This window comes from Anguilla rostrata, chromosome 1, assembly GCF_018555375.3.
Source record: "Anguilla rostrata isolate EN2019 chromosome 1, ASM1855537v3, whole genome shotgun sequence".
Lineage (NCBI taxonomy): Eukaryota > Metazoa > Chordata > Actinopteri > Anguilliformes > Anguillidae > Anguilla > Anguilla rostrata.
Window position 1 is genome coordinate 66,910,598 of NC_057933.1, and position 117,500 is coordinate 67,028,097.

Consider the following 117,500-nt stretch of genomic DNA (forward strand, 5'->3'; position numbering starts at 1 on the left):
TGATGCTGAAAACCTCTATTTTTAAGATGAAACCTCTCAGCATTACAGACTTGTTCTCTTTTGCAGCAAAGTGCTTATTGGCCACTTACTGGCAGTGGGTTGATTATACAGTGTGACAGACATCACTGTGGGCTTTGGTCTAGTCAAATTTAATAAAGCCACTTACTGTAAGTGATTAGCAGTGCGTCAGCCAGTGACAGTGAGATGAAAGGATTGACTGTGGTTCTCCTGAACAGTCATGCAGGGCTTCAGCATGCCAAACCCAGTATGCCAATGGCCCCATTCCTCTGGTCACAGCTGTTAAAATGCCCTCAATAGGGAAACAATGCAGCTGCTGAGAGGCTTGTATGAATCAGTCTTGGATTTAAATTCTTTTCTTCATTTACAATCAGCTAACAACCAAGGGGGCAAAAGCCAAAATCTAGACGTCTAGAGGGGCGCAAATCTATGTTCAGAGACGTTTGAACATGAACAGACTAGGTTAACCCCAATATAGCTCATGTTTTGTCTGAATATAGCCTGGCTACGTCCTAATCGGCTATAAAACTTCCACTTTTTAATCAAATGTAGCCGGGTTTTCACGGCTTCAAATTATTACCACAAAAATGTTCATCAGGAAATATTTACTCAAATATTTCTTAGTTAAAAATAAGCAACAAAACATGATCAGCTATGATTACAACATGATTACTAATGGATTAGATTAGACTTTATTTTAGAATGAAAAATATTCAAATTGCATCAAATATAACTTCTATCTGAGCCCAGAAGATGGAATATTTAAAAAATTGTGCAAATTTTCAAAAACTTTGGCAATATTTTGACAATGAAAAGTAAAACATTAGAGAACTCCTCCATCAATTTGTGGATCTTGAAGCTTGGTACTAATTTTTTAAAATACATCCATCAATTGAGGAGATAATTAATGCTTAAAATGTAGGGTCATGGGCAATTAAAAACAAAGCTGGCAATCACAATTTACTAAATATGGATAATCTGAAATGAAAACCTTGTTCTGTGTACCCAGATATAAAACGGTAAATTACTTTACGTGACAGCAAGGACAATAGAGCTGGATTTAGCCCTGTCCACAGTGCGATGGCATGGGGGATGCAGAGGGCAGGGGCGGAGTCTCCGGCCAGAAGTCTCCCGCCCTGTCGGAGACATGAGCTGAGCGGCTGTCCAGGACAAAGGCAGCTGACCAGTGCAGCTGACGCTGTGGTCAAAAGCCCGTTAGAGCGCAGCATTTGTCTAATCAGACTGCCAGGGTATTCGAGGGAAAGTCAGTTGACATCACAGGAAAGACCTTGGTTTTTTTTTTGTTTTTTTTTGATGTAGTTCAAATGCTGGGAATGGTTATAAATGTCATCACTGTAAGCCTCTCTGAAGACACATTTCCTCTGAAGAGCAGTACCTCAGATGAACCCTCTCACCTGCTGCCCTCCACAGCAGTGCTTCCTCCTCCGTGTCCATCGGTTCCTCCTCTCTGATGCCCTCCAATAAAGGACTCACCTGCCCACTGTGCCTGCAGCATGTCCCCCTGCCTCCCATATGAGATTACTCCTCACTCTGAGATTATAGCCTCCTCCATCAGGATGCTACACTAGTCAATCAGGTTCCAGATTAATTACATCCTATTAATCCCATTACCCCTCACAATTTACCTTACATATTTTTAAATTATTATCTTTCTTCTTGTTTTACACACTTTTATTTGCATTTAGCTTTTAGCATTTTACAAATTGCATATTATAATTAGTTTGTGATACATTTGGCTCCAGCATGGAATATCCACACATGTATCGAAAAAGAGAAATGCATTGAACAGAAAGCAGGGAAAATGTGCAAAAGATATGTGAAAGAATAACAGTAAAGTGTAATTCCTCAGGTCCAGCCAACATGCTGTCCAAGAGTTCCAATTGATGGGATTCACCACTATATCAGCTTTAAGACCTATGTGATGCTGTACTATGAAATCTGTCAATACATTATAAATTGAGAAGCTCTATAGCACCACCATGTGCTTCGACTTTGCCAATACTTTGATATATGTTTGAATATATCTACCAAATGTCATCAATTTTGGTTAAGCCATTAGCGATTTCTAAGACTTTTTGCTAAAAATATAGTGGAGAACAGTTAGTGGAATGCAATCTAGGCATTCATTTGAAATCCTGGCTACATTTGGTTGAAAAGTAAAAGTTCTTTAGCCAACTAGGACATATTTTATCCAGGTAAAATCTGTATAGTTATATTGGGGTTAGTCTATGTCAAATTGTCTCTCACCCTAGATTTCCACCACTCTAGACAGCTAATTTATAGCTTTTGCTCACTGTGAAAATATATTGACCTGAAATTTATTCCATTAGTAGTCATGTTGTATTCATAGCTGTTGATGTCATTATATTTTATTTATATAGACTATCTATCTATTTGAACCAGTCGTTGGCACACTGAAAACCTTTTGCAAACAGACTTTTACCAATACAGCACATAAAACTGGAGAAAAACCAGGCAATACTATCAAGAGCCAAGCACGGATGAAAAAATGAAAAAGAACTATCACATGGGCTTTAAAGCCAAAGCAAATCTCAAATTTAACATATTAAGTACTATTCATTAATTTACATAATCCAAAATGTAAATGCATATCAATGCACATATTTGTAGTTGATTAGTGGACAGGCTTTCAAAAGAAACCAAAACCAACAGTTGTGAAGGGGACATGACAATACTGACGCTACGTTTGAATGTGGCAGGCGCAGGTCTACACATGGGCTGCCATCTGGTGGACACGGTTGGCAGTCTGCGTCTGCACTGACAAAGCAGACTCCGTATGGACTGCTGACGTTACTGAATGCAAGCCTTCTGAATCCAGGGAAACCGTCCAGCATAAACCATGACACAGAGTGCAGAATTTTACCAACTGCCTCCCTGTAAGACATAACAGACGTACTGGTCTCCTTTCAGCCACATGCATAGGCTGTGCACTGTAACTGAACACAGACAAACCAGGAAGAATAAAGACAAATGATCCATACCTCTTTTTAGGTCAACTTGTCTATTTAATATATAAAATACGGTAAAACATACGCAAAAAGGGGTAGGTATCAAGGGACAAATGGATACTTTGGTACAATAACAAACACTTTTTTGTAAAAGCAGTATAGAATTTTTAATAACATATCAGTGCATACTTTGTTTATGAAAATATACACAAATTGTATATCATTCTCCAAAAACAACAGAAAAAACATCTTTTTACAACAAAACTCAAAGCAGACTAGCCGAACACAATATATTAGCTATAATTTCTTTTAAACTTTTCCTCAGGTACTTTTTTGTGGTTTATATTCTTGTTGATAATACATTTCATTAAAAAAAAAAATTATATAACATGATTAATTCTTTGCTTGTTTTAATCCCATGCATTTCCACTGAAATTGTCTGTGCCTGGAAATAAATTAAATCTGCTTTTCCCCATCTAATTATGTCAGATTTTTGACATTTGACTAAAAATTGCAGCATTGTACTGGTAATTTCATTCAGTTTGTGTTATTCACTTTTCTCCTCCATTACTTTATATATACTAATATTACTACAATATTTTTAATAAACCTTGCAATATTAACAGCACCCCTTTTGAAGAAAGAAAAATAAAATGAAAACAAAAAATATATATTTATATAGTATTTATATAGAATAAAATAAAACCAAATAAAGATGGCTATACTACACAACGGCAGAAAATTAAAATGGCTTTTCTTTATTTTTATTATTATTATCATTCATAGTAATAACAAAAATAATAGCAATAATAACATTAATTAAAAAAGACAATTGTCACCAGCACAAATTAACACCAGAAAAAAGTGATATTTTTAAAAACTTCATTGGAAATAAGGGGTGTAGGTTTATTCTTTTTCTTAGAAGATTGTCATTTTGATTACACTGACAGACAGGGTCCTGGCTGAGATCCGTGACAGCGTTTGTACGACTGGCCAATGGCAGCGCGCGAAGCCGGGCACACGGGCAGCAGACGGGGCGGCTTCATGCAGCGCTGCCCACCCAGCGTCCAAATCCAACCGCGTTCAGAAAACAGCGTACGGACGCACGCGCTCGCGTGACCAGCTCATGTGACCAGCTCATGACCGTTCTGCCCGTCCCACACGCGGTACGTGATGATGAAACTGAGCCTCCGCACCTCACGCTTTTCCCCGCTATCGATCTCATCGCTCTATTGTCCCCAGAAATGGCAACAGACCTCATCACCACTGGTCATGCCAAAGCGGTAGCTTTGTACCTTGTATGCAAGTGATTCATGTGATCTCACCTCACCCAATGGATTAAATGCTACACAAAAGCCTTGTCGCCGAGACAACTTTCAAAATCATCATCTCTTTCAGCAGCCTAGAGCTTTCACTTAAACTCCCGCACAACATCCAGCACTGAGGCAGTCACAGAGAGGGATGGACTAAGCAACCCTGACCACAGAACTCAGGACCAAAGTGAAACATTGCATCTACAGCAACAGACCATGGGGTTCTCTCCTCTGAGTGACAGACCAGAATGAAACTCTCAAGGGCAGAACATCGAAACGGGGACACGGGGCCTTATGAGATTCTTGAGGGGGGAAAAAATTTTCCGGGTAGTTAAAGTTTCTAAGACAACCAGGCAAATTGTAATTTCAATGTACATGCAAAAACAAATTTAGCTTTTGGTAAAATTGCATTCAGGCAAATTCACTCTGAAGAGAGGAACCTGAACTCCACTAGAGAGCGAATCTTCATCCAATGGCATTCATTTTGGTAGGAGGAGTGGTTTGAAATTTGGCCCTGTCAAATAACAATGGGTCATTGGTTGTTGGGCTGTGGATATAATAAATATATCAAGCTCATCTCAAAGCTCTCGTTTGTGACAATCATCTACAGCACTACTGGTACCACCAGCTTCCGATTGCATCAGCCTGTATTCTCTGCAATTCTGCAAATGCAATTCAGCAATAATATTTTGGACACGGGACAGCTGCCACACCCCTTAAATTAATTGCAACCCAAATGAGGATCCTGTTTAACAATTAACAGGGAAAATAATAGGCCCAAAACCTAGCCTGCCAAACTTAAAAAAATATTTAATCTTTTATCACTCAGATACAATAAATCCACTATAAAACATTCAATATACGTGGCAAATTGGACATCATTTTACAATACTGCAAAACTGCAGCATGTGTCAGAAAATGTACAAGTAAATTCACTTGAAAGAAGTTGCCCAACGCGTTACATATCCTCTGCTACCTAGTGTCAGAAGTGCAAATGTTCACGAGACAGCAATTCCTCTTAGAACTGTACACTAGCGTTTGAAGGGTCGTCGAAGGAGCCTGCTTTTGGTATTACTGAGAGTTTTATCCGAGCAGAGGAACGTAGCTAAGCATTAGCACAGGCGTGAATGACTGATGTCATAGTCCTTGGCCTACAGCCGGCTTCCTGACCACCGGATCTGAGGACACCTCCACTGAGGAGCGTGCCACTGCACAAGGAATATAGTCTGAGAGGAGAGCTGGACAGGAAATGGATATCACATGAAATGCATCAGAGAAATTTATATGTATAAGAAACAAGGTGAGGCAGGGTGCAGAACCACCTCACATGAAGCATGAAGTAATAGGAAGTGATGCAAAGTGTGCGCAGATGTGTGTATATATATATATATATATATATATATATATATATATATATATATATATATATATATATAAAGAAGCATAAATATAAACATGTATTTAGTGAAGCGCCATGCTGACATCGCTGAGGGCTAGGGTCTGGAATATAAAGTGCATTCCATTAAATTAATTGTCACAGATCACTCAAAAAGTCAACTTCCCTGCTGCCTCCCTGACTGCCCCCTCCAGCATTCTTAGCTTACAACATATTACATTTACATATACATAAATATATAGACAGATCCACTGAGAATCTACACATTTGTTTTAGGGATATCCTGCAAAATATATGTGAATATATATTTATATACACAATCCCTATTGTCTATCATTTCATCCACGTTATATGCAAGTTTCCTTTTAAAATGCATGTCGTTTCACTGCCGTCTAAAGTCGTTTAAATACATATGCCACCATTTGCCTTCAAACAACGTCCTTTGCTATTCGAGAACCAAAGTTGGCTGTAAAGGAACATCAAAAAACATCTGTGTATATATACATGGTTCTTCATTTTTTTTTTCTTTTACAAACCCTTAGTCTGAACCCTCTGAAATTCAAGCCTTTTGTCATTTCATTTTTTTGTTTTTTTTTAATGGCAAGAGTACTTTGACTGAACCAAGCGGTATCCCCTGAAATAAGCAGGCAGAAGCCAGAGACCAGTAAAGAAATGCACTGTGATCAGACCTGGCAGAAATATTGCGCCTGAAGCTCATGTAAACGGATGATTATGAAAAAAGACCCGGCCACTTTCTGATCTTGCGTTTGTTGCGGAGAATGAAAACCTCTTGCCCATGACCATGTGTGTGAGCTTCGATTCGTACAGCATACAATTATTTTTAAATGAAAGAAAATAAAAGAGGTCTGTTGATAACCTCGTCATTTGACACACTGTGGAAAATCCCAACTACCCAGATATGGACAATGCGCATTAGAATGACGGGCGTGGCGAGGGTTGGGATGGGAGGAAAGCGTTCGGAAAAACGGAGATCTCAAAGCGCTGACTCGGCGTCCCTTTCGCCCAGCCGAGGGCCCTGGCCTTCGGTGACGCAGTCTTCCAGAAGGTTCTGGGCGGCTCTGGGGCGCTTTCCGCTGAAGCCGGGCTGTGTAGTGCACGTCCTTTAGATGCGACTCGTACGCAGTGTTTTTACGACCGAGCTGCTGCAGCCCCCGCTCTGTTTTCAAATTTGAGTCACTCTGTAAGTCTGAAGAAACAGGGAAAAAACAAACCCAGAAGAGCCCGTGCCGCCGAACTGCCGCTTTCCGAAAAGGAGACTGGCTTCAGCTTCTCCAGAGTTTAGGGAGGGGACGATGGGGAATGGTCAGCAGTACAACAGAGTGTATAACTGCCCAGGAAAGGGACTATATGGAGCAGTTACCTGCCTAACACTCAGGCATGACAATCAGAGCCTGCGTTAGGCCGCTACAATGAATGGACAGTTTGCTTGTCAGTCCGTAAATACAGAACAGTGCGGCTGAACGATGCCCCGAGAAAAGATTGAGTGAAGTCCAGAAGATCTTTAGTCACGGATATACAGATCTGACTGAAAACCAAACCGCTTACAGCACACTGTTCTCACGCTGCGACATCCACAGCATTGCTTTCTCTTTCATCTTAACACCACCCACAGCCCCCCTCCCCCCCTGCACATGAGAATGAACACAGATGTAAAAAAAACAAACTTAAACTCCCCACCCTCCCACCCTCCCCCCCAACCCCCAACCCCTAACCCCTAATTCCACCCCACTCACTGAATTAACAGCTAATCCCTGGTTTGGTGACTCGGCCCATGAAAGCAGTGTGTTTGCGCGAGCGTGTGTGTGTTTGCGTGTGTTTGTACGTGCGTGTGTGTGTGTGCCTCTGTGTATGTTTGTCCACATGTGCGTGGGGTTGTAGGGTTGTGTGTGTGTGTGTGTGTGTATGTGTGAGGTGTTATGTGTGTGTGTGTGTGCGTGTATGTTTGTTCATGCGTGTATGTGAGTGAGTATGGGGTTGTGTGTGTGTGTGGTTGTCATGTGTGTGTGGGGGTGGTGCGTGTGTGTGCGTGTATGTTTGTTCATGCGTGTGTGTGAGTGAGTATGGGGTTGTGTGTGTGTGTGTATGTTGGGTGTGGTTGTGTGTGTGGTAGTGAATGAAAGGTGGAGGTGAGGGCTTAGGGAACCGCTGCTAGGCGTTCCTACGTGGCTCAGGTGTCCAATCTCATGCGTTTGACGTTGGCGCCCTCCTGCTCGGCCTCGGCCGAGGGCCTGAGGAGCCCCACGTGGAAGGCGTAGTCGGGCGGGCGGGACTGGGCGCCGTCGTCGCGGTCGCTGCCCTCGTAGGAGCTGCCGTTGCTGCTCAGGCTGTCCACGGGGGAGCGGCCGGTGAGCTCCAGACGCAGCGCCCCGGGGTACTGCTGCGCCACCGTCAGCACCGCCCCCGCCGACGAGCACGCCGTGCTCCGCTCCCGCCCGGGCGACACCGGCTCCGACTTGATGTTCACGTTGGGGGCGGTGTTCACCGTCAGCATGGCGCCCTGAGGTATATGACCCACGGGCCTGAGGGGGACAGAGGGGACAAGGAGACGGGGTGAGTCACCACTTCCCTACTTCCCGTTTGCTCCTGAAGCACTGTAAGGTAAGCCTGGCTTATGCAGGAAGGCAAAAGCACAGAAACGCCCCAATTAAAGCAAGACACCGTGGGAAGCAAATGGTACACGGATGTCTATTTGCTACACCAGGTTAGAAAGCCTCTAAGGTCTTTACTGCATGAATACATCTCAACAATGACTGGCTAGGTACACTTATGCTACAGTAACAAGGACCCCTGGGATTTGGAGTCCTGCCATGGAAGGAAGTCTTGCTACCAGTTTAACAGCCAGGCCTCAATCAGACACCCAACACTGACAAGGTTCTCTCAGTAATGTCTGTTTCAAACTGCACAAACCATTTTTCCCGTTCATTAAATTTACAAATGCCCATTGAATGGTCAGTCACCATCTTTCAAATGAAGGAACTCGACACAAATATAAACAGGTATACATAATTAATATTGAGCACACTACATCCTATGTCCAAAAAATATCTATCCCAGTGAGATGAAATTAAATATACAGAAGATAAAGTGAACAAAGTGGTAGATAAAGTACACAAAATGCTAGTTTTGGGGTTACCTGACCTCTGAGAATGAGAGAAAGCTTAACATCTATGCCAGTGAGTATAAAGAAATGAGAAAGGCCTCTCTTTGAGGATGGTGTGCTCTTATAAGTACGTTGGGAAAGTAGTGTACAGATGAGAAGGTAAGGCTCCACCAAAGTCCAGTTACGTGACTGTCCAGCGTAAGACATATGCATACAAGCAATTCACACATCAAAAAGGAAATAGTACTGAAGCAAATAAAAATGGTTGTGGGTCCATACCTCTGAATCAGCACACAAATACATGTGCAACTGAAGAGGCATATGCAACAAAAACCAGCAGAACAGTGTGGGGACCACTGTGTCAGGATGTTTCATTTCAACCAGCCCACAGGAATGTGCATTATTCTTCCTATGGAAACTCCACTTAAACCAGCCCACAGAATGAATCCAAGTGCACAGTTCCAGAGCCTATGAGCCCATGTAAAGCCCAGAGTGACTGTATACACAACGCCAGGCAACATCTGCGTAACACACATGAATCTTAAAATGTGTTATGAAAACACAATCATGTCAGTTTGATCTTCTATTTACCCTTTAATAATCTACAAATATATTTCTATTAAATGTCTGGCAGACATACTATATCAAACTGTGTCGTATTATTCCAAATTTTCCAGTGTTTAAAGTCTACACATTGCCATCTACTGACCAGTCAGGCAAATTTTGGAGGAGGCAAACAACTCCAATACTCTTGCTTGTAAAATGACGGGACAACAATTCTTTGTGTGATCTCTCATTTACTTAACCAAAAAACTAATCTGTGCACATCCAATGAAACAGATATTTAGTGAGGCAAATGAATGTCCATGGACACATATGCCATTTTCAATAATCACATTCCCATAAGTAGTAGCAAATCAATGGATGATTTAAAAAATCAAAAACAAAGGACTATGGAGAGAAAGAGAGGAAAATGAGGGATATGGAGAGAGAAAGGTAAAGAGAACAGTGATATCGCAGTATAAACCATACGGGACTCCTTTACTGTTCTATACAGTTAAAAACAAAATAAATGAGTAAAATCGCCAGCACTAAGACATCAAAGTAACTAAAAACCAGTTCAGCTGACAAAATAACAATCCGGCCTGTACATAATCTGTCTTGACAACCATCCAGGCCTGAGGAATCCCAAATTCCAGCCCCAGCTAATTTGTGCCTGATGTTTTAGGTGCTTCTGACACCTGAGTCCAGTGGGAAGCCTGCTTCACTGTCGAAGTCATCAGGGGGGCTGGAGCCTGAGACGTGTCCTGATTAAATAAGAGTGATCCTTCAGAAGCAGAACTAAAATAAAGCTGACATATGGCAGTTGAAAAAAAAAAAGGTATTTCATTTACATTTATATTGGCAGGTGGTCAACAGGCGAGAGAGCCTATTCCAACAGCCCTCTCTGGGAAAACAGACTATTCATTCCCGCTGCTCTCTTACAATGTGTCCCTTTAATGCTGACCGTGAATGTGACACGAAGCAGCTTCCTCATGTTCCCAATGCTGGGCGCCATTCTATGGAAATGACATGGTGATACAGTATGAAAACAATATATGTTCTGGAGCGCATGGGAAATAAGGGTGGAATAACTGCCCCTTTGTTCAGCACCATACCGCAGACGTCTTGCTTGACTTGTATACAGTACAGCACAGAAAACAGAGTTATTAAAATGCAAATCAAGCGCTGTGGCACCTGTTTGCTGATGGACATTAAACACTCTGCATGCTCCGACAACAATGGATGGCTGCCCGGCGACAGGGTGATTTGAATGACAGATGCTCATTTAAGCCATGTATTAATTAGAATGACTTTTTACATTTACATTTATTTGTTTTTCTAAAAATCAACACCGTAATATCTCCCTAGCGTCAGACATTTTGAGAAGGAAATTCAATTTGGTCCTTCTTCAGAAGGTCAGTCTGTGCAGAGGAGAGAGAGGGGGGGAGGGTGAGGTGTTTAGGCGGCTGGCCATCGGAAGCAGGTACGGGATCACCGGAGCGCTCGGGTGGGTGAAATGGAAACCTGGGACCCGCGGGCCGGGGGGTTTTGCCGTTTAAAAACGGCAGCCCCGCCCCCGCGGGCCACGCGGACTCAAACTGAGTGACAGACAGGGGCACAATCACCTCAGGTTCGCGGCGAAACTGGAGGCGCAGTTAGACGCGTCGCCGCCGTGCTTGTCCGCGCCCCACATACTGCGGACAGAAGAGGACACACGCCGTTACACACCGCCTCCCCCACCCAATCCCCCCCCTCCCCCCGCCCCCGCAGTCACGTGACCTGTGTTTACCGTAAACACGCAGCTCCGCTTCGGACGGCTCTGCAACATGGTGGTTATTACTGGAGCATGCCTTCAACATCTATGACTCACCCAGGATCAGCAGCTTGCTCCCCCCCCACACACACTGGAAATGCTAAACGGGACCGTGGCAGTTATTCAGGTCAAGCAGCGCGCTGAGTGCAGTTCCGGCATGTTCCGCTGATTCCTGCAGCTACGGTGTCGTGTGAGACGCTGGTTGCGTTCTCACATCTTAAGACCTTAAGCCTCGCTGCTTCACGCTGCGTCACGGATGTGTCCTTCGCTGTTTTGCGCAGCGTTTCTATGCTCTTGTTCTATGCAAGCTTTTACACTTGCCCTACACACTGAAAAAACGTTTCAAGTTACTTTTTACTTGACAAGCGAAATTGTTTTACCCCGCTGGCAAATCTTGAAACGAGTAAAACTGTCTCACCTAATTGGCAATCTTTTTGTCTTATTTAGCAAGGAGTAATAGAAATAAGAGTTTATTATAAAACTCTAAATATAAGACCAAAATAATTTTTTTTTTTTTTTTTTGCTTTTGCTACAGTGGCCTTTGATCTGGATCATCTGCCAAATGAATGAATAAAGAAACCTTCATCTAACGCTCAGATCAGAATCAGTTTATATGAAGATAAGTCTTTCTACTTCCCATTATATTTCAGTTCTTCCCTCTTCGAGATTCAAAGCAGTTTCAGTGGAAACAAAATTTACGTTGTCAAATTGTGCCAATTAAATTGTGACGTAGTGCAGAAAACGATAAAAACTTCAGGTTGCTGAGTGTGTAGGCCTAGAGGTAACCTAACAAAACAAGCAGTCAGTTCTTTTAGTCTTTTCAAAATGTTACCACAACCTGCCACTCCAGACCACTGATCCTACAGTGCCATGAGAAAAAGGAAAATGGTGAAAGAAAGGAGGCGTGTCTCACTCATATTTCATTGGATGAGATGTTAAGGGGGTGGGGTGACCGGACGTGCAATTCTGCAAGAGTGCTGAAAGGGGGTCCCGTGACACGGCAACGAGAAGGCTACTCACACTAAGTTACCGAGCGATGCCAAGCTCAGCTGCTGCTGCTGCTGTTGCTGGGATACAGTAGTCTGCTGCTGCTGCTGCTGCTGCTGTTGCTGCTGCTGCTGCTGCTGATGCTGCTGTTGCTGCTGATGCTGCTGTTGCCAAGTGGACATGTTTCCTAGCGACAGGCCACCCGGCGACGCGAAAGCCTGGAGCGCTGTCAGATCTGCACTTGTCAGCTGATAGTCTGAGACAAAGAGAGGGAGAGGGATGCATTCCACACATGCGTATTCTGTGCATAAATATTTAACCCAGAAAATTCATAATTAATGCAGATTGAGTGTTTTTCTGGTTTATTTACCCACTAAAGAAAGCGATGACTGTATGCTCGCTCCTGTAATATAAATGGGCTGAATGTCACGGCATGAGACTCCTTTCTTTCTGAGAAGGATGTGGCCATAAAAAAGTGAAACGCAGTAGCGGGGGGTAGTGAAATAAGAGGAAAGAGAAGTGGCTCACTGGTGATGTAACGCAGTGCGCATCCAGTACTGGTTAAAGTACTGGTAAATCATCTCCAAAAAAAAAAAAAGGTCAACAGCGAATCTACCGTTTGAGTTTGCGGTCACAGTGAACTCCTTAGCCGTTGTGACGCTGTTAAAGATGGGACCCCACAGAGTGGCCCACGCGGCACAGACTCTCGCCCTCCATTACATTACATTACAGGCATTTAGCAGACTCATCCAGAGCGACTCACACAACTTTTACATAGCACTTTTACATTGTATCCATTTATATAGCTGGATATATACTGAAGCAATGCAGGTTAAGTACCTTGCTCAAGGGTACAACGGCAGTGTCCTTACCCGGGAATCGAACCTGCGACCTTTCGGTTACAAGCCCAGTTCCTTACCCACTGTGCTACACACCGTCCTCCGCCCTCCGGGTCTCACCTGTGTTGTAGGCCGTTGGCATGGCGGAGAAGGGCAACCCCTGCGTCAGGAGGCTGGGCGTCGCCACGGAGACCACCGGCGTGGTGAGCGGCTGTGTCACCTGAGAGGCGCCTAACCGCTGAGCATTCTGGGAAGGGAGGGCAAAAACAAGAGTTGGAGGAGGAGCACAACCCTTGTTCTTGTCATGTTCGAGACGCACACAAATCAAACCACACCCAACAGTTCTCTTAATCTCTCTTAACCCTGTTTGGATGGAAAAATGTTTACTTCTGCACATAACTTCTTCAAGATTACACAAAGTATAGGGAGAAGGCTGGGTGTTACAATATAACAGAATTTACTGTGTGGTATGCATTATATGGATACTGTATGCCGATAATATACCCCATTAGAATAAAACCACAATTTATAAGCTTATTCGGCATTCTAATGTAGTTTAATACTACATAATCCCTAGACATTGTTGAAAACCATTACCCTTTTTTTAGAATACAATTTTACTATACTCATTACTTCTATGGTCAAGCACGAAATACAGTATGCTCTAAAGACATACATGGTGCACTTTTGATACTTAATGGCTGTTTTACATTGATTCTCCGGTGAGTCAATTTCTGGCTTTGGGCTGATTTCTAGGCAGAGCGAATAATGATTTTCAAGTTAGCCTTCATTTAAACAGAGCACACAGCTGACAGAGAAGACCGCCATTGATGAAGAGGGTGTGCTTGATGAACAGATAACCAGAGCGCGCATTCTGTATTCATTCGCATGTCGGAGAAAGGCTTCAAGCAAGGGCGGGGGAACAAAAGAGGGAATGTGGGCGGAGTCAGGCAGAATCCATCAATGACAAATCCCACCACAGACTCAACGCCGTGCCCTCCGCTCAAGGCCTCGCCACTGTTCCTATGGGAGACAGATGGCAGGAGATGCCCTTTCCTGCACTGATGTTGAGATGGGAGGGAGGTCACTTGCCACAGCTTGAGAGCAAGATGCTCACATTATTATTGCATAACTACTGCATTAAATCTGCCTGTGTGTCTCCTTGTACAGAGAAACCTAGAAGACGCTCGCGTATGGAAAGCTCTTATGTAGGCCAAGCTGACCCCACTCATGATCCTTCCCATCGTTAATGTTCTTAAACTTAGGGGTCGTGTGCAGAACAAGTCCTTTGCACACCAGTAATTACTATTGGAAAAGAGTATTTGTGGATTTAAGAAATCATGGAAATCTCTAGAATGCATACCATACAAACGGTGAGGGATTAAGAGTGCCCTAATACTGATAAATAGGTGTACTTCTACTAATTAAAACATGGTTACTCTACCTTCATTTAGTCCACACGTTGAAGAAACCCAGTTAGAGAAAAGGGGTTATTCACCATATTGCTCTATTACTTGAGCTTATGACTTAATCTGATATCCCATTCAGGCACTTTATCACACACATTGCATTGTACCACACACGTTGCACATTTCTTAGCTAGGCTAAGAAACCACAATAAACAAACACCTCCCTCTGAACTGGACAGAGAATAAGCTGTTGTGTACGTGGATGTGAACATTTCAAATACACCACTGCACTGCTCAATGAAATGTTGGCAAGGCAACCGTATCTCAGAAACGCGTCCGTGTTTAATTAGCGGTGTAGAGGTTCCATTCCGAAATCAGGCAGGACAATCAAGCACCAAAAGCATGCAGTGAAAACCAACTCAGGCCACGGATGTGAAATCAAACACACGTGACACAAACAAACAGAGGGTTTCTGTGTATCTGAACCAGTGGCTCTGATAATGAATACACTGTAAAAAATAAATAAAAACACTAAAAAATAAGTCAATCTTAACAAGGATTTTAGTCTTACATTAAGATTTTTTCTATTACTTTTTAAAAATTATTACTTCTGATTAAGAGGAAAAGATGAGGTGTGACAGTTTTTATTCATTTCAAAATTTGCCAATGGGGCAAGGCAATTTCACTTGTTAAGCAAGAAGTAACTTAAAACGAGATAATATTGTCAAGTTGAGAGAGAGAAAAAAATATGACATCAAGCCTCATTATAAGACCGAAACACTTGTTAAGACAGATGTTTTTTGCATTGTGCATATGTTCAGTTGCGCCCACTACCTCTAATGAGGATAAGTGCTGGATTGACTTAAGATATTCTTTAACAGTGGGACCATCCAGACTCCCATGTTTACTACCTCGCAGTGTAGAATACCAGAGCAAACAAGTAAAAAAATGTAATGCTAATCGTCTTAGATTTGACTAAACTACTTCAAAGAGCACAGCATATGGGACCAGATACACAAGAGAGCTGAGTGTGGGCCGTTTTGCTGCTAACATCTACATTTACATACGCTCGGCATATGTCCGCTTTCTTACTCACACCTACTTAACATGCACGATTTTCAACCAGTTAGATTTTAACATCCATTGTGATCTAATTACTATGGCGACTATGTGAAATCCCTCCGTGTTAAAGATGTGCTGGCCGGATGTGCATATGCAGTGGAACATGCATCTTTTCCAGTGTTACAGGTAGAAGCACCCGTGAGGCACATAGCTCTGCAGTCCGCACCGACTCCTTCAGCACGCAGCCTCATGCGTTAGCACTGGCCCAGCTCCAGCCCTCTGTGAGCCCTAGCCCTGGGATGAGTACTGTAAGCACTAAGCATGACTGAGTCCTGGACCCACTCCCGTCAGAAAGCGCAGCTCGAGGACTCCGCGGTCAGCTGACCGGAAGAACGGCGGCGCGTACGCCTTACCACTCCTGCTCTTCCTCAGGGAGCTCCCGGTGAAGACACGAGGCTCGGTCTTACGTCTACACTCAGATCTTCAACCGTTTGTGCAAGTGACTTCATCCCAGCGCTAGGCTTACCACAGTAAGCGAGAGCGTGTGTGTGCGCGCGTGAGAGAGCATGCCTATTAGTCAATAAACACGGTTTGAACAACACATGAGTCACGAGGGTAATTCACCTCACTCACCAACTCCAGTTCCTCATCCGTCTGCATGGGGGGGGGAACAAAGGGGCGGGGTTAACCCTCCGTTCTAACCTATCAGTGCACAGTTCTCATCCGTAACCCGCAGCTCCACATTGTGCCGTCGATGCTGCAGTTTGCTTATTTCTAACAAACCGTCAACATCAGCATCGCTCAACACGGTAGCACAACGGCTGTGTGTGGGGACTACTTCAGCATTAAAAGCCAGCAGACCAGGCACAATATCATTTGAGCTGGCACAACCCAGGAAACGTCTGTGGAAGGTCCTTCCCAACACGTTAAAGGGAAAACCGTCTGAGAGCTGCAGTCATGAACCCCTGCGCTCGCGTGCGTCATGCTAACAGAACCAGTGCTCTGTATTACGCTCTTTTAAGGCTCAAATGAGAATCAGTCAGGACGGCCTGCTCTAAGCGGTCTGGCTGCACTCACCAGCTGCATCAGGCTTTTGCCACTCTGTGAAGTGATGACCCGGAGGTCCGGCTTGCGGCTGTTCACCATCTGAGGGCTGGGCGGAGGTGGAGATTTGGCCGGGACTACTTTCGCCAAGCTGTTGCCATTAGAGACAGAGAGCAGGCCTGGGGAGGCCCTGGCGCTGATGTACCCATTTGCTGAAACAGTGAAACAGTGACGGGTTAATGCTTTAACAGGAACGCAAATACAACAGCTCTACACCTAATGAATCCTTTAGAACATTAGAATGCTTGTTTTAGTCGACAAAGTCCAAAAAAGCCACTAAGCAGTGACAAAGGAAAACAATGTCATGATTACCATTCACGACAAAGCTAAATTCTCATACAAAATCCCCCTATTTATCAAACAATGTACACACGCACACACACACATGCACACACCTATGTATATATATATATATATATATATAAAAAAAACACGTTGGTAATAATACACCAGTAACACAGACAGAACATGATAAATGAAGTGAAGTGGAGCTGTGGTCCTGGCTCTATTCACTGGGACCTTCCCAGAACTATCCCCTTCCCAGTGAATGTGTTCCACAGGGTGACCTTTTCACCACACTGCTCTCAAACGATACTGTCCCTCAGCACTGGCAAAGAGAGAATGGACTGAGAATGCAGATAATGGCTGAGAGTGAGACAAAACCTACAGGAACGTTACCAGGTGGAGCTGACCTATCGCAGTAAGCGGTCGATTTGATTGACAGGAACACCTGATTGTCTCAACCCCCACTGACAGACAGACACACAGAAAGACAGACTTGCCCAACTGGTGAGACCTGACAGTAGAACCTGCCAGCACATTCTAGCAAGCCCAGAAAACAAAAAGGTTTACGACAATATACTTCAAAGAGAGGAAGTGGCCATTTTCCAGCCACGAAAACTGCACACTCAGTGTGACCCGACAATATTACGCAGGGTTTCTTTCTCATATTCATGTTTGTTTGGCTCATTGAAAATGCTGGTCACCCACTGTGGGCAGCGAGCACATGTTGAGATCACAACAGCACATCTGAGGGTAGGGGAGCTGTGACAGAGAAGGACACTCCTTAAATCTTCTCTCAGAGACCGAGTGCAAGCGGGAGGAAGAAGGGAGATGTTGAGGGGGGAGACGTGTGTGGGTGTGTGGGAGAGCGAGAGAGAGAGAGAGAGAGAGAGAGAGTGTGTGTGTGTGGCTTGCCCTGTTGATGCGTTGTCGTTAAGTGTGTTCGACAGTGTTGTGTACCTTGGGAAAGTTGTTGCCTAAAATTGTGAGTGTGGGGGAGAGTGTGTGAGTGTGTGTACCATGTGTCTTGTGTAGGATGAGAGGGGAGAGAGCGTGTTTGGGTGTGAGAGTGTGTGTTTGGTGTGTGTGTGTGTGTGTGTGTGTGTGTGTGTGTGTGTGTGTGAGTGTATATGCATGTGTATACATATGTGCTATAGGCAACAGGCTCTAGGATGACTGTCCCCTCCCTCTGGGCCTGTGTCTGAGCCTCCTGTTCTCTCCCATGCAGCCCACAGCTCCTATTACCCTGGGCCAGGCGTGGGAATGCAAGGAATGCTGGGTGACGTCAATAGTGACATTCCCAGAGCCTGGGCCTTCGTGCAACAGCTGAGAACCCAGGGAGGGGGAGGGAGGGGGAGGGAGAGGGAGAAGGTGGAGGGAGAGGGGTCGGGTGGGAGGAGGCAATCTTTTTGGAATACATCTCTCACTGCCTCTTGTTTAGATTAAGAAGAGTTCAGCTCAAAACGGGGATATCAACATTACTGCAGTGTTCTCTGGGGCTCGCCGTAGGGCTTGTTAAATTTCCAAGAATGCATTTGTGATTGTATTGTCCCTAAAGCTGGCCGTTTTGGGCGTGACCGGGGAAAGTGGGCAGGGCAGTGACGCTGAGAAGCCCAGTGATTGCACTGTGGCCACACACGAGGGAGAATGGCGGCCCTATCAATCACACAATGACTGCCTCAGTTTGACTTGAAAAAGTCCATATATGGAGCTCTGGCAGCTGTCAAAGGCACCTTTAAGGAGAGCGGCCGGCCAGGCCGGGCGACAGTCAGAGGCCAGGGCTTTCTGGGTGGAACAGGCAGTCAGCGGCGGAGATATGGGGCAACAGCTGCGAGGGTAGATGAGATGGGTGAAGGGCGGAGGTGATGGAGGTGTTAGCCTGGGCCATTCATGCGCACGTCCCGCCCCACCCCCCCCCCCTTCTCATCTCCACCGGGCTGTTTACACCACACTGGGTCTGTCCTGTGACCCTCAGCTGTCCCCAACAAACAGGTGGTGTGACAGTGTGCAGTGTGGGGGGGGAAGGGGGGGGGGGTTAGTGTAACTCGCCATTGACAAGCAACAGTGACTTCTCCTGTCACAAAGGACAGTCATGTTCAGAAGCTGACTCCTCAGAGGTAAAATGTCCATGTCCTTTGATGGTACTCATTTAAAAATTGTTTTTTTGGTACTTCTGTCATATCGCGGGTCTAAATGATCGCAACATGAGTTAATCCACAGTCACAAGGCAAAACAAAGCTATGCTACAACTACATCATCTGCAGCACAGGAAAATGAGAATGCTAACTGCGCACTGCAAAAAGAAAAAATGCCTCCTGACCTGTAAAAGCCCTGATTCATTACAGCTGCCAACTGCCCACAAAAAATGTGGACAAAAGAACAAAAAAGTGCTAAAGTGCAAAAATGAAAAGGAAAAAAAAAATGGAGAAAAAGGAATAAACGTTTCAGCCGCAGACCTTCATCAGTGCTGAAAAGCTCAGCAGTCACCAGCATTTAAACAAAGGATTAAATTTTGGCGTCGTCTCAAACTAGAAGACAATCATTTTCTAAGCAGACATTAAACAATTTAAGATTCAATATAACTGGCAACTGCTAATAGGCGACAAGGCAATTAGAGATAATCACGCCATCATGAATGGCCAATTGTCAAATTCTAAATAGGTTAATTGCCAGTTGCATCAAATTGCTTAGAATGCACCATAGGACATATAGATAAAATTACTGACAAATGTATCCATACGCAGTTGCATAAGACACAGCCAGGACAGAGCAGAACAGAAAAGAAAGATACAGATAAAAGCATAACAAAATTATAAACTAAAATAAACAAGATATAAAATATTCTAACAAATAATACAAAATGGTGTGACTGATATGTTCTCCAGTAAAGACTGATTACCCAAAGACTAAGCTAAATAGATGTATAGGAAACACAACAAATTACGATCCACATTCATCCCCCAAGGAAAAAAACGAAAAATGCAGAAAGTTTCCCGTTGGAACAACCGGTCATCAGGGGCAGAACTGTCTGAATGGCACATACAAATCTGCAACACTCTGATTTGCCTGTCTGAAGTGACTACATGCAGGAGACTTTTTGTCTTGTTGAGTTACGGCACTGCGATGCTCAATAATTCTCTTCTGTGAAGGGCGGGATGTTTGATCAAGGCCAGCCAATGACATGAGTTACACGGGGAGATCTACATGCTATCGACAGCTGAATCTCATATTTCTTTAATTTACTGTATGGGATGAGTAAAACGTCTGTATGGTCCGCAGTAGGGACAAACAGAACATCTAAGACGTGAGAAGTTGCCAGTGGCATGACCAAGGCTGCCAGTACAGCATGTGCCTTCCCTAAAATGTGTCAGCATGAACCAATTTACCCCTGAGGGTCTGACCCCCGGAATAAACAAGAACGGGACGATCTCGAAGAACATCTGTAGGCTGACTATCACTCTTCAATACATGCCAGTGTTTTAACACAGTATCTCTATGGTGCCACTCTAAGGAGAAAATGTAGTCTTAAAAATTACTGAAAGAGGTTTCTTATCTCTATGGTCAGGTGTTTGCACAGTGGCATTATGGGCTCGTCGGACAGCAGGTTGAAGCCCCCTGTGTGGGCAACCAAGAGCCAGAAAATCTTTGAACTTGCATCTAGACTGAGCATGAAAATCATCAATGTCAGAAGAAATGCGTTGCAGGTGTAGGAATTGACCATAGAGAAGTACCCGTTTGAGGGGGATGGGATGAAACCTTGTGGCATGCAGGAAACTATGCCTGTCTGTCTCACTTTGGTGTGTAGAGATGTAGTTATTATCCCATCACGCACTGACACCACAGTGTCCAAAAAACTGCCCTGAGAGGAATCAACATGAAATGTGAAATCAATAGACTCTCTCCAACAGCGACATATGCCGCAAACAAGTCAAAATCTGCCCTGGAACCTTAAAAAAAGAACAAAACAATCACTGTATCTTCGACACAGAAGCAATTGATCTGAGAAAGGATTGTTATTGCAGATATGAGGGTGTTTAAGGTGCACTAGATCTAAATTGGCATAGTCAGGTGCCACTGTGGCTCCCATATCTGCAGTAGCACAGCAGATGCAGTTCTGATCCCGATGAAGACTCTCCTATAGGGGCTTGCTTCCTAAACAGCAGGTGGGAGATTTGGCTGGGTAACCCATATATTCTGACCATGGCCGCTAGCTGCTTTAATTACTAAGGAAATTAAAAGATACCATGTGCCCATGTGTATCGAAGCATTTCTATGAGTTATTACTGCTTTAGAAAAGGACCGGTTTTCCAGTTAGCAAGCAGGGTAGCTCCTAAAGTGATGAAAAACAAAAAACAACAAGACAGCATGACCATGTGGTGAATTCATTTAACCATCCAATTTCGACAAAAGCCGGATGTATCAAACACATTATAAATATACATGAAAATAAACAGGATTTAGGAGATGATCTTTCCCAGAGATCTTTACACTGATTAATTAATTAATTAATTTACAATTCATTAAATTAGACTATACACCGCTCAAGGTCACAACAGCAGCAACCCAGCCGGGAATCAAACCCACAGACTCATCAGAAGAGCGGATGACTAATCAGCTTCCTACATCGCTGCCAAATATCACTAATCACACTAATCGTTCGAATTGCCTTGAACCGCATTGGAGATAAATGGCTGTGTAGTTCTGCATGCAGCTTTTGCGTATTGTTAACCAGTAGTATTTTTATTATACTTTTTACAGCAAGATAGGTATTAAGAATATATAAGTAATGAGGTTTCTTTTAGCCCTACGGAAGTTTCACACAATAATCTCACTTTCAAAACAAACTGCCCGTGTTAAATTCATAAATATATAAAAGCCTGTTTATTTACTGAGCCGACTTTCCCAGGTCTGTAATAAGCAGGTGGAATCAATGTCTCTACTTGGAACTACAGTTAGAAACTGGCCTGGAGTAAGTTACCACGCCCTCCCCCACGCACAGCCTGTCTGGGAGGGGGGTTCTCCAAAGTCACTCTGAATGGGAATGCATCGTCTTATTAATCCGCACGACTCACACAAGCTAGCAATCTATCTGCTACACCGAAAATCTATCATGACCAAATTGCATGTTTTTCGTCGATGAATACATAATTTAATGTTTTCCGAAACATTTACATCTGCTGAATGAAATGTGCTCCCTGGGGCTGTTTTTGGCAAGTTCCTAAAATGAGAGCCGAAGTATGGAAAAATAAATCTGGGTATTTCACTTCAAATTGATATTACAGGCTTTCATCATCCCTCTCTGGAATGAGCATCAATCCACCAACAACTGAACATGTAGGCCGTGCTGGCCTTCTCTTTGTGGTACACCCGGGTAACGTGAGCACTCCCAAGTCAAATCAAATCTGACAGGGAGACTGCTATGTCATTCTGCACTGAGCTCCAACAACAACAGAACGCCAAACTTCTCTTCCTACAAAGCGCGTTAAAATCAGCCCGTCTTTCTTCAGCCAACCATCATACAAATCAGGGTCACTTAACTACTTGAAATGCAAGAAACAGCTTGAACCGTTTGCCATTTTAAGGTGGACAATGCTGGGGCTATCAGGCAAACTACTATAAAACACTAATAGTAATTAAGTCTTGCAGGACAAACAGACACAGGCCTTCAGAGAATACTATGAAGGGCACTACAGCTCGCTGCTTATTAAAGTCACTGCAAACAATGCTGTGTGTGTGTGGAAGAGCACCTCTGAGAAAGAGAGTGTCTGTGCCGAGACGGGGGCGCACTGGCTCCTTCCACTCACCGACTGGACTTGGACACGCTCCGTTCGAGTTGTTCAGGTCACCTCCTAAAAGTGCACCTGCGGGGGGCACACGAGCATATGGAGTCAGGGAGTCACAGAGTGAGTCAGAGAGTTACATAGTGAGGGGGGGAAGACGAGCATATGGAGTTAGAGAGCCACAGAGCGAGTCAGAGAGTCATAGAGTGAGGGGTGGGGGGGGGGGCGGCACATGAGCATATGGAGTCAGAGAGTCACAGAGTGAGTCAGAGAGTCACAGAGTGAGGGGGGGAGACGAGCATATGGAGTCAGAGAGCCACAGAGTGATTCAGAGAGTCACAGAGTGAGGGGGGGAAGACGAGCATATGGAGTCAGAGAGCCACAGAGTGATTCAGAGAGTCACAGAGGGGGGAGGCCGCACACAAGCACATGGAGTCAGAGAGTCACAGAGTGGGGGGGCACAAGCATATGGAGTCAGAGAGTCAGGCAGCACAGCCCCATCAGCTGGTGTTAAAGCAAATACTCGCCCGAGGACCCAAAAATGGCAACACTGCACAAATTAGACTCAGAGAACGCCTTCTCGTAGGTTCTGTTCCTTTTGCCCATTCAAATACACTTTTATAATATTTTTAATCACACCTGGCTCACTAACAGCTAAATATCCTAAAATAAATAAGCACACTGCTTAGGTGTGCCATGTAAAATTAAATTACACCACTCAACTACAAAGACAGTAATAATGCTCTAAATGGAATAGACTGAGGGAAATTAGTAATAGAGCCCCATTTAGGACACTGCGGTAGGAAAAAAACAATTATGAACATGCAGGGATGCAAATAGTTTTCAGTATAATTGCACCTATAAATAACTTGCACGACTGTGCTGACATTTCAGTCTGGCATATAAATACAATTTGGAACAAATGCATCCACTAGAAGGAATATGTCACATGGGAAATATATGGCATAATCTTTACAGAACAGAGCTTAATATCATGAAACGGGGTCTACTACAATTTGTAATTCAATATTAAGGCTATGATAGACATGATAGAAATCATTTTATATGACAGTAATCATTCATTTTTGAGAAGGAATATGACCAGCAAGCGTAGGGAAGAGCAAACAAGTCACAATGTCTCTCTGCAGCTAATTGAGGCTCTCCATCTTCACAGGGATGAATATCTTAGCAATCTTGCCACCTCACTCACCTGCACTGGCCGGTCTCTGCGGTAACCCTGGAGACACTGTGTTCCTCTGGAGGGCTGGTTGCTGTGGCGACAGGAGGCGGGGATCTGTGAGTGATGATGTCACAAAGGAAGTGGTAACCAGGGCACTGCCGGGGTTGCTGAACTGTAGTGCGTTCTGATTGGACACGGGGACTGTGACTGGCATGGAGAAAGTAGGGGGCGGGACAGCAGACTGAAGGAGAAAAGGAGAGAAGACTCTTACAGAGATGCACAGGCACATACACACAAGAGTGCATTTACTTACTGTTGACAGATCACATGCAATATTGATCTAATTATACCACACCGACAGAAGTTCATTGTTAGAGATCACAAACAAATCATTATTGTTACAAATTCAATTGTTACATTGTTATGTAACTCAATGGCCAAAATGTTATTTAACTGAAGCAACTTCCCAAGCTAAAAGCTATGTCATCAAGTTAATAATGTATAATAAGAACATTTACATTCATAAGCACATATGAATCACAAAGTTTACACATGAACAACAATAACCTTTGAAGAGTGTAGGGTGAAACAGTAAAAGTGAAGGAAAGAAAAGAGCACCATTTTGGATCAAAAAAGGACTTGGACACTATTAATCGGGTAGGTACCTGAGAGGCATATTTCCCAACATTATCACTCATTTTCCCGCCTCGGGTATAGTCCTGTCACTCACTCTAGTCTCATGTGCAACTCCAGACATAAATTGCACAACCATACATATGATATCACCTTGATTTTCTTCAACTTCTTTCCAAATTGTTTGGGTTTATTTGAGGTTTGTCCGATTTGGTGTCACAGTGTTCCATCTTCTGATTTCATAAAATTTTTTAAATAGTTTGGTGTTTAGGTAAAATTATTTTACAGGGAAATCGCTAAAGACTTTCCGCAAACGGGTATTAGGACACTAATTACTTCATTAAAAGATCCTCTGTCATTACCTGTTGCCAGTTTGTTTAGTACGGCTGGCTCAAAAAGCCACTGTGGTCAGAATGTAACATTGCCAACATTTTACTCTGGGACAAAGATGCTCATAGCTGTGAGGAATCAGCACATACTCTAGAATATGACCAACTCCAGTCCAAGTTTAGAATGCATTTTGGTGAGCTTCAGAAGGGATGTGAAGCTCTGACTGAAAGACTCATATGAACTGCGAACAGGAGCTAAATCAGTAAAGTGATTCTCTATGCTTCAAAAACCTTTTAAGAATTAAACCTGTCACAATTGGAAAATATACTGTTTTGAAAATGTGCGCAAAGAAAACATATAATGAATGCAAAACTCTTGTTCTTTGTGGTCTGACAGATGAAGTGAAGTCTTTGTTATGCATACTGCATGACTAAGATGATTTGACAATTACAATTTTTTTGTTTAGGCAACATAAAAACAAAAATGTAAACTACTGAAACAATAATTGAGGGCTCCTTTTATCATTTTCTAATTTTTACAAAGTGAAGTGTGAAGTTGGTGTCTTAAGGATGGGAGTCCGAATTAAATTAATGGCATAATAGCACACAACAGAATGCACATTAATTTGCAACTAAGTGCTATAAGAGGTTTACAAGAGGCCAATGCTTTAACATTATGAATATTCAACAGGTCTGAATCAGCACGGTTGTGTCTGACTCACAAAGCTTGGTTTTACATTAAGGGCCAATCCACCGGGGAACTTGGAATACAGCCTTCTTACAGCAACCCACTTTCCCCTGTTTGTCAGCAAAAACAGGGCCCCTATATTTAAAATGTGGGACAGACATGGCCCCATGTGTCCTGAATGGAACCCAGTTTAAATGAGTTGCAATGTTACCCTTTGTCTCTCCCAGAATTTCGTCTTCCCTATCTCTGAGCTGATTGGATTTTCTCTTTTTTTTTGTACAGTTAATAAATCAGACCAGAAGGGGCCGGGGCAAGATGGCAGTTCAACAATGAGCATGCAGGCCATTACACATAAGGACTATACACCCCTTTACAATGCCTTGAGAACATTACAGATGGTATCAACAACCTATTAAAAGCCATAAGCCATCAAGTAATCTGAATTTGACACTGAAGATAAGCCCACTTAACTGTGTGTGGGAACACAACTACACTCGCTGTTCCTTAACTGTGGTACTGTTCATCACACTGGTTCTAGGGTAATCAAAGAAGACAAAAACTCAGCCTGGATGGAGACGTACAAAACTGGAGCTCACCCTCACAAAGGCAAAGGTCCAGGTTGAGAACCAGAATGGCTAAGGGTACTGAGGAGAAGTTTCCAAGGGAAAAAAACCCAGCATCTGGCTCCAACTTTAAATAACATACCAACAAATTGAGTGTTCATTACAGACATGGCTACTTCTCCCAGCATGAGCCCTAAATGAGTAATTAGACCCATTACCTGCAGTTCAGAAAGAGTGATAAAACTGTGATGTAAGTTTGTGGTTTACCCACACGAAAGCTCATCCATTGCAACTCAAGCGCAAGATGCTGTACTGTTTGTGGTTTGGTAGAAAGGACTCATTGTCATATGTTGGGTGTCATGTTTTAACTTGTATGGTGCGTGCTGTGTGGTAGTGCACAAGCCTACTCGATAAGGCCTGATGCTGCCACTTGTTCTGACTGAGCTCAAATTAGATGAGTTCAGCTGAGCTTCCTACTGAACAGTGAACTGGGAGTAAAGCCCCTTGTATGTACCGTCAGTCCTGCAGGAAATGAATGCATTGTCTGACTGCAGCGTTTGTGAAAGACAGTGCGCAACGGCTTTGGTGTCGTATGTTAGCATATCACTGACATTTTCTGGCAGTGAAGCCCTAATGGAGTCCCGCGGATGCGTGTGCGCGCACGGGTGACCCACACACAGGCATGCTGGCGGCCACAGCACTGTGTTACATCACCGCACACGGGCCGGGCAGGGTGGGTTAGTGTCAGTGAGGACCCAGCTGGAAAACTGTAGCATACAGCACGTCATAGTAAAATGGTGGAACTTGATCCTTGGAGCCTGCAGCTTTCCTACTACCAACAGCTGTATCTATGACCACGAGTCACGTGACATTCGGCGTTTACGTCCGAGTGCCAATCATAAACGCTGGTCACTGCTGCGCAAAATTAAACTGGTATTTCGGAGGGACTTGGGTTTCAGGTTTTGAAGACAGATACTTATTTAAATGAAAAAATGGGGCTTTCCATACAGTTTATACTGTATATATATAGTATCAAATTTGAAAGCTTTATGACATATTTGCCACCTTACACCACTCATCAACAGCATACAATTGTTGTGTAATGTGAAACTGAACATGTATTCAATTTCACTTGAATCTCAAGAGTACTTCCCTAAATCTTATAAAGCTTTTAAAATCAAATCAAGCATTTTGCATACAGATACAGAGTGATATTGCAGGGAGTGACATACCAATGAGTCTGAGGAGTCGGTTTTTCTCTGAATGCCAGTCATAAACACTGCCTTCAGAAATATCTCTACCAGACTTTTTTATTTCTATTTCAGAAATCATTTGCCACCTAGTTTGAGCTCTAAAGATGCCATCACAAGGGTCCCAAACTGCTCTCCAATAGAAATGGAAGGTGTACAAAAAAAAATAATGATTTCATTCACGGAGTACTTGATCTTTCAGTTCCAAAGGAAAATTTTAATTGGAATTTGACCGTAATAAAACTGCAATATGGTTAGTCTAACTGCAGATAAGTACTGACACACACAATCAATAATTACCTTCAGATAGCCTTTATTTATATACTGCAATAATGAACTTTTTAGTCTGTAAAATTATACACCGACATAAGCGTTGGGACCTTGGCAAGGCCATTTGGGGCTTATTAATGTGAATGCAGCTTCTAAACAAAAACAATGATTACCTTGTACAATGCTTTATTACCTTTCCATAAAAGCACTGCGTAGCACAATAAAACGGTAACTGTAATAAACGTATAAAAGCGAAGCGGCAAGAAAGCAGTAAGGTATACTGACCGTGCCTCAGAAGAATACTTTTCTACCAATTTATTTCCAGTTAAACGCATTAAATTCCTGTCATTCTCTGGGCTCAGAAGAGTGGGTGGCCGCAGTGAGTTAAACAGAGATTATAATGGATTCAATTACATGGTTAAGTGCTTAGGTGGAAGGACGGCCACGTGAAACAAGATCAGGGACACAGATTAAGTGGTTTGATGTTGTGACAGTGATCACACTGGAACGAAAACCAGGAAGTATGAGTTAATGCTCTACTGCCTCTCATTATATTCTCTATAATCATATTTTTATCTCTATTGAGCAAATTGCTAGCAGGCATCTGGTCTTCTGTATTCACCAGAATATGAACTAATGAAAACGTGATTACATGCAAGCCTGTTAACAGTGTGCTACAATACTCTTTTACATTTGTTCTACACGATACTTGTTATGATATTCGATAAACGGTGCCCAAACCATGACTTCAAAATCATTACATTCAACATGTCCTAAAATGAATGTCTTCCATGAATCAACATATAAATGGAACAGGACATATTTGAACAGAATTGCTGATTGCACGGACCCTGTTCATTCTTCCCGGGTCTACCCCTGTGTTTTTCTGATTCAGCCAATCCTGAATCACATCCAGCTGTCAGGAGTTAAACCCCGCCCCTCAGTAACCGGCCAGCGACGGCACTAACCCGTTTTCCCCCGCTGAACTCTCCTCTGGAGGTTTTCCTCAATGCCAGGGCATCAGCCCGCATTAAAGCCATGGCCTACTTTTGCTCCCTCCATCTGTCCCAGAGTCCCTGAAAGTTCCCCGCTAACTTCAGGAACGTTTCGTTCCGTTCGCTACTGGACCACGTCTAGTGCTGGCTCAGCAAGAAAAATAAAAAGGTCTTTGAAGGTCTTTCAAGGTCATTTAGAATGTTCATAGCAACAGAGCTGGCCTCAATACTACTGCACGACTACATGGGTACTGACGTATAAAGAGGATAGTTTCTTGAATTAATTTCTCTCATAATCGTGCAGACCATGTCTGCCAGATATTAATAATCTATTTAAAAAAAGTCAGCTAATGTCAGAACCACTCAACCAAGGACAAGGATAAATAAAGACTGACACAAACAAATATATCGGCAGCAAAGGGGATAGTTTGATGCATTTAAAAATTCACTGGTTTCACACTTTCTGTTTTCCAAACTCCCTTGCTGAGGAATCTGCCTGCCCAGCCAAACACACTTAAAGAGATTGGAGAACAAGCAGGATTAGTCTAGCATATCCCAGCCTGTGGGTGCCATGTTGGGATTATAATTCTGCCTGAAAGATTGGTGCTGTATGCTGTAGCTTTCTCTCGCCTGGGAGAGGTGTGCTGGGCAAGGTGGGGGAGGGGGCGTGTGAGAACCTCAGAGCTGCTCTCCAGTCCAGACTGTCCCCTGTTCCAAACACACTGATCCCCTATTCTAAAAACACTGATCTCCTATTCTAAAAACACTGACCCTCTGTTCAAAACACACTGATCCCCTATTATAAAAACACTGACCCTCTGTTCCAAACACATTGATACCCTATTCTAAAAACACTGACCCTCAGTTCTAAAAACACTGATCCCCTGTCCTAAACACACTTAACCCCTGTTCCAAACACACTGATCCCGTTTCAAACACACTGATCCCTCGTTTCAAACACACTGATCCCTGTGCCAAACATACTTATCCCCTGTCCTAAACACACTGATCCCCTGTTCTGAACACACTGACCCTCTGTTCCAAACACACTGATCCCCTGTTCTAAACAAACTTATCCCCTGTCCTAGCTGTTCAGTCTGATCTCAGCCAAAGAATGCCTTCTGCCTGACAGGAGGCAACCGCAGTGCGATTAATAGGAACTGAGTTACACGGGTGCAAATGGCGTTTCAAGTTTTATTTGTTACGGTTGTCATGGTAAAGTGTACTGTACACTGTCTGCAGCTTTCAACTGCTTGCGTGGGTGTGTAGGCGTAAAGCAATAACTGAAATTCATATTATAAGGAAATATCAAGCTGTTTTTAATGCTTGAGGTTGTTTACCTAAATAGATGTAAAAAAAAAATATTTGCTGATAATTTTTTCCCCTGTAAATACACAGGAGTCTCAATGTTTGGGTAGGAGCTGTGCTTAATGTAGCGGAAGACATATATTAGCCTAATTCCAAATTATTCCAGTGCTCTTACTGTCGACTACTTATGATGTTCATTAGCATTTGATCTATCCTATGTAAACCAGCGCAACTATGAAAACGTTTCACTAGTAAATTAAGCAAATGGGCGGAGCCTGGGTAACACCTTGCTAAAGCAGAAAGCCAATCACATGCGCTGTTCTGGGTGTTGTGACGCCACCGCTAACCCCAGGTCCCATCACATGCACAGCCCGGCATTTCTCTAGCACCGCCCCCCCCCCCCAACGCGAGGACCGTGTGCTAACACCGGGGAAGGACTGGCCGGCATGCCCACTGGGATGGCAACAGACTCCGAGTCCGACAGAGACTTTAAAGGCACAGGAGAGAGAGGGAGGAAAAGGAAAGGAATTTGACGAGGAAAGGGACACCAATTCGGACGCGGTGCGAAGGATCGCCCAGACCCGGCGGACGGAGACGAACAGCGCTTTCGCGCGGCTTTCCCTTCGCTGAGAGTCCCGTGCCTTTAAGAGCCTCCGTAACCCCACCCCCCTCGACCAAACGCACGCTCAGAGGGGACCCCGCGGAGGGAGACGTGGAGGATAGAGGGGGGTGGGGGGGGGGGGTGTGGTTTGTGGGGTCAGGGGGGAGGTAGTGCTCTGTGAGTTGCCGTCCGGGCCCTACGGAGGCCGTTCCTGTACTCACTGACAGCCTATAGCTCTGCATCATTTTATCAAACTCCTCGTCAATTTTTTTGTATTTCTCCTCGGTGCGGGGGGTGAGGGAGAAGGGCTCCTCAGGGTCAGGGCTCTCTGAGTCCCGGTGCTCTTTCTTGTTCAGAGCCTTCGAGTCAGGAAAACGAGAGACAGAGACAGAGAGAAAGAGAGAGAGAGAGAGAGACAGAGAGAGAGACAGAGACAAAGAGAAAGAGAGGGGAGGTTAGAGGAGGAGAGGAACAAGGCAGCAGGTACTCACTCCGTATCTTTTGAAGAGGATGTCCAGGTCATCGCTGGTCTTGCGGTACTTGTCCTCGCTCAGGGGACTTTGGTCGATAGAGTCCTCCCCGTCAGGCTCTGGACTGTTGCAGCCATTAAAGCCTTTCTTTCGCAACGTCTGAACAGTTTTTGAAGAGCAGGAGGAGGGAGGAAGAGGAGGAGGAAGGAGAGGGGTAGAACAGGTTTACAGAACAGCTGCTGGCTTTCTAGCAGATTTTCAGCACCTGTTCACCATCCCCAGCTACCCAGCCGAGAGTCCCTCAGATAACTCCAACTACAAAATTCATCGCTCTTCCTCAAACCAGCAAAGCACCATGGCCAAAGCCTTAAGAGTCTGTGGCAAAGTGTGGTGAAAATGCCGCCATTCGCTTAGCAGATACACAAGGCGATTACATTGCCCATTAAGCACAAGACCATGTTCTCCAAAAGAAAATCCGTATTTACAGCCCAGAAAAATGTGTTGGCAACGAAGAAGCATTGATAGCCTCCTCTTCCATCTATGCCAGGCCCAGAGCAGGAGACACACTGGGCTTAGGCACTGAAGAGTATGGGCTGGATTCCATCTCTCCAATGCTACAGCTCAGCTCCACTGGTACTGTGCAGCTCTACCCGGTCTATACAAACTCAATGCAGCCTACTGAAGCTGTTCATTCCCCCTCTCTCCTCTTTTCTGCAGCAACAACAACAAAAACAACCATTTCTGTGACACCCCTTGCCTCGTTCAAACACTTTCAATCAGGAGATGTGGTTACGTAGCTGCCCTCTTTCACACCAGCAGCCACACTATAAATAACAGCTACGAGCTGCAAATACCAAAAAGTAACATCTAAATCTACTTTCCCCGGCAGGTTTGGTACCAGCAACACTTCACCTGAAGAGGGGCCAAAGCTGTGAGCCACACAAAACGCACTCGCACATGTACAAGTACACGCATCGGGAAAGAGACGTGTGCAACACAGAGGACTCTCTCCTAAGGTGTTACGCAGCTTCTCAAAGCTGAGCTAAGGGATTTTTTGGAGGTTACATAGCGTTCCCGTCTCGTTTTCAGAGGAACTGGGGAGTCAGGTGTTACCAATAATTAGCTCTGCTGGTGGGAACCTAATCAAACAGTAAGCCAGACTCCATCCAGGAGAACGTGTCACTTCCTTTCACTATAAATAGATGAGCGCTCATCAGAAGGAATAGCACAGGAGGACCACCGAATCCATCTCATGCACTTCCTCTGAGGTCAAATGTTCCGGTTAAGGTTACAGACTTGAGTTGGTGGTAGAAAATGATACCAGCACACAGTGAAAACATCAGCGCTCGGCCCTGTGTCTCAAAGTCGTGAGTCCCCATGTCCCTAGCCCGCAGGCATCGGTCTAAAGGACAAAGGTGTTAACAGCATTACATTCTCTGCCATAAAGGGGATATGCACACATGTAAGAGCCTTTATTCTTCATAAGCCCTGCGCTGGTGAGATGTGTGATCCGGGGCGGCCATGTTGGCTCAATCGCAGGCAGCTGTCGGTCAGGCTGGCTTTCAGTGAGCCGCGTATGTGCAGCTGGCTCGGCGCACCTCTCTCCCGCGGGCCAGCCCTTGCAAGCGCAGGCTCTATTGTGTTGCCAGGGTAAGATTCCCCTGCAGAACAGCACAGATTGTGACTGGCTGGCTCTGTTCTCCATCCAGACCCACCCCTCCTCCCTCCCTCCCTCCCTCCCTCCCTCCCTCCCGCACACTCGCTTGCTCACTCGCTCTTCCCCTCCCACGCCCGCCGCATCTCCATCCCTCCCTCTCATGCCTCTCTCCCTCCTTCCTCTCTCTTTCTCAAACCTTCTTTTTTCATCTCTCTCTCCCTGCCCCACTTTCTCCCTCTGTCTGTAGCGCAGTAAGCGTTGAGTTGCGATGAGCCATGTGTGCAGGACCAGCGAAGCTCCACTGAACGCGGGAGCAGAATGTGGTGTCGCGTCCCACTTGCTGTGCGCGGTCGCCCCAGGGCATCCTGGGAGAACGGCGCCAGGGCCGCTGCTTACACACACCGCCGAGCGATGGAGCACCAGGGTGAGGACGGAGCACGCGATCGGCTGAACGCAGAGCAGCCAGGGCTCCTTCCCCACAAGCCCCTGAACAGCCCTTCACCGGCCCCACAGCAAGCCCTGCATGACTTACACACGCCTCTAATGGCCTTCCTCCATCCTCCAACAGCCCTTCACCGGCCCCACAGCAAAGCCCTGCATGACTTACACACGCCTTTACTGGCCTTCCTCCATCCTCCAACAGCCTGGAAGACAAGCCTCTCCAGCCTTGCCCAGCTCTCCACTAGCACCAAACATATGCGGAGCGCATGTAACGTCTCATAACCTTCAAAACTCATGTACGCGTGTGCATTGTGGGAGATCAAGGTCGCGCATCAAGCTGCATCCCATAGAATGGCCTTTCTCTGTTCTCTATCAATATCGTATTACCTAACAGGCGGGACGGCCAGGTCTGGTTCTGAAGCAGACGATCGGGCCGGTTTGCGAGGTCCCGCAGGAAGCGTGGGCGACCCGGGCTGTGCCCTGCGCGCAGAGGACCCCCTCCTGTCTCAGCCCGCCCGGTTCTCCGAAGGGGGCTCCTCTCCTCAGGAGACCTCGGTGTCCCGCGTGGAGCTGCATCCCCACGGGGCCCTCCGCTGCCAGGGCGCAACCGCTACTGAGGCCTGATTGGTCGGGACGCTGTAACGCACTCGGCCTGCCCCACTCAAGCGTGACACCCGAGCGCATCCGGGCTATGACAAAGCACTTAAGCCCCCCCCCCCCCCCAAGGCTGCTTAAGAAAAGGGCATCCCTTCTTCTTTCCCTCTCTTTCCCCATCCATCTCCTTTCCCTCTCCCTCTCTCTCTCTCGCTTGCTCTCACACTCCCCCTCCCTCCCTCCCTCCCTCTCATGATTGGGATCTGCAGTCGAGCGGATTAACACGTTCTGGCAGGAGAAGCAGGCTGCCTGCTCTCTCAGCACGTGCAGAAGTAACACAGGGAGAGAGCATGTGTGTGTGTGTGTGTGTGTGGAGGGGGGGTTGGGTGGTTCGGTGTGTGTGTGTGTGTGTGTGTGTATGTGGGGGGGGGGGGGAGGAGGAGGCACTTGCTTGGACAAACCCATCAGCTGGCAGCACAGCAAAGCCATGAATTTTGTGTGCATGCATGTGAACATCTTTTTCTGCTCCCTCCCTGTGAAACAGGCCGATTTCGCCAGTCGGCTTCTCAGAGAGGCTCTCTGGGGGAGCGCTGCCTCTGGAAGAGCGTGTCAGACCCCATCAGGCCCGGGCCGCGCCAGCCTCCCGCTCCTGGGTCCCATCTGAGGGGAAGTCCCTGCGCGGAGCGCGGCTGGGCCGGGCCCGGAGCCATCCGCGGCGTCCCTGAATACTGCATGAGCCCCGCGCTCGCGCTGCGACCCGCTCGGGCTTGCGCTGATGCGGCCCGGAGCGGCCCCACGCCCCTGCGCGCCGCCAGCCAGCGCGTCCGCTCAGGAGCCATCTGCAGCTCCGGCCTGCGCTCTCCCCGCCCGCTTCCGCGCGGGGAAAAAAAGAGCTGCTGGTCTCTCTCCACCGCGAGCTCTCTCATCCCCACACCAGAGCTGCGCTTCTGCGCCTGCCGGTCCGGTGCGTGCGTTACGTGCAATTTCAGACTCCTGCACACGATCTAAATCTTTAACCCTTTGAAGAGGAGGTCTTCTGGAATGTTTTTGCAAAATTCCTATTCAGTGAGTTCTAGAACTCCGTTGGTTTCATTTAGCAGTAGCGACTGTGACATCAGCATTAGAATGTTCAGTTTAAAAGATTCTAATCACATGTTTGTGATCTCACACATTTTAACCCTTTCATGGCTGTGATCACATCGGATGCGCTTCGTAGGCTTGAAAACACTAGGCGCACTACCAGTCTTGATTTTATGAAGCCTACCCAGTAAAAAGCAACGGACGAGTTTTTTCTGCTGTTGCTAGGCAATCGCACTCTGCTCCAATCACTTGGCTTACTTTGTTAGCATCGTTAACGCAATTAGCAAACTAATTTTACTGGAAAGTTTAATTTGTCATTTGTTTTTTTTAAACAATGGATAACCAGAGAGTACTTGCATTCACTCTTTTAGAGAGCGAGTTACAAAATTAGTTGAAAAATAACTTTTGTGAAATCGTATAACTGGGTGGGTCGAAACGGCAAGAACATATTCTCAATAAAATTACCAGGTTGCAAAAAATACTGGTTGAACATTACTGTGTAACAGAAGGTACCAGGAATGATTATCCCTTACTGTAGATGATACTGAAGAATAGCATTACTGTGTGGAAGAAACCAGTGAACAGTATTATTATGTTGCACACGGTACCAGCTGAAAGCATGGCTATGTTGCAGCAGGTGTCAGTGGAGAGCATTACTGTGCTGCAGCAGGTCTCAGTGGAGAGCATTACTATGCTGTAGAAAGTCTCAGTGGAGAGCATTACTGTGCTGCAGCAGGTCTCAGTGGAGAGCATTACTATGCTGTAGAAAGTCTCAGTGGAGAGCATTACTATGCTGTAGAAAGTCTCAGTGGAGGGTGTTACTGTGCTGTAGAAAGTCTCAGTGGAGGGTGTTACTGTGCTGTAGAAGGTCTCAGTGGAGGGTGTTACTATGCTGTAGCAGGTCTCAGTGGAGAGCATTACTATGCTGTAGAAAGTCTCAGTGGAGAGCATTACTATGCTGTAGAAAGTCTCAGTGGAGGGTGTTACTGTGCTGTAGAAAGTCTCAGTGGAGGATGTTACTGTGCTGTAGAAAGTCTCAGTGGAGAGCATTACTATGCTGTAGAAAGTCTCAGTGGAGGGTGTTACTGTGCTGTAGAAAGTCTCAGTGGAGGGTGTTACTGTGCTGTAGCAGGTCTCAGTGGAGGGTGTTACTATGCTGTAGAAGGTCTCAGTGGAGGGTGTTACTATGCTGTAGCAGGTCTCAGTGGAGGGCATTACTATGCTGTAGAAAGTCTCAGTGGAGAGCATTACTATGCTGTAGAAAGTATCAGTGGAGGGAGTTACTATGCTGTAGAAAGTCTCAGTGGAGAGCATTACTATGCTGTAGAAAGTCTCAGTGGAGAGCATTACTATGCTGTAGAAAGTCTCAGTGGAGAGCATTACTATGCTGTAGAAAGTCTCAGTGGAGAGCATTACTATGCTGTAGAAAGTCTCAGTGGAGGGTGTTACTGTTCTGTAGAAAGTCTCAGTGGAGAGCATTACTATGCTGTAGCAGGTCTCAGAGGAGAGCATTACTATGCTGTAGAAAGTCTCAGTGGAGAGCATTACTATGCTGTAGAAAGTCTCAGTGGAGAGCATTACTATGCTGTAGAAAGTCTCAGTGGAGGGTGTTACTGTGCTGTAGAAAGTCTCAGTGGAGAGCATTACTATGCTGTAGAAAGTCTCAGTGGAGAGCATTACTATGCTGTAGAAAGTCTCAGTGGAGAGCATTACTGTTCTGTAGAAAGTCTCAGTGGAGAGCATTACTCTGCTGTAGCAGGTATCAGTGGAGGGAGTTACTATGCTGTAGAAAGTCTCAGTGGAGGGTGTTACTGTGCTGTAGAAAGTATCAGTGGAGGGAGTTACTGTGCTGTAGCAGGTCTCAGTGGAGGGCTGGGCCAGCAATCTGGCAGCAGGTCCAGCTGTCCCTACTCTTTCCATCTCACTGTCCTACAGGCGCCCGTCCAATCGCAGGAGGGGACTGGAAAGTCTCTAATCTCCCCAAACCAGAAGGGAAATGCCTGTCCTGGCTTTGGGGGTGGGGGGGTGCTCGTATGTAGAATGATCACAGGCAGGGGCAGCTATTCCAGCCCCCGTGGGTCAGCAGCACCCATCTGGCCCCAGTAACAGGGCCACACTGCTCACACCCCCCACAGGAGCCCCAATGTGTCGAATCAGGGGCCAGAGCCGCGCTGAAGACGCCGCTCCAGATACACCGTTACAGCAGGATCCCATCACGGCCGCGCCGACGGAGGCAGGAAATCAGACGCTTCGCCCGTTTAATCACACGCTGCCTCCGAGACAGCGCGGCCCGTGGACGTATAACCCACCAGGGCTCCGTCAGCCCGCAGAGGCAAAACACCCCACGCAAAAACACACCACCGCAAAGCAGAACTCCTAAAACAGGCCGGCGCTCGTGTGTACACGGTAACCACAAAACCAGCAGCCGGTAACCCAAAACACCCCACGCAAAAACACACCACCGCAAAGCAGAACTCCTAAAGCAGGCCGGCGCCCGTGTGTACACGGTAACCACAAAACCAGCAGCCGGTAACCCAAAACACCCCCACGCAAAAACACACCACCGCAAAGCAGAACTCCTAAAACAGGCCGGCGCCCGTGTGTACACGGTAACCACAAAACCAGCAGCCGGGGAAGAGGGGCTCCCAAAACCGCCCTACGCCTCCCTCCCTCCCTCCCGCCACCGGCCTTTTAAGACGTACCTCGATGATGTCGGCGTTGGTCCGGCTCTCGTGCGGCTCGTTGTACTCGGTGTACTTGAGCAGCACCTTGTCCATGTCGGTGCTGGCGTACTGGAACAGCTTGTTGGAGTGGTTGAAGATGATGAGGGCGATCTCGCAGTCGCAGAGCACGCTCAGCTCGTACGCCTTTTTCATCAGGCCGAACTTGCGCTTGGTGAAGGTCACCTACAGAGGTGTGGGGGGGAGAGGCATATAATTCAGTGGAATGATTAAAATAGGGGGGGCGTGGAACCGAAAGGGTGAATGAAAGGATGAGGGTGAAAGAGAAGAGGTTGTGAGAGCGGTGAGAGAGAGAAGTGGGGAAGCGCACAAGAAAAACAGGGAATAAGATATGGGGGTTGAGCACAGGAGAATAACAGGAAGGGAAGGAGAGACGCAGGAAAGCGCAGGACAGAGAGGCGAGGGAGATGAAAGGGAGAAGGCGGAAGAACGAAAGATAAGGTCAAAGAACAGAAAGCTGGACAAACACCACACACGAGCCGGCACAATCAACTGTGGAAAAACAAGGAGAAAGTCACCTCACACAAGTCAATGACTGAGACGGCACTCGCACTAACACAGCGGGGGAAGTGCACTACGCTCACCTGAGCACAGAATCTCACACAGATCAAAGGGGGGCAAGGCAGATTTTCTGGAGGGGTTTTTTTTTGCTTTTGCCTTTTCGTGCACGGTGCGTTTCAGAGAGGAGGCGCGTGTAAAAGGGGGGCCTGACGCAGGGAGCCAGAGAGAAAGAGCGCGGGATGAGACGGAGAGAAAGAGCGCGGGATGAGACGGAGAGAAAGAGCGCGGGATGAGACGGAGAGAAAGAGCGCGGGATGAGACGGAGAGAAAGAGCGCGGGATGAGACGGAGAGAAAGAGCGCGGGATGAGACGGAGAGAAAGAGCGCAGGATTCTTCGGCTGTGTGACATGCGAGACCTCCGGTCTCCCCCTCCATCGCTCTGCTCTGGCACTAATTGCTTCAGCGCTCGTCGTGTCACACAGATGCAGCTCTCTGGAGCAGGAGACAGCTCGCTCGCTCGCTCGCCCGCCCTCCCTCCCTCCCTCCCTCCCTCCTCTCTCTCTGCTCTCTTCCTCTCCCTCTCTCGCTCCCCCTCTCTTCTCCTCCTCCATGTCTCTCTCACACTCTCCGCTCCCTGCCGCCACAAATCAAATTATTTCGGGGTCGTTTCCATGGGCAACCGCCTTCTAGACCACCCCCCCCTCCCACACACACACGCACACACACACACACAGGAAAGCAGGGCAAGTGTGCAGCAATCTCAGAGGAAATGAAAAATGATGGCAAACGACAAAATGAATGGAGTTGATAGAACGGATTTATACGTAACTGTCAGAAATATTACATTTTCGATTGCAGGGCTCTATGTATAAAATAAACACTTCCTCTGACAATGCTCCTGATGAATAATCCGGCCAATGACAGCAAATGTGACAGCGGGTAATAATAAACTGTGAAGTATCAACAGTTAGAGCGGCACTGTGGCTTCCCTACACATGGATGTCGGCGCTAAGAAGAGCTTTGATGCTAACATAAGGATTGTGAGACTCTGGTGCTTAAACACATCGACAAAGCCCAGCCTCCTCCTGAGGAGCACAGGGGCTTTCACCTCATGAGCCTAGGTAACCGTGGCGATGAGAGGAGAACCCATTGCTTAATGGCATTTACTGCTCAGCCTGGTCTCCCCCTGTTCTGGGATCAGTCCTCGTTAAGCCATCTCTAAGCAGGACTAAAGCCTTTGTGCCTGGCGTGCGTGTGGCACCGGGACAATGCATTACAAATGACCGGCAGAAACTCCAAAGGGAGGAATGGAGGTTCTGTGGAAAACTACAATATTAGTGACATTACTACTGCTCCTGCTACCTATAGCAATTAATAAGAACTACAATGACAACAATCCACATCATTTTGGCAATTGAGACACCACAGATGAGTCTAGTCAATCTGATCTTTACTGGGCTCCTCTGACTGGCGCTAGCACGGGATGCCCTCATGCCCTGGATGAGGAGAGGCAAGATTCGCAGCGGGATTGTGCTGCACAGCCGGGCAGGTCCTCCAAAGGGCAGACACTAGCGGGCCCCCGCTGCGCTGCGGGTCTGATGCTAAGCTAACTCCAGGCCTTAAGCTGACGCAGCCCTGAGTACGGGCAGAGCGGCGAATTAAAGTCCTGTCGGGTCACGTTTCAAAAGACGACCGTCTTCATATCGGCGCAGACGCCCCCGGAGACGCCTTTCGTTCCGCTCCCCACCTTCCGCCACCTGTCTCCCCGCAAATTCACTCATCTGATCAAACTTTTCTCACGGCTGTCAACGCCGCCCGCTGATGAAGTCATCCTTGATCGAGGTGGAAAATGTTCATTTCATACATTTCCGTGGGATTTTGTCATTCCGTTTGTTTTCAGGAGCAACTCCAGTGCAGCTCGTTGAACATGGGGGGACAGCAACAGGACGGGGCGCACAGGAGGAGTGCGTACTCTGCTACGAATTCAGGAGCCAGGGGAACAGGGAGAACATCCTCAGCTTCTCATCTTAAGAGGATTTGTGGTGCTGCTGCTTTTGTGTTTTTTTTTTTTAACAATCCTCTTCTTCATGGTTGTTCCTTGTTGCAGCAAGCAGCACCTACACCCCCTTACAAATGTCAGATGTAGTAACATGGCCCAGGAAGACTCATTGGAACAGTGGCAAGCCACTAACATTAATTCCGGCATTAGAAGTTAGCTCCGCTACCCAAAAAGCAGACCTATAACATAACTGGTGTCGGGGCCAATTCTCATGGAACTGCCATGCTTGGGGGACTTATCTCACTCTGTTCATCGGAACAACTGCTGTTTTAAAGCATGCCTTTTACAAGAACTCCACATCATTTGCTTCTTATTTTGGCTTATTCTGCTTCAGCTACCCACTGACAGAAAGGACAGAGCTCCTGTAGAAAAGCGCACAGGAGACTCACCTGTCTGTTCCTCTCATCTGTGATTCTCTGTATCTGGATCTTTTTTCTCCCCATGGTTCCGGTGTGGCGGTGGGAGAGACGGGGGAGTCAGCGGGCGGAAGGTGGGCGTGGCCGTCTGGAGGGGAGGGGCTGTGGCGTCGGTCACTGGGCGCTGGTCTGGAGACTGCGGCAGCCGGGCCTGGAGGGTAAAGAAATGCAGAAACGCAGGGCCTGGAGGAGGGGCCTTCAGTTCATCGTCCTGGAAACGGGGCCGGTCATCCAGGTGTCCCGCCTCGGGATCCTCTCCCCCAATCAACTGCAGGCGTTCGGTGCGTGTCACTCCTGGAAAGAAAAGGCAGGGAAATGTGTTTGTTTAATCAATGTCCATATGTGTAGCAATCTTTCATTGCTTTCACTTGTTATGAGGAAATGCGGATGTATTGGAAAGCAACTTTTCCATCCCTATGGAATTGTCCTGAACAAAGACACTGATCAAAACTGATGAGACATCGATCGGCAAAGGAACGTTAAATCAATGATATTTTATTTGAAACAACCCTAATGCACTTCGTAACAACCGAGCACAGGAAGTGCAGCGGTGACACACCGCGAGGGAACCCTTCTCCCAGGGTTTGTTTTCCCCAGGGGAGGGGTGAGGGTGCTGCGCGCTACAGAACCTTCAGGGCAGCCGGAGAGAGGCTGTGCTGTGTCAGCTTCACTGGAGACATCACCTCCACACCACTGATCTCCACAGGCCCCCGGCCAAAGCCTGCCTGCCTGCCTGCCTGCCTGCCTGCCCAATGTGACGCAGAGCATGTGAATGCACTAGCCACACACGTCCCTCTTATGAAGGAAAAATCCGGAATAGATCAAACCTGGAGGCAATTAACTGAAAAACAAAACCTACTTGAGTTTAGCACTAGGGTTGCAAAATTCCAGGAATATTTAGGGTTCCCTGGGAATTAACGGGAAAATACGGGAGTTAATGAGGATACATGGGAATTACCAGGAATAAAAGTAAAATTGTGGGGGCTATTTGCACAGGCTGCATTTACCATCGCCATATGCTTATGGAAACATAAACCTTTTACCTTATAAGAAGACATAATCGCAAAACCTACTAGTAGAAATAAACTATAAACTAAAAATAAACAATTTAGTTTTGGGTTGAACATTGATTAAATTAATTTTATTTTTACATGGGATTCTTTCACCGAACAATAACTTTCACTTTCACTCCCTCTGACGGAGGAAACCCCTGTGTATGCAGATGGTTGCATTTCCACTGAATTCCCATTAAAAGGAATGCTGACAATTATCTGTGCATGGAATGAAAGTGAAACCAAAACATGCCACAGTGTCTAGAACTCCCATTTTATGTTCATTTTCCACAAAGAAACAATTCACTAGTATGAGCTGACATTTCATATTCAAACTCAGCAAAAAAATTCTTAACTTCCCATGTAAAGTTTCCAGAAAGATTCCAGGAATTTACCAGACATTTTCTGAGCTTTAGCGACCCTATTTAGAACTGAGGCATTATTTAAGGGGATAATAAAAAAAAAAAAAAAACTTCACAAGGACTCGCTGCTGACGACTGTGAGGCGAAGTCAAATCCAGATCGGCCCTAAACGGCCCGCTCAGCGCCAGTTCGCACAGAGCTGGGCTGAGAGGCAGAGCGGCACGCACAGTGAGTCACTGGGCCAGGGCCTGGGGAGGCCACAGCTCAGAGCGCCGCTCGCCGCTCCACTTCCCCAGCTCGCCACGGAGACCCGGGGGCTGCGACATCACCCCCTTTACAGCATCCTTTCGACATCAACGTGCCTTATGGGTCTGAACAATGCCGGAAGAGTACCGCGCTCGAGTTTGCCCACTTTGGCCTCGTATTGGCCTAACGCACGAACACAGAGAAAATCTAAATGGAAATAAATGAATAAATCCATGAAATAATTATCTGAATCCCAGAATCATGAATTTATTCATGAAATCATTTGCTTTGCTCATTTTTATGCAGGCTATGTTTCCCTCCACACCGTTACATAACAGATCCATGTTGAAATGAACTAACCGATCAAACCTTAAGGTGAAAAAGAAGCGGTCTGCTTCCTGAACCACCTGTGTGTGTGTCTTTAAACAGCGCTCGGTTGCAGTACATACACTACAACTAGAACATATCTTATTTACATGTTATAAATACAAACATGGTAATGCGTCAGATCAATGGCACTGGAGTTGAATGCATCCCTAACACTGAAAGAAGAGAGAGGCTGAATGTTGGTCCACAACAATCTCGGCATGGTAATCTTTCTACAGTATTAGAATCCCAATTATAAATCAGAGCTATCAGCAATAAGCCAGTATCACATCCCATCTTAACAGAAAATTCTAAATAAGAATGAAGCCATGAGAAAACCGGGTTACAGGCCGCAGGGAAACCACCAATCAAAAGCCAGCGATCCACTTCATGCGATACTCAGCGGAGCAGCATGAGCGGTGCTGATTGGAGGATTCTCCCTGGGCTATCCGGAGCATAGCCTGCAGCTCAAGGGCAGGGGGGCCGCGTGCTGTGTTCTGGCTGCGAGGTCAGCTGACGTGAAAAGGCTTCTTTATCCGCCGGGTCGCTCGGAAATCAGCCGCCCGCCCTTCATGCTCTGAGAGGCCCAGTCCCAGGCCCAGCCCTGGATCACACCAGCACCCTCACTCTCACTCACACTGGGCCATATCGGCCTACAGGAGGCCTCCAGTGTTTCAGGCTCAGGTCCGACCTGAAGAAAACGCCACGAAGCCCTTCTCAATAACACCTTTACACAGACGTGCTCACGGCTAATCATCGTCATTATGGGAGGTGGCCTCAGAGTGAACCCAGAGGTATGACGATACAAAAAAACTTCCAGCTTAAAGCAGCATTACAAAGGCAAGGTATCTGGGGCTGGATGTGGGCCTTTCCTCCCTCAGTGAACATCTGACTTCACCTTAACTGATCCTCTTCTCGAGAGCCGCGATTTGACTGAGGCGTCCTATCGTGGAAAGGATCTGGAGCCACAGCTGACACATGTACAACAGGGAAGGCACACATGCAAACAAAAGAGCCACACACACAAACTCTCACACACAAACAAACAAGCATGGCAACAACAACAATTTAAGGGGGATTTCCAATGCCATCCTCAAAATCAGGTGTAGGCCGGTAAATCCAGCCCCCGAAGCAGGGTTCCTTACGTCCGAAGCCTGTCAGAGTAAACGTTTCCGCTCTTTATGTAGAACCCCACTGAAATGGAAAATGAGAATGGAGGTGTGAAAATTAGGGGCAAAATTGGATCCTTGTTCATCCAGCTGTGTGATTCTTATTTTACAGTGGAGAGACGGGTCTCCAGGGTGACCCAAATACACAATGCAAATGCACACAAACACGTGCACATCCACACATGCTGATACTCACACGCACGTACGCACAACCGCACACGCACGCACGCACGCACACACACATTTTTCAAGAGTCCTATCGTTGCTTATTCAGTAAAATGAGCCTTGTTGATTGACACTAATTGAGATAACTTTACCGAATGAAGAAAATTGTGACTTCAGTCTTAATGAAAAATTCAGTATATTTTGAGGCTCAAACAAGTCGAAGAGTCTCTCTGAATGAGTGTGGGGGGGGGGGGGGGGCTGCGGGGGACTAGCTGTGTTGTAAGTCATTGTGAGGCAGCCTGGGGCTCTGAGATTACAGCCTGTACCCTGGGGGGGGGGGGGCCTGGAGCTCGGCCAAAAGAGCGCAGAGAAATCCATCACCTTTCCCACTCCACACTGGCCCGTCACCGCCAGCCTGCTGCTTAATCAAAGCGTCTCCTGCAGGAGCCAATCACACAAAACAATCAAACGCAGCTCTCCTGGCGGCCAGGCTGCAGCTCCAAGCCCCTACCCCGCCTCTCGCCAAACCCGCTAACCGTTCCAGGCCTTAGAAGCCAAAGACCTCAGGCGACACTGTAGCATTAGCATCGCAATGCTAACCAAGGACTAAAAACTGCGCGGCTACCCAAAAGGGCGCGCTGTGAAACTGAGTGTGAAGGAACGCGCCGAGCCGTCTGTCGAGCATGGCAGCGGGGTTCAGCGTCAGGGGAATCCGTGACAAAAGTCACATGATCAACATCGTCAACATCCAGTTAATCACACCGATCTGGGGTGATGCGAATGAGGCCAGGAAGCAGAAGAAGATGAATAATTCCCATTGGGAAGTTGCTTTAATACAGTGCCTTCCATCAGTTTGGAAGTGGATTAGGGCGAAGGTGCGGACATGGATGACGCACGGCTCGGTTGGCCTCTGCCAGCATGTTCAGCACACATCAGCACAGGTGGAGAGAGAGACAGGGGCTACTGGCAGCTAAACCGGGGGATGATTAGATGGAGAAACTGAGAGAGCGGGGGGTGAGGAATTCTGCCAGGACCCTGGAGAACCCCCTCGGTTTGGCACAGGCAGCCAGGGGATCCTAACGAGCGCGGTCAGTCAGGACCTTGTGAGGCGTCGACGGACAGCCGGCCGCTAGCAGGCCTAAATTTACCAGGGTTAGTCACGGTCAGTGAGGGAGAGGAGCACGTGGTCTGAGGGCGTAATGTAGGGTTGTGAAACAGCGCGGATGACAGCCTGACACACGCGGGTACGCTTATGAGGCGCAGAGGGAGAAGCGGACGCCAGGCCTGGCGAGGGCTCCCATGGCCCGAGCCCCCACGCCGCCCCACGCCGCCCCACACCACCCCGCCCGCTTGGCTGGGCTGCGCTGGGCTGGGCCGTACCAGGCTGCAGCTGTCCTGTTCATGGCCAAGTCACAGAGGACTCCAGCCCTGCCTGTGATTCCAGCAGGTCAGCAGCCCCGCCCACGCGGGCGCTAAGTGGGACAGCGCTAGCTCTGCGCGCCGCTCTGGGACCGCCGAGGGTTCGCCGCTCCGCCCGCGCCGGCCAGCGCCGGCCCGCCGCCTCCATCGCATAGACGAGAGCGACCGCTAGCCCCTGCGCTACCGCGAGTTAGCTTTCCGCCAGCGTAGCCGAGAGCCTGCAAGGGACCCGGCAGCAATGCGGCGTGGGATAGCTGGAGGCCCTGGCTGAGCGGAACTCGATCCGCTGACCGCAGGGTGTGGAGATGCAAGGACAGCACTTCTCTGTGGGGGAGGGAGAGGGATCAGTGTTCCTCAGCTCGTCAATCACGCTCCTCAGAATTCACACACACCCTTACATAAGCACTCCCGCTGAAGTACACACTCACACACGCACTAACACACACCCTTACATAAGCACTCCCGCTGAAGTACACACTCACACACGCACTAACACACACCCTTACATAAGCACTCTCGCTAAAGTACACACTCAAACACACACACACGCACTAACACACACCCTTACATAAGCACTCTCGCTAAAGTACACACTCAAACACACACACACGCACTAACACACACCCTTACCTAAGCACTCTCGCTAAAGTACACACTCAAACACACACACATGCACTAACACACACCCTTACCTAAGCACTCTCGCTAAAGTACACACTCAAACACACACACATGCACTAACACACACCCTTACCTAAGCACTCTCGCTAAAGTACACACTCAAACACACACACATGCACTAACACACACCCTTACATAAGCACTCCCGCTGAAGTACACACTCACACACGCACTAACACACACCCTTACATAAGCACTCCCGCTGAAGTACACACTCACACACGCACTAACACACACCCTTACATAAGCACTCTCGCTGAAGTACACACTCAAACACACACACATGCACTAACACACACCCTTACATAAGCACTCCCGCTGAAGTACACACTCACACACACACTAACACACACCCTTACATAGGCACTCTCGCTAAAGTACGCACTCACGCACACACACATGCACTAACACACACCCTTACATAAGCACTCCCGCTGAAGTACACACTCACACACGCACTAACACACACCCTTACATAAGCACTCTCGCTAAAGTACACACTCAAACACACACACATGCACTAACACACACCCTTACATAAGCACTCCCGCTGAGTCAACACTCACACACGCATAACACACACCCTTACCTAAGCACTCTCGCTAAAGTACACACTCAAACACACACACATGCACTAACACACACCCTTACATAAGCACTCTCACTAAAGTACACACTCACACACGCACTAACACACACCCTTACATAAGCACTCTCGCTAAAGTACGCACTCACGCACACACACATGCACTAACACACACCCTTACATAAGCACTCTCGCTAAAGTACACACTCAAACACACACACACGCACTAACACACACCCTTACCTAAGCACTCTCACTAAAGTACACACTCAAACACACACACACGCACTAACACACACCCTTACATAAGCACTCTCGCTAAAGTACACACTCACACATGCACACATGCACTAACACACACCCTTACATAAGCACTCCCGCTGAAGTACACACTCACACACGCACTAACACACACCCTTACATAAGCACTCTCGCTAAAGTACACACTCAAACACACACACATGCACTAACACACACCCTTACATAAGCACTCTCGCTAAAGTACACACTCAAACACACACACTAACACACACCCTTACATAAGCACTCCCGCTGAAGTACACACTCACACACGCACTAACACACACCCTTACATAAGCACTCTCGCTAAAGTACGCACTCACGCACACACACATGCACTAACACACACCCTTACATAAGCACTCTCGCTGAAGTACACACTCACACACGCACTAACACACACCCTTACATAAGCACTCTCGCTGAAGTACACACTCAAACACACACACATGCACTAACACACACCCTTACATAAGCACTCTCGCTAAAGTACGCACTCACGCACACACACACGCACTAACACACACCCTTACATAAGCACTCTCGCTAAAGTACACACTCAAACACACACACTAACACACACCCTTACATAAGCACATTCGCTAAACTATACACAGACGCACCCTTACACAAGCACTCTCACTAAACTACACACACACACACGCGCACGCGCACGCGCGCGCGCCCCCACGCAGTGGCACTGCACGCCCCTCTCCAGCGGAACATGGTCACAGGGCAGGCGGCAGGCAGCGAGGTGTGGATGATGACCCGCAGCTCCAGCATTGCTGACATTTGAAATGAACTCCGATACACCCTGACAATCAACAGCGGCAACGCTGCCCAACCTGTACGGCAACAACCCGCCAGAGACTCCACCCAGGCTTCCGCCGCCCTGCCCCGCGCCCCGCGCCCTGCGCTCCCATACGCAGCACCTGCCTGCGGCCCGCATACCACCTCGGGCCAAGATGCGAGATAAAGGCCTTGGAGGACGCGCCCTGTTGCCACGGCGATGACATGCATGCGACAACATTGCGGCGGGAAGGGGGGGGTGGGGGGGGAGGATCTCCATGACTAACGTGTTCTCCTCAATGGAAGGCTGCCACCGCCAGACAAAAAAGGTCAGCTGTTCTATTTCCAGACGCTCGACGAGTTTCCAAAAATAACCGCTCAAAACAGACGCAGTGTTTGAGGCCCGAGTCGTCGGCGTGGTCGCGGCCGGCGTGCCCCGCTGCTCCGAATGCCGCCGCGGCGAAGGCTCCGTTTCTCACTTCCCCTTCCACCACACGCCGGACCAACCGGCCGACGTGCTGACGCACAAGCCGGACTGAAGAAAAGCAAGATGGCCTCTGTGTTCATCAAGGTTCCTACTCAAATTGCTGAAAATAATGTCGAACATTTTTTGCAGGGACATTTTAAATAAAAATTCATTTACTTCACTTCCTGGCAGATAGGCTAGATCGCAGGAGAAAACCGATTTTGAGGCATTATCTCATTATAAAGGTTTCAAGTGTTGGGACAGCGCAAACACACTCCGCACATGCTCTTAGCACAGAATAGCGCTCGTGTATTTCTTCTTGGTTGCAAATGCCACCAGGCAAGCGACTGACTGACGAAAACAGACGTGTTTTCCTTGCATAACGGAAAACGAAAGAATACTGAAGGACGAGGGGTACTTTGTTACTGCATTCCTTCCTCTTTTCTCAGACGTGTCCCTGTGGTGCAAACACTGCAGCCACCATTCATTTCCGTCCTCCCCGGCTTCACAATGAGTCATGCCCTAGAATCTTTCTTCTTTCCCAAAAAAAATAGCATTTTCCGCATCTCCAACGGTTCGCTCTAGGCTAGCGCGTCTTTCAACTTAGTTCAATGTTTCCATACTGTAACGAGCAGGCCTAGAAACATCTCACATCTTCTCTTCGCCATCTTACTTGCACAACTTGGGAGGAAAAATATCCTCACGGGAGGATGATTATCTAATATAAAATGGCAGGACAAAACAAATATGTTTTTTTATGGCTTGGTTGTGTAGACAGGAATGCATTTCAAATCAATAAAATGCACTGCACCCACGGTAGAGAACAGGCCGTGCACAACTGCGGTCTGATTGTTTCAACCATTATTAGCACACTCCTATTCCTCCTGCTCAACATCAGCACAATGATTGCAATTGTTTTGTCGGCGGTTTAACTATTTTATGTGTATCACAGTCATTATTAAACCTGCCAAAAGTTCTTTCTGATGGTACAAACAGTTTTAGTCTGAGAAAAATATTTGTGGAATTTCAAAGGCAAAAAAAAAAACCTTAGTTTCCAAAAAAACGACTGGCACTTCCCAGGGATTCGTTCTGGGCTGTATCATGGTGACTCAGCTTACATCGGTTAATTTAATGCTATGAATGTGTCTTTGATGGCAATGCAAATCTGTTGCTGCACTGAGCAGCAGCTCAAAGCGATGGCAGCCCTGACCGTGCACTTCCTCTTCTTCTGTGGGCAGCAGACAGGTAACGGTCGTGGACGGGAACAGGTAATCATTAACAGTGCATCAGGAGCACAATCAATCTGCCCGCTCTTCCTCTCGCTCTCTCTCTCTCTCTCTCCCTCTCTCTCCCTCTCTCCCAGCGCCTCCTGTCCCTGCTGTTGTCAAACTACCAATAATTCTTCAAGAGGAAAAAAAAAAAAAAAGAAATTAGATTTGCAGAGCACACTATCTCTGAGAAAGCCTGAGCATGCGCATGCATTTGTGTGCGCATTTCTGCATGTGTGTGTGTGCGTGCGTGTTCGGGCATGTAAAATGCTGCGTACATTCATATAAATTAACAACCAATAATTAAACAGGTAAATGATCTGGAACTCATTATAAAATTGTTCTTTTTTTCCCCTCTAGGACTCCAAAACCACACCTCTTCAGTGACTGTCGTCTGGGACCTCGTGTTCTATTTTGTTCTCTCCCTTCTTCACGTCACGTAGGCCTATTTGTTGACTTTCTCACTCTATTTTTAGCACTAGTGCTAAAACATGCACCTTCATCCATTTTAATTGCATTCATATCGAAAGAAAGTGCGACTCGTTTCCATTTCATGCTCAGATCTTTTTTGCACAGGTGATGGTAATGAGCTGGATAAGCAGTAATCCCAAGCCTGCGTCCGGTTTCTCATCCCCTGGTTAAGCAGACGGGTTTGCCACTGAGGCAGGCTGCACAGCAAATAGGCGAAAATGTTCCTGTTTCGTTCAATAAAGCTCCTAGCGTACACCCCACACAAACAGATCCTGTCACTGAAACAGACCCCTCCGAGACCACTCAGGTGGAGCTGAAACATCCCGTGGCTTAGGCTACCTATCATTTAAAGGCAAAGCAATGGCAAGGCAAATTTCCTTTGCTTTGTCAGAAAGACTGTTATAGTAACTTCTTGCATGTATGGACAGACTTTACCATATAGCCTCACACATACCTTTACCAAAGCACTGCAGGGGGTGTGTAAAACGGCTATGGAATTAGCCAGAAATTAGCCAAGTGGCACCAAGTCGCCTACAAGGATCACTTAATCTTCCCACATGCGTATCATAGCTTATAGCAAGAATGCTTCACAGAATGCTTCTTTATGTCCACTGCAGTTAAAAAATGTGCTAGGTGTCTGTATTTTCTGTGATATAACTGACAGAAAACACAGACCCGTATCATAACAGTCACTGTGTACAGGCAGCTAAAGCCGCTGGGAGAACAGAATCACTTCAATCATTAGGGTCCCACTAATCAAGAAGAGACAAGCCAGCTGAACCTGGTGCTTTTGTCATTACATTACATTATAGGCATTTAGCAGACGCTCTTATCCAGAGCGACTTACACAACTTTTTACTTAGCACTTTACATTGTATCCATTTATACAGCTGGATATATACTGAAGCAATGCAGGTTAAGTACCTTGCTCAAGGGTACAACGGCAGTGTCCTTACCCGGGATTCGAACCTGCGACCTTTCGGTTACAAGCGCAGTTCCTTACCCACTGCGCCACACTCCGTCCTATTAGTATCACAATTACTCACCAGCTCAGGGAAACTCACGTAATTAATGCATCTGTGAACTCACTGCATTTCCATCAAGCCTTTCATTTAATCCCATAGCACTTTTCCAGAGAGAAAGGAGGAATGTCACCTCCACCACCACTGGCTAGTGTGAGCCTCCAGAGTGGGCATTAACCCTGAGTGAGTATTAACCCACAGAAAAGCCACTGCACTATACATCACGAATATGAACCCAGAGCACAGTAAAGCCACTGCACTCTACAGCACGAATATGAACCCAGAGCACAGTTAAGCCACTGCATTCAACTACATGAACATTAACCCTGAGCACAGTTAAGCCACTGCACCCCACCTCATATATATTAAACCTGAGCGCAGTTAAGCCACTGTACAACACTTCATATATATTAACCCCGAGCAGAGTCAAGCCACTGCATGTAGCTGTACAGTCATCAGCAGTCCACAGCCACTGGCCACCTACACCAGCACAAACATACACACAGCAAAAAATACAGAGCCAGAGGTACAGAGCTTCATTTGGTAAATTCTGGTTCAGGCCCAATATTTTGTTTCCTTTTGATTTGTGCAAAGCAAGAGACATGCATTAGCCCAAGGAACTAACAAGTAGGCAGAAGTGTTAGTTCACAAACCGAGTGTCAACCATTCTAACAAAATACCTTTCTCTCTTTAGTCGTAGACATGTAAAGTGAAACACGACCACCAAAATAAAGGTCCTTTCCCAAATTAAGGACAGAAAGGGTTAAAAACTCTGAAGCAGCCGGCTAACATTTCTTCTGTCTCCAGGCCTGAAGAGAAGCCTGCTACACAAAGCAACGTAACAGCAACGGCCCTTACCCTCGGACTACTCCTGCAGTCGGGACGGGCGGAAGCGACGCCCGCGGGGTTCTGCCGAGCGGTACGGAAAAGAGCAGAGCTGAACGTGCGCTGAATCGCAGCGAAGCGCAGGACACGGTCGCACGCCCAGCAGTCCCGGGGCCGAGGTGAGCCTGTGCACGAGCGAAAGGACGCTTCGGGGGGAACAGCTCCTGTCCTGGGACCGCCTGAGAGAGGAGTGACCGTTCCGCAAATGACCCCCCGCGGAGTCTCCTTCCTGTGTTGCCTCTTCCTTCGGCTCTGACCCCCGCACCCGTCCCTCCTTCCAGCCCCCGGCAACTGCCACGCATTCATGGCTGCCCTTAGCGGTAATTGAGAGGACGGTGAGAGCTAGGAGCTGTCAGAGGGCTGGGGGGAGGGGGGGGGGGGTTAGGCTGTAGTAAAGCTGTTTGTCAGCCCGTCGTTACCCCCCCACCCACCCCCCCTACCCCCGCGCACATGGTGTGCGAATTCTCTCCTCGGATTTGCGGGTCGCGGTAAACGCAGCCGCAGCTGCTCTCTCACCTTTTGTGTGACCCCCCCCCCCCCCATCCTCGCTCTGCCCTCACCCTCACAGCTGTCCGCCGGCGTGGACCGCGTGCATGTGGTCCGGCGTGAACGCACGCTCCCAGGCTTCGTCACGTAGGACACGCCAGGTTTCTACGCAGAAAATGGCTGCCCTGAGGTTCTTGTGGAATGGACTGGGCCCGTTTCCACGGACCATGTGTACCCAGGCAGGGCGGGGTGTGAGTTATAGGTTGGGTGAGGTCACTGCTTTAGGAGTTTCATGTGCTGGAACGGAGGGACTCGGTGAGATTCCACCGGCTTGGGTAACAGTTGCATCATTCAGCTTCGAGGGAAAAAAAATGAACAGAGTGGAAAAGATCTGCAGTGAGAAGCTCTTTGGTGCTCTCGCTTGCGTGGGTCAAGCAACAGCCAGGCTAAATTCTAAAGGGGAATCACATTTTAACAGAGCAACGTTTGGGGAAACTTTGTGCCCTTTTGTTTCAAGAAGCCCATCTGTACACAAAATAAAAAATAAAAAAAACATGTAAGCTACATGGACCTTCAAGGGCCCAAAAGCAAAGTAACATGTTTTTATGACAGCCGTATGAAAGCCAAGTGAATGGACATGAGCAGGAGCCGTTTCCCCCCAGAACAGCCCAGCCTTCCCCAGGGGTCTCCGCGCAGCGCGGGTCCAGCTGGCGCGCGGCCTAATAAGGGGATTTGTGCGCCCGTGCGCCCCGCTCCTCCCGCCGCAGACCCGAGCGCAGCCCGCGGCGGCGGCGGCGGCGCTGGCCACATGGACTCCTGCGGGAGAGCGAGAGGGAGACGCGGGAGCCGCCGAAGGAGCGAGCAGCGAGCGCGTCGTCCTCCCCGGCATCCAATCGGATTCTTCAGATTCAGAAAACAACGGCGAGGACGCGATGGAGGACAGGCACGTGCAGCGGGGATCAGCCCAGGCTGCCAGGGGGCCTGGAGCTCTGCAGTAGAGCCACAACGGCCTCCTTATTCCAGCCCGCTGTGTTCATCTCCAAGGGCCCTCGCTAAGGCTACCTGAAGCACGTTCAGGTGCGTATCACCTGTGTGTTCAGTAGAGCTCCTCCATACAGGCTTAGCACAGGTTGCAATGTACAGAGACACTGCTGAAGCCTGGTACATTGTCTGGTTTCACAACTGACAGCCGTAACAACTGAGTTTTCAAATATCAGGCTGGGCCATGTGGAGTGATGTCACGGCAAATGTGTTAGCCATGTTCTCCCGTCTATATTGGATTCTTTCCTTGTGACGTATAAAGCAAAATGCAAGCGTGCGCTAGCAACTACGGCCAAAATTCGACACGGATTTTAGCTAATGGACGTTAGCCATCTGAGCCCCTGACAGAACGGGCCTGTGAACTGCCTTCTCAAACATTTAAAGACAGGCACGGCGTCCCTTTTTTTCCAGTTTTGACCAAAGGAAGAGCAGCCTGCTTGTTTTGTTAGTTACTATGGGAACGCTACTGCGATTCGCTGGAAAAAAAGCATAAGCAGAACGGTGCAGCTCACAGCGAAGCAAAACATAAACTCCCAGAACGTTTGGAGAGGTTCCAGGCTGGAGCCCTGCCTCAGGAGAGCCTTGTGAAACTGGCCTAACGGAGCCCTCTAAACGAGCCGTTTTACAGAGTCCGGTACTGCGCCCCACCCAGGCTCACACGGACGGGTGCGGAGGTCTAAATTTACTGCTGCTCCTCACATTGGGTCCTTATTCACAGATCTGGCAGTATTAAAGGCTATAAGTATCACAGAGAAATCCGCTCTAATACCTTATTTGACTGTTAACCAGCTACAGCGAAACAAAGTGAGGAAAGCTGGTGTGAACGCTCTGTGGTGCTACAAAGCTGTCGTCTACAGCCGACCGTTTGTGAAACACGTCGCATCAGCAAGTATTCTGATGAAACAGACAACTTACGAATCAAGTGGCCCAATCCCTCTCTTCTTTCACTGATATAGCCTAATATCAGCATAAAACTGAAGGATGCCATGCTAACAAACATACATACTATCTCTGTGATGGTAAGTCCCCTTCACACCTGTATTTTAACCCAGAAATGTTCCAGAAATGTTCTGTGTCGGTTCCATGTGTGAACAGCTGATTTTCCATTCCTCCAATTCACCAAGTCAGAACCTAGTAAGGTTTATGCAACTCTTCCACCACACCACATTCCCAGATAAAGCACACAAAAGGCTACGACCTTCCTAAGTAAATCCTTTTTGTGGAACATTTGTGGAACACATTTTTGTGATTTTGAGAGGGAAATTTGAACATTTAGCCTTTTTAGGATTGGAAAAACTGCTGCTGTCCTTGCTCGACTTGGCTTTGTCTACTGCAAGAAAACCAGTGTCATCGTTGCCACAAGAACTGTGCACTATGCAATACTTCTCTCTGGTAAGCAGTGTCGATCTCTTCCAGTTTTAAGTTGCTTTACCCAATGTAGCACGCTGGCAAGTGCCAATATCAATGGCAGATAGGTATAGCTAGCTATCTAACTTGGTTAACATAAATAGCCTACTTTTGTTGCATTTTACTGAAAACAATTCCACATACAAATATCGATTTTTTTGGCTCATAAACTATGCTTCCATTAAATTATCTATTAGCTATTAACATTAGCTATTTCTGATCATATAGCTAAGCTGTATAGGCTACAGATGTTACCATAAGTTGTCTTGAAATGACCACACTTCAAAAGTGTTCTTTTGCTCGGGTTTACATCTCTACCAGAACTTTTCAAAATATCTGGTTATTTTAAAGATGAATTAACGTAAAGTTAATATTTGTCAAGCATTGCTTCGGAGGGTAGACATACTGCCCAGCCTGATCCATCCAGAACAGTCATGTCACATGATGAGAGATTTAACACAGAATGTTTCCCAATAGGATACTGTGGGAGAATGGGGAAAACCACAGACTAACTCAGATGAGTGAACCCGGCAATATGGTGGGTTCCATGTGCAAAAGGGGCTTTTGTTCACAACAGTTACTAAACTCCCTGATCTGAATTAAGTGTAAACTGAAACAACAAATTAATAATATATGAACTAGCTAGCATATTTTACAATGAAATCTTCACATCTAGGACATTTAGCTAAATAATAGCCTACTCTTCTGTACAAAACATAAAAAAGCAAAAGTCACCATTCTATGCTCTGCCTTGTTAATACCAATATTAAAGACGATTTTACTGGGCAGATATCAATAATTATGACTGCACATTCAAGTTCCATAATTAAATCAATAAATGTTCATATTATTGTCCTTCCAAGGTCCTTCCAAACTGTGCCATTCCATTTTTTTCCTCTAGTGAACCACATCTCCCTTCCCATCTCAGTGAGACCTCCTGATAAAGTGAACGCCGAATAAAACAAATTGATTAAATGAACGGTTGAACGGATCTATTCACCCCTGCAATGGGAGGAGGCCGTCTCCAAAGAGCCCCCAGGCCTGGACGGGAACCTGGGGCCTGAGTCACCCGGTTCGTTCGGTTAGCACAATCACAGGCATCTCAGCGAGGACAGCTGCTCAGCGCTCTACCCGACACGAAGGCCCACCGTCGAGCGCTGCGGCTCCGACAGCTGTGCTCCCCGCCCGTTAAAGACCAGACGCGGGAGGCCCCGCCCGCTTCGGCGAACACATCAAACGGGGCCCCCGGAACACAGACACACACGGGCCCTCCCGCAAATCGAGCCGCCGCTTAGCGCGCGCACAGCTCGGTCAGCCCCCTGCCTCACAGAGTCGCCCCGGGGGAGAACAGAAACCAGCGCAGTGTAAACAAGCAGGCTCGATTACTCACAGTTTAGCTCCGCGCGGGACGGATCGGTGACCTATTTTACACGCGCAGCACCCGAAAATACGACAGGCTTGATCACAGCACAAAACACGTTTGTTTTTAGCGTGGAGAATACAAAGGCTTCCCCACAGGAACACACATTGCTACCAGGCTTTCCACACAAAAAAAAAACGTATTTACACATTTGCCATTTTGAAATCGTTGTTCGCTCGGTTTTTTTGTCTTGGGTCTTTGATTCCCACCGGACGTAAGGCTCTGGTGCCCTGCGACAGCTGCGACGCTGCGTGTGAAGGAACGGGGGCTTTCCAAACGCACCGCCGGTCAGACCTTACGGAAGGGAGGCAGGAAGCTCCTGTCCCCCCCCCCGCGCCAAGTGCCCGTCTCACGCTGCCAGTCCCAGGACGCTGGCAGAGGGCACGCCGCGGGCCGGGCGCTGTTTAAAGGGCAGAGGTGAGGGGGGACTCGGGCGAAAGCCAACAGACGGCCCTGTTCTCGCCCGGGCTCCCTCGCTCCGCACGCCAACCTGGCCGCGTCCGTCAGGAGCCCCAACCCCCCGCCCACCTCTCGCATGAAACGGCGTGAGCCCCTGAGCAGTGCTGCGAATGACGGGGGGGTGCAGAGCGGGGCAGATCGGGGCAGAGCGAGGGACACGGCGGGGGGTCCCCGAGGACACCACCACGCCGCCTCCCCCCCCCGCCGTCAGTCCTTCCTGAGGACAGCCCCAGCGGTGTGGGGAGCCGTGGGTTCACTGGAAAGGCCAGGCTGGCACGCTGAGCCACCACAGCGAACGTGAACATGGAGAAAGACAGAGGAGCGAGCGGGCACACGCCCTCAGAAATGCACCGGCTTACTGTACGTCCTCCCCTGAAATATGTCACAAGGTCAACCTGGAAACACATTCTGCTACCAACTGCCAGCTTCCAAACAATGAGGACACAACAGCTGGCTTAACCAGGCTTAAACATACATTTTAAATGTTTAAAGTGTTTACTTGAGCAGGGCGTTATATTCAAGTCCAATAAATCACAAAAAAACAACACACTGCAGTAATGGTCAGCTGTCAGCTGCCTGTGCCGTGAACATCCTGTCCCTCTGTGTGACACAGGCCAGGGCGCACAGGACAGACCCCACAGAGCACAGCAGCTGCCTGTGCTGCTGTAGGTGACTTCAATAATGAAGCTGGAGTAGAGGAGTAGAGATGTAGAGGAGTATAGGAATAGAGGAGAAGAGAAGTAGATGAATAAAGGAGTAGAACAGTAGAGTAGTAGAGCAGTAGAGGAGTAGAAGAGAAGAGCAGTAGAGGAGTAGAGGAACAGAGGAGTAGAGTATAGGAATAGAGGAGTAGAGGAATAGAGAAGTTTAGTAGAGGAATAGAGGAGTAGAGTATAGGAATAGAGGAGCAGAGGAATAGAGGAGTTTAGTAGAGGAATAGAGGAGTAGAGTATAGGAATAGAGGAGCAGAGGAATAGAGGAGTTTAGTAGAGGAATAGAGGAGTAGAGTATAGGAATAGAGGAGTATAGGAATAGAGGAGTAGAGGTTATGAAAGGAGCTCAGCACGCCTCAGCTGTCACAGAACACAATGCAGGGGGCCTGACTGCTGCCCATAAATAAATTCCCACAGGCTACCAGGCATTTAATGTGCAGTGGAGCAGCACACACATATGCATTCACACACACACACACACACACACACTCACGCACATATGCACACGCAGTCATACACACACACGTATACACACGTGAGTGCACACGCATGCACGCACACACACACACGTACGCACACACACGCATACTCACAGAAACCACACAGGGCCTCCTCCAACTGCCCTTGCACTGTCTCTCCCTCTATTGCGTACACACACACACACACACACACACATACACATGCATCAAGTCGTCTGCTCAGAAACAGCTGACGTTTTTTTAACAGACTCTCAACAGCTGACAGGCTACAGGTGGGGGTGTGGGGGGGGGTGGGGGCTATTTAACGCCCATTCCCCGCCCCAGCCCCCAGCCTACACCTGTTAATGCTCTACAGGATCAGCTGCCTGTGGAGACCCTCCCGTAAACTGAGCTTTTTCTTCCCTGTTTGTCCTCCTGTTTTTTCCCCTCTCCACAGTTTATGACCTGACAGCAAGTGTTTAAGATCCGACGGCTGTCAGGGAAACATGCTGGATTTGTACAATAGCAGAGCAAAGAACAGCTATATTGGTTTGAGGCTCAGTGCAGACCCAGATTCCTTCCAGCTGCAACGCATGCTGCCCTTAACCGGGGAACAAATTTAATTTAAATAGCCTACTACTTCTCTCCATTCCATTCTAAGACAGCATCCAATACATCCAAAACTCATTCATTTCCGTGGTAGGCAAATGTAGGCTATACTGCGGTTTAAGCATCAAAAAAATATAACAACTTCTCATGAAGACCACAGTACATCACCATTAGAGTAAATCAATGCTGTAGTCTTTTCTTTCAGTCAAATTATTGGCCAGGAGAACAAAAACGATTAATTCAATTAAGTTCTCTCAAAGTCTGGTGAAACATCTTGGGATTGCCACAAGAAACAGGCCAACTGAACAATCAAGCTGGGAGCAAATAGGATTTGCAACCACTGACAGGAAGCGTTGATTATCAGGCAGAACTTTTAATTGCGAAGCTCAAAGAGGCGATGCGATTAATGGTGACTTGACTTAACCTACAATTAAGTACAAATGAGATACCAGAGATTTCAATTCAGCAAACAATGTCAAACAAACATTTTCAGATACTTCGTCGGTGTAAGAACTTGTATCAAGTGAAGTTTCAATTTAAGGTTATTATAAATTTAGGTTAAAAGAAAATTATATGCATGGGTACCTACAGTAAACAAAGAGAATTTAAGACGTAGGCTTTACAAGCTTACGCTCCAAAACCTCATCAGATCTCCGTTCCATGGTTAGACCCACAGTTTCAAAAGCAGAGCTTAGAGGTGAGTCCCTTGACAAGGAATAACAGGTGTGTCAAGTGTTGTGAAAATATTTATGCTATACAGAAAACCCAGTTCAGTATATAATCTTCTCAAGGTAGCATCTCAAAGAGATCTCATCTTCTGCTTGATATTTAAGAGAACTACTGCATATTGTTTAAAACACAAGTAGACAGTGCTCAGAAAAATACTTTGAAAACCTTGGTCCTTTGAAATGGATGAAAAATGAACACATAAGCAAAGAAATACCAAACAAAATCTAGTGGCACATGTTGTACAGGGAAAAGAATGTGGACTGTGCTTTCTACCTCAGCCTACCTCCGTCTTTGGCAGCTTGCCTATTACGAGCAGCAAAGATAAAAAAGCCCTAAGCCTGGGGGTTTAGCCGTAATGTGATAACCATTTAAATAACATAAACAGCAGCAACAATCCTCAGGAGAAGCACGGAGTGGTTAAAACTCAGACCCCACCGTGGGATGAGCATCAGCGGAGAGAAAAACAGCCGGGTCGGTTACACAAGACTCTCAATGGAACACCGAAAGGACCGAAGCAGGGCTGCAAGCTCCTGTTCCTGGAGATCTACCGTCCTGTACCGTTTCACTTCAACCCTGATTCAGCACACCTGATTCTACCGATTAGCAGCTGAAAAAGATCCCTAGCTGTTGAGTGAGATGTGCTTTGTTAGGGCTGGAGCGAAAATCCTGTAGGTTTTACACGGCAACCCTAACAAAGTGCACCTCATTCAAAGCATTTTGCTAATTAGTAGAATCAGGTAGGGCTGTGTAATAACTGTAATAATAATAATAACTGTATAGGCAATCTTTCATCTTTTTTCTTTTTAATCATGCCTCATAGAGTAGTAAACAACCAAATGTCAGAGGCCATGTGAAAAAAATCATCATTGACATCTACTGGATGTTGGTAAGACAGCAAGGTCACACATCTTCTATGTGATCTGGTTATTTGTTTTTTCAATTACTTGGAAGCTGCAAGACCCTTCATTGATTCCTTTGAGTGCAGCTCATTGTGGCATGATGCCAATTCAACGCAGAGCTGGAAATCGCAAAGCAATGACGTTAACGACAAAGCATCAAGGAGGCATGATCTTAGAATTGAGAGCTAGCTAGCTACAAGATTTTTATAGAATAAAACTAGTCACTCGTTGTGACAAGGACATTTCTAATTGGTTTATAACGTTTCTGTAAGTTAAAATAATAAGACAGTCAATATTTTTTATACTAGCATTTGACTACACTTTACATTGCATTAGCTAGCTACTTATAGAAAGACTAGCTGGTAAGCTAGCTAGCAAGACTTTGAATTACAATAAGAGGTTGTGGTAGCTAGCTAGCTAACTAATTACCTATTATGTTTGACAAACTGGCAATCGAGCTGCCCACCTAACTGGCTAGGAACAACAAGCCAGCTAGCTAGTTGTGTCCTGGATACTCAATACCCGGAAAGTAAGTAGTTCAGTGTGAAAACATTTTAGAACTTAAAAGTACAGTCTAAAATAGTATAACTTGGCCAGGGTAGTTTTGAATGGACTTAGGCCTAAATGGGGAAATTTTCTTTTTGGCACCAGTGGTTCATTAAACCGCAATACCACAGGTAACCACTGGTGTTTGCAAGCTTCAAAGAGAATTCCAATCCCTAGTTCCCTGGGTTTTTTTTTTTTTTACCACCGCATCAGGTACGATTAATTTTTTTAAACATACCAGATCGTGCACGCCCTGTGGTGGCAGCTCTTATTACACTTTTTTAAAATTTGATATTTCGAGCGATTCGATATATCGAGCAACCCTAGAATCAGGTGTGCCAAATTAAGGTTGGAGTGAAAACCTACAGGACGGATCTCCAAGAACAGGATTTGGCAGCCGGGATCTACTGTATGTGGATGAATAAGCAGGCTTTTATCTGCTTAACCAACACTGGGAATGGAGCAATTAAGTGATGCATTCACAGCACAATGACCCATACAGGCGTGAAGTGACATCAAAAATGTTGCAACTGCAGTGTATGCATGATGGAGTACTCTCTAAATTAGTCTTTAGAGTCCATGAACCCAACATCACACAGCACTGAAGGCAAATGAAGGCACAAAAGGCTTTCTTTTAGCCATTTAAAAAATGAAAAACCTAGTGCCAACAGCAGATTCAAATTCTGGTTGGCACTTGCCAATTTATAGTATCTCTTTTGACAGCTGTTACATTACCTTTAGAGTCCATACTGTGTTCTCATTAACACCGTGTTGAAATGGTAGCTGTATTCAAATGAGCTCGGTCTTCTATTTGCAAAGCATTAACAGCTGCCAAAACATAGTCTCTCTACACAAAGCCATACCAGTTGCCCTCTAGAAGTAACAGAGACCATTTTATTTCAACAGGTGAAATCTGCTTTTATTCAACAAATTCTTAGCTAATTTACCTCTGTCACTCAAGAAAATACTTCAAATAGGATAACTAGCGTTACTACACTGCAATGGCCTATTTATTGCCATACTTGAACTGTAAGAAATATTGATCTACTTTATGTAACACCATACAGTAACTATTGTAATAATAAATCTTGGTCCAATAGTTCACCTTCTTATCTTAACGATTACTGAAATAACCAAGAGAGAATAACGGACTGAGTAATTGACTGTGGTAACAGAAACAGAACAACACAAATATAATTGACGACCTACATCCACATATCACTTTTGTATGCCTTGTAAAACATTCAACATGTCTACTATAACTGTACAGCGTAGCGTGATTCAGCGGCCAAAATCCCAGCGTTCCTCCTGCTTTCATACTTAATAACAGCCCCTTTCTGTTAGGCACTGAGATCACACGCACGCTTGCTATTGAGACTTCACGTCTGGGCCATCCAAGCACACAAGCCGCTGTTTGCTAAACCGAGCCTGAATTCTTTATTTTGGAACCCAGTGATATCAAGCCCTACGCACAGAAAATAGAAAAAGAGAACATGATCAACACAGTTGCACACAGGGCTCACCATTACACATAAGGCTGCTGTGTATAGCCTATATATATACACACACGCATATATATTCATATGATCTGAACATTAAAGTGAGACGGAGGAGGAGGGGGGCAGAGAGGGAGCAGGCAGGTGATGAACAGGGAGAAATGGCAGGCGCGCAGATCAAAGGGAGGGGGGGGGGGGGGGTGTAGGGTTTCAGCTCCTGGCCGAGGCGCGTGCTGTTTCAGCTGTGCAGGAGCAGCGGCCCGCGGCTGATCCCACGTCGCCTCCGCTCTCTCTCCGACCGCACGCCGCCATTCTCCCGCCAGCACCCTGGGAGCGGTCCCCCGCAGCCCACTTCCCCTCAACGCCGACGCGCTCGACAAGCCCGGCTAACGCCAACATCCCCAGCGCTGTCCAAACGAGCGGCTAGCTCAGAGGCGACACCCCGTGCCCCACGCGCCGTCACAGTCAATGGAGCCGAATCCTTTCGTTTGAAAGGGGAGCACGTTGCGGAAAGTTTGCCAGTCACAGCGGACAGGTAGGGCCTAACTAATAACTACACTGCATGTTAGCCACGACTCGCTATGCACGCCGGCATGCATTGTAGGAGGTGTGGCTGCCATGGAATATTGTGCTGATCTCCCTGGCAGCCGAGGTGCTGTAAAATGTGAAAACGCACGCATTTCAACAAACACGCACCCACCCACACACGCACCCTATTACTGCAAGTCTTCCCCACACATGAGTATGGCGCAATCACCCAAGCATGTAAGATGTTCACAACTAAGACCTTATGTCAACTGAGACCATGATCAGTAAAAAAAATTTAAGATGATAATAATGATAATAATAATAATAATAATAAAAATAATAATAATAATAATAATAATAATAATAAACCAGCTGCCCCGGGATTCCTCAGAGAATAAGCAGTGTGACGCTGTGCTTTGACTGCGCTGAAAACTCCTGGAGTCAGCGCAGCTTTGGGCCACACAGCACAGAGTCTGCTGAGGCCAAGCGCTGCCCGCCACAGCGCACAGCAGATCCCCGTGTCATTCGCGCATGTGCGCCGCTCGAGCCGCGTTCCGCCCACTGCCTGTAGGCCGCGGTCATGTGACCCTTTGGTCGTACCACTCGCTATAAATGGTAGGCCAGCGTCATGGCGCCCAGGGACCGGCAAGACAATCATTTTTATTGTTAAAAATAAAACTAACACCAAAAAAATAATAAAAGCCAGTGGGCTCTGTAGGGGGTATAAACGGCCTATCCAATATTCAATCTAAAGGCACAGAACCCCGTGGGACCCCAGCCATAGACAGCAGTGAGATGAGCACCGGTTTCACACAGAACTCCCACACGCACGGTAATCCCAGATATAAATAGACGGGATATTCACGCCATTCACGATTTTTCATTTATCGAGGTTTTATTTTTGCCTGCTCTCCAAACAAGGTCAAATCGCAATGGCATTTATTTCTGCAAGTGTGATATGTTCAGCAGTTTCACCCCCTTCTCTCTCAGCACCGAGACAGACTAGATAAATTTAATATTGCGATCGGCGTATTTTTAAAGAAATGCATGACTTAAACAAAGAGTACGGGCAGGGATTGCAAATTCCCCCGTCAGCACTTCCAGATTTTATGAAAATCTGAGGGGGATATTAAACTCTTTGCACAGTGCACATCCTATTCAAACTAGTAGCTGGCTCAAACGTAACAATTTCATTTGATATTCTTTTTACATGTCAACCACCTAAGCACCGCTGAACCATGAAACCCTGTGAACGATATCAAGTGCTTGTTTTTGATGGAACTAGGCTACTCCTTTAAGGCTTGAGCAGCTGTCTCTCCTTTTGTAAGGTGACACCAATGGCCACATCCATGCAGTCCACAACACTTTTTTAATGGAGCGCAGCCTACAGAGTTAAACCAGACCACTTCTCGAGTTTGAACAATTTTCAGAGGGTTTTGCCAGTGTTATCGTCCAATGTTTTTTTTTTTTTCCAAACAAAAATCAAAACAAAAAATCACTATCTAACGTCAATTTGTGTCTGTACTGCAGCCAGTCTATTTCCTATCAAATCAAGATAAAAGTGTTAATGAAGCCATGAAATTTAAAAGCTAGCGTATCCCATGTGGTGCTACCATCTTTGGTCAGCTGATTTGATTGCACTGTTACTGTTGATAATTCTTTAAATACAGGATATGGGACACTTTTGTGCATTCACTATTTCGAGTTCATGAAACTCCTCTTCTGCTAAATCATGATGGCTGATCCGGTTGGTTTTTTTGCAAATGTATAACAGGTGTTTCAGTGAATCCAGATGCTCCTTCAGTTTGATGGATCAGCTAATTAATTTGCCAAAGCAGTGCAAATCGATATGCCAAACAAAGCTTTATGGTTTCTATTATGATAGTGGAAAAGCTGACTATAAATTGTCCAGGAGCGCTGAACGCGACCATGCCCAATGGGAGTGACTTCTGTGAGAGCCCAGTCAAACAGAATCAAGTTTGAGGGAACTCTTTTTAAAAAGGAGGCTCATGGGAAGGATGAGCTCACTTGGCACCAAGCCGGTTCAAAATTGCATACGTTACTGAAGGATTTGGTAGAGGTCTGGTTCAGGAACATGAATCTCCAATGTTATCGCTCGCGAACAAGCGCAGAAGAACTGCATCACTTTATCCTACGCCAATGAAACTATGCTGAGTGTTAACAGGCTGCTCCATATACAATAGCCATGTACTACTGATGATTTAACTTATTATGAAACAGCCGTAGATGTGCAGCGCTGTGGACGATCTGACCACATTTCCTCAGAAAGCTCTGCTGCACGTAGCTGGAATGAGAAATAGAGCAGCCCGATTAGAATACAACCACTTTCCAACCCTGCACACAAAAATCGAGCAAACACTGTGCTAATTTACATCCCACCATGTTGTGGCGAGGGAAAACCGTAGTGCTTAAAATAGAAAACAAAACATATGTTGTAGGCTACATTCAGACCAAAACAAACTGGGGATGCCCACTGACGTGAAAATAGCTGATCAACATGACCCAGAGACAGAGTGTTATTCACCGCTTAAAAAAACAACTGCTGTCACAGTTACACCATAGGTCCATGTGCGGGCTTCCTTTAGGAAGGGAAGTAAAAGCAAGGTGACACTCAAACTGAGTGTACGAATAAAATCCGGCATGAAAAAAATGACTGCGTGAAAAAGGATTTTACACGTAAACAACCCTAATCTGAATGCCGCCGGTACTACACGAAGTTAAACTGCACAAAAGCAAGAATCAATACTGAACTGTTCGATAATAACCCCACAAAAATGAAAACATGACCCCGAGGTGACACGCAAGCCGACCTTTGACTGCGGTCCTTGGCCGTACCGCTGTGCTCCTATTACAGAGGCATCGGTATGTGACCCCAATGAAAATCGGCCATGAACTGCAAGAGATATCCTTTACAGTTGTACCCGTCAATAAGGAAGCGACGCGCTTCTTAAGGGAGCGCGCAGACCTTGCCGGTAATCTCCGCGCTTCGCGGGGCTGCGCGGGGCTGTGCGGGGCGCTAGGCTCACACGCCGCATTTCCGCCAGATTAATCCAGGTCAGACGCGCTCTTATCTCACAAACACACTGCGGCACTTCGGAGCTCATTCCAGCTGTGAGTCCCGGTAATGCTGGCTTCTCACACGGTTCTTTCTCACTCGCTTTTCCCTTTTCTCTTTAGCCAGCCCGTTTGACCTCCACGGTTTGAAAATCACGGATTCTCCTAAATACGAGTGTGAACTGTGTATTTTTTTTTTTTTTCCCATGACCGCATGTCTGGATTGCCTTAAACAAAAAAACTTCTTAAAACGTCAATTCCGTGAAAATCTTCTAAAACAATTTAATCTGAGGCTCCTCTCAATTAATTTCTTTCAGATTCAAGAACCTAGAACTTAGGACAGTTAATCAAATATCAGCCTACTTACATAATGTAATGTTACATACATACCAACATAGGCCTATATAGGACTGAGGTCTAATGTACTTGATTCGTTTTTTAAATTTATTTTAGAAATAATAGATGAATCAGTAATTTCACTATGACAGAGCCTGCACTGCTCGTAAGGTTGGAGCTTATCCCAATTTTAGCAGAGAGAAACAGCAAACTCATTCCCCCAGAGAGGACATTATTCTTATCACAGGACACTTCCTTGCAGTGCACATACTTTCACATTTCTGCTTTCCAAACACAGAGAAATAATTTATGGCCTAATTGACAGACACTGATGTGACCTGGTTAGGGATGGAACTTTCTGTGGACTGGGTAGAAACTCTTAATCAGGACATTGGGTCATTAAAATGTATGAATAAAGTACTGGTTAAAACAACACTTAACCCTGAATGCCTGCTGGAGTTCCCACAGGAACACAAACAGCAGTCTGGGAAGCAGTGCTGTAGGGGTAACCCTCAGCAGCTGAGGTGCCTGGGATATTGAGGCCATTTAAGTGTTCTAAGTGGAGCGTCTCCACTTCCACCCACCATTTTGCCCTCCTCGTCTCCATGACTGAGGTCACGGGAGTTGGCTGCACCCATTTGCAAAGCTGTCATTCCAAAGTAGCCACTCCCTCCGCGCCACCATCCACACACCCACACACAGACAATTAAACTGAGTTTTACGTGCTTGCCAACACAGACAGTACAGTTAGTACATGTACTAACACACAACCGTGACAAAGTCCACATAAACAAATTACAGATCAGAATTCTATTCATAACTTTGGACCGCTTATAATTCTTATTTTGACGAGGCTTTAATTCGGTGGTTGTTGTCATTCAAACAGTGAACTCAGAAACCTTCAAATATCACCAATTCACAAAATGTATTAAGAAGCAGAAGCTTCGTAATGCGTTTAAGCAAACACTAGAAGTGACCATCCAAGAAACGCGTTTTGCTGGGCACATTAAACACGACCAGCACAATACTGCTTTTCCTTTTATTTTTTTTGGACGGGGCTGGAAGGGCCAGTGGTGTCTCAGCTCTAAGTCGCGCTAGCCCGCCCATCGCGCTGACAGCAGCGGAGCCAGGCTGGCCTCTGCTGCCCTCTACCACGGCTCCTCCACACAATGCGCACTTCATTACCTTAATTGATATTTAAATCCTCCATTCAGGCTGACGCTGGCTCAATTAAGAGCTCGTTGGAGGAAAGATTAGTTGAGGTAAAGAGGCTTCCACTCCGTACGAGGGGACCCAGCCTCGCTCTGAGCTGTAGGCCCTAATCCTTGGATGACAAAGTAGCAAGCGGAGCTCAATTTGAGCTGACACGTTTGTTCGAGAGGAGGAGGTTTAGCTAATGGCACCAAGCACACTTGGCTGGAAATGTGTAGAACAAGGAGCACCTATAACTGCTCTTGTTTCCCAGTGGCTGGATAGAGTGCTGATCGTCAGTTTATCTAATGATGTACTGGAAAGAGGGGTCAGACTCCTGGAGGGCCATGCTACGGTTTTCCTTGCACTCAATTTGCCTGTGCATCAACTGTTTCAAAACTGGAAATTATCCAGTAGTTTATTAGCATATACACTGTGAACTTACCAAAACAGTTTGTATATAGCACACACTGAAATCGGAGTTCCTGGGATTGCTTGATCAATTGACTTTGAAACCTGTGTCTTTCAAAGATTAGAACTGGCAAACCCTGATCTGAACTGATTCCATTTAAAATAAATAAATAATTTAAGTCTATTCCTCTGCCATACAGCCTAACAGTTAAGACCATAACTCAAACGCTGCATTAACGAGCACATGTCATGTCGGGAATAGTACATTTTAAAGGGTCAGAAAAGTTCACTGCTACCACATTGGGAGGGGGGGGGGGAATCACAAACCTTGCACTGCACAGGTTTTTGAAACCCTGGGGACCTTGAGCTACACTGACCATCTCTTCTTTATCCTAATCCCGGGATCACTGGTGTTCCTCTTCTTCCAAATCACCCCCCCCCCCCCCCTTTCACTGCACATCTGTACTCTGGCCCTCTGCATTGAGATGCATCCAGAGGTAAACTACGCCCAGTACACCTGCTTTACACCAGGAAGCTGCTGCCAGCCAGAGAATGTGACTGCATGCCCTATGGAAATGACTGAAGGAAAATAAAGCAACTGTAATGACATGGACGGCTAAACCGTTGGTTAAGTTAATCTGCAAAGCAGTAGGTCTTTGAGGCCTTTCAAAGATTTGAATGACACACAAGGCTAGTTTCAACCACTGACAGCACATGTTGTAGAAGAGCAAAGATAAAACAAATCAACAAACTTTTGGCAAGACCCTCTCGGGCCTTCTTGAAAATTGCTACATTTGCTACAAAAATGATGCATTTTGAGACGTAGTTCACTGAAAGGACTAGGCCTACCTTCTAGATTGTTTTTGTGACTACCTGGATTTTCTTTAACTGAGTAGGCCTTCAGCCTTCATCAAAAATGAATCAAAGTCTACAACTATAAAACTGCATATTCTGAAGCATTTTATCTTTGTTTAGAGTGCACATTTTTAGTGCCACTTTTTTCCCAAAACACCATCTCTGATATTGCATATTTTCTGTGGAAAACTGCACCTGCGGGATGTAAATTTGGGCAAGGAAACATTAGTCTTTCATGTGGGTGAGGGGGTGCTCTCCCAGCCTAAATACTCCCTTCAATGAAGAAACAGTCCATTACTGCATCAAATATAGTGAATAAAACCTAAAGATGATGTGAATTTCCACTGTTCAGCTAATTCCTTAACCTACTTCTTAGGTATCCATTAAGGAACAATTCATAAAAGCAATCAATCATTACAATAAAACCTGTTTTAGTATTCTCAAGTAAAAGCACGAACAGCAACCATGACAACACCTAGCAGAAACTGTGTTTATGGGGCCAGGCTACACAGACAGAAAAGTACTGTATCTGGTCTGAGGAATCTCTGCGTCAGAACAAGTCTACGACCAGCTGTCTCAGTCACCCCTGCTAACATTTCCATTACGGTCTGTCTCAGTCACCCCCGCATACACTTCCATTACAGTCCATCTCAGTCACCCCCAGTTACGCTTCCATTACAGTCCATCTCAGTCACCCCCAGTTACGCTTCCATTACAGTCCGTCTCAGTCACCCCCAGTTACACTTCCATTACAGTCCGTCTCAGTCACCCCCAGTTACACTTCCATTACAGTCCATCTCAGTCACCCCCAGTTACGCTTCCATTACAGTCCGTCTCAGTCACCCCCAGTTACACTTCCATTACAGTCCGTCTCAGTCACCCCCAGTTACACTTCCATTACAGTCCGTCTCAGTCACCCCCACATACGCTTCCATTACAGTCCGTCTCAGTCACCCCCAGTTACACTTCCATTACAGTCCGTCTCAGTCACCCCCAGTTACACTTCCATTACAGTCCATCTCAGTCACCCCCAGTTACGCTTCCATTACAGTCCGTCTCAGTCACCCCCAGTTACACTTCCATTACAGTCCGTCTCAGTCACCCCCATTACACTTCCATTACAGTCCATCTCGTCACCCCGTTACGCTCCATAGCAGTCCGTCTCAGTCACCCCAGTTACACTCCATTACAGTCCTCCAGTCACCCAGTTACACTTCATACAGTCCGCCTCGCACCCCACATACGCTCCATTACAGTCCGTCCAGTCACTCCCCAGTGTACACTTCGCATTACAGTCCGGCATCTCGTCTACCCGCAGTTACCTTCCATTACAGTCCATCTCAGTCACCCCCAGTTACGCTTCCATTACAGTCCGTCTCAGTCACCCCCAGTTACACTTCCATTACAGTCCGTCTCAGTCACCCCCAGTTACACTTCCATTACAGTCCGTCTCAGTCACCCCCAGTTACACTTCCATTACAGTCCGTCTCAGTCACCCCCAGTTACACTTCCATTACAGTCCGTCTCAGTCACCCCCACATACACTTCCATTACAGTCCGTTGTCTGGGCTGCATTTTGGCGCCGTCGCGTTCGCCCCTGCTGCGGTTCTGCTGCTGCAGCCGTGCGAACACGTAGCCTCGTTCTGCGCATGTTGCGTCTCCAGTGCAGACGGTTTCGGTAAGGAACACCGACCGGCCTCTGAAAGATCCCCTTCAAGCCTGCGACAGCTGGCAGATGACTTTGATTTCCAGTACATGTGCACACAGTGTATCGCAATGGATCTCATGCTTCACATGACACTGGCATTCTCGCTCTACCATGACATGCCTCTCATATTGTCTCGCACACTGGCTCAGTGACATGCTTGGCTAAGCCCTCGGCTTAAATAGGTTCACATTTTCTTAACTGTACAGAATCAGGAACAACATCTGGATAATAAATAGACTTTTAGTAACAATCTTCCTTTATTTAGGTGTATTTTATTATTTTTCATACTAATCCTTCACTTTAAATAGTTCATATTTGTCTTTGTATTATCAGTGATTTTGTTATATTTGGCTCTGGGGAAGAAGATCCAAGCTACCCAAGACAATTAAGAGCGAACAGCAATTATTATGCCAATTATGAATTTCGGTTGACTGGACTGAAACAGCATAAACCATGTCAAAGCAAGATAAGAGGATGCCACATAGGAAGTACAATTTCTATCATGTTCATATCCACAGCATCTTACATTGAGCGCATTCAATGAAGGCTAAGACAACACTATCACAATCATTATAGGTAAACCTTTCTTCAATGCTAACTGCTACCAGGAATCACAGTACTAGGAGGATGAAAAAAACACATCTTTATATATATTTTTTTGTTTTTCTGTAACCGACTATCCCAATTTGTTCCCGCCAGTCCAATCTGCAGAATACACACTTCCCCCTGGCAGATTCCAGGCCATTAGTTTTGGTTTTGGCCAAGTTCAAAATTGAGCTGTCATTTCCAAACATTAAACATTCCAAGATATTGTATACATTACAAACAGCTTCTTAAATAATAAATATTGCTATGTTGTACAAAAAATGAGGTACGGAAGCAACTACTTTACATACAAAAGATTTACTTGAGGAGGTTGAGGGACACTTAGCAACGTGCACATTACAGCCTGTTAGGAGCCATCGAGCAGACAAAAAACTGCACCGAGTTATCATAAATCTGTTACGTGCTGAAGCTCTCCAAATAGGTGGCATTAGGTGAAGTGAGTCTCAGAGGAAAGAGACAGCCATAGAGCACCCTGCTGAGAATCACGACTCACCACCTGACTGCACTGGCACAGCACTCAACGGCTAATGAGCTCGACTATTAAAAGGCAAGGTTGTGTTTGTTCACTTCCACCCTTTCAGATTTTACACCATTCATCTATTGCCTTTCAATATGCTCATTAATCCCACTCTAGTGCCTCCATAGAGATTATGCCTTGTGGTTGACTGTACTTTTTAACCAAGAGAAAAGCAAGTGGGAAATGAATCCTGGTTGTTTCTCTGGCTCAAACATTTGGTATCAGTGTCAACCCGGGGCTTAGCCTACATGGTAACTGTGTGTGCTGTTAGTAGCATGTTTACAAAACAATAGACACTTCATCAAAAATGCATAGGACAGTAGTCTGTAATGCTCTAAAACACAGTGCCACAACAGGAAATGATTCCAAGCTTGAGGGGTTTGTAAAAGCCAGCTGCAAGCAACGTGATAAAGATGTGCACCCAGGGTAAACTGCTAAAAATTAAGAACTTCATTCCAGCCTGACAAAAAGGGAATACAACAGCAAAATAGAGCAGCCGTCATAATAATAATAATAATAATAATTATTATTATTGTTATTATTATTTTTATTATTATTATAATATGTATAGCTGATTGGCCAAATATATACTTAGTAACGACTACTACTAATAATAATAATATTATTATTATTGATCATAACAATCTGAACGTCACGTTGGACATTCTGAATGAGGTTTCTGTCGCCCAGATAAATACAGAATACTGGAGTTTTGAACCTTGGTAAGCACGGTGCAGCCGTCCAACACCATCGTGGTTCTGCCTGGGCTTCAAAAGACAGCCTTTCGTATGAAACTATGTGACAGCTTCATTCTAACGAAACGCGAGCAGTTAGCTTAATCGTTATGTTGCGATGGATCCAAATAACGTCCCCATAGTTGGGAAGGCTAGCTCGCACAGGTTTCATTCGTTCTTTAGATATATTATATGACAGAATAACATTAACCTAATCTGTTGAGGGAAATAGCCTTTGTCAGTTCCACAAAGAAAACTTACTTTATACACGCTGGCAAAGTAACCCTTCACTTAGCAGCTAGTCTAACCATCAAATCATCAATTAAGTAAACAGCTAAGTAAGTTAACATGTATTTACCGGTAATTAGCTAGTTGCACAAATAAGAAAATATAAAGGTCGCCAAGAGCGCATTATCCTACATTTTTAGTTAGCTAGCACCAATCAGATTTCTTCACCATCCAGCTGGCTAGCTAGTATGATGTGAGAACAATCGAGACAAATCCATGACATTTGAGTCGAGCATACCGCACTAGTTTGCTAACGCGTCGCTAGCTAGCTACCTAGCCAGTTAGTCTGACAGCTCCAATCCTGACCTGTCACGACTGTTGCGCACATCTCAAACACTTAACGTACAAATTATATCTAGCTAATTAAGTACTTCACAGTAGCTACGAACCTAAGTTGCTAACCTTGGCAGTGTACACTGCTGAAGCTAAAAGTAGCCCCCTGTCTAGCTATCACCGTTTGAAGTCCCTTATGAGATTAAATCCATTAGCATGACAGCTAGCTAGCTAACGCTACACACATTAAAAAATGGACAGCTTGTTAGCTAGCTACTAGACAACACTAACTCTGTTCCGACAAGCACAAGCTTGTCACTCAAAATAAAAACGCAGTTGGACGCAAACAGTAGTATAGTTATGCAAAATCAAAACACAACCAAGCTGCCAAGGTATCTAACGTGCACACTGCATTCACAAACTTGGGTAACGTTATAAGAACCCCTTGCGAAAGCGAGCCGTCATTAGAATCGAAAACAACATAGCTAGTCAGCAAGCTAGCTAGCACTAACATACTTAGCTATCTAGCTAGTGACTTACCGAAGAATAGTGTATCCACATCAGTGAAGTTAAACAGTCGGACTGTAATAACTATAGCTAATAAAATAAGTTAATAGCAATAACGGTCAGCAAATGTTAATTTGCTCGCTTGCTAAAGAAGTCAGTATCAATACAATAATAATCCCCTTTCTCTGTTGCAGTACAAGGTAACTACTTAGTTCAGTCAAATGATACAATGTAGAAGGGGCGTGCGATCTAGCTTGGCTGGCACTTCGTTATGATTGACGTATGTTTAACCAATAAAAACCAGGCACTGATGTTTTTTATCCAATCACAAGACATTCACGAGGAACTGTGTGTAAAAATTGAGTGGGTAGGAGGGCGAGGAGGAGGGATATGGGCGGGTGAGGGGAAGGGGGGTCATGTTCGAATGGAGTGTGCGTATCCCTCCGCCTTGTCAATTAGGCTTAGTTTAGCTAGGAATCGTCTCAATTAAAGGTGTAAAATGTGTAAAATTCCAACCCACTCACCGTGCTAAACTCTTGGACGGCGATATATATATTTGGTTTGGTTTTTTGTTCAGTGAAATATTTAAACTTTCATGGCTGAGTTGACTGAGGGGGAAACTTGATAACAACTTCTTGTTTTCCCAGCATTTTGTGATGTCAGTGGGTCCAATAGTGATCATATTGCCCAAATGCGTTTTGTTAGTGAGAACAGATTAACCCATTTTACTTAACAATGCCTTTCATTCAAACAACACAGAGGCACATGAAACAGTCTAAATATTTTTGTATCTTGAATATGGTATCACTGGTGGCCACCATTGGTAAAACTTTTGAGACTATCTGCAAATGTCATTGTTGTGGTTGTAGAGAATGCAGAAAATACAGTACAAACAACAATATTTAAACTCTAATAGACTAGAAATTTTAAAACAATTCCACTACACACACACACACACACATATATATATATATATATATATATATAAAATATGATTTTTTTTAATCTTGAATTATTACCAAATGCTGGCACACATTTATCATTCTTAACAATCAAAGCCTTTTAAATCACAAAACAATGACCTTGTACCACAAAGTTAGCTCATTTCAGTCATATAACTATTTTGAGACATTTATCAGAATAACTCACCAATGTAATCAGAGCTAATAGGCCATGTGCAGTAAAACAAAATGTTTTAGAAAGGAGAATGTGAAGTAGTGTAAACCCAATTAGATCTAAATTGGATATGCAATGACCGCACTCATTTTTGTAATATTTAACTCATTTTAATATAGGTTATATTTTAACTGTGGTGCTAGTATTTAAAAATTTTCTTGTTTTAAAATCATTGGTAGCTCTAGGGCCCTAGACTAAAGTGTTAAATAAGCTACACCAGCTGTTCTAAGGAAAATGAAGCAACGTTAGGTTTCAGTATGTTAGAAGTTAGAAGCAACCCTCTTCTAAACCTTCTTTTAATAACACTTCTCACTATAGTTGTCTTATGCAGGCCAACTCAGAATGCACAGAAAACATGGTTATTTCAACCACTTAAAAATAATAAATCCAGAAAGTTTTGTAATACCTTTTCGGCACAGCCAGTCGCAAAGGCTGCATACTTCCCCACAGGGAAATGACTAATATCCATACTATTACCACTCAGAATTGCTCCTACTCACAAGGTCGAACAGATGACCTAAAAAGGTCACGTTTGCCGACTGTAGCCTACTCGTTCCTGCAGCGCCTTGTTTGTCGTCTAAGCTATACGACGAAATATGAAAGTAGCATTTCATTCGATTTAAACTTTACCTAAACAAAGGACAGGCACTTTCAACAAAAACGTCAACCAGCGAATTAGAATAGCATTTTCACTCCCCTTATAACCGTACCGATATGCTTCTACTATGTGACACAGCTATATCTGCGAAAGTATTTTGATTTTGTATCCTTCGTCGGTAGACAGAACTCCAGGGAAGATGACGCTGGCAAATAACTCAGAGGCACTACTTTGTATTCCAGCTGCGGATGGATATGGTGTTTACTGTGAGAAAGGAAGTGAAGCTGTAGGGGGAGTGAAGAGGGAATTAATCAAATCTATCGAACTTCAGCAGTTGCAGTAATATCGCTTGCAATTTAATGCATATGGTTATCTCCTGGTATCGGTAAATATTTTAATCACACGGTGTTTTCATTCGTATATCCAAGTCTTTTGCGTTTAAACAATATACATGTCCGAGTTTCACTCGTACTAAAATCACCCTGCTGCAGCTAAATACGTCACAAATGCGTCAGTTTTTAAGAACCATTGCTGAACGTGTGATAATTTAAAGAGACAGAGAGAAACTGGAGACGCGACTTCGTACGAAAGATATACTGTAACATATTCTTCTTTTTTGATGTTGCTTAAATTAGTTTGGGGGTTTGTAGTAATTACATCATATCTTTGAATAAATGTGTTATTGGATGTTTAAATTGCATTGCATTTGACGTCATCAAACCGCCTTGCCGAAGTTTAGGAATGCTTGTGCTGTTTATGATGTGGAATTTAACACCTACTGTTTGTTGGACTTTAAATCCAGCAATTATGGTACAGCGTATCATCAGTCTAATAATAGCTGATGTTTTTTTTTTTTGGTGTCTCTTTACCTTGCTGAAGGTTGTTAAATTTTTTCATATCATATTTATCAATATACAGTACATTTTTAATCTATGAAATGTTCACAGTTTTAGTATTTTGATCCTTCATTATGTGAAAATAATTTACTGTCCATGACGTGGTGTGGCGAACAAGGTCCAGTTTGGTACCAGAGCTAAGCAGAACTCCCTGCAAGGTATACAAGACTTGCCCCACGCTGTTGCATTGACTGTGGAGGATCAGCATCAGGAAGTTCTGAGCAGAGGCAGAGTAGTGGAGGAGCAGTGAAGTAGTGAAGATTTGTCGAAGGCGTGTGGATCCCTAAAGAGGAGGAGTCTAAGCACATCAGCCAGTTGAGGATCACCTCTTTGCTCGGTGTTGAAGGAAAGATTTTCCTTAGCATTGTAGGCTAATTTCTTCCCTGGAAATGGGTATGTCGATACATCAGTGCAGAACGGAGGCATTCCATGGGAACCAGGTTATCTAGGGCATACAGGTGTGGTCACACAGCACTTCAGAGAAATAAAGGGGACCAGAGCTGATTTGGCAGTGTTGTGGTTGTGGCCAATGCATGTGGCTCGATGCACAGGCTGGTTTCATCTTTTTTTTTCAGATCAGATTCAGTTTCATCAACAGCAGTTGGAGGGTGAAACCCATGAAGCTGCTCATCAGCTTCATCAGAGCAGCTCAGGTTTCCCCAGCACATTGCCAAGACCGGCCTCAGAACGGACATCATCCTGGTGTCAGGGACATCAAGGAACATCATCATGCTGGAGCTAACGAGAGCATGGGAAGACATGGAGGAGGCCTTTGAGATAAAAAAGGAGAGGTATGAAGCACTAGTTTGCAGCTGCCACAGACACGGCTGGAGGGCTTGGTGTTTGCTTGTACAGGTAAGGTGCAGGTCAGTCCCTCTGTAAAGCTTATACCAAACTAGGTATCACCAGAGAAAGACAGAGGAGAACCAGCTGCAACAACACTGAGACTGCACAGAAACCAGTCTGTGGTTAGAGTGCCTGTAAGAGAACCGATGTAGCCACTCATGACAGCACAGCCTTTTATACTACCTTCCATCCATCCATCCATCCTCTACACCGCTCTTTCATGGTCGGGGTCATGATGAGTGTTTAGGGGCTGGATCCTATCCCAGGATACAGTGGGCGACAGGCCAATTTGTCCTTTGCATATGTTTTGGCTGTGGGTGGAAACTGGAGTACCTAACGGAAACCCACACAGACACAGGGAGAACATGCAAACTCCTCACAGACAGGCTCTGTCACGATTAAAACTCGGTACCTTCTTGCTGTGAGGCAACAGCGCTATTTACTGCACCACCATGCTGCCCAGTCAGGTCAATTTTATTCATAACACTCCATCATCCCCAGCACTCACCCCCCCTCACACGCACACAAACATATGTCAGTACATTCACCTGCAATCTGCCATGCTTTGCTGACACAGTGAAAAAACAGGCACGCAGAGGTGGGCTCTGTGCTTTCGAGAGCAGACTTGTTGTGGATTTATTTTTGTGTCTTTATTTTCACTCTGTTTCCTCCACCCGGGCTTTCCAATCCTGGTCCAGGCTGGCAGTCAATGACATTTTAATAATAGCGCTCATTTTTTAAAAATAAACCAGGAAGAGAGGGAGGAGATGGGGCAATCAGGGAGGTAAAGTGATGGGGGAGTGGGTTGAGAAAGAGCGAGACAGAGCAGATTAAGCTGTTTTTAATTCTGTATGTAATGGGCTTACAGACTAAGGTTTTGTGGAGGAGAATTAATGCAAACATATGGGCTCGCACGCCATTGCCCTCTCACACGTTGGCCTTTCCCTCAATTAGACGATGCTGTGATCATCCATTTGGCCTCAGAGCCCGGTAATTGCATCAAGGACACAAAATTCATCGTCTATTTAGAAGGGCATGGGTTCTATTATTCTTTGTTTGATTTCTTGCTAACTCACTTGATTCAACCTAATCTGTCTATATATGTATATCTGCGTATATGTACACTACATGGCCAAAAGTATGTGGACACCTGACATGCAACATCCCTTCCAATATTATGGGCATCAATATGGAGTTGGTCCACCTTTTGCTGCTATAACAACCTCCACTTTTCTGGGAAGGCTTTTTACTTGATGTTGGAGCATTGCTGCAGGAATTTGCTTCCATTCGGCCAGAAGAGCATTAGTGAGGTCAGGCACCGATTGGGCAATTAGGCCAGGCTCACAGTTGGCTTTTCAATTGCTGACAAATGCGTTGGATGGGGTTGAGATCAGGGCTCTGTGCAGGCCAGTCAAGTTCTTCCACACTGTTCTCGACTAAACTATTTCTATATGACTGTCCTCTCTGTGTGCCCGGGGGCATTGTCATGCTGAAACAGGAAAGGGCCTTCACCAAACTGTTGTGGAAGCACAGAATTGTCTACAATATGATTGTATGCTGAAGCATTAAGATTTGCCTTCACTACCCCATACCCTCTGGAAACAGCAATGCGAATATCTGAAATCCATTTCATTTAGATTGCAATTTTCAATATGAAACTATGGGTTTTTTGGTGGCCACATTCTGTAACATAAAACATAAAAAGCCATGATTATTGCTCATACAACCATGTCCACATCTCTCCATTACACATATGCACCTGCACACATATTAGTCCAGGTTTTCTACTTTAATTCCATCTAGCACATCCATGAACTGTTATAAGTGGTCTAATAAGTATTTTAAAAAGAAGCTTTCTGCAGATCTGAAAATATGCAATACATTTCTAATGACTGAAAAACAGTTATTTTCACAGATGAAGGCCATCCACTGCAAACATCCATGATCCCCAGCTGATCAGGAAGGATGATCCTTCAAAAAATACAGACCAATGACTATAGCCCGTGTTTCTTGCAAAGTGCTGTGCATCTTTTAACCCTTGAGTTGTCTTCATTTTATGTAGACAACACAAGGACCCTTTGTGATAAACCCTTTTAATGTTGAAACAACCTGTCACTCATTAACAAATTGGTGAATAACTGTTGTCCTATTTCACAGTCCTGAGAGACTGTAGGTCTCTGTGGAGGTCTAGCTGAACGGTCATACTGTTAACTTTATTTGTATTATTTTTATGATATTTTGTTTGCATAGTCCTATGTGTGTGTGATGTTGTCTTTTTTGTACATTAGACTGCAGTGCTTGTTTCACATATTGGTTTGTCTTTGCTTTACATCACGATGCACCATGTTTCTAACATGACTAATAAAGGAATCTGATAGACAATGAGATGGCAAACCATGATGGCTCACATATGGAGCCACAGATTTTAGATTTTAGATTTAGATTTGATTTTATGTAAAATAACAGAACATCTTCTCTCAATCAATCTCACAAAGTGGGTAAAGGCCTCTGATCACATAACAATTTATATATATTTCAAAGTAGCACACCCTATTGTATTGTATTTATTATTTTTGTGTGCTGAGTTCTTATATGCACTATGTCTGTTTTTCTGTAGAATGCATTAGTCCAGTCTAAATGTGTGTGGGTGTTGAGCCTCCTCTCTTTGGTGACCCTCTGCTCCTGGCCTCAGTAGCATCCTTACTGCTGCCTAGCAACAGTATGTAGCTACGGCAACAAAACCAACAACCCCCTCCCATCTACCTCCAAAACCCATGCCCCCACAATCAGAACCTAAGTGTAGCAATCAAGAAGAGGGATGGAATCCAGTAAGTGGTAATACCAAACAGAGGGAGGCAAATGTTAAAACCATCAAAGTGAATTAACATTGACAATCAGTGTAATAACCTCACCATGTTGCTCAAACCACTGAGGTAGAGAACACTCTCTAAAGTTTTTCCTAGCAATTACATTCTATAATGCTGTGTCCCAGCATTTTAAGGCTGAAATACTGAACATGCAGCATCCCTTTATTCAATACCAAACTGCCTAATGCATAGCAGCCAAGAATTCTATAAGCAAAATCATGTATTGAACACAAAGGAATTTGTTATGCCGCTGTCTGCGAGACACAGCACTACCGACTGTATATCCCTGGTAAGTGCCTTCCAGAGAAAATTTAATGACTGAGCACACTACAGCTTTAAGTCCTGAGTACAAACATATCCACTGTTGTAGCCTACATCTGCTTACCACATGTGGGAAAGACTATGACAATTACTGAAGACAATGAAGTCCATGGCTTGCGGTAATATGTGTCAGTGGCTGTACTTGAGACTGGTCTTCAGCCAAGGTAATAATTCTGACCTTGGTTAAAGTCCAGTCTCAGAATTCTGGCAATTAATACTTGTATAATGATTGTAGAAGCAGGAGGTCGCATTTTCTTAATAGGCCAACAGCATGCATCACATTTTCACCTGATTAAATATTTTTACAGACTGAATATTGTTAAATCTCACTCCAGATTTCCAAGCCTTTTTGAATGGATCCATACATGGAGTATACAATAGAGATATTATGGAAATCAGACGGATGCTGTATGTGAAAATTAAGTTGGTAGATCTGTTATGATTCTATGGTTTTTTATTAATTTTGTAGGCATCTAATTTATCACTTGCAATGCAGTGTTTAGAATTAGTATGAATACATAGAAGGATCTTTTGTTTTGTGCTTGCACTACCAGGTTGCCTATTGACAAAGCATGGAAAATGTCTAGCAAAATTGATGTTCACAATTATTGGTTGCAATATGTGCAATGGACAGTAGATGGCAATAAAACATTAATGCTGTATTAGTAAGTGGTGGAACAGTACAGGAGGGACAGTGGCTGTATATATTCATATATATATATATATATATATATTTGTTTACCCTGTACTTCAGCACATTGGATTTGAAATGAAATAATGAATACCAGGTTAAAGTGCAGACCATCAGCTTTAATTTGAGGGCATTTACATTATATTGGGTGATAAGTGTAAAAAAGGTTTATTTTAAATGCATAAGTATAAAATAATTTTTATGCATAGTTCCCCCATTTTAGGGGACCGAAAGTATTTGGACAATTGGCTGATCAGCTGCTGCTTGGCTAGCTCTGTGTCATTGCGTCATTATTTCTTGCACAAGAAAACTAAAAACAAAAAGCTTAGAGTTCACTTTAGTTGTGACATTTGCATTTGTAGTCTGTCGCAGTTGTCTCTCAACATGAGGAGCAAATAAGTGTTAATTCCCATAATGCAGGTTATCATGAGCCTGAAAAAGCTGAAAAAATCAGAGACATTGTCAAAACATTGGGTGTGTCAGAAAATTGACAGTTTGATACCTTGTTGAAAAGCAAGGACTCACTGGTGAGCACAGCTATAGCCAACAACCTGGTAGACCACGGAAGGACCACTGTAGTGGATGACACAACAATAATTTCAACCGTGAAGAAAAACCCCTTTTCAACTGTCAAACAGATCAAGAACACTCACCAGGTTGTATGCACAAATGTGTCAAATGCTACCATAAAGATAAGTCTACATCACCATAACTTTAGGGTTCACTGCAAGATGCAAGATACTGGAAGGCCTAATGAACAAAATGGTCGGGTTAGCATTTGATAAAAAGAACATTTGAAAAAGGTAGATTTCTGAAACAAAGTTTTATGGCTAGATGAGATGAGTATTGATATGTAGCAAAGCGATGGAAGGAGGTGTGGAGAAAGACAGGAAATGCTCATCATCCAAAGCACTGCCATTGGAACTGGCTCATTTCTCTTTATTGATGATGTGACTGCTTATGGCAGCAGCAGGATGAATTATGAAGTGTACAGAAACATCTTATCAGCTCAGATCCAGCCAAATGCCTCAAAATTCAGTGGACGATGCTTCACCTTGCAGCAGGACAATGAGCCCAAACATACTTCTAGAGCAAATATATATAATATATATATATATATATATATATATATATATATATATATATATATCCACTTCCATACAGGTGTACTGCATGATGCAATTAAGCAATTAACCTGCTATCATGCTCTGTGACCTCCACAAAAATGCTGAGCAGGCCCAGTTGACCTTAATTTAGATCAAGTTGGCAAGAGGAAAAGATCTAGGAAACTGTGAAAGAGGATTTATTATTGGGGGAAGGATGGCAGGAGCTTCAGCCACAAAGACTCAACAGGCTAGTGTTTCAATTGGAACAGTGACTACAGTAACATCTGCATTTAGACCAATGGGAGAGACATCAGTAAATAGGGTCGGAAATTGTGGTCGAAAGCGCACATTCGATGACCGTGATGCTCGTGCATTAGTGCGATATGTGAGCAAAAACAGAAGAGCAACTGTTCCTCAGGTGACTGAGCATGCCAATGCTGAATGTAATCAGACTGTGTCAGCAAGAACAGTCTGTTGACAACAACATAAATAGGAATGTTATAGTAGGGTTGCAGGGCATAAGGTCACTGAATGGTTTGTTGAAAAGCATGTGAATCATATTATATGGCCTTTGCAGTCACCAGATCTCAACCCTATTGAACACCTATGGGAGATTTTGGATCGACGTGTTAGACAGCACTCTCCACCACCATCATCAAAACATCAAATGAGGGAATATCTTTTGGAAGTATGGTCTTCTATCCCTCCAGTAGAGTTCCAGCGACTTGTAGAATCTATGCCAAGGTGCACTGAAGTTGTTCTGGCGGCTAGTGGCGGGCCTTATTAAAACGCTTTATGTTAGTTTTTCCTTTCATTTGTCTGTGTACGTATATATGTATGTGTGATATATATATATATATATATATATATAAACTCTCATAATTATATCAATATAATTATGATATAATAATATGGGAATATCTTGGCAGATTTAATTACTATTTGGCAAGATGTTTTTTTTTTTTTTTTAAATAACCATTTAAATAAACAAATAAATAATTAAATGAAAGCTCAATATGCATGATGTGCACACAGTTGTTACTCATGGACGAACGTTTAGACCGCATTGAAGCCAGACAAAAGCTAAATAAAATGTTTTTCCAGTATGCTACAGCAGCCACTAGGTGTCACTTTCAGCTTTTAATCCTATCATCAAAATGACAAACGCTTGAGTTATCAAAGTTCATTTCTTGCTATGTACAACATTTGAACGCAATTAAAATTTCTAAATTTAGTCAGTGAATTATCAGAATTACTGACATTTCTGACAATGTTCGTGTTAAACTTTTGTTGTAAATGAAAAGAAAGTAATTTAACACTCCCTGGTTAGTTCAAGAGGAGAAAAAAAAGTTCGTTAGAAATTTCAGGAATATCAGGAATTTTTTTGCTATTTTTAAATCAGAACAAGGCCAAACTTAAAAATATAAAAATATATTTTCCTTTGATAACGAAGAATGAAAATTCAACCATATGTAACTGATATATGATGAAATTGGCTGAGACAACATTCTTTTCATGATTTAGCCCATGTATTAAACAAATTAGTGTGAGTGATAATACATCTGCAAGGGTCCTGCTATTTTTGTAAAATAGATAGTTTTGATTAAAAGGTAGTTCTATTTAATATTCTGGGCTAACTACTGTGATGTTCCAGTTCCAATGCAGTGCAGTGATCTAATGGCTCCTAGTTTTAGAACATGCATAAGGTCAAGTTTTTTCTATAATTGTTTCAGTTGGCCAATCCCCTTCTTTTAATTACTCCAGGATCTGTTTTTTTTTTAAGACCGTTTCCCTGCACATGATGCAAGGCATTGCACAACCACATGGTGGTGACAAAAGATTGCGGTTCATTTTCCCGTAAGGCGTCAGTACCACCATACGCTGATGATGGTAAAATGATATTTTGAAAATGTCGATAAAATGAAGACTATACATGCATGTGAAGTTAATGAATTTCTATGTGCTATATGCCAGTATATAAAGACTTAACAATCTTGATTTCTGTTTATCTCAACATTTTCTTTTTGTTATGTATATAGTATTACATCTATGTCTGCTTCACTTGTATAGCAATTAAAAGCTTTGTGTTCCAAATGTATTAATATCTGAAATGTTATTCATATATAGTCTTGTTCAAAATTATTGTGAAGTTTATTATTATTATTAGTTATGATGATGATGATGATGATGATGGTGACTACAACTATGACGACAACGACGGAGATTATTATTATTATTATTATTATTGTTATTATTATTATTATTATTATTATTATTATTATTATTATTAATAATGATAATAATAATGTTATTATTATTATTAATAATAATGTTAATATTATTAATATTATTATAGGTTGCAGTAATGCTGTTGTATGCACAGCACTTTAATAAATACGGTACTTGACAACATGAATTCATGTTCGTTATCCAGTTGGATCCAAATGGTCCAAGGACCGTTTCTGGAACTGGATCTATTAGCATGTTCCTCTCGTAGATGAGAGCTTTCTACTATAGGGCATGCATTGAAGAGAAATCAAGAGTTTAAAATAATTATATTTTAGAAAAGGTCCCATGTAGGCCATTCGTCTATGCAACATTTCGTTTGAACAGAAGTTACCTGCACATGTGTTAAAATATTACGCATCCTGGATGAAGTCAAACGTAGGCGTGTCATTCTATCTGTGGGCTGTGGCTGCAACATAGTTTTAGTGATCAAGGTACAATATAAGTTCAGCAATTTTCAATAGACTGGATGTGTTCTTCATACTAAAACAAAAATCTGGTCTTAATTTTATTTTATTTTATTTATTTTTTTTTGAGGTCATTAACACTCTTTTCGGTATAGTTCTTTCTTACCCAAAATTCAGCGTGTGAACTGGCGGCTTGTCATTGCACCGACTGAAGCCCCTTTCTTCATCTTTGAAAATCCGCATGTATTCGGAATTTAGAACCCTCTCAGCTTTTAATTTATGCGCATATTAATTGTGCGCCATTGTAATTGCCACCGTGGGATACAACATGCAAATGAACAGTGCGCGTGTTTGCGTACGGTATTTTCTTGCTTAATGAAATAGTTATAAGTGAAAAAATAATTGTAAAAAATAAAATAAAACGTGTGTGTCTCTGTGTGTTATTTTCAACCTGAAGTTGGGGTTCAAAGAGTAGTTGGGATTTAAGCTCAATATGGAAACTGAACTGAAGAAATAATACCATTGTAATGATACCTAAAGGCGTTAATAATATAGATATATAGCTTATGTAAATATTATCACGTGTACTACATTTCCTACCTCACAAAAAAACGGCAATATTATCAGTACTTTTTATTTGTGCAAAATAATGGTAAAACCTCCAACTGGAAAAGTGGACATCTTGGTTAAAATGAGAGATACAAATATGATACAATACTGTACACTGAATAACAATAAAATAACAGAACTCGCATGATATTGTCATGATGTAGGGTATAGGATATGTGCAAGCCAGATATTTCGTTATACGCTGTTAAAACATGTTGCACCCGCATATGAAAATTTTTTGAAGTTTTTCAAGTCCAATTCAAAGCAGAAGACCCTGAGCCCAAATTTGATTAAAATAATAAATAAAACAAAATTTAAAAGCCAAATTGTTCCCAAATGTGTTGGTTAAAATTATTCAGTCCCCATGATTCAAGTGATGCTCTATAGCCTAAATTTGGTACATGGGTAGCTTCAAATTAAATTTGCTAATTCGATCAAAACAATAAATGGTTTGTCATTACAACATGTTCATATTGCCTTTTATATATAGTAAATGCCCTCGTGGAGTAATTTGATCCCATTTGGACTTAATAACTGCAATAACTGTGGTAGAGCTGAATTAGTATAGAATATGTTGCTGTATAGCTATGTTTTAATTGCGCTAAGTTCTCGATATATGTATTATTGTCACGACATTTCATTAGTTTTTTTCTCATGGAAATGATGACGTATATTTGATCATATATTACACATTGTGGGGTTACAGTCATACACATCTTCTGTACAGTGGAATATGCTATTTCTTTTTTAAAAAGAGGATAAAAAGAGCCACACAGGCACACAGACACACACACGCACACACAGACGCATGTCTAAGTCACTTGTATCTGTAATATAAACTGCACGATATTAATGACAATAAAAACCTAATTAAATTATTTTAAAATAATAATGATGCCATCTTGATGTGGGAAATGGTTATATAATAGTTGTAGCAGTACAAACAGCAGCAGTAGAAGTAGTAGTATGTTGTTTTCTTCTTTTTTACCAATGTAAAACCAATGTAAATATATGTACCATGCCTTTTTTTTTTTGCAAAAGTATTCATACTTGCTTTAATTACAGCCTATTTCACAGATTTGCTGACAAAACAAGTGAAAAGTATGAAAGTATTTAATATGAAGTAAAAATGAGTGTATGTGTTGATTGTATAAGTATTCAACCTATGTGCACCTGTAGCTGTAATGCAGGTGCAAAAAATCACCTTTATAAAAGCAACTGTCATTGAGAATCATTGGTCAGCAAGTTAATATGAAGAAAATGCACAAAAGGGGGGGAGGGGGGGGTATTATGCCTGTCCACCTGGTTTAAGTATGTCTTGTCTGCCTGGTCTTATTATGCATCCAAAACCACTACAAATAAAATGTGTGTGTACATATATTTATATATATATATATATATATATATATACACATACACAAAAGACTTGGCAACGTTATCAATAGGTATGGATTAGTAGAAGACACAAAAAAAAAAAAAACTAAATATTCAAAGATTCTTGTGAGCACTATTGACTCAGTAATCAAGTTGAAGCTGCATCAAACCACATTATACTGCAAATAAAAAGGCCATCCCTCCAAACTTGGTCACTGGTGAGGGAAGCATGAAACCAGTGAGGGAATCCACTGTGAGGCCAGCAATTACTTTGAGCTTCAGAGTTAAATGGCTGAGATTTCAGAAAATGTGCACCAGCCAGCAGTACAAAGAGCACCCAAGCTTCCATGGCAGAGAATAGAAGCAGCGCTTTAAAAAACCTCGAAGCTCACCTGGAGTTGGGAAGAAAGCATGAGCATGAACCAGATAAAATCTAGGGAAAGGTTTTGTGGTCAGATTAAAATAGAGATTCTGGGTCAAAATGCAGTGTGATATGTCTGTTGTGAACCAAGCACTGCACATGTCCCACTTCAAAGCATGCTTTCAGTGAGGCATGGCGTGGCACTATCATGCTATGTGGGTGTTTCTTGTCAGCAGGGACTGGGCAACCTGTCAGAATTAAAGGGGAAATGGACAGTGCAAACTAGCAGCAAATACTGGCAGAAAACCTGTTCCAGTCAGCCAAAGACCTGAAGCCAGGGAAAAAGCTTTTGGCAGGACAACAGCACAGGGCCAAAGCTGCATTGGACTTGTTGAAGAATAAAATGAATGTCATTGAGTGGCCCAGTGAACCCCATCAAAAATCGGTGGAACAATTAGAAGAAATGTGATGTCCTAATAACTTGAGAGCTGGAACAAATCTGTCAAGAACAATGGAAAAAAAACCTCCCCCAACCAATGACCAAAGTTGGGCACAGTTGTTACAGACTTACCAAAAAAGATGCATTGCTGTTTTTGCTGTGAAAAAGTGCTTCCACCAAATATCAACATCAGGGGCCTGAAATTATTTTGCTTAACATAAAACAAATTTTAAAGATCCATTTTTTTTCATCTTGAGCTCGTGATTATAATGATGGTCTTAAAGCAGTAATCATTTGAATGCATCGTTTGTAATGCAGCTAAGTGTGAAAACTGCCTAAGGCACCATGGTAGGCCTATTCTATGAAATGAACATACAAGAATCAGTCAGAAGCAGTTATTAATCTCTATTCACTCTAGTCCATTTGGTGTTAGTTAATGAATTGTGAATTTGAGTGACTGCATTTATTGTATTTTACTATTTTGCATTCATGTTTATTCCCGCCTGTTTTCTTTATTTCAGCGTATATAAAGCTTTGGGGGTCTTTATGAAGCAGTGATCTTCATTCCTCCTGGAATCCTGCTGGTTTTGGTTGTTACTCTCGGTACTGAATTGATCGAATACATCCGTGGATCACAGTTAACTCACCTCCGCTGGTTACTTGGATATGTATTGGTTGTTGATATTAAGGCGAAAACTAAAACCAGCAGACCTCTCCAGGGCCAGGAATGAAAATCACCAGAATAAAGTCCAATAACCTGTTAGTGTGCCCTCAGAACGACTAAAGAGTAAGAGCAGACGTAACGTCCCTGTGAAGATTAGGAACAGAGCAGACTTGACGTCCGAAGGCCACATCTGGTGTTCAGTCATCACACCTCAAACGTTAGCACCGTAGTCCAATGTCTATTTGCAAAGAAATGGGAAGGTGAGTGTATTGCCATGTCCTAGGACAGCTGTTTGTGGCTAGTTACTGCGTTCACTTTATAACACAGTTCATTCGTAATTACATGAATATCAAATGAAGGTAATCATGTTCTGTTTACAGTTGGTAGGACTTTCAATTTATAGGTAGCTTTATTTGCACGTCAGCTTTGTTTAACATTTCATTTTTGCTAACCTGGTCATCTCATGAAGTATATCTAGAAAAGTATATGTTGACATATAAGACCTGATTCGAAAACATAATGAACCCAACTACATTTAGAATAATTAAAATAATTTATACATATCGAAAACTTTTTTATAGCTAAATATTATTGTATAGATTGATGCTGTGTATAATGGCACTTCAGTCTATACCCTGGATTCGAATAATTTGTCCTTGTAGCAGCAACTCATTTCAATAAAACTAATGAAACATATTTGGCCAAGCAGTGTTTGTGAATGCAAAAAGCGTTTAACTGTAAGTAAAATAATCGAGACCTGTTTGTAAACCCGTGTTTCCTACACCACATAGCATTACATGTCCGACACAATTGGTATATACTTATTTTATATTGAACACTTTTTCATACATTTCGTATGCCATTATTGATTTTTGTTCCAAAGAAGCACCAGAATATCTCTTTCCTTTGCCCTCCATAGAACAAATATTAATAAACGGACTGTTTATTTATGTGATTTGATTTAACATAGGCAGGTAGTTCGGACTGAAATATCAGTGCCACTCGTTCACGTTTAGTCCATTTGATTCTTAAACGATCAAAGTAGAAATTAGCCACATCGAATATAACCGCAATTATTTTTATTTGACTTCTGTCAGCAGGAAATAAAAACAAACGCTTTATTCCGTGTACGCTCAAAAACACGAACAAACACTGCAGTTAAATTGTAGTCAGTGTTCACCGTTTAACACCTGAATGAACGGACAAAACTATGAATGGGTCCGCCCGCTCTATGGTGAGGACAACTGTTGAATTCTACTGCTCACTTTACTGTCCATATATGACCGTTTGTAATTCACATTAATGGACGTTCACAAAACACAGATGGGATGGGTTCTATTGCAGTCATGAAATCGTGGGCAGTAGTTGGCGTTTGTCATGTGCCATATCAGACCGACGAAAACACTTAAATATTCAAGTTAAAACTGGACATCCTGAGTAATTACAACCCTAAACTATTGATTTGATGATGATGATTTAAAAAATATTTTATGATATTATTTCTGTGTTTTATAGCCTGCAGCAAGTAGCCTAGGCCTACAGGCTGATATCCAACATGCCAGTGTCATCCATGTTGCATTGTCATTTTTGAATATACAATAGTATCACATTGAAACAGGAAATTATCTGCATTATATATAGTATGTAAGCCTACAAGCAATCATACAAAAACCGTGTACACCATTTCCACAGTCACATTTTACAGTCATATGGCGGAAAATATTTAAGAGGAGAATGTTGAACGGCAAAAAAAAAAACCCACGAGTTTAATTTATAACCTATTCTGTTAAATTCGTCTTGAGTGTTGTAATTCATATTGATGGTCAAGGGGGATTTATGTTACCGTTGATTGTGTCATTGCATTTCTCGATTACTCGGGAATCGTAGGCGGATGCAACTTGGTCGAATACCGGCTTTTACTCAAAACCTGTTTAGATAACTTTACGTTTACAATTGTGTATGGAAATATGTAAGATTACAGTGAGAGCAGTCAATGGTTTTGAAAGCAAGCGAAGAATGCATATTTCCGCATGTAAATGATAAATGTTATTCTGGTCAAATAAGGTGGAAGTAAAATCATTGAAACATATAAAGTGTAGTCATAAATTATTAATTGTAATTAAAGAGCAAACTTTATGACTTTGATGACCAGCTATGTCGATAACATGGTCGGAGAAGACAATTTCAGCACTGTAGGGTGGACAGCACCGCCTTTAAAGAAAGACCTCGTCTTTTGAGTCAGGTCAGATATGTTCATCTGGAACAAACCGAAAAATTCAAAAAGTGAGAAGTCAGCTCTAGTATTCGGACATGGAAGAGCAATACACAGTAGCCTGTCAACGTTAAACATGAGATGCTATTGCCGTTTCCTAACGAATTTATTTAACGAACTTATTTTTACATAAATCATAGCCCCATTCTTAATACAAGGCTATACTTTTAACATCTGCTTAAATTGGCAACTACAAGCGTCCTGTAGGTGTAGCCTAAACGTAAAGGGAAAACTTAGAAAATACTTCTCGTTTTTAAAAAAAATCTTTTTTGTGAACTTTTTTGTGAGTTTTTGGTTTTCCGTAATAAATAAAAATAAAATAAAATAAAAATCTTAATATCTATTTGTAATCGCCCATAAATCCTGAATGATGTCATGTGTCCTGAGTCATGTGTTTGCCATCCCATATCATAGCAATATGGTACAGCCACATGCAACCTGTCAAATCATCTTCTGTAGCATTGAGCGAGAGGGAAACTGCGTAGAAAAAAGAAATCCCAATGAAAAATGAAATCATCAAAACCCCCCTACTGTGATAGATACAAACAGAGAAACAAACATTTCAAATCGCAAACTCGACAGAACTTTTAAATCCACCCTGTGACACCCCACCCCAAACGCTCGATTGCATGTAGCGCCTTTTTTAAAACACTCCGACCTCCTGGTTTGAAACACAAAGGGCTCATGCTGACAACTCAATCGCCGAGGTTAGCAGCCCTGAAAAGAATGACTTTGACCACTCTGGCCCCCGCCCCCGCCCTCCCCATGTAATTTCCTTTCTTCATTACTCTTCTTAATCCTAGGAGAAAGGAAGGAGAGGTCATATTATAGCATATCCGCATTTATTTTTCTGAAATAATGATGTTGTCAAAAATAAAATAGTCAATAGCCAACGGAGTAACTCCAGGTTACATTGCATTCAATCAGAGTAACGTACAAACATAAAGCACATCCACTTCAGTTAAATGAGTAGATTAGGCTATATACAGAAAATATAGATTAAAGTCTATATTTTGTTTTGGATCACAACTTCCCCGACACCTTCCATCATTGCAACAATCATCAGGGTGAGGTCTGAATTCTGAAAATCTGAAAATAGCTTAGTAATTAAACTGGTTAGCCTTCGTCTATACATTAGTTATAGGCATATCGTCAGTAATAAAATACTGTATTCTTATATTTACATGTTGCGTTTCAGTTTGACATGCAGTTCAGTGCTGAAAAAGGTAGACTAAAAATAATACTTTAATCGTAGTTTAGTCATGAATGAAAGTGACATGCTATCTACATTTTATGGAGAATATATGTGCTACAGTTTAAGTAGTCCAATTCAAAATGAGGTAATACTACTACTACTACTACTACTACTAGTAATAATAATAATAATAATAATAGTCGTCGTCATCATAATCATCATCATCATCGTCACCATAATCATAATTATCATCATAACTAACATGGCTGCTTTCCTTTTTGTAGCCTCTTGAATTATGTTTCCACAATGGTGTATACTTTAGACTAAATAAGTTAAAAATAACACAAAATGAATGATTGTGTCAGAGGACGTTTGGCTGAAGACATTTTTTTTTTTTGTATGTGTGTTTCTTTTGTGTTTTTTGAACACCTGCAATCTTGTGTAAGCCTAAACGATCAACCTTGCAATAACCAAAGCTTATAGAATTACACATCACTGGAATTTACTGCAATGCTATACGTTTACTTAACCTTGAGTTAAGTTAACCTCAAGGTTTTTAAAATCAGCATAAAAGCAGTTCAATATGCTGAAAGTATCTACTTTTTGAAATATATGCAGTGTATATTTACGCGGAATCTATTACAAGATGCGTCTGTCCAGGTAAGGCTATCCACCAGTAAAGTACTAATTTGTTCCAGAAGGACACACCCAGCAGTAGCTGAGCTTGCTTAGCATGTATCATTTGTAACTGAGTTGCATCAATACAAAATAATAAAAGTAGCATATCAAATGTTCAGACGTTTCTATCCGGCCATAATAGCCAGTGACTAAAACGATAGGCCTACGTGAACATACATCGCACAACATCCAAAGTTAATAATGAATTCATCCAATCTATTGTTAGTGGAATTTTGGACAGATACAAGTGAATTTCATGTCAATGGGAATTTATGGCATAGTGTAAAAAGTCTGTTTCTGGTCTATATGCCCGTCGAAATTAATTTAGCTGCAAGAACTTTTCCACTTTTAATACATTATTATGAAATTCCTGTTTAAGAATGCGACATCGGCCAGGAATTTAGGGTACATTTGTGATCAAACATTTTCAATAAAGTTATGAATGACATGTACCACACACACACACACACACACACACACACACACACACACACCTCGCATCTTTGGTAGAATTATGGACCTATCAATTGCATTTTGATGCCCTATTATATTATTGGCTGATGTAAATGACTGTGGAGTAGGCCTGCTGCATTTTTCGACTGATTTAAGTTCACGGTCAATCAAACTAATAAATTTCAGTTAGATTTATCATTAAACAATTATTATTCTAATTGACATGCATTTCAAATAATCGTGTCACGGTGTCGCCTAAGATACCTCATGAAGAGTTGTTACATATATAATATGGGCTGTAAAAACAGCTGTGCATAAACATTTAAATGTGTACTATGATAATATATTCGTAAACGAGAAAAGTTCATAATATCTTTACAGAATCATAATGTTGAAGTCACGATGGTCGAATGCACAGTGTCCAATCCTCCAAACATTGTATGAAAAATCAATTCACTCAGTAGGCTACAACTGAAGATCATGACGATGATAATAACGTTAAAGAAGAAGAAGGACGTTTTCTCTGTTTTTCTGTTGCTGTTTTTCTGTTTCCGGTTCGTTTAAATGTGCTTTTAGTAACAAACTCTAAGATGTCGCTGGTGGTAGTGATTGTTATTGATAAAATTATGCTTTGATTTATTGTAGAAATAATAATAAACGTATCTGTAGACAGTAGAATTAGCCTACATTCTTTCACATCCAGTTGCAGCGCATATTTTCTGAGATCGTGCTTCGTAGCCTATGGCCTATGAGGTCAGTATATGTGTAAACTGGGGGCGCGTGTTCAAATTTATGGATTCGTTATAGGCAATTATTTTGCCATTACACATTCTTCGACATAACACTGGACCACTGAGGAGAAAGGCCACAGACTGACCCAGTTTTATGGGGGAAACATTTTCTTCCTCATTCTTAAATGTTCTTACGGAATATAGCCAATAGTAGGCCTACTGCAACTTCATCGCCCAATAATCATAAGTTGGGTTATTTGTGTGTTTTTATCCACGAACATCGACCAGATCTAACGCTACAATATATGCATATTTGTCATTGGATACTCATAAAAAATAGTTAAGGTGCCATGTAGTTCGCGAGAAAATGCAATTGTCATACCTGAACACATATTTTCCGTTTCATTTCCGGGGCGTTGTTTGTCGCAGAAATTATGTAGATAACAATATCGAGCTAGGTTATTATGCAAATGGTCTTTAATGATTTTCTTGACAATGATTACCGAAGAATCATCCGCATATTGAAAGTGAATGAAAGGCACTTGTAGTTTCTCAAATGCAATACATGAATCAAATGCGGTAGGCTATATCAGTTGTTTTTTAATTGTAGTTCATATTGTTTAATTTCGTCTTATATCATATTGTTCCATTATTGCAGTCCCTTTCCACCGCTTTGACGTCAAAATGAATTTGCGAATGATTTTCACAGATAAATTTTGATGTATAATCTTCTCGTGCATAGTTTGTAAACCAGTTTATAATAATAATAATAATAATTCATTCTCGCACAACTTTTTTAGGAACCGTCTTTATTTCTGCCAGACTAAATAAACCCTATCGCCAACACAAATCTTCTCAATTTTGCCCATGTAGCAGAGCTCTGGAATGAAATTGTCCTCTCTTTGCGAACATATCCCACTGAGTATACCTGGTACCCGTAGCTGCATTACTTTACCGAACCCGTCAGTCCTATCATTTGTTGACAGGTGTGGAAAATGCGAAGGAAACCAGTTGAACACTATCGTTCTTGGGGGGGGGGGCTGGCTGGGGGGGGCGGAGGGGTGTTCGTTCCTGTTATTCCCAATTCAAAATTCAACGTTCCAAATGCTTTTCTATACTTCAGTAAATACTTTTCTCCTGGCAATATGTGAATCGTCGAACATGCTAACTCAATCAGTCGATCATGGAAATTAGAGAGAATTACTGAAATAAATCGAGTCGTTTCAGCAAGTCCCCAGAAAATTAAAAATGACTTCCGAAATTCAACTATGTAAACGTGGAATTTTTTTTTTTTTTTTTTTTTTGTTTTGGGGGGGGGGGGGGGGGGGGGGGTCTCATAATGCCGAGGAGGGTGTGTGTGTTTAGGGGAATCAGATCCCACGGAGTTCCAACAATATGGCCAGATTACGGGAACAAAGGATGGCGAGGTTTGGGTTGCTGAGCACGTTTCAGAATCTGGGCTGCATAGACAAGGGATTCAATTTATTGGTAGTTGTGAGAAAACTCGAAAAAAGAGAATTTCTTTGTCGGTCTCAAACAAAGTGTCGAAGAGTAGCCTATCTCTATTTCAAACAGGGGTAATTGACGTCCCAAGTCCCAAGTAAACAGATGCCACGGTTTTGCTGGTAAATATTATGGCCCACACTTTTATGGTGCGATTTGCTGAAGGTTGCCAAAAAGTTTAAATCTTGCCGAGTCTCTCCTTATTATACTTCAAGAATATATCTGTGCCCTGTTTTATGTCGATTTTAATTGTTGACTGCATTTTACTGGACAAATATGTCTAAAACAATTCAGTGTAATTTTTGAAGTGAGTGTGACCTTGACGGGACTAGCCTATATTTTTGTATATTATTGTTTGTCGGCTACACTGTCAAACACAAACAACTGAACACAAACTTTGAGCAAAATTTTGTGTATACTCTTTAAATTAGCCATTATTTGTCCATTAGCCTATTTGACCGTCTACTGTATTTATATCATTACTGAGTCATGGCCAGTAAGCGTTCGTGTGGACGACGATTTTAGATGACTGATATTAAATAAATAAATAAATAAATAAATAAATAAATAAATGTGAATTAGAATTGCAGATGTAGATAAATAGATCAACTCACACAATACAAACCCCTGTCAAGAGTTCCGAAAGTGCAGATCATCACATTGACCACATTAAACCATTTACTTCTTTAAAGAACGGTATTGACTGGTCAGAGGTGTTTTTTTTATTTTAATTTTTTTAAGTTATTTGAAACTAGAACGAACACGACTGCCAAATGCAAGTTAAATAAAGATTTACTTAGAAGGTTGTGTTAGTTCTGTATAGTTTATTTGCGTCAGAACGCCTTTCACATAAATGGTGTAAAACTCATTTGAGTCTGACAGACAGACAGACAGACAGACAGACAGACAGACAGATAGATAGATAGATAGATAGGTAGATAGATAGATAGATCTGACACGTTTCTCTTTCTGCAGAGTTATGATTGAGTAGTATGAAACAGTCAATCAATACATTTCTCGTTGTTCAGCAGTCTTCATAATATTCTTTCAAAATATTTGAGCCTTCTAGGCAAAAAAACACTGTTCTTCAACATCATTTTCATACAAGTTGAGGTGTATCTTTGGAATATGAATATAGTCCATAATCTTAGGACAGGATTCAAAGGTGATAATGACGGCCTTATGAAAACAAGTACTAATTGCAGTATTACATCTACAGTTGTGGTAATTGTACTATCATACATCACTTCTACAAGGTGCATTACATTCACCTCACCCCAGCAACCACACACACACACATCCTTGGCCTTTTATTTTTTACAAAAAAAAAAAATCTAATCAAATGGTCGCACCTGGGGCACAGTTTTTTTCTGAATATTGGAAAGTATTTATTTTAAAGTATGTACTTGGGTAAAAATAGGACAACACAAATAGCATAGTCTGAGCTATTTATATGTGACAATTTTCCTCCGTTCAAATATTTCTTTTCGAAAGTGTTTGCCGAACGTGTTAACACACAGTGTGCCAACAGTGCCTCCATGGAGAGTATAGGCCTGGCAGAGCTCTGTTCCTCTATGAAACACTGTCTTGAAGCAAAGAATTGCCATTTTTAAAACCTGCACGCTGATTAATAAGAGTTGGATTTATTCCAAACTCTCTGCCTTTTTGAAAACCTACATCTGTTGTCTTGTTGAATTGGTCATATAAAGATCATATGAACTAGGTGGGTTGTCTAATGTTTGCTTATTTTTAGCGTTCAGTGTCTACTACATAATATAGGCTACATGGCTCTTTCAGTTGTCGATTGATAGGTTTGAAGCAAACAACTTCAATTTATTTGCTGGAACTACAAATTGTATGGACATAGGCTACAATGTTTTTCTTCCCCATAGCGATATAATGGGTGTTAAACAATAACGCCGCAACCAATTAGGATGTTTGACGAATCATGCTTTGCTTGTGACACATTTAACTGAAAGTCGTGGGTTATCATAAACAAATAAAACATACACGTGGCCTAATGGGAATGTTGTGGTTAGACCGAACGGTCAATATTCAAAATGCGATTAATCTGTGAGATTTGAGAACACCATGACTCATGAACATGTTACAAATGCTGTAACATAATTGAGCATTCACCAGCCTGACCGAAGGCAGTAAAATAGGTTTACACTGATATGGCACAATGTATTATAACTAAGCCATACCACGGGTTGTGACCCTGTGTTGAGTGTGATAATTCCTTTGGAGCTGTAAAGCTTAGCCAGAATAACGATTCAAATCTATGTCCTGCAGTTTTCTTCAAAGAAAATGGAGAATACAGTTGTTGTCATTAACATTAATTTGTTAAAACATACATTTGCAATGGTGGTATGCAAAGAATTTAAAACAATGAATCCACAGTATGCAAGAAGAAAATGAATGTTATGCGTTAGAAAAAGTAACAAAAAAAAAAGTCTAAATATTATTTAAATTGTAAATGTTTTATCTTGGCAAAAGGCTCCTGAATTAGGGCGTCAATACAAGCGAATGAACGCTATTTATATTCTGGTTTTTATCGCATTTTATGGACTCCCTAAATGAATGAAGGATAACACTTGTAGATTAAAGCAGATAAAATGAAAGCATGATTTAGTTTGACCAACTAAAACGACTAGGCGCATTTTTGATGTAGGGTTGGTTAATCTCTTGCTAAACGTAAACGTATAGGCCACGTCTCTGGGTTACGTTTTTGTTTTTGTCCTCTTATTTACGCATTCCATTTGTCTTGAATTATGATTTTTTGTTTTTTACCCACTGGTAAGACCGGGCTGAATCCTTAAGCAGCGGGCTGTCGTTTCGCCGCAACACAATAAAACATTGCGTGTGGTTTATACTAAAAATCTGGGATACTCTGCCAAGTTTGTTTCTCAGTCGAGGTGTCTTGGCAACGTTATGCCTGGGGAGAGAGGGGGTTTGGAGAAACACAAGGGCTGGGGGTTGTGTGATAATGAACTTGAGACGTCTCATCACAATTCTGAAAGTCTCTTCGCCACTTTGGTGAGTTTAGATTCCCATGCATTTGGTGGAGAAAAACGAAGCCATTGTGTATTATCCATAGCCCATTAGTCGCTCCTACGCTGGCTTCCAAAGAGGGTCTCGCGGTACGCCCCTGGTAACCAAGCATCGCCATGCACTTTCACAGTGGAAAACGCGTACCCGGCTTAGATCGAAAACGAAACAGTAGCTGTATTAATAGTTCAGTTTCTAGGAAGGCGTCCAAAATTGGATGTAAAAGAAAAGAGAACCCTGACCACTTTTAGAGAGAAACCAACAACAACAGTAGCTGACAAAGTTGTCTATTTGGCAGTCGCACCTCCTATTGAACCAGTAATTTATTCAAAGGAGATTTTTATCCCCAAGATCTGATTATTATGATAATCAGCAAACCCAGACCTCCTTTCTATTCGCATGTCTGTGGGTCTGAACTTGATGCTGACAGTTGAAGCTGATTTGCACGGTCTCACCCCGGTGACCCAATAGTCGCATTCCTAGACTCCAAAGATTTCCAAGGGTGAAACAAAAAGAATGGGGAATTGAGGCACTTGATTTTGGCGGTTGGTTACAGTCAGGGGAGCCTCAAAGTCAAGATAATGTTGGTAGTTATACTGAATTATACAAGAATGATATAATTCCACGTATAATCAAAGAGCAAGGTGAATAGCAAGATCTTATTCAAACATCTAAAAATTGCACAACACTATAAGCCTATATTCTATTTGAAAAATGTGAAATGCTATTACTAAATCAAGTGATACATTTTTAATGTAAGTTAAAGCAAAGGCACATTTATTGATTTATTTACTTATTTATTTATTTATTTATTTGTATGTGTAAAGTGTGTAAAGTGTCCTGGGCCTGCTCCCTGATAAACAGGGTCGTTCAGTTCAAGGAGTAGATAGACAGAGCAAGACAAGGTTGAAATACAGAAAAAGTGGGTGGGGGGAGCATCTTTACATCACAACATTATTTTTGCTTATTTTATTTAAGAGGGTGGGGACAAACATCTAGCAGCGTCGTGTCATAAAGGGGTGGGACTTGGCCGTGGTATATGTTTTTGGCAACCATGTTTAGCTTGGTCCATACCTATTTCTTACGCGGAATGATGTCTTGCAGACTGGAATGGGGGGATAGGCGAGCAGCTCATTTTGCTTTCTCTGAGGGGGAGGCGAACACCATCTCTACGGGAAATAATAGTGATAATAAAAAGCAGGCGAACCCGGCGAGAAAAACTGAATGGATGGGGCCAGCGCAACGTCACAGTGAACTGCAGCCATCAAGCGCAAGACCTAGCCAGAGCCAACCCGCGAGAGCTCAGTTCTTCTACGTCGCTCGATTCGTTCAGTTGTCTGTTGTGGAAAGCGTATTCTAAGCGCCTCTTTCGCCAAGAAGGGGTAAGTGTGGCAAATATGAAGAGAGAGACAATATTATTTCGGTTACGATGATAACCAAGAACGCACAGATCTGCATCTTGGTCCATTGAAAAGTAGAAATAATCAGCCGCATTGTTTGCATTCTGGTGAGGGTAGCACTGGTTATAGCCTGTGTATTGTCAGACGCACGAGCTGTAGGCTCGACAGGAAGCAAGAGTTGTCATATTGAAAATAAAAATGGCAAATTAATGAAATCCTAACTACTATGATTTACCGTTTTATCTTGCCACACAGCGAACACAGTATTCTATATTCTGTTAACACAGACAAATCCAGCCAAATAATATGTGCTGTAATTTAAAGCATGTTCATGACAAAATAAATTGGAAAGATAAAGGCGAAGTGCAGTTGATCCTTCAATATCATGTGAATAGAAAATGGGTCGAATGGCTAAAGACCATACTGTAGGATTTGAAATCTTCGTTGTGGTGGTTCAGCTTAAATTGTACATGAAAGGAATTGAGTTTAAAGGTCACACTCGCATTTGATCAGATTAAAATATTAAAACCATGAGAATTTTATTTACACATTTCCTTGGTCCTCATGTCTTTTGCTTTTCATTCATTCGTCTACTTGTTTTAACTTAATTTACTTTAAATAGATGAACGTGGCCTGAATCGAAATGTTAACATGGATTTACTACAGCCGCGCTGAACGTCTCATATATCCTAATCTGCAATGTCTTGACTAACTATAGCCTACTTGACAACGTCTAACAAGAGAACGCTACCCACTATCAACAGGCAACATTATAGTCCACTAACAAGATATAAGACCAGTACTAAGTACTCAGTCATTTTAAAACATAAATAGCCTACACCAAAACGGGTAATTCGAATGTAATATAGTTTTTACATTATTGCACGAGAATAGTGTTGCACAAGTTCCTAATAATGTGTATAGTTCTTATCATTTCAAAATGGACATGCATGTATAAACACAAGACAACTGCTTTGCATCATTAAAGTCACTTAAGAGTGCTCGCGAGCTTCTCTTCGCGTACGTGTTCTATTAATCAAAAGCTCAATGCACACACAGGCCTCGGTTTTTATGTGTTTCGTTACAATTAGTAAAAAGAAGCGAAACTGCGATAGTGCATTACCGAGTGGATTGGAAATAATCAACTGCCTTCCAAATTTAAACGATAACAGTAGTTTCTTGCACAGAAATACATCCAAGGATCCTATTTTGCACGTGCCAATTGAAGGCATGAAGGCTGGGCCTGTACCAGAGCAAACGTGTAAATTACCTTCATTTGACTTGTGAAAGGCAGAGTCATAAGAAACTGCAAAAAGATATATATATATAGGCTATAACATCCTGAAGAGAAAATGAATAGTAAAGTAAATAAAGGTGTCTATATAATGATTTTACACAGTCTTTGATTCAATTCAAATGGTCGACGCAGAGTTAATTATGCATGAGAGGGATATGTAAACAAATTGCCGAGATTATGCTATTGGCTAACTATAGCTGTCCCATTGTTTAGCCGTCCTGTTTCCTTAATATGAACCGTTAAAGAGGGTATTGGTTGTTTGGGACTGAATATCTGTTCGGGTATGATAAAGGCAAATGGTTGACACTTATGAAACAAGCGTGCCCAGGTCCTGTGTGTGTGGGTGTGTGTGTGTGCGTGTGTGTGTGTGTGTGTGTTTAAATATGTGAAAGTAATGGATGGATTTAGTGGACATTGACACTATAATGATACTATAATGATAAATATTATAATGACGTATATAATTTTACCATTTATTTTACGACTGTACAGAAAGGCACATTCTTCATCTTCTTCTTCTTCTTCTTCTTCTTATTATTATTATTATTATTATTATTATTATTATGATTATTATTATCATGGTGAGAGTTTTTCCAGCTTTTTAGGTCTTTTAAAACAATCGTTATTTGTGGCTTATAGAACCTTAATGAGGTGATGCATAATTAAGAATGTATCAGGCACGATTAACCCTTTTCCTGCCTGTAATTTAAAATCTGCTCTTTTTTTTTTTAAGGATTAATGGTAACTTTGTGTTTGATTTAGTGAATTCATAATATGACTTATTTTCTGTCATTTGTTTACGTTTAAAGGCGTTGGTGCCAGCCATAGGACACCAGACCCATTACGTTTTAGTACGCCTATATTTGAACTTAAATGCGTTATTTGTTACGGCAAGTTAAGAGAGTTATTACCAAACAAACCATACTTTGTGGTTATATGATTGATGTTAAATGGAGGAGAGATTTCCATCCATTCGGTTACAATTGCTGGATCTACTATAGGAAGGCAGATTGCTGTCAATAAATTTCTGTTGACCTTTATTGTGGTGAACTTATATAGATAGCCCATGTATCGATAACCACAATTTCTTAACAGAGTATGACATCAACCGGGCAAACATTCAGATCCCAGTCTGAAATCAATTAATTTGCAACCAATATTTCTAACGCTGTCAGTTAAATAGTAGGCCTACTGCTTGAAACATGTTGACTGCAGGAACACTGTTTTACACAACATTATGCAAAATTAGCAATACGCCTTATTAAACGTGACATGCAGTTGCAAAAGCCTTATGTTTTTGTAGTTTAGTTTTTGTATGCAATCGACCTACAGTATCGGACCACTTCTCATCGTTCACGTGTATACGCATGCTATTCACAACCAGTCATGACTGCACTTTTATATTCACAATCGAAATCCCAGTTGTTGTGTCGGGTATTTCAACATCGCTCGAATAGGAAGAAAAAAAATTGGTCGTTAAATTAGAGCAGTTTCTAGATCCTGCGTTGACGCGAAATCAATGTTTTGCTGGGAGAATAGTCCTTACGCAGTTTCACATTTGACCACAATGAAAACAATTAATTTGTTCACGCTGTGAATAGCCATTTCTCGCAGCAAATTTGCCTGTGAATGCATGATGGTGCATGCATGGGTGCATGATGCCAACTGGTGTCTCTTTTGTTTTTGTTTTTTGTTTTTTCAGTATCCCACTGAAAGAAGCATCTGAGGCACGGGCCACATGGAGTAGGTAAGCTCTATATCTGAAAGTCAGATATGTAGCATGGTTCATATTTTGAAGATTTATTTATCGTCTACATTTAATCAGTATAACCGTGAATCTAAAAGTAAACTGATCTGCCTTTTTCCACGTATCGAGTGGGTGGGGTTGGTTTTACAACTGGAATTGAGCAAGCAAAACACACTGCGGTCCTCGCAATAAATGGTCTAGGGGCTTTTGCATTAGCCTAATCTTTTTCATTTTTTTATTTTTTTATATTTTATATTCTTTTGCTTTTACATTTGTTTTTTTATATTATATGAATACGTGAATTTGACTGCCACAAAACGTTCGCAAGTACACTTTTGCGAGAAGGCCTCCCCGTGCAATTTTGGCAATTGAAATGTTTCAAATACGCTGTCGTTTTAGTTTCGCAGGTAAGTGGGATAGAAACGAACATACTGCATCTTTGTATTGCATATTCGCACACACTGGCTTTGGATATGCAAAGCACAGTTTCACATTACGAATGCTTTGACCTAAATTATCAGTCATGTGTACTAGCCTATATAGGCTACATTACGCTCGAGCTGTGTGGTGCTATGTTGTCCTGTTCATCGATTAGAGGTATTCTATACCTAGGCATTCTCAAGCCTAAAACGTAAACATGAGTGCCACCAACGTGGTGTTACACTTGCAGGTGTTTAGATTTATTTATTTATTTATTTATTTATTTATTTATTTATTTATTTATTTATTTATTTATTTATTTAAATGAACGTATAGATATATAGGCCTACCACCATGTCAACTTGAAATTATGCCGAGTTATAACTGTTTTCCTGAGTGATAATAGTGCCATACCTTCTTTCTGGTTGTTTTAAGCTTTAAGATCTATTTATTTATGTACTAAGCTAATGATTTGTGGAAACTTTTGATGCACTTTTATCCTGGGGGAAAAACAAAAATATTTCGTAGAGTTCCTTCGATAAAGCTGCCAATCTGATATATTGACATGCTTACCTAAAAGGCATGGTACTGCAAACCTCTCCACAATCGTTGGTGCCCTTTGGAATAGAATCATGTAGGCTACTAATCATGCTTCACTGGCAGTGCACAAATGATTTATTCAGTCAACACTGGTTAATTGCTGTAGTAGTACTGTTGGTTGCAAATTAAATATGGCCGTATAACTGGCGTATTCCATGTTGACAAAATAGCCTACTGAACGAGACATTTTATGGTGGCCGTAAACAGTATTAAACTTGAAACTGGACATTTTGATATTTCATGTCAAAACAAGAACATATCTCGTGCATTAATTTAATGAACGAGAGGTTGGGCTGTGTAGTATGGGCATTGCATGCTGTGGTATTAAATATAAAATGTTTTCCTTTCCCTCTTCGTTTGCGCGCAGTTTAGTGTTTGACTTTAAAATGTGGATGAGCAAACAGTGAGTAACCACGAATCTTAAATTAAATCTCCACACGTCCAATTCCCTCTGATCAGTCATATGTGATATGCCTATCAATAGTTGCGTCTGTACGTCATTCCATGTTCTCTACCAATGGCTGGGCGTGCAAGGATTGGTCGAGCGCATATGAATGAAGAACTATTGGACGATTCTGTCGATTGGCGAAAGACGAATTTGGTATTTGGTAAAGACTGTGTGGGTAAGAACTTCTCTCATGTGAATTTACCGTGGCACGTATTTTGTCCTGGACGTTCCTAAGAGGTTGGGACACGGTGTTGTAATGGGATTAATAGAACATTTGCATTATATAATTGCTTTGTTAAACAAGGTGTGTGTGTGTGTGGGTGTGTGCTGGAAAGCTGACATCGGAATAACAAAACTGTCGAGCAGGGCAAGGCTGCTGTCCTCTCTCTATGGTGCTGAATTTTTATACTCGTATAAATGCCTTGGTATGTATGTCTTTCACCCTTTGCCTTAATTCTGATAACTACCGATCGGAAGAAAAATAAAGACAAAAATAGTTGTTTCGATATATTTGGCAATAATATATCATCCTGTCTCAGTAGGCTAACATACTTGTAAGATGTTTATAAATGTCAAGAAATATAAATACTACTACTACTACTACTACTGATAATAATAATAATAATAATAATAATAATAATAATAATAATAATATTTGTTTACTCAGTTGTAATTTATATTATATTTAAGTTACATTTCCATTATCCAGAAAACTGATCGTAAGTTATTATACATCTATTGCATATCTCAAGTAACCTTTAAATATATATATATATATATATATATATATATAAAGGTTACTTGAGATATGCAATAGATGTATAATAACTTACGATCATGTATGTATATATTAGAACCTGACATAAAAAGATTTTGTATTGATATTTAATTTGCAAAAGAACAATCGACCCTGAACTTACTTTAAGATTGAAAAATATGTGAATGATATCTTTAAAAATACGAATAGTAATATATTTCTGTTGAATATATGCAGGATTATAGGTGTTTTGTACATCATGGTTATTCATGTGAATATAAATTACTAGGTCCCAATAAAACTCACAATCAATGCACAGAAAAAACATGATTTTAACAAATAACATTGCATATAATGGCGACAAGTAAATACGCAAATTCAGAAACAGAAATTATATTCCTACGGTATAAATTATTTTTGTGAATAATAATAATAATAATAATAATCATAATAATAATAAGAAGAATAAGAATAATAATAATAGCATGTAATAATAATAATAATAATAAGAATTATTATTATTATTATTATCATCATCATCATCATGTGTATCCAGTTATTACACAACATTAGGTGTTTGATGATGTGCAAACACTAGCTTGAATGCAGTACTGGGTGGGTCACTGGATTGAACAACAGTTCAAAAGATTTTTGTTGTAAACATTCAAAATGAAACACACACACATACACTGTAGTGTTTATTTGGAGGTGCTGGAAATGTTAATCTTGTCACAGCTCATATTAAAGGAATTAGCCTCATGAAAACAGTAATGATCAGAAATCACATGGCTTTTGGGAATTATTTTGATTTTAATGGAACCATTTCATTCGCCTTTGCCTTATTATCAGATGCTGAAATTCAATAGAAATATATAGTATACCATAAGAAAATTAGAAAAAATGTATATAGGTATTAGATAATTGCACTCTTATAGTTGTATGCTTGTTTATAATATTGGTTTTCATGTCACATACTTATGTATTGGTTATATATACACAACAGTAGTTTTGTTGTTTAGACAGAACCCATTATAACTAATTAATACAGTAAAAAACAAAGGTTTTCAACTAAGGGATTCAACATGCACCCATACTGTTATATGCTCAGTAAATAAAAATACTGTGTGTGCGTGTGTGTGTGTGTGCGTGTGTGTGCGCGTGTGTGTGTGCATGTGTGTATGTGTGGGGAGGGGGTGTGCACTCGTGTTGGAGGGCGTGTGTGTGTGTGCACGTATATGTGTACACACATCTATATTTGTGCCTTACCATAACGAAAGGATTCATACATATATATATATGCTGTGCTCTAAAACAGGTTATGGTCTTGGGGAATTATTCTGTGCTTCACACAAATATACACAATATGTGTGCATCATATCTGATCCTCAGTAAAGCAACACAAGGCTCTTCCAGGGGTTTGGGTGCTTTATATATGTAACTTTAGGCACAGATGGAGGTGCTGAAGAGGGGCTGATTTCTCTCAATTTTCAGTGATTAAAGCACAAGGGTGTGGGGGAGGGGCCTTACACTAATGTTGGGCTGAGAGAAAGGCTTTTAATTACACCAGCTCCAATGCCATGTACTGAAGATAAGAATGTGTATGTGTGTGTGTGTGTGTGTGTGTGAGAGAGAGAGAGAGGGAGCGAGGGAGAGAGAGAGAGAATGGGAGTTAGAGAATGATACTGTGTGTTGCCCCGATATGAAAGCTTGTATGTCCATAAACAGCTGTCCACTACACTGAACTTGTTCATAATTTTACAGAATTTGCCATAAATGTGTGTAATTGACTAGAGAGCAGTATTACAGCAATTATAACGATAGCATATATACATTATGGATGTTTCTAACACACACACACACACACACACACACACACACACACATATATATATATATATATATACATTATGTATGTTTCTAACACACACACTCTCTCTCTCTCTCTCACACACACACACACACACACATATATATATATATATTTTTTTTAAATGATATTAATTATATATATTTTGTGCTTAATGCTATTAATTATGTATATTTCAAAATCTGAAAAGTGGTGTTTTAATGTGAAAAAATATAAAACTCTGCTATTAGATTTGTACTTGCTTTGCACCTCTTGGGTAAGTGCCATGTATTACCCTCATTTAAAGACTAATTTTAACCATTGCGGGGGGAGAATGGGTCCTTCCTCTGGAGCAAGATCTCAAGTGAGTCTCATGCAGGGGCTGGGATGTGGCGTAGCCAGTTTGAGCTGGTTTGGCTGCCGGTACTGAAGCATCATGCTGATTATTTGACTTTGAGGAGCTGATGCTTTTTGCCATCACGTTGTTGGTCATTCAATTAACTGAGTCCTGGGGTGGAGTGAATGCTGTGAGTGGGCATTAGTGTATTTATGTTTAAGTGCCATAATGGGTTCAGGCTGAAAGAATCACATTTTAGCTCATTCTTGCTTTTTGGTGTTGCGCTGAATTATGTTATGAAAACCCAGCACATGTCTTAATGTATAGGGGTTGCCCAAGGTTTCAGTTCAGTTGTTACTTGTGGCCTAATTTGGAAGACTACTGATTAAATAGGCTCTTTACCTTTTTGCACTACTAAATAAAACACAATTAATGTTTTAAATATCCCAGTTCTAAACATGTTTGTGCTGTTAATTGTGATATATGTGTTTGATATGCAGTGGATTAGATCTGTCTTTTAAACCATAATATAATGATTTTCCAAAGGAATTTTAAAAAAGAAGTCATTATCAGGCTTCAGCCGATATGAAAAACAAACTTTGCCAGAGTTCTGATTACTTCAGGTTAGGAGGAAACCTAAAATGCATCCATTGGTTTAAATGTTTGAAAGTCAAGCTAAGGTATATTCCATTCCAGCCATCCTTGTTCAACTTACTTTCCTCTGATTCCAGGTCTGAATGTGTCCTGTCTTTTTCACGTGTGACATGAGAAGCTGGGTAGCCTAAGGGGTTGGTTGTTATCTTTGGTTATCTAGCTGTATGAGTGGTGTACATTCTTCATAAAGCTAGATAACCGAAAGTAACAAGAATCCCATTACACACCTGAAAGGCCACCGGGAGCCCGTCATCCTCAGCAGTCCACAAGAGAAAAGAAGGTGACGCAGTCCAAGGAGCCCAGCGGAGAGTCCTGAGAGGTAAGCCTAGGGTCGGAGCCCAAAGAACGACTGTCCCCAGCACAAGCACAGGCCCAGCTAAGCATTCAGTCTTCATTTCACAAACACACATCAACAGCTTCTTTCAACAGGTATATTAAGGGGTCTTGTTTTGGTTTCTGCTTAATTTGTTTGCTTGTAATAATGGCTGAATGGAGAAGTACATTTTAAGACAGTGATCTCTCCTTTAGTGATTACTTACTCTTATTTTTTTTTTTTTATATTGACACCCGAGGCTACATTTCATGACTGTTGGATACAAATCTGATTTTGGAGACAATAGGGATGATTCAAATTTTCAAAGAGCTTCCTCAAAAGAGGTATGATTATGAAAGTGTGATCACTCTGGAAAGATCTTGAAGGTGTTGTCATTCTCCCACATTTCCATTTGACGAAGAGAGGACTGGTTGGTGTATCATGGCCACTTTTAACCTAATAAGCTCCAGATCACCTTGTGCAACATACAAAGGCTTACTGTCATAACCACATGACTGTAGCCATGAGTGCGTCTGAATGCCTGAATTTAAGCTCTACTTAATGTTGTAACTTTGTAAAGAAAACTGCTAAACACGCAGGAGCCTGTGCATGTTTTAAGGCTTATTTAGAGTAGAAAAACAAAATCCGTAGCATGATAGTGCCAAATTTTACAAATTGATATGCTCTTTGAATAAGAAAACAGTTTATGTTTTAGGTGCAGCAAGGGTTTGTCTATGCAGTTATTTTAACGCAATTCTTTGATACGTCTTCTCTGACCGTTGTTTGATATTTTGCCTATTTGGCTCCAGTGGCTCTTTTGTGCCACATTAATAAGACTACAATTCCACATTAATTTGAACAATACAGCAAAATACAGCACAGCAGCTGTGTCATCTTTACTGGTCACTCTCCTCAATCATGTGATTTACACGGCGAGCCTGGCTTTATCCTCTCTGCTGCATTGCAGTTGCCAAAGTGTGACATTTGTGCAGGTAGCTCAGCACAAGCTGGGGGGAATGATTGAGAGAGAGAGAGAGAGAGAGAGAGATGCTGAGAAATGGTGGCGTGGTTCACTGCACCCAGTAAGTCAACAGGGACTGGAATGCTCTCTCCTCACTCACTCTCTCCTCATGCTTCACTCATACATTTGTGCTGAGGTCCCATCACAGCTTAATTACTGCAAATTTTAAAGAGGCCCAATAGTGTTACTGTTACTGGTCCTGTAATGTCAAACCAGTTCCAAACCAATGGCTGAACCTGAACAGGTATGTATTGGGTGCCAGTGAGTGACCTTCTGAGGAGTGGGAGCTGAGTTTGATGATAATGACCCTAAGGGAGGGTTTATCATAGCAGTCAATACACAGAGGAGCCTTGAACTCATTGGGCAGTTTGTGCTGACTGGTACCCAGCATCACGTTGCTTTGATGAGCTCCACCGTCCAGTTCTTGGAGCTCTGGCTGGTACATGAAAGGAAGTTTGTAGCTGTCGCAGAGAGGGGCACATGCAGACGTGGTGTGGGGCTGCAGAATGGCCCACAGAGAGCAGGCCAGGTCTGGGTCTTTGTGTGTGGCAGGCAGCTCCGTTATCTCACTGACGCTGAGTAGTGTGAACCCCACTGGAAACACCCAGAAAGAGCCCCTTACATTTTGGTGCCTTGAAATGGCGCAAGTCCGGATTTCCACACAAAGGACAGAGCCAAGTCTTTTCTCCCCTTGTCTGTCTGGAAAGGAGAGGAAAGAGGGAGGGGGACCAGGGCTTGGATTTGTCTTGGCTTTCATGCGCTAGGCAAGCAGATTTAGACTCCAAGTGTCAAGTTGAAAAACAGCCATTGTAGCCTTGCGGCCCCACCACCCACCCCCCTTTACCCCCTCCCAGTCAACTGTACAGTCAATAGAGCCAGTGCACTTGTCACAGAGGGACAAAGGGACCCTTTACCACCCTTTCACCACTGCCGGGACAGAACAGCCAGACAGCCTTTTCAAAAAAAGTCCACTGATTCTTGCCCCTTTTTATCCCTCTCTTTCTCGCAGTGGAACATGCCAACAGGGGTGGAAGAAAGGCTTCACTGTTGGCCTGTTCAGAGGGCCAAGCTCTGTGTTCTATAGCCCCCCAAAGAGAAATGAATATATTACTGCCGGTTACAGAAGTCAATGGGCCCACAATGATAAAGGGGATTAAGTTTAGTAACTTACAAGGAACAGGTGTACACAGGCATTGTTCGGACCACACCAGTACCGTGCGACCGCTAACCCCTACTTTCCCCAATCCTCGGCGCATGTGCCTTCTTGAATAGCGGTGCCTACCAGTGCAGTCTGTTTAGGCCGTGGATTTGTCCTGCTAAGGTGCACAAGGGTAAGGTTGCAGAAACGGTTGGTGTATTATTGCTTGCTCTTCAGGAAAAGATGCTTTATTTTCTGAAAATCAATATTGCGTTAATTTTCGAAAATTGCTTTAAGACGCAGTTGAATATCAGTATATCACAACTGGGAAGTTGCATGAAAATAAAAGCTTGTTGAAGTATGAAACAACCAGGTACTGATTTGAGTGAGGCTTTTCATGTTTCTTAGAATACAAGAGTGTGATTGGTGGGAAGGAAATCCAACAATCCCAAGCTGATGTTTATACAGGGCTTTGGCTGCCTGTCTGAAATATGATCAGAGTCCTTAAATCAGTGAAGTGATGCTTTGACTTCCCTTTGTTTGGGTTAGCAACCCTGCTCTAGAACCACCTGTCTGTGGGACACCTCCAGAATCAGTGGTCATCTATGAGGTTGCTAACGTTGGTGATTACAGGCAAGGTTGGAGTAATGTAGTACCTGATTCAGATGCTTAGATGAACTATAAGACAGGACAGGGAGATGTCAGGTATCATATACATAAAATGGAAACTAAAATTTTGAGATCCTGGGCTGTTCGCGTTCTCCCTTTCCTCATTCTCTTGTTTTCTTTCACACTCCTACGAATCCTGAGGGGGCATACACTTTTTTGGTGGCCTGTACCGTTAATGACAAAGGCTTTACAATAGTTCCTATTTGCATAAGGCACTTTTCCAACAAGGACTTAGAGAAGGCTTGATAGCTGGCCCATTCGAGTGCCAATGTTGAAAAAAATGTCAAGTGCCAATTAGGACAGGTTTGCTACCATTCAACGACACCCCTCCCCTTTTAACTCTGCCCCTCCCCACTTCCCACCTCACTCTCTCTCACACTCCAACCCCCTCTCCACAACCTCGGCCTCTTCCCTCGCCACCAGCACCTAGCAACAAAAGCTGTTTTTCTTTCCACTGCCAACTGATGGAGGACGTCCTCTCTGTGAGTCTGAGAGCGTAAATGTCTGCGGCCCACATCCCGTTCCGGGGAGCTTCTTCCCCATTTTCTTTCCTGCACTCGGGCCCCTGGCATGGGAGGTGTGGTCAGGCCCCCGCCATCTTAAGAGCTGTTGAGGTATTCAGTGGCTCGCTGGATTCCCGTCTTTTTTTCTGGCAGGTGCAAGCCCACTGAGCCACCACAAGCCTGTTCCTCAGTAGAACAGCAGTTGTGCAGCATTTTTTTAAAAATGCAACAATGCAAATGATGGATATGAGAATGGAAGAATTACAGACATAGCACTGTAAACAGTCAGGGTATTCAGGGTGGTCTTTCCCAACTTTTTTTCAGCCAGTTACAACATGAGTGTTCTCATGAGTGTGAACTGTGTTTCCCTCGTTAATTCTTTTGTCACGTGTTTATGGATCAGATTTAGAAGTATTGCGTATAGGAAGCTTAGGATTATACAAATGCTTGGTTCTCTTAAATAAAAAGGAACAGCTGAAAAAGACTACTGTGTTGACTGTTAAGAGTAAGCATGGGCCTACTGGGTGTTAGGTTTATCGTGCAGTGGGACAGAACATGATGATCCAGATTGTACCCCTGACTATGCCAGCTATTAGGCAATGTGCAGTTGGCAGCATCCTTGCCCAGGGACAAAGAGGTTTTGATTGGCAGGGCTTCTCCCAACCAATCATAAAAGAGTGACTCCTTTGGTCTGATTGGGCTCCTGAAGTGTACCTGCGCCAGCTGTACATGAATATAGTTCTGCAATGTAAGTAGTGCCAGACAGTACACACATTCATTAAGTGAAAATGTAGTTCAGGCTAATGTTCAGGTCACAGGAGGATGTTGTTCTTTCCTGGATGGTGACATATACTTATTTAGTGACTTGCTAGTCATATCTGGTGGTAAAATAAGCTCTGAACAATGAAAATCTTATTAGCTGGATTCCTCTAAGGTTGAAGCTTCATACTCAATGCCGAGCTGTTTGTGTATAGATTTGTCAGCATCAGCTTAATGTTATTGATTTGGCTAAAGAGTAAAGTACATGCTGTGTTACATAGATGTCCACCATGGTCAAATAGTTTTGATTTGGACACAACAGTTAAAAGCATTACAAACAAGCCTTCTTGCCGAGACCCTGTGTGATGTCAGTCGTATGTCAAATAGTGATCATAAATAAATAATAATAAATAAATACTTATCATATCCATATTATAGTCATTAATAATGTCCCTGCTTGATCCATCATTAGCAACAATAGACCAATCATTTATTTGTGAAAAAAAAATATTGTTTTGTTGTATTTTTAGGTTTTTAAATTAAGCTGGATTTATATTATACTAGTTGGCACTTTTGTACACTAAAAAGAAAGGGCAAATTGAATGGAAAATGGAAGACTGTTTGTAATATATATTTAAATGTTTCCCACTGCAACATTCAAATACTCCGATATGCACTTGCACCCAAAGGGGTACATAGTGACATGGCACTAAAAGTGAAATTGGTGATGCATATACAAGGCAGCAATGGATTCAGAGAGAGAGAGAGAGAGAGAATGCCGTGTTCCTCAGACGGCCGTTTTTGTCCAGTCTAGGCCACCGTTGTTTCTTCATACTGCGTTCACCTCCCTCACCGCCTCCTGCCATCCAGAAGGATTTTTCCCCTATCATTCTGTCATTCTCTCTTTCATTCTTTCTTTCATTCTCTCTGTGTAGTTTTTTTTTTCTCAGCCTTGATTCTCAGATGGCCGGCTCTGATTTGCATACATTTGCATAATGAAAGTCATTTGCATGCTCAGGGGCAGACTGTACCATGAGAACAGACATGAAAAGGTGTGCGCGCATGTGTGTGTGCGATTGTGTGTCCTTCTGTGCGTGTGACTGTGTTTGTTTGCGCGTGTGTGGTTATGTGTGTGCGTGTGCATCTGTTTGTTGGTGATATTTGGCAATTTGGAAATAGGTTCACACGCCTCCTTTTCTTACCCTTATTCCCCATTCTTGTTTTTACTTTAGGGCACCCGCACATTTCGCTCTGAGGAAGCTGAGAAAGACAGAGGAGGAAAGAGGAGGAGGGGCTGCCATTGCTACACCAGCCCCGGTCCGCCCTCCCTTTCCCAGCCTCCGCCGCCGACGTGTCCCCCTCCTCCCCGTCCTCCCCGGCTGCCTGCCCCTTTCTCCTGTATCGCAAGATGCAGCCCACGCCACCATCTTAGGAGAAGGCTGGCACGAAATGGAAGTGCGAACCAGAGCAGGTAAAAACAGGCATCCGCCCGCCGCGCCAGCGAGCGCGGGCATCCGCCTCCCCTCCCCCCTCCGCAGAGACACTCGCTGGCTGCCAAATCTGGAGGTTGTTTAATGAGGTGTTTGTTAATTGCAGAAACGATGGGACGCGGGTGATAGGGGAGAAGGGGGTGGGGCGGCGTTTCAGCGTGAGTAAATCAGTTGGGCCTTTCTTAGCAGGCATTCAGTGGGCATCTGTGGTCGATCTCTACGGCGGGGGAATTTTCGTGCCCTCATTCTGATGCCGTACGTGGCGCTGGCGGCCATTTTAAGGAAATCTCACAGGGAATAAATACGCAAAGCAAAGTGGGCCATGTTAGGCATATATAAAAATGGCGAAAGTCTGTTATCATGTAACCAAAATTTCTTTATTTAGAATCTGTTATTACGCAGAAGAGCATGTTATTTTTCTGTGTGCATCTCGAGTAAGCAATAAAGATGCAAACAGATGAAGACTACTTACACTGAATATTATCAACATATGTCATTGGATTTACACCATCATTGTTTTTTTCTCTGTGTACTATGCTTGAAGCAGAAGAGGCATGTATTTTGCCATTATTTTGCATATGTGGCTGAGCATATGAAGAGAGACAATATAAAGAGGATGGCCAAAGGGTCAGCCAGCAAGATCAGTGATCCAATAAAGTGTAAGAGGGGAAGTAAATAAACTCCTGCCTTCAGTCCCACACTTCAGTGAAGGCTTTCATTCACAATGGAATATGTAAAGATACGAAAAGATAAATATTGCATTCAACTCTTTAATTATAATGAATACATCTGATACATTCTAATAATAATAATAATAGTAATGATGATGATGATGGTGATTATTATTATTATTATTATTATTATTATTATAGAAAAAATAAAAAAATAAGTTGAGGAATAAGTTGTGTATAATAATAATAATTCTAGTTGAATTAAATACTGCTATAATAATTATAATAAGAACAATAATAATGATAATAATAATGATTATTATTATAGCAGCATAGAATAATTAAACTAGAATAAGAAAACTAAAAACCACATTTCCCCAGCTTTTGTTACTTGAATCACTCTTGAATCACACTTGAATACTAGTCTTCTTACCCATATATCACTTTAGAACAAAGGTCACCAAAAACATACACAGTAGTGCCCAAAATGTTTGTGGAGACTACAACGCAAGTGGTATGTGAGCGCATGAACAAATCGAATCAATTGACATCATTTGTAATCTTTCAATATTCCTTTTCATTATTTTCTTCCTGTATATTACATTATGTACTTATGTACACAATTATAAAATAGTATGCTAAAGTAGACTTGATTAGAATGAAAATTGATTTGCGGCCTTACATGGGGCAAAATGAGAGTTCTGTGCTTTTTGCTATGTTGATGTGTGTTTTTCAGAAGCATTGCAACACAATTCTTTGGGGGGGGGGGCTAGACAGAGAGAGGGTGTGAGAGAGAGCGTGACAGTGAGGTTTCAATAGCAGAAGGCTCTCTTTTTGTCTTCAAGTGATTTTTGGGGGAGCTTGGGCCCAGACAAGTGGCGTATTGTCCACCCTCCCACCCCCCCCCCACCCCTACCCTGACGCGCTTGTTGTGGTGCTCCATTATTTAGGCCAGGGAGAGAGAAGTTTCAAAACCGCTTTACCAAAACACCAATTAGAGTTGGCTGGGCCTGATTAACTAAGAGAGCTGGTAAACAATACAAGCCATTGTTCCCACCACAGAAAGAACACTCCCTTTGTTTGTGTCTGCTTATCAGAGGTCAAGATAAAGTGGCGCTTCAGCAGAGGCTGTGGAGTGTGAGTGCTATGATAACAGTCAGAGACATGAGTTACCCTTTCTGCTGAGCAGAGGAAGAGTGGATGGGAGTTGCCTCTGTGAGTTTGGCTGTCCTATCTAAAAAGAAACTGCCACTGTTATGTAGCTAAACATAGCCTTAGCAAAATAGGCTATTTAATTAACCTATTTGGTGGCCTCTAAAAGACAATAAAAATATGGTACGAATATTACATGGACATTGGTGGTCAATCTCTAGTAGTCAAAGTATACAAGAATGCAAGAAGATTAATTCGGTTTTACCTCTGTAGTTAGGTATAAAGTTGTTCATTCCTGACTTCCTTATACCATTTGCAATTTTTTAGTAAGTCAGTGCAGCAAGGGGAGGATTACATTTTTATGAGTTCAGACTCTAAGGTGTTATGTATATGCAAATATGTGAATGCTGAATATGAACTATGTGAACAAAGCAACATATCCTAATCAGGCACGGGTGTGTAAAGGCTTATTATATACATATTTGTATGAGCATTTAAGGCAGTCTGGCAAAGGGAGGAGTGCTGGAAACTGGGTGAGCTGAAACTTGAAATGACACTGCTAAAACAATGTAAACTCTAGACAGTGGAGAGGCTGGCTTTGGCGATGCGATAATGAGGGGTTTTGGAGGGAAGTGCAGGAGGTCAAGGGGACGTCTGGAAGTGAGCGTCTGGAGAGCTTGGCCTGGACTGGGGTAGACTCCCACTTGCAGAAGGCTGGTCTGCATCTGCAGGCTCTGCACCCATCACTCCACCTGCTCCTGTAAATATGAATTGGGGGTGCAGCTTGGCCTGCAGCCCTGTTGAGTTACCAGCCTTGGGAACCCCACTGAATTCCTCCCCCATACGGGCAAAGGGGGCCCCAATTCTGTCTGTGTCTGTGCCCTCCCCCTCCCCACCCCTGCGAGGCTGGGGGCCTGGGAAGGACTTCAAGTTCACGTCCAGACCTCCTATTGAGCTGACAGGCTGACTGTTTGCGTAGTTTGGGTCCCCATTCAGAGCTGGGAAGTGGGGGAGGGAGTCGAGGGACACAGTATTCTGTGATGGCCTGAGCAGGCAGACTATTCATTCCGTGGAGACAAGTGAGGGAGAGAGGGATGGAGAGTGAGAGAGAGGGAAAGAGAGAGGGTGAGAGGTAGAGAGAGAAAGAGACACTCGGTTGGGGGGGCTGGGTGGGTGGGTGGGGGGTTAGATGTGCATAAATAAAATAAAGATTCTGTGCACGCAGTTTGCGCAGAACAATCTGTGCCCCACATACCCCCCAACCTCCCATAAAATGTCCCTATTGAGGCCCGGACTCCCGTCCCACACACGCTCTCACGCGGGAGCGGGCTGTCTCCTCCACCCATTTTCCCAGCTTTGTGAGGCCGCGTGCTCAGGTTGTAAATAAAGCATTAACAAGCTGATTTAGTGAAGGCCGCTCTGCAAAAACAAAGTCTGCCCCCCCCCCACACCTCTACCCCCCTTCTGTCACTAGTTTCCAGTAAATAGGCCCCTTTTTTTTCGGACTGACAGTTTTGTTTCGGCCTGCTGTAATACCTCTCTGACATACATTTACACACAAATGGAAACGTTCTATATATCAACACAAAATATTCAAGCTGTTAAACGAGCTCTATTGTTATTTACAACATCAGGAGAATATGAAGACTGGCCTGTGTGGCTGGACAAATACCTCCTACGAAGCCTTTCACTGCCAGAGTATTGGCGCTAACGCAACGTCTCCAAGAACAACAAGCTTGAGACTAGCTAAAAGGCTTTGCTTAGACAACAGCAAATGCAGGAGCTGGTTCCATGTCCTTCTGACCTTATTGCATTTAAGCTGATAGTCTGAGCTGCTGTGCAAGGCTGGCATTCCCTGAAGCTCCCTCAGATCTCCTAGCTTACAGAACGTCACATGCTTCCTCTTTGTATTAAGGCCCCACATTGTACCAGGCTCCTGCAAAAGGGCTTCAACTTCGCCCTCAATCCCCAATCCTCAATTTGGCAACCTTCGTCTAACACATGAGCTGAACCTGCCTGACACAAGACCTGTGCTTCTGCAGGACAAGAAAATGGCTGCTTGCTAACTTTCCTATGGTTATTAGATGACATGACGTTACATTACATGGCAATAACTTCATTATGAGCAACATATAATGAAAGTTTCAGAAACTGTGATACATTTGTTAATTGGACAGTGTTTTAATGCTTCTTTTTCCTATTCTCCTAGGTTCAATCGGCCATTACCTCACTTCCTTGCATATTGAGGGTGGAAAGAGAGACAGTGTGACATCATCTTGACCTCTGGCTAAGCCCTTACTATAGCGCTCACTCCCCTGCAGCCTCCATCATGGCACAGTGTCAGTTGCCTGTGCTTGGAACTAGACCACAAAGTAACACTCCAGTTTCATTTGGTTTGTGCCCCAACATTTGAATCTTGAAGCACGTCATCAACATTGCAGAGTTCCTGGGATCTGGTTAAAATTTGGACATGTGCTTTGAGGGCTAGATATCAGTCTTCAAGGCCAGCATTGACTGGAGCGTTGTCTTTGATGATATGATCTGTGACAAGTAAATGGGGAATTGGGGATTCTGCCACTCCCCTGGAAACAAGATGCCTGGATTCCAAGAGCAATTTTGGACCGAGAAACTTTAGAAGAACGCACGCACTTGGAAATACCCGACCATGTCAGAAAAATTGTTTTGTCTCTCAAATCTTGCAGAATAGGGGCTACTTGCTGCTGGTCCTGGAGGGCCACAACTCAGAAATCTTTTTAGCTCTGTTTAAACCACTTATGCCCTT

General features: G+C 43.4%; 1 protein-coding gene and 2 long non-coding RNA genes across 10 annotated transcripts in view; 2 read left to right on the forward strand and 1 right to left on the reverse strand.

Moving 5' to 3' along the window:
* Positions 1-7,750: 7,750 nt before the first annotated feature.
* Positions 7,751-74,877, reverse strand: mef2d (myocyte enhancer factor 2d). 7 transcript variants are annotated; one of them, XM_064351546.1, is made up of 12 exons: positions 74,859-74,877; positions 40,407-40,727; positions 37,419-37,622; positions 30,966-31,103; positions 23,868-24,078; positions 22,682-22,738; positions 16,569-16,747; positions 16,116-16,145; positions 13,141-13,267; positions 12,215-12,437; positions 11,007-11,075; positions 7,751-8,257 (listed from the first exon to the last, which is right to left on the reverse strand). In XM_064351546.1, the coding sequence occupies exons 2-12, from the start codon at positions 40,458-40,460 to the stop codon at positions 7,906-7,908; spliced, it is 1,644 nt and encodes a 547-aa protein (XP_064207616.1). In that variant the 5' UTR covers positions 40,461-40,727; positions 74,859-74,877; the 3' UTR covers positions 7,751-7,905. The 7 variants fall into 7 exon arrangements, with proteins under 7 accessions (XP_064207616.1, XP_064207627.1, XP_064207594.1 ...); XM_064351557.1 differs by lacking the exon at positions 74,859-74,877 and adding an exon at positions 73,006-73,207 and having other exon boundaries at positions 16,125-16,145; XM_064351524.1 differs by lacking the exon at positions 74,859-74,877 and adding an exon at positions 73,006-73,207.
* A 21-nt stretch (positions 74,878-74,898) lies between these two features.
* LOC135263493 (uncharacterized) lies at positions 74,899-80,312 on the forward strand. 2 transcript variants are annotated; one of them, XR_010332478.1, is made up of 3 exons: positions 74,899-75,012; positions 76,218-76,497; positions 78,404-80,312. It is a non-coding gene; the product is annotated as an uncharacterized LOC135263493 (long non-coding RNA). The 2 variants fall into 2 exon arrangements; XR_010332479.1 differs by lacking the exon at positions 74,899-75,012 and adding an exon at positions 75,019-75,131.
* Positions 80,313-107,200: 26,888 nt separating this feature from the next.
* LOC135263499 (uncharacterized) overlaps positions 107,201-117,500 on the forward strand; it is a 12,409-nt gene continuing 2,109 nt past the window's right edge. The window contains exons 1-3 of the long non-coding RNA XR_010332480.1: positions 107,201-107,321; positions 112,638-112,876; positions 116,928-117,500. The exon at positions 116,928-117,500 is cut by the window's right edge and continues 2,109 nt beyond it. This is a non-coding gene — a long non-coding RNA (uncharacterized LOC135263499). The remainder of the gene's footprint in view (positions 107,322-112,637; positions 112,877-116,927) is intronic.

Excerpts from the sequence above, each read along its gene's own strand:
- mef2d (XM_064351546.1), bottom strand. The coding sequence starts at position 40,460 with ATGGGGAGAAAAAAGATCCAGATACAGAGAATCACAGATGAGAGGAAC. Across the intron at positions 37,623-40,406 it reads CAGATGAGAGGAACAGACAG|GTGACCTTCACCAAGCGCAA; the intron begins GTGAGTCTCCTG and ends ACACCTCTGTAG. Across the intron at positions 13,268-16,115 it reads AACTGGAGTTGGTGAGTGAG|AATGCTCAGCGGTTAGGCGC; the intron begins GTGAATTACCCT and ends CTCCCTTCCCAG.